The sequence below is a fragment of the Podarcis erhardii genome (genome assembly GCF_964252035.2).
Source record: "Podarcis erhardii genome assembly, chromosome: 7".
Taxonomy (NCBI): domain Eukaryota; kingdom Metazoa; phylum Chordata; class Lepidosauria; order Squamata; family Lacertidae; genus Podarcis; species Podarcis erhardii.
Genome location: NC_138511.1, coordinates 82,705,784 through 82,846,337, shown reverse-complemented (window position 1 = coordinate 82,846,337; position 140,554 = coordinate 82,705,784). Strand labels below are relative to the sequence as shown.

The following is a 140,554-nucleotide window of genomic DNA, read 5'->3' as shown; positions in this document are numbered from 1 at the left end:
TTTGACTCCGTGCTAGCATTCGAGTGATAAAGGAACTAAAAGGAGGTGGATAGCAATTAAGGATTTATTATGTTTTCAGAATGTATTAGAAAAATATAGAAAGGTTTATTGTTTTGTGTACATTCAAATGTAAGATAAAATATATGCAATGGGACTTGACAGGAAGTCAAAGTTGAAGAAAAGATTTTGGAAGATAAAAGGGGGGAAAATATTTACTTTCATTATTATCATTTTGTGTGCAGGTGTGGGGGTGGGGGTGTCTGCCCATATGTGTGTTGTTGCATGCAATGTTTGGGAGGAAATAAGACGGTAAATAACAAATAACAAACTAAATATCGATGTATGTAATTTTTATTTCTTAATTATATTTAGTGGTAGTATGACCGTATTGTTTTTTGTAACATAAAATCATTCAATAAAAGAAAAAATTTAAAGGAAAAAAAAGAAACGTAGAACCATAGTTTGAAGGGACCCATGGCTCATTCCTGCAATGTAGGAATCCCAAGAAGTCTTCCTTCCTTGGCTTGGTGTATTAGGTGGGTTCCTCTTTGAGAAAACCTGATTTATTTAGCATACAAAGGATTGGAAAATAGCAGACCAGGAGATGATGGCATTACCTCTTCTGTGAAATAGGTGGTATCACTTTTTGTCCCTGCCCAGCCACACCACTGCTCAGAATCTGGTGGCTACGTAGAATTGTGATAATCTTGGCTTTATTGTGATTAATAAAGAGCAAGTTCCTAGACCTCATTGATACATAGATGACAAAGGCCTAGAACAATAAAAGTACCTGGGAGAGTTGAAAGGGACGACAAGGGTCATCTAGTCCTACCCCCTGCAATGCAGGAATGTTTCACCCCACCATGGGGTTCAAACGCACGATCCTAAGATTACATGCACAACTGAGCTACAGTATCTGATGGGGTCATTTGCAAAATTCCAAGAACCTGACAATCGTTTTAGTAGACCTAATATAGAAATAGACAAGGCATAGTTGTGGTTTTGCTAATTCCTGCTTTCAGGAAATGGCAGAAACACTGACCCATCTACACATAGTTTCCAAGTCCATTCTAGACCTATAACTCTATGAATAGCAGAAAAACATTTCTGGGTTAGTTTGAAAACACAAGTAAAGACGTTTCCTATGTATTGCCTTTGATGTTAGGTTGCCACGAAGTGGCTACATTTGGAACTGCAGCCTCCCAAATCACCTTGCATTAGATTATTGCATCTTGGCAGGTAAGATTGATATTTTAAAAAGGGGAAGAAAAAAACTTTGAATGTTGCGAAACCTTATGTTTTGTTTCCACAGCAAAGGAACAGGACTCCAAGGTACCAGGAAGAAGAAATAATAAAAATTAAAACTGTCATGTCACACACAATTACTTGGAAAGAAGCTTCCCGTTAATGAAGGGAAATTGCTTCAAAGTAAACAGGCGTGTTGGGCTGAATCATGCATAGATTATGAGAAAGGTCATGAACTTTTGGGCAAAAGGCCAGGAACTAACCACAATGCATTTCTAAGGCTGAGTGCACACCATAGATTTAAAGCATAAATCTGATTATACATTATACCCCTTCTCCCTCCCTCCCCAAAAAAGAATCACGGGAACTATAGTTTGCTAAGGATGCTGGGGCTTGTGGCTTTGGGAGGGGTAAACTACAGATCCCAGGATTCTTTGGGAGGGGGGAAATTAGATAGTCTGCACATCTGATAAGATCCGATTCAGTGGGTATATCAGATTTTCGTAAGGCACAGCTGCAGAACGATGAGAAAAGCTCTCAGACGCAGAGGAATTGATTGGTGCACAATACAATCAAAATAAGGGTCAAGTGAAAATATGGGAAAGCCCGTAATCTAAACTCCATGTAAGTTTTGTGCAAGCAATGTGCCCAATTCATCACCCTTCATCACCCCTGACCATTGGCCATGCTGGCTGGGGCTGATGGGAGATGGAGTCCAAGAATCATAGAATCGTAAAATTGGAAAGGACCCCAAGGATCATCTAGTCCAACCCCCTACAATGCAGGAACATTGTCAAACTACAACTCCCATCATCCCTGACCATTGGCCATGCTGGCTGATGAGAGTTGAAATCAGACAACATGGGGGGAGCAGCGCTTCCCCGCCCCTTCATGGGAAAATAGTGAGAGTACAACTGGATTCTATAGCAAGGGTGGGAAGATGAATAGATATCCTGGGAGCAGCTGGGTGCTCTTTTAGTTAAGCAAAGAAGCAAGCATCCGATTCCATCATTATAAGCCTCAAAATTCTATAGCATGTCAAAATTAACAATCATGCCATTCTTCTGCCTGTTTGGGCAGGCCTTCTCTCCCACGAAACAGGATGTTCTGTCCTCAAAGAGGATCTCGGCAACACTAACAAAACAATAATAATCCCCATACCAGGAAACTGGCCCGGGGGTGAGTGCCATCAAAGTCTTGTTGACACTGGTGGGGCATCGTGCTTGGCTGGTTTGCCAGATGGGCACCAAAAGGGAAGGGGGGAATATGTGGGTCCCAGCCAGGGGACGGATCCGCAGCTGAGATCCAGTCAGGTCCTGCTTCCAAGCATTTGGTTGGCCGCTGTGAGAACAGGGTGCTGGACTTAGATAGGCCACTAGCCGGATCCATCAGCCAGGAACTTTGTAGGTTCTTAATTACCCAATCAGCTTCTTGCCCTGGGAAGGGGCACCATCTTGCCCTCTGCCTCGGGCAGCAAAACAACTCAGCTCAGACTATTGTCTTGTCAACTTGCAACCTGAACGCTCCACCTGCACCTCTACATTTCCAGCTGTGGTGAGATATGATAGCGGCCACTTCCCTGCCTGTCCTCCCACCCCAGTCTTTTTGTCTACCCCCTCCCTCTTTGCTATAGCAGGATTTCTAGATAGGCTGCCCAAGCGGGGAGGAGGAGGAGAATGAAAGGACTGGGATAGCGAGTGAGGAAGCCACCACCAGCATCTTGTGAAAACTCTACACAACTGGTTGTACTAGTGGCAACACACAAAGTTGTCTTTCCCAGCCTCCTCCTCCTCCTCTTTATTATTTTCTTCAAAATAATAATCTGTTATACTATACTATGATGTTGTTACACGCTAGCCCAGTCTCTGGGCGGTGCGAGATCCCAGGGGTTCCAGGCCAGGGTTCATGGTTCCTTTTGGGAATAAGGCACAGAGGAGACTGTAGTGTCTTTAGCATATATGGTTTATTTACCCGTATGTACCATCTGAACCTGTGTTGGAGGGGTTCACAGCACCAACACCCCCAAAAGGATCTTTGTTCTCCTATGACCGCAGCCTTGGATTCAAGCAGAAACCAAAATCTTGCTCTCAAGCATTGTTCTGACTCTCTCCAGCTTGCTCCTTTTCCTATCACCGGCAAACTCTAAACTCTGCTTTGTCCTTCTAACTAACTGCAAGCTAGAGGAAGGGCCCAGGTGCGTAGCGGGGAGGGGCAGTGGGGCAGTGGCCCAGGGCACAAAATTCTGAAAGGGTGCAACCAGGTACAACAGCTGTTTGCCCTGCCCTCGGACTGGCCAAGCTGGGAGGTGGTGGAGCAGCCAAACTGAGAATGTGCACAGCCACAGCCACCACCAGAAGATGTGCCAGCAGCTATGTGCCTCGCGGGCTCTGCACACACACCCAACACATGCCTCCACCTCAGCTGCCTGGTCCACCGGGGGCTGTAACACTTGCTCTGCCCCCAGGCACCAGCAACCCATGCTACACCACTGAAGGGCCCTCACACTCTTTACTTTGTTCTCCTCAGTGGCCCATCAACCAGGATATCACCTCATAAAATCATAGACTCAGTGGAGATTGCACATTACTGCTGACTGTGGCCCTACTCTGGGAGAATTCTGTGCCCCCACACTGCCGTCTGCCCTCCGTTTTGCTTCCATATAGAAATGTCACTCTCCAACTGCAGACCCTCCAAGTCTCCCTATTTTTCAGGGACGTCCCTGATTCAGAGAAGCCGTCCCAGTTTCTGATTTGATCCTGGAATGTCCCGCTTTTCCTTAGGGTATCCCTATTTTCATCGGAGAAATGTTGGAGGGTATGGGTTTTTCCAACCCCTGAGCCGTCTGAGGGGAATCCTGTATAGGGAAGTTTTAAAAAATGTTTTATTATGTGTCAGGGGCTCAGGAGCAGAGGCACAGGGCAGATGGGAAATGGAGAGCGAGGGCGAGGAATCAGAGGGCAGTGTAGGAGGAGACAGTGGTCCGAGGGATTCCATAAGCCTCTCCAGCGAATCGGAAGATTCACAGAAGGGAGCGCCAGTGGCCAGGGGTAGGGGGGTCCCAAGGGGAACGCCCCAGGAGCAAGGGGGGAGCAGGGACTCCCAGAGTAGTAGTTGGAGATCAGGACCAGCTTCCCCACCAGAGCAGAGTGGGGGGGAAGAGTCCCAGGCATCGGGACCAGTACTTCCCCCACCAGGGAGAGAAGACGAGGCAGAGCTGACCACGCCTTCCTCGGAGAGTCGTACAACGGAGGGGAGGTCAGATCCGGCCAGTGTCACGGAAGAGGGAAGCAGTGATAGAAGCAGTGTAACTGTTAGGAGAAAGGTCACTGGGTTGGCGCGAGAAGCAAGTTCAAATGTACAGGAGCGCGGGACAGCAGAGAGTGAGGATTGGGAACCGGGTCCTAAAGCACGCCGGAGGCAAGGGGAGGAGCTAAGCGACTCAGCGTCGGAAGAGTCCAGGAAGGGCAATGCCCCAGAGGGCAGGAGGACCCAGAGGAGGAGAGAGCAGCGCAGAAGGTGGAGCAGGGCTAGGATCTTAAACTGGTGCGGAAGGGGAAGTGATTCAGATAGGACTTCGCCGATCTAGAGTCTAGACGTAGGGTTGCACGCTCTGGCTTTAAAATGGAAACTATACTTCAATAAAGACTTTTGTACATAATATCAGCCTGGCGTTGGTCCTCTGTGAGCTGGGACCTAGAGGCAGCCCTGACATTATGTTTTTGTATGTTTCAGAGGCTGCCCAGAATGGCTGGGGCAACCCAGTGAGATGTGTGGGGTATAAAGAGTAAAAATTATCATTATGGAACGGGACCTCCCTCTTTTCATCGGAGAAATGTTGGAGGGTATGCAATTGGTTTCTATCAATCATGTCAAACCAGCCAATCCACTCTTAAACTACAGCCCCATCCCTGAATTCTGAAGGGTGGCTGAGCTCCTCTTTGTGAAAGTGCAAATTAGGTTACTTGGCCTTTCGATGCAGACTGAATTGAATGGCTCCCCCATCTGTACTTGGGACTTGCCGCAGGGCATCTGCCTCAAGTGCTTTTTGCCTGGCTGGAATATGTCCTTGAATGCCTCTTGGTGGAATGGGGTGTGTGTATGTTTGGAAACCTCTTCGTTCCTGAAGTATAGTCCCTTGTACAAAGCAAAGACTCACATTCATTGCCCCGCCCACTTTTCCTTTTGGCCCCTCCTCTAGGCCCCAGGTGAGGGTGGGGGTCGGCCTTGGACTGGGAGGGGGGGAAGGTACCTTACTCTCTTCTTTTGTATTTTTATCCTCTGATAACTTTGCTTTCTTTCGAAAAATTCCCCGAGCTGAAACTCGAAGCCCAAAGGTCCGGGAAGTAATATGATCTACTCTTTTTTTATTTGTGTCTGTCGCTCTGATCTGAATTTGGCAAGCCACGCTATTTGCCAATTGCCAGGTACAAAAGCTGTATGTGTATACAGGTTGAGAGATTTCCCTCTTCACAAAATATGCATCTCGAAACTTCCAGGAGCTTTTGAAAGCTGCTCTCTCCAAATAAACAAATGTGTTACAGGAGAGCGTTTCTGCTCCAGTGATCCAGGGCCTGCCCCGAAATAATCCCTTTCTTCCCCAACTCTTCCCGTAAATGACATCAAGCACAAAGGGAGTTGACTCAAAAAGCGACGCAAGCGGAGAGATTCCCTCATCGCTACAAATTTGTGCCTTGCAGACTTTCGCAGACGCTGCTCTTTGCCATGGGCCGATTCCTAGCTTTGACTCTCCTGCTCTTGTCGCTCAGCATCCTTTGCTGCATGGCCAAGAATAAAGGTGAGAGGGGAGGATGGAAACTGGGAGGCGGAGGAATCGCCACTTCGATTCTGCCCGGACACTGAGATCCAGCTCCAAGGGCCTTCTGGCGGTTCCCTCACTGCGAGAAGCTAAGTTACAGGGAACCAGGCAGAAGGCCTTCTTGGTAGTGGCACGCGCCCTGTCGAACACCCTCCCACCAGATGTCAAAGAGAAAAATAACTACCAAACTTTTAGAAGACATCTGAAGGCAGCCCTGTTTAGGGAAGCTTTTAATGTTTAATAGGTTATTGTATTTTAGTGTTTTGTTGGAAGCTGCCCAGAGTGGCTGGGGAAACCCAGCCAGATGGGCAGGGTATAAATAATAAATTATTATTATTATTATTATTATTATTATTATTATTTCCCCTTTGGTGGGTGCAGGTGAACTGCGGAACCTGCTGCCACAGGACGCAGTGACGGCCACCAGTTTGGATGGCTTCGGAAAAGGATTGGACAGATTTGTGGAGGAGAAGTCTGCTGGTGGCTACTAGCCATGATGGCTGTGCTCTGTCTCCACAGCTGGAGGCAGTAATGCAGGGGCGGATCCTGGTAATAGGCCGCCCTGTGCGAGGCCATTTGACACGCTCCCTCCAGCCCTCTGTGGCACCGGCTTAAGCCAGGCTTTGAGAAGGAGGCATGAGGTTCTGGCAAGGTCCTAGAGCCCTCCTACCTCTTTCCCCAAACCCGGTAAGGGCTTTGCTTGCCTGTCTTTGGGAAGGAGGCAGGAACCCTTACTGGGCTTGGAGAAGGCACCTTCCTTGGCTGCATGCCAGGTGTGATGGCACCGTTTGCACTGCTGTAAATCTGCCTCTGTAGTAATGCTCCTGAACGCCAGTTGCTGGGAGGCGCAGCAGGGGGAGAGTATTTTTGTGTTTGGCTCCTGCTTGTCAGATTCCCACAGGCATCTGGGAACAGGATGCTGGACTAGGTGGGCCATTGGCCTGATCCTGCAGGAACCAGTGGCGTAGCGTGGGTTGCCAGTGCCCCGGGCCTCATGGAGGGAGGAAAATGGATGGAGTACACATGTGTATTCAGCTGCGTCACAAAGGAGATTGCAGCCACAGAGATAAGAAAAGAAGAGTCATTCCATTGTCTAGGGAGGTCACTTCTTGGTTCTCATGGAAAGGGGTCAGCATGGCGCAGAACATCCTGCTTTGCCAGCCAAAGGTGCCAGGCTCAATCCCTTGCCCTTCCCAGCTCAGGGTGGTCCTGGGTTGGGAGGGCTTGAAGTTTGCCGCTGCTGGAGAAACGCTGTTAGAATAAACTAGCCTTCCCCGGTCTAGGGCTCTCCATGTAGAATCACAGAGTTTCCACTTCACGGGCGAGTTGGGATTCACACCCAGATCCTAGTCTGACATTCCAACTATTACACCACACTGGCTGAAAGGCACTGTCAGGGAACTGCCATCGGAGCCAGAGGCGGAGGGAAGGCTCCAGAGGGATGCCGGAGAGGGTCCCAGTAGGGAGAGAGGCAGCCCATCCGCTGGGGAAGGAAATCAGCGTAGCACCAGTGGAGGAGGGGGGCAGATGGGGGAATCGGAGAGAAGGCTCCAGGACTCCTCGCCGGAGACCAGCGGGGAGAGCACAGGTCCTCCGCTACCCACACCCTCCCTGTGCAGAAGACTTCCGCGCAGGGAGAGTAGGAGGAGACTGGGCGTCAAAGAACTTCTTTGCTGGAAGAAGTTCAAGAAACGCCCACTGACGGATTCTGCCAGCGATTGAGGCAGCCACGGATGGGTGGCTGTCCGGACAGAAAGGGTTCACCCAGGTAACCCAGCCAGGTGTGGCGCCAACTTACGCACGAGCAACCCCCTAGAACCTCTACAGGCACATACCAGCTAGGAAAAAACAGTCAAGGAAGGCACTGAGCAGGACTGGTAAGGGGCATGGTCTGGCGAAATGTAATAACCAAGGAGAATCCTGGGGGGCGGATAGAGATGTCTGGGGGCCGCATTAGGCCGCCAAGCCACCCCACCCATGATATATGAGGTGGAAAGATAAGAAACAAGTTTCCTGTCCCTTTCTCCCCCAGGACCATCCTTTGATGGCCATCTGTCGTGGATGCTTTAGTTGAGATTCCTGCATTGCAAACTTAAAGCTTTTGCAGATGACCTAGTTTTGACCCTGCAGGAGCCAGAATCTAGTACAAAAAGAGTATTACAATTGATACAGGACTTTGGTCGGGTGGCGGGATTTAAATTAAACAAACAGAAAACCAAAGTGCTGGGAAAAAATTTGACAGACATAGAGTCAGAACGGTTTCAGAGAGAAACAGAATTAACTATGGTTAAAAAGGTAAAGTACCTAGGGGTAAACATAACAGCAAAAAACCTGAGTCTATTCAAGGATAACTATGAAAAATGCTGGTCTGAAATTAAGAGAGACTTGGATAGTTGGACAAAATTGAAGCTTTCTTTGTTAGGCCGAATTGCTGCTATTAAGATGAATGTATTGCCAAAAATGTTGTTTTTGTTTCAAACATTGCAGATTGTGGACAAAACGGAGTGCTTCCGGAAGTGGCAGAAAGATATATCCAAATTTGTCTGGCAGGGCAAAAAGCCCAGAATTAAGTTTAAGATATTAACAGATGCGAAAGAAAGAGGGGGCTTTGCCCTGCCAGACTTAAAGTTGTACTATGAAGCCGCAGCTTTTTGCTGGCTAAAAGACTGGCTACTTCTCGAAGACACTGACGTGCTGGACTTGGAAGGTTTTAACAATGCTTTTGGTTGGCATGCATACTTATGGTATGATAAAGTTAAGATCAATAAGGCCTTTAAGAACCATATTGTCAGGAAAGCAGTGTTTAATGTCTGGACAAAACATAAAGACTTACTGGAAAATAAAACTCCAAGGTGGCTCTCACCTCTGGAGGCTAAGGCCCTAAAAAGACCCAATATGGAGGCCAAATGGCCAAAATATTGGGAAATATTAGAAAAAGATGGAGACAATTGGAAATTGCAGAGTTTGGAGAAAATGAAGGATAAGGTGCGAGACTGGTTACATTATGCTCAGATTAAAGAAGTTTTTAAAAATGATAAAAAGTTAGGGTTCCAGGTGGAGAAATCGAAGTTAGAAACTGAATTGTTAGAACCAAAGACTAAGGTACTATCTAGAATGTATAACTTGCTGTTAAAATGGAATACACAAGACGAAATGGTTAAATCGGTTATGATAAAATGGGCACAGGACATTGGGCATAACATTATGTTTGAGGACTGGGAAAGGTTGTGGACCACTGGGCTGAACTTCACCGCATGTAATGCTCTGAAGGAAAATGTTATGAAAATGATATATAGATGGTACATGACCCCAGTTAAACTTGCTAAAATATACCATTCGTCTGATAATAAATGTTGGAAATGTAAAGAAAATGAAGGAACATTCTTTCACCTCTGGTGGACATGCCCTAAGGTGAAGGTCTTCTGGGAAATGATATATAATGAACTGAAAAAGGTATTTAAGTATACCTTCACAAAGAAACCAGAGGCCTTCCTCCTGGGTATTGTCGGCCAGAAGGTGTTAAAGAAGGATCGAACATTTTTCATGTATGCAACAACGGCAGCAAGGATTCTTATCGCAAAAAACTGGAAAACTCAAGATCTACCCACACTGGAAGAGTGGCAGATGCAGCTGATGGACTATATGCAACTGGCCGAGATGACCGGCAGAATCCGTGATCTGGGAGAAGAGAAGATGGAGGAAGACTGGGAGAAATTCAAAATGTATTTACAAAAACATTGTAATTTGGTTGAATCTTAAGAAGGATGCTGGATTATAAAAAACTGCTCACCACTAAATTAGATTTAAATTTGATGATAAGTGAGACTAAAGAAAATATAAAAATTTTTTTGGAAGAAGTGCTAGATTATATTTGAATGAATGGACATGAGATTGAAAACAAGTTGATAATTTGTGTGGAAAAACTTTTAACGATGTAAATGGGAGCGGGAGACGTGAGGGAGTCCAAAGAAGTGATGAAATTGTTATGACAGAAATAAGATTGTTTATTATGTGTGCATTTATATTTAAAAACCTTAATAAATATTTATTTAAAAAAAAGAGAGATTCCTGCATTGCAGAGGGTTGGACTAGATGACCCCTGGGTCCCTTTCCGATTCTATGATTCTTCTCCCCTCTCCAGACACCTGCGCCCCTCCCAAAACCTTTCCAGAGGGTAGTGGGCTCCTTCTCAATGAGGAATGCAACAGGAGCAGGCAGAGACTGCTGCGAGAGGGAAGAGTCACTCAGAATATTTTAATTGTTTTAATGTTTTAATATTGTATTTTAATCTTGTTCTTAAGTTGTATTCATTCAACTTGTTTTTATTATTGGTTGTTAGCCGCCCTGAGCCCGGCCTTGGCTGCGGAGGGCAGGGTATAAAAAAATTATTATTATTATCATTATTATTATTATTATTATTATTATTATTATTAGGTCTTGGAACGCAAGGAAGTTCATGGCAGCAAAAAATCCCCCATCTTCTTTCCTCCAGCATCATTCAGGAGAGGGCCATGATTCTCCAGCATGGTGCAGTGGTTAAGAACGGTGGACTCGTAATCTGGGGAACCGGGTTCGCTTCCCTGCTCCTCCACCTGCAGCTGCTGGGTGACCTTGGGCCAGTCACACTTCTCTGAAGTCTCTCAGCCCCACTCACCTCACAGAGTGTTTGTTGTGGGGGAGGAAGGGAAAGGAGAATGTTAGCCGCTTTGAGACTCCTTAAAGGGAATGAAAGGTGGGATATCAAATCCAAACTCTTCTTCTTCTTCTTCCAGAGTGGCTTTGCAGAGGGTACAGTGGGGAGGAGCAGGCGGAAACTTATCCTTCTGTGTCTCAAAATCTAACTTGTTGCTCCGTATAAATAACCCGCCCTTGTTCTCAGAGTAGCTGTCTTGCTGTTCGGAGTTGTGATAGGAATTTTGAGGTCTTAGATATATGGTAATGTTCATAAGCGTACCAACCAAGCACGTATATAGATCAGCACAGGAAGACCGACTTGGAACCATTTTGATTCCTCAACTGAGCAAATGTTTTCTCTGCAAGGTCAAAGTGGGAAACCTCCCCATTGTCTCTTTCCTCACAAATCCTGTCTTAAGGGCACATTTAAGATATGAATAGGGTGTTAGCCTGTGACCTGCCCCAGGAACTAAGTATTTATCATTACAAAAGACTGGCCAGGCTCCCCAGGAAATCCAATCAAGTAACCTGCCAGACAGGAGATAAACAACAAGAGAAAAACAACATTCAAATGTTCTATTTTGGACCGCCTTTTCTGTGATGTAGGTGTGATGTATCTGAGGGGTGATCTTAGGTTACACCCCTTCTGTGATGTATGTATGATGTTTCTGGGGGTGGTCTTGATCTACAGGGTGGCAATTTCAAAAGTCTTTATAAGGCCTTGCGCACCATTTTTCTGGGTCCTCCTCCTCTCCTGCGGGTGAGGGGAGCACCCTGTTGCAACAGATCAATAAAGATCAGGCTTACTAGCTGCTTTGCTTCTCAATATTCTCTGGTTGGCCTCTGTTATTCTCTCCTACCAATAGGGAACCTATGTAAGGACTCTGTATGGGCTCTTGGATACCCCATAAGGGAAAAGGGCAATTTTTGTTTACAACAGAGTTTACCTAATTGACCATCTTTCCCCTTTTCTCTGCCAGGTAGAAGATTCCGTTCAGGCCACAAGGGGGGAGAGCCAGCCCAGGAGGGCCACCAACCCTGCAGTTGTTCCGGTGAGTCTCTTTCTTGCACCACCAACCCTGACAGTTGAGAATATGGAAACTCTCTACCCCAAGTTCCGCTTTCGGTTTCCTCTGCAACAGCTGGTCTGGCCTGTTTGTTGCTGAGGTGTGGCATTCAAAAAAGATCTGACCTGTAACCTCTTGCACAAATCACTCAGGCTTGTCGCTTGGTTTGAGAGCTCCACAAACCAAACCCGAGTCCCCCCACTGTAATCGGACTCTGAAATTTCCCAGTGTGAAAAAATGGAGATGGATGATGGTCATCGTTCGTTAATTAAGAACAATTAATGTTGATAGTTAATAATGCAGCAGGACGCCGCCTAACGCCAAATTAGGCTTCGAAGCGGTCTTATTAAAAAAAACAACAACCAATTACGCAAGCATTTAAATATAAAGCACCCATAATTAAAATGCACAGACAATTCCATTAAAAATTAAAATGCGAGCATCCGTAGTTAAAATGTGCAATCAAGCAAACCGATGCAGTAATTAAAGCAGGGAAATCCTGCTGGAGAGGTGAAGGAAATGTCTGTGTGAAGAGCCGGTGAATTAGACTGGGGGTTTTCTCGTCATTAATGAGTGAGGCTGGGCCTCAGCATGGTCTCCTGTGGATTAACTCAGAACATAACGGTGGAACCTCATCTATGGAGAATGGGGAAAACTGTGTGACTAATCTATGGCCCTCCAGATGTCATTTATGGCCCTCCAGCTCCTATCATCCCTGACCATTGGGCATGCTGGCTGGGGCTGATGGGAGTTGAAGAACATCTGGAGAAACACCGCTGGCTCACTCCCACAATGGAGAACTGGAAGAGGATGGGGCAGCAGAGGAGGAATTGCATGTGGTTTGGCTCACTTTCACGAGACATCTCTGCAGTCAACACTCCTAACCTAGGAACCTAAGAAGAGCCAATGGCCTATTCAGTCCAACATCCCTCTTCTCATGCCCAGAGGCCTATGTGAAACCCTCAGTCGGGACCCAAGCATAAGACCACCCTCCTCTCTCGTGGTTTTCGGAAACTCGTATTCAGAACTGTAGAAGCAGAGCCGAGCCACGAGGACCAGTAGCCATTGTCTGCCCTCTCCCTGAATTTGTCCAGCCTCCTTTAAAACTATCTCAGTTGGTGGCTCAGGGAAGCAGGTGGGTTAAACCACTCTGCTGCTTGGGCTTGCCGATCAGAAGGTTGGCAGTTCGAATCCCCGCGATGGGGTGAGCTCCCATTGCTCAGTCCCAACTCCTGCCAACCTAGCTGTTTGAAAGCACACAGTGCAAGTAGATAAATAGGTACCGCTCCGGTGGGAAGGTAAATGGCGTTTCCATGCGCTGCTCTGGTTTCGCCAGAAGCAGCTTAGTCATGCTGGCCACACGACCCAGAAAAACTGTCTGCGGAAGCGGACAAACGCCCACTCCCTCAGCCTGTAAAGTGAGATGAGCGCCGTAACCCCAGAGTTGTTCACGACTGGACTAACTTGTCAGGGGTCCCTTTACTGTTTAAGTTGGTGGCTATGATTGCATCCTGTGGCAACGAGTTCCGCAGTTTAATGATGTGCATACAGTTTCTTATAGTTAAAGCTATGGTCCGTATAGTTAAAGCTATGGTTTTCCCAGTAGTGATGTATGGAAGTGAGAGCTGGACCATAAAGAAGGCTGATCGCCGAAGAATTGATGCTTTTGAATTCTGGTGCTGGAGGAGACTCTTGAGAGTCCCATGGACTGCAAGAAGATCAAACCTCTCCATTCTGAAGGAAATCAGCCCTGAGTGCTCACTGGAAGGACAGATCCTGAAGCTGAGGCTCCAGTACTTTGGCTACCTCATGAGAAGAGAAGACTCCCCAGAAAATACCCTGATGTTGGGAAAGATGGAGGGCACAAGGAGAAGGGGACAACGGAGGACAAGATGGTTGGACAGTGTTCTCGAAGCTACCAGCATGAGTTTGACCAAACTGCTGGAGGCAGTGGAAGACAGGAGTGCCTGGCGTGCTCTGGTCCATGGGGTCACGAAGAGTCGGACATGACTAAACGACTAAACAACAATACAGTTCCTTTGGATGTCCACGAGTTCTAGGCTTAGGAGCGCTCTGCGATATTCTGCTTGCATGCCCTAACCCTTTCTGGTTATGGGGTGGGGGGTGAGGAAGACCATAAAAGCACTCCTCCATCCCATTCCTGCTGCCAGTTACCATACCTAATTACTCATCCTTTGTTGGCTTATGTCGTTTTAGACCTGCGTGGGCCCCGGAATCCAAAGAAACACGGACAGCTGTGTCCTTGCGATGGCATCCTTACTGGTTTGTCTCTGCCAGGTAACAAAATACCTTTTGGCAGGGCTGGTGGTGGAGATAAGATGAAAGGGAAACATTTATCCTCCCCCCCCCAAAAAAAAGACTTTAAAGGGGAGAGATAATTTATTGTGTATCCTATGGAACTAGAATCTCATTGATGGGAGTGAGAGAGTCGTAGTCAACACCTGGGTCCCCTAACCAGATCAGTTTCAACTCTGTATGGTTTGTGCTTGTATCTCCTATCTGTGGCCTGTAAGCTTAAATTGGGATGTGGGTGGCGCTGTGGGTTAAACCACAGAGTCTAGGACTTGCCGATCAGAAGGTCAGCGGTTCGAATCCTGCAACGGGGTGAGCTCCTGTTGCTCGGTCCCTGCTCCTGCCAACCTAGCAGTTCGAAAGCACGTCAAAGTGCAAATAGATAAATAGGTACTGCTCCGGCAGGAAGGTAAATGGTGTTTCCGTGCGCTGCTCTGGTTCGCCAGAAGCGGCTTAGTCATGCTGGCCACATGACCTGGAAGCTGTATGCCGGCTGCCTTGGCCAGTAAAGCGAGATGAGCGCCGCAACCCCAGAGTCGGACACGACTAGACCTAATGGTCAGGGGTCCCTTTGCCTTTAAGCTTAAATCAGCCATGCCTAACCATTGGGGAAGGGTTGTAGCTCCAAGTTAGAGCATCTGTTTTGAATGCAGAAGGTCCCAGGTTCAATCCAGGGCTGGGAGCGACCTTGTTGTGAATGAGCTTTATATCACCCCTGTAAAAAGTGTTTGTTCTACAGATCAAAGCAACTGAGAGCATACATTGGGCAGGGGCGAAACTAGGCTTTATTTCACCTGGGTCAAAGACCCAGTTTGGCACACTGACCCCAAGCGCATTTGTGTAAACACACACACACACACACACACACACACACACACACACACACAGAGGCTGGGAGCCTCGAGGGCGCCCCTCTGGAGGCTTCATGGGGGGGACCAGCTGGCCCCCTCCCCTAGCTACAGCACTGCATCAGGTAAGGTGATCTCGCAAGTCAACTGCTCCCGAATTGTTAAGGGATTAATATACTAATAGTAACACCTTGATTTTGTCCCAGTAGCAATTCAGCAATTCAGATCTCTGAGCAGAGGTGTTTTATGCGGGGGGGGGGGGAGTGTTCCTCGTACACACTTCCACTTGCCTATAAGACAAGTGTCTGAATGGTTTTCCCCTTGATCCAGGGAAAACCTGCTCTTTACAGCTAGATCGGAGCAAACGTCAATTTGGAGAAAACCCGAATTGCCATTTGCTCCCGTTGAGCACTAAAGAGTGGTTTCCCCCTGGAGGAAAGCAGTGGGACAAGAGGAAGTTTGGATCAACCCAGGGTCTTAGCAGCATTCTGCGCTAGCTGCAGTGTCCAGATCAAATGCAAGGGAAGCCCCACACAGAGCGCATAGCAGTTGAAGTGGGGTAACCTGTGTAAAAGGGGCAGGAACATAGGAATGTGCCTTATACTGACCACTGGTCTATCTAGCTCAGTGTTTCTCAAAATTGGGTCTCCAGCTGTTTTGGGGGGGGGACTACAAGTCCCATCATCCCTTGCTAGCAGGACCAGTGGTCAGGGATGATGGGAATTGTAGTCCAAAAACTACAGCTCTCCAGGTTTCCAGAGACGGGCCATTCCCAATCCTTGGAGATGCCAGATGTTGAACTGAGCAGCTGAATTATGCAAAGCAGATGCTTGATCACTTAGCAAGAGCATCAGAAGGGAAGATATAAACTGCCCCCCCCCTTCTTTTTTTGCAGAACAGCTCCATCGCCACCACCGTGGCCTGGCCAAGCGGCATTTGCACCAGAGAAGACATCGGTGCCAGGCGTTTGTGAATAAGTGCCACATGATGCGAGTGGCCATACCCTTGTAGCTTTCTTTTTTTTATGTAAATTTTTATTAGTTTTTTAACATATCATTATCAACAGTAATTAAACATACTTTTACATCTTATTCAAAATTTTTTGACTTCCATCAGTCCTGTCTGAAAATTTTCCAATCTAATCTCTCCGTGTGCATTTCTTATCTTCCCTATTACATTTCAAACTCATAACCAATATCTCTTATCTTTTTCTAACACTTTGTATATTTCTCCTTACAAAACTTACTGTAGTCCTACTAGCGTAATTTGTTGATGACAGTTGCTCTTCAAATAATTCATATACTTCTTCCAATCTTCTGTAAATCTCTGGTCCCGCAGGTTTCAAATCCTTCCTGTCATTTTGTCCAACTGCATAGTCCATCAATTTTGTCTGCCGTTCTTTCATCGGAATTTCTTCTTGCTTCCATTTCTGGGCTAACAATATGCTTGCCACTGTTGTTGCATATAAAAACAATTTAACATCTTGTCTATTAATGTCTTGGCCTATAATACAAAGTAAAAATGCTTCTGGTTTTTTTAAGAAGGTATATTTGAAATATGAAATACCCTTGTAGCTCTCTCTGTCCCGACAAGCACACAACTTAATTCTTTGTGTTAACTATAAAACAAATCCCTCTTCGGTACTGGCTGTTTTTACTTTGTTCGTTTCTGTTGTGACGTGGGGTTTGTGATTTCAGCTCTCTTGACATAATATGCTGGAGACTGTTCTCTAGTAACACTTCTTTATTAACGCAACAAGACTGAAACTTGAGGAGGGGAGAGCTACATTTATAGGGACAGGGAACAAGCTAGAAAGGATACATTTTGGAGGGAACAATATCAGGCAATCACAGTCCTGCCTTTTGGAGGCAACCAATAAGACAGAGGATCCAAATACAGCAGCTTAAATGAACCAATAGTAGCTGTACCCTCTGGAACCAAAAGGCAGTTACTTTACCCTAATGCAAATACAGACAATAATAATACAGATATAAAATCCTTTGACTCAATACACAACAGTTTCCCTACAACGGTCCTGCGAGGTAGGTGAGGCTGAGAGGCAGCAACCGGCCTATGTTTACCCAGGGAGCTTCATAGACAAGAAGGGGATTGAACCCTGGTCTGACAGGTCCTAATCCAACACACCAGCCACTACCATACCCTCCAAGTATCCTGATTCCCCAGGGACGGGTTCGTGAATTACAGAAGCCATCCCAGTTTCCGATTTGATCCCAGAATGTCCTGGTTTTCCCGTTTTCCTCTCCTCCACACAGGGCCTTATTTAGGTTGGATGAGGCCCTTAGCTACTGAAGGTAATTTGGCCCTTTTATATATCCAGCTGTCCTTTGTCAACATCAAATTGATGCTTTTTTTGTGTTGAATACATGCTATAAGGTAATTTATGGACCTAATAAAGCCATTTGCATATGTTACCATGCAACCAATCCATGCAGAATGTAGGCCCCCTATATACAGAAATGAGCAAACCAGTGATATTTTAGGGAGCAGGCTAGCAGGCGGGGCCCATAACTTACACACAGGAGCCTACACAACACAAAACACTGTTGCTGTATGTAGGTTTTATTTTATTTGTTTTTTTATCTTATATTTTGGAAATGGACATCCAATTTTATTTTCCTTTTAAAAAATTTGGGCCCCCCAAGAAAGTGGGGCCCTAAGCTGTAGGGCTTGTTTAGCTTATACATAAATCTGGAACTGCCTCCACATCTTGGAGAGCAATTTAAAGTGGCAGAAAGATCAGGCCACCCAGTTCCTGTCCCTTTGGGAAACAAGAGTCTTTGCTGTGTGTTTGTGTGCGTCTGTGCATGTGTGCATGTGGAGGCACAAAAACAGAGTCCTGTTTATATTGAAAATAAAATACCTGCACCAAATGAAGGAACAGAGAGGACCAGTCACCACTGCAGTGCTGGCGTGGCAGAGGTAAGGCGGCAGCCGGCGGCACAGTGGCGGAAGGCAGAGGCCGGGCACCTATTGAGAAAATTTTGTGGGTGCTCATGCCCCCAGGGCCCTCTGGAGTTGGTGCCAGTGGCTCGCAAGAAGCCCCGAAGCGGGGTCTGAGCACAGCACCTCTCTCTACGTACTTGTGATTCCCAGCAAATCAGTATGCAGACCTTTTACTCTGACCCAGAAAGGCTTCCCTTCCGTGCTGCGTGGCAGACGTGTGTCATCTGAGGGGCAACATGATAAAATCTGGCAGCAAAGCATTTTGCGTTAAGGACAGCTCACAAATGATTAAAAGTTGTCCTCGGCCCACAAAAAAAAGCAAAGGTTACAACTTAGGTTTGCAAACCACAACCACGTGATTTAACCACAGGAAATTGTGAAGTCGTAAAACTGGAGCTGCAAGCATTAGGTGATTTTGTTGGTTGATTAACAGAATGGTGGGCAAAAAGAGGTAAACGTTGAACTCAGGCGTGGGGGACATGGAAACCTTTGGATGTTCACAGGCTACAACTCTCATCATCCCAACATATTGGTCATGACAGCCGGAGCTGAAAGGATTTGAGGATCCTGCAACATCCTGCTCTAGAGCCTAGAATTCTGAGGAAGCATCTTTTAAAAGCTGAGGAAGAGAGATTTGATAAAAATGTGGGCAATCTGTTTTTGGACCACTAATTTATCTTTTAGGGAACAGTCAGAGGCTAATTCTCCTTCCTTGGCTGTGTGTTGCAGGGGGACTTAATCCCAATAAAATGGAATTGCTATAGCTCAGGAGATCTACTAATCAGGATAAAAGTTTAGGCCACATCCTGGATGGGATCATACCCCTTCTGAAGGACCAGGTACAGTCTAGGAATGATCCCAGGCTGGGCACTGTCTGTGAAGATAATGTTGACATCTGTTGCTTTTCGCCAGCTTAGGCTGGTTCAGCAGCTGCGGCCCTATCAAAAGATGGCACTGATTACGTCCAGGTTAGATTACTGCAATGTGCTCTACGTGGGGCTGCCCTTGAAGACTACTTTCGTAAACTGAAAGTGGTACCTGTGTTTGGTGCAAAGATTGCATGACACCTGTTCTGCATAGTCATTTCCAGGCACTAAATTACATTAGACAAAACATGCGCATTAGGCAAAATTGCAGACTAAAATGCTGGAGACGATTTTAAGAAAAACATGAATTGCTGCAGAAATGCGTATAACTGAATTTAAGATTGCAAAGGTGACAAACCAAGAGAACCAAAACCAACAGATCCAGCCATTCCTACGCATTTCTTCCAAGTCTGGCTGTGCACAAAAAGGAAAAAAGAACTTTAGCAACTGCTAGCGGGGATCTTGTTCACTTATTTTTTGCAATTGTAACTGTATATTTTTTTAATGTGCAGTGTGCCCTGGATTTTGGCTCAGAGGAATCAGGGCAGCACATGTAAAGCATATGACTCCCCCCCCCCCCCGCAAGAATCCCGGAGGACTGTAATTTTTTAAGAATGCTGAAAATTATAGCTCTGTGAGCGGAGAACCACAGTTACCGGGATTCTTTGCAAACTGCCTTGTGTTTTTCGGATGAAGGCTGGTATGTAAATTTAATAAATAATAATAATGGGTCACGTGCGGTGGATCCGCCCGCACTTATTGCTGACAGGGAACCCCACTGAATCCAATGGGGACTTACTTTAGAGTAATTTACGCGTAGGATTGCACTGCAGATCATAACTGTCAACTTTTCCCTTTTCTTGCGAGGAATCCTATTCGGAACAAGGGAATTTCCCTTTTTTAAAAAAGGGAAACTTTGACAGCTATGCTGCAAATACAGTAAGCAACAACAAAACAACAACAAAACCGTGCATTTGCAGGAAAAAAAGGAACCCAGCATGGGTATATTAATTATATTAGGCGGCGCGAGACATTAGAAAGCGTCCCGAGCTTAATCCGTATCGATCCCCTGCTGGCGTCCGCACTTCGGCGCGCCCGGCCCCTTTAAGGCCGGGCTGGCTCGGGGAATGCGGAAGCAGGGAACCGGGACGCCGTTGCCATGGGAACCGGCTCGGGTGACGTCGCAACCGCCCGCCCCTCCGTCCCCGCCCACGACTCATTGGCGAGCGCCCGTCATGTGGCGCTACCGAACGTTCGCTCCGAGGCGGAAGCCGGTCTGGAAGGGGGCTCACAGGGGGCCGGCGGGGGCAGGAGACGGAACCCCGTTGGGTAAGTGAAGGGCCAATCAAGGGGGAGGCGGGCTTGCCTTTTGAGGCGTTGGCACGTCCCGCCGCGGTCTGCTCCCCCCCCCCCCATAAAGTTGTAGTGGTGGGGTCTGAGTCCGCTCTTCCTCGTTCTGTGGGAGGGCGCTTCCATTAGGGAAGTGGGGGGCGGGAGGCGGTGGGAACATTAGGCGGTAGACAGTTATTGTTGGGGGGGGGGGAGGTTTTCAAATAACGTTGTCCCTTAAAGGCCAGCTCACTTTATGGTGGCGCTTGTGACAGTTCCATGGGCCGTGTTGTGTGATTGTTGAAGGCTGAGAAAGGGTGTCTGCAGCCCAAAGTCACTTAATGAGGGCGTGGGAGGATTTGAACCCAGGTCTCCCCGTCAGTCTGGCGCCCTTAACCTCTGCAGGTCAGGGGCATGGGGTGCTATCCCCCCTGGAGGCAAATCTACACACACATATATAGGAGTTGCAAGGGGTGGATGGTCAGAGGAAAATCTCACGCAAGAATCGCAGGTGGAGGTATGTAGCTTGGAGCAGGAATGCATGCAGAAATTAACGCTTTGACCTGTTACGACAAACCCCTTTGCAGTAAAAAACAATAATAGCGTAAATAAGGAGCAGCGGTAGGAGATCAAACAGTCAGCTTGGTAATGTTGGGGTGTGTATGTGAAGGAATCCAAGGGTAATCGACTAATACTCTCTCACACATGGCTAGGATAGTAGATCCTGTGAAAACCCCAGCTGGTGGATCCTTTTCCCCAGGGATGGTCCTCAGGGCTGCCTCGAGTCTTCTGAAGGATCTGTGGTGATTCACCGGTGCAGAGCTTGAGGCCAACTCAAAATAGCAAAGGGGTGATCCCAAATAAATACCCAGCAGCTTCTTGTGGCACTATAAAGATTAACACGTTCGATTTGGTTTAAGCTTTTGTGGACTGCAGTCCCAACTTCGTCAGCATGAATAAAATGTTGTTCTGAGTTATGGGTATATGCAGGATTACTTATCATGCATCTGATGAAGTCAGTTGTAGACCGTGGAATCTTAGGCCATAATAAAAGACTTGTAAACTGCTTAGAAGTTTTTTTTTTATAATTGGTAAATAAATTTTGTTAAGTACATTTTAAAATGTTAGTTTTTAAGGTGCCATAAGAATTGGGGGGTTGGGTTGGGTTTTTGTTTTTTGCTGGGGCAGGCTAACGTAGCTACATCCTCTGGAAGTTGTTGCAATCAAGTCCTTTATGGGGCTTATGTTGCTGAAAATATGATCCATGATATCTTTCCAGGATTTGTATTTATTATGTTATAACTTAAGGACCTGAAGGCAATGTACACCGTTCTCTTACCATTTTATCATCACAACATCCTTGTGAGAGGGATTAGGCTGGAAGATAGTGGCTGACCAAGGTCACCCAGTGACCTTAGTGGATGAGTCGGGATTTGAACTCAGGTCTCCCCAATTCTAGCTACTATATCACATTGTCCCTCAGCGACATCTGCTAGACCATCGACTGTGATGGTCCTTTGGAAGATGGGAGTGGGCTCTAGAGCTCAGTGGTTGTTGGGTCCTTTTGAATACAGTGTAAGAGAGTGTCAGATTTACTTTAATTAAAATGTTTACTAAATTATGGCTTTTCTATTTAGCATATTAAGCAGAGTGTGTGTACTAGATATTCTGCCTCTAGAAGTTCATATATGTTATTGATCAGTAGTGAAATCTTTGCAACCCTGATACCAAGATGTGGGAAGGGAATTTCTTAGCATACCTTCCAAGTGTGTTTTTGTGTGTTTGTTTTGTGTGTGTGTGTGTGTGTGTGTGTGTGTGTTCTGCTCTGTGCCCCATAATTGGGTGGCACCTGGGCTTCTGGGTAAGAATGTTGTTTCTGTGTATCCTATGTTTGCCTGTGGAAATTCTCAGTGAGATTCTCAGATACCAGCTGCATATATCTGAAAATTCTATGAGATGGAGGTGAATTAAAAATTTGATATTGGGGCTTTAGGAAGAATTATGTAAGCTTTCAGGTTCTGATATAGATTTAAGCTGCTGACCATCTGTGTGCGGCAGTCTGGATGATAAGCACTAGTTTCAGAGTCCTACCCAAAGTAATTTCTGAACTCTTAGTCTGCCATCCTAGACACTGTTACCTGGGAATAAGTCCTGTATAACCAATAGGACTTACTTCTGGGTAGACATGCGTAGAATTCCACTGCAAATGTCACACATCTCTGCTCTTAAATACAAAATGTTTTTGCACTTTTCCCTTCCTGGGATGAATTTTGGATGACAGCTTCTTGTAGAAGTTGTCAAGATTGGTTCCTTCTGTCAGTAAAGGCCCAAGAATGATTAAACTGTGCCACATTCTCTTCTGTTACTGTACCTTGTGATTCCATCCTCTCTTGGCAGTGTCTTCCAATTACTTTTTAATGAACCACCTTGCCACAGCCCTGCGAGCCCTGATAAAACAGCAATTCTAACAAGGTTTCTTTTATTTTTAAAGTTGTACACCGAGTGACTGGGTATATGTTCAGATCGCTTCAAAGTTCACGATATTACATTCCTCTCAGCCAGGAGTTCTGGTGATTTCTTACTGCCCTGGGGACCCCCTGCCCCACAAACATTGTTGGCATCTGTCTGTCTCGAGAGACAATGGAGTGCACCTCTGGGGGTGAAGTCAGGCCGTGTTGTTTCTGTTGCGTTAAACAGACCCAAAGTGACCTTTCTGGGGTGCAAGCTTGGGCAGTGTGTATGGAGGTCCTGCGCTGCCCAGATGACAATCGCTCCCTCTTTAAAGAAAGATATATCTGCAAAATTGGTTTCTCGAACCAATGCCTGTCCTTAATGGCAAGGATTCGTTTCAAGGTTTAGTAATGTTTTTGCATATTTCCCTGGCACCCTACCCTCCAGCCCCTGAGCAACCTACAGCAGTTTCACAGAACTCGTTTTGTCACTTTTTGTCTAGTCAGTGAATTAGCTTCTAACATGTCATGCTGAGTTGGTACCGCTATTATTACAGTTCTTCTTCCTCGGTAATGGCAGCGTGATTGGTTTGCAGAACTTGTTGAGGCCTGCGAAGGCGTTCCCTGAGGCGCCACATTCCCAATCTATGAGCGTTGCAGAAGCGGGCACCCTTTTGCTCCTGGCAGAATCTCTGACCAGCCTTTTCTCTGCCCTCACGGTCACGCCAAGGGGCAGGGAGGAGGCCGGCAGCTCAGCTGGCGGCCACAAAGGGAGATTTGTGTTGAGCGCGCCTGGCACAGCTTGCGCCTGTGCCCCAGAGGTCACCTGATGATCTTAACTGATGCGGGCATTAGCCCTGGCAGAGCCGCGTGAGATGCTGTTTCTCGCTGGTTTGTGTTTTTGCTAGAAACTGCGGCAGTGGAGCACCTGGAGTGAGGAGGTAGAGAGGGGAGGGGAAGGCCAGGAACGGCTGCGGGTCTGTCGTCCGCCAATCCGAGAGCCACGTTGACATGGTGTGACACGGAGGAGGCTCAGCTTTCACCGCAGGTCGTCATTCCTTAAGCTAGCCCCCCTTCTCTCCCCCCTGCGCAGCAGAGGTTAAAGGGCAAAGGTTTCACACCCTGCAGAGAAGGGAGACAGTTGACTTCCTCCCTCCCCAATCCCTGTCCAGTTCCAGCTGCGAGGCTGTTCCCTGCCCTCTCTCCCAGTCCCCTGTTTTCCATGTTTTTGGCATTTGACATGGGCCCCCTTTGCTGCCTGTGCCCCTTGCCCTCATCCTTCCCCCATGTATTTCCTAGTTTACCCAGAAACATTTCTTCCCCAACAGATGCCAAAGTGGTGACTCAGCTGGGCAAGTCTCAAACTCCAGGTCCTGGGAGGGAATAGTGAAAGCCTGGGCATCTCCCGGCAGCGCAGATCTTTCAGCTCTTGCTCAAAACGAAGTTTTGCCTTCTGCATCTCTATCCCATCTTTGGAACTCCATGCCGCAGTGGAACATAGATGGGGAGTCTGTGGCCCTCCAGATGTTGTGGGACTGCAACTCTCACCATCCCAACTGGGGACTGACGGGAGCTGGACTACGACCACATCCAGAGGGCCACTCGATTCTTGTGCAGCTGGTGCAATAAAACAGAAGGGGCGGTTTCCGTTCTCTCCTAGGAAGAAAACTCAAGTTAATGATAAAAAGGATTTAACCCTTTGTTGTTTAAAAGGATGCTACGTGTCTCTTAGGGTGAGGCCCACTATAAACCTAAAAGTCGGGGGAAACTTGTAACACCTTTGCTGCTCCTGGATCTCCTGCATCAGCCACCAGGGGCTGGGAATACAGCAGTGACAGGGCAGTGAGGAGGCCCTGGCTTGTGGGTTGCTAAATTCCTTGGGACCCAAGTACTTAAATGAGCCCCTTCCCCAGTATCAATCATCTCGGACCGTATGATTGGCAAGTAGGGCCTTGTTGGTAGTGGCACCATTGGCGGCTCGCCTGTGACAGGGCCTTTTTTGTGGTGGTTCCTCATTCATGGAATAACCTTCCTAGTGAGGTACGTCTGTCTCCATCATGATTAACTTTCAGGATGCATTTGAGAACATTCCTCTTTGGCATTTGGTGGATGAAGGGATGCTGTTCCTGGCAATCCTGAGATCACTGGATAAAATAATGCTTTAAACTGATTTTAGAATGTTTTAGCTGTCTTAAAATGTTTTTTTTAAAAGAAAGATGTGTATTTGTTTGCCACCCTGGGCTTCTTCAGGAGGAAGGTTAAGATATAAATTCAGTAATTAGAAATAAGAATGACGACATCAACAACATCTGGTAGCATTGAAAGCAAGATCCAGGCTGGGAGAACCAGCTGCAGACTGGTGGTTGGAACATGGGAGGACGAAGGGGGAACTGATATATATAATATGCCTCTTAGCTCATTTTTGTAACTGTGGAGTTATTGTCCATTTTGTTGCAAGCTGCCTCAAGATTTTGACTGCTAAGAGAGGTATAAATACTTCAAATAAATAAGTTAACTTCAGCGGTTGAGGTGCCCCGCCTCACTGCATAGAAAGATACTTATTTCTTTCCAAGATCCAGGATGATGAAAACTGGTTCTGCCACTTTGCAGCAGAAGCTGACTGTGCACAGTGCTGTTTGGCTAGTGCCCGTGACGTTACAATCCCACACCTGGGAGGTTTCACCACCTTTTATGTTTAAAAAGGCGATCTTGGAAGCGATGACAGATGCCGACATGAATAACTCGGCAGCCTAGCCCCAAGAAAAGAATAAATAAATTTAAAAGGCGTTGTGGAATGGGCAAGGTGAGATAATTCAGTTGGCATTCAGATTGCTGATAGGCCTGTCCCTCTGACAGAGTGTCAAAAGAGTGAGGGTAGGATAGGCTCAGTTTGTTTGTGTGTGAGAGAGAAAGGTGCGTAAAAACCTTTGCAGAGGTGCATTTGCCTGCACTATGGACACCTTACGAGGACATGTGTTTTTGAAGCATGGTGTGTGCTTATGATGAATCTGGGATTGTTTTTTGTGGAATCAGAGTGGAGGAGGGAGCAAGGCGTGAGGAAGGAATTGGGAAAGTGTGTTTGTGGGGAATGCATAACAAAGGTCAGCAATGGAGCAGAATTGCAAATTCCTGTTAATCGGAAGGGAAAGATTCAGAGGGCAGAAACGACAGGTATTTTGTAGTGAGGAGCAATATTTCATTTGGTATTCGAATAAATAAAGATATTCCAGCCCCTGCATGAAAAGTTGGCATGGGCCGCTTTAAGAATGGGGCTGAAGTCTGACCATTATAAATTGTGCCCCATGTTGTCTGATTTAAGTAGAAATCTCAGGACCATTTGCTGGCAAGTCTATGATCCCTGTTAGTTTTTTCTGATCTGGCTCAACGAGTGCAGTGCCCCTTTCTTGCCTTTAGCGCTCTGCACAAAGGCTGTTGCTCTACAGCAGCCCAAGCTCAGATGAGCTTCAAGGAGCCCCACGGGACCTGTCTGCGCATGGGGAGCATGTGGCCCTCCTGGAAAGAGTTGGTCTAATTGGCACCGCTCTTGAAAACATGGTCACGGGAGCTCCATAAACAGCCCTGGCTCCCTGCCCTGTGTGAGGAAGAGCAGGGGCCTGTTCTGTTCTTCTGGTGCAAATAGCGTCATTCTTCTGTTACGGAATCAACCAACTCAGTTCTTACAGTATTAAATGCAAAAGAATATAATAGGTCTGTGGTTGCTGAGGACCGGGGTTTTGGAATCTTTGTTGCCACACTATTTCACAGGGTTGGAAAGGACCCTGGGGGTCATCTAGTCCAACCCCCTGCAATGCAGGAATCTCAACTCCATGACAGATGGAGCATCTTCCCCATTGGGGTTATTTGCACTCTCAGAAAACAGTACCTAATAATAATAATAATAATAATAATAATAATAATAATAATAATTCAAAGCCAGCACCTTCAACCCTCCCCGCAGCTTTGCTGCGGGCACCAAATATATCCGGTGAAGAAAACAATTCACGCACACCAACCACTCTGTGCCTAGTTTATTCCAGCCATGGGTTTGCAGGAACTGGCAGCGGAACTGGAATGTTGGAATTTTGATGCAGCGCCTGAGCATTCCAGAACGCTGCCGCCGAGGGGGAAACAGAGAGATGGACTGAGACGGCAGCTTGGCCCTCCTTCCCCCTCCCAGTCAATCCCAAACTCTCCCTCCCTCGTCCCCTCCTCCGAGGCGGGGCCAGCCTGTTGACTTCCCCAGCCCTCTTTTAAGCCGGCTGGCTGGGCAAGCAGCCAGTGGCCGAAAGGCAACTCCAGGCAGCATCAGGAAGCCCTGGTCCTTGGTGGGCAGCGGTGGGTGAGTACCCTCGACACAAGCCCCTCTCTCTTCCTGTGTTCAAGCGTCTCCAAGAACCGGCTGGTGTGTCAGCTGCCTCCTGTCCCCTGGTAGCCTGAGACCAGGTTCTTGCCTCCTCAGCGATCCAAGACCTCTGCTGCTGCCGCTGGCCTCCCTGGCAGGGCTGTTGTCAGGATTTTTGAGGATGCAAAGAGCTTTGGACATCTTTGAAGTGCTGGAGGCTGCTCCTAACTATTTGGAAGGCCTGTTGATAGGATGATGGTTATTTATTAAATGTGGGTGGGCTGTTCCTGTGTGTGTGTGTGTGTGTGTGTGTGTGAGAGAGAGAGAGAGAGAGAGAGAGAGAGAGAGAGAGAGAGAGTAAGAGAGTGTTTGGATTTGATATCCCGCTTTATCACTACCCGAAGGAGTCTCAAAGCGGCTAACATTCTCCTTTCCCTTCCTCCCCCACAACAAACACTCTGTGAGGTGAGTGGGGCTGAGAGACTTCAGAGAAGTGTGACTGGCCCAAGGTCACCCAGCAACTGCATGTGGAGGAGCGGAGACGTGAACCCCGTTCCCCAGATTGCGAGTCTATCCGCTCTTAACCACTACACCACACTGGCTCTCCAAGTGGGGAGTGCTCCTGTGGGGAGTGCTTTGGGCACCACTCAGCGTGGGTCGGGGGTTTGCCAGTCACAAAATTAGAGTTTTGGAAGGGAACCACCCCCAGCCCCCCGGTCACCTGGTCCAACTCCCTGCAATACACAGCCATCTCTGGGCAGGCTCAAACCACCATTAGTCAGAGGCATGTCCCATCGCTCCACCTGAAAGGGAGCAGGTTTTTGCCTGTACCTCACCAGGGTCAACAGCTTAAGTTGTGCGCTCACCTTAACCCCTACCTGCTCTTAGAAGTGAGCTGCAACCAGTGGCGGGAGGAGGGATAAAAGAGGGAACTCAGGGGCCCCACTGAGATGTGGGCAACATCTGCCTGCTCCATCCATTAGGAATAGGCTTGATTCTCTTTTTGGTTTTTTAAAAAAGTTTTATTTCCGAATTTCAAAAGTTTACAAATTGATACGTGCTTCCAAGTAGACATCCATTTCCCATACAGCTTCACCCCACTGTAGTTCCCCCATAATTTCTAAATTTGCTGCGTATTATAAATATTCCACACTGCTGCTCTTCATTCAAATCCTGCCTGCATTTTTTACATGTTTACATGGAGTGGGCTTGATTCTCACCTGCACAGCTTCATCAGGAGAGCCCCTGTCGGGTGTTATTCCTGGGTGCCAGAACCGTTGAGAGACAGTGGGGTAGAGCCCTCTGGAAACGGGCTTTTCCATACATTGATATTGTCTTAGTAAGCGATGCCCGCTCTGCTCACAGGGCTTCCGGCCTGCGCGGAGGAGACATGGAAGCCGAGGAATCAGGGAATGTGGAGTACGTAGCTGAGGCAGTGACGGGGGAGTGTAAGTAAGGGGCAGGACGTCCGGCGAAGGTGCACTCTTCTCTTGCCAAGAGGCTCCTTGCGCTCAGTCGCATCAGCATAACTTCTCCACCCGGCTCCCTTCCTACCCGCCTCTCTCCGGAGGGGACCCCCCTCACAGCTCTCCTTTCCTCTTCCAGGCCCCCCCGTCGCCGACACCATGGATCCTCGGCCCCTGTTCCAGACCCTGCATGCGCTGGCGGAAGACAACGTCAACTTCTTCCAGGAGAGCACCAGCGAGACGGGCCGGCGCTTTGTGGCGGCCTTCACCACCATCCGGGAGCACGCCCGGTGCCTGGAGCCGGTGCTGAGCCACTTTGCCACCATCTACCACATCTTCGACCTGGACGAGCACACGCCGGCCAACGGCTACCGGAGCCTGGCGCAGACGGTGCGCTGCTGCCTGGCCCACATCGTCCACAAGAGCCGCTACGTGGCTACCAACCGGCGCAGCATCTTCTTCCGCACCAGCCACAACTGCGCCGAGCTGGAGGCCTACTGCACCGCCTTGACGCAGCTGCGGGCCCTTGTCTACCTAGCCCAGCGCCTTCTCACCCAGAACCGGCCCGGTCACCTCTTCAACCACGAGGACCGAGGGCTCTCTGAGCAGTTCCTGCAGGAGTACATCACCATGCACAAGGGCTGCTTCTACGGGCGCTGCATGGGCTTCCAGGTGAGGCAGAGGGGAGACGCTCAGCCTGCATGGAGGTCCTAGGCTTTGGGGAGGTGGCCCCTGACCCGCTGCAGGCATCAGTGAACCCCCACGTTCCTACCTGTCATCATTTCTGTGGTCTCCTGCTCTAAAAGGAGCTCAGTCTTTCGCCCTTGATGTCCTCGCAGCCCCTTAGTGGGACATCTATCTGCACAGTGCCTAGGGGGCACGAGCTGCTTTGGGCTGAGTCAGACAATTGCTCCATCAATAATAAAAATTATAATTCCAATTAATTATACTCCGCTCATCTGAATGGGTTGTCTCGGCCACTCTGGGTGGCTTCCAAAATAATATAAAAAACACAGCCAAACATCAGGCATTAAAAACTTCCCCATACAGTGCTGCCTTCAGATGTCTTCTCAAAGTTGTTTATCTCTTTGACATCTGACAGGAGGACATTCCACAGGGAGCGTGCCACTACCGAGAAGGCCCTCTGTCTGGTTCCCTGTAACTTCGTTTCTCACAGTGAGGGAACCACCAGAAGGCCCTCGAAGCTAGCACAGTATCGCCTCACTGACTGGCAGCAGCTCTCCAGGGTTTCAGACGAGGATGGGGGGGGGGGGAGACACGTTCTCAGCTCCACTTAGAGGTGTCAGAGACTTATCCTGGGACCTTCTGCATGTAAGGCAGCAGAGCTGCAGCCCTCCTCCTCCTTCCCCTCAGCCCAAACCCTGTGAAGTTGCCAACTGCCCTCTCCAACCCCATCTACAGCTTAGCTGAATTTGCCACAGCTGTGTTTGCTTGCATTTATCCCTTGTTGGCCTGGCCTGACTTCTTCCTCTGTTGTTCCTCCATAACTGGCTGCATTCAGCTGTATTCTCCTGGGAGCAGGGACCTGTCATCGCCCCCCCCCCCCCAGTTTTTGCTCTGTGTTTTTTGTTATTGATTTTTATGTAGCGGCCATCTCATACTGCAGTAGTAATAATTGCCAGGAGAGCCCGCTTCATCCCAGGATGCCCTTTCCTCACAAGACCGCTGTACTCCTCCCAAGAAGTTCACCTGGTTTTCTGCAAAGCTCACGCTGGTCCCCATCAGCTCCCTTAATCTGATTTGCCCAACACAGAGCCCTCCGTGTTTGTCCCAAAGGAGCCTCTGTGGCAAGAGCTGCCTGCCACACAGCGGAGTCAGGGCCTCCCCGTCACGGAAAGCCGGCTCTGGCCTTCCCCTTTCCTTCTCTCTTCTTTTCCACGCAGGCGGCAGCCTTGGCTGTGTGGCCCTGAGCCATGGGTCATGCAAGTCCCTCTGGCTCTCTCCCTCCTCCACCCCGACATACTTGCCAGACATTGCTCTGTCTCACAGGAGACGGAAGTTTCACGGCTGAGTTTGGATCTCCATTGCAGAGCTTCCCTGACTCTCTGAGGGTCCATGCAGCCAGGAACCCTGGCAGGACTTTGCAAGGGAGATCCAGCCTTTCTTCTTCTTCTTCTTCTTCTTCTTCTTCTTCTTCTTCTTCTTCTTCTTCTTCTTCTTCTTCTTCTTCCTCCTCCTCCTCCTCCTCCTCCTCCTCCTCCTTTTCTCGCATGTTTGGCTCAGGCTATGAGAACCAGACCCGGCCAGGCCTCTGCCTGCGAGCAACCAGTTCCCGAAACGCAGCATCCTCACGGTTTGGTCCTCTGGCTGTAGATTTCTCAACTTGCCTTTCTCAGCCTTGGAACCAGCAGCTGGGTTTGGGAAGCATGGTGGGGTCGTGGATGTGCTGGACCGGATTCGGTAATGGACTGGATTAGGGTCAACAAACCGAAGCTCAGTCCAGACAAGGCTGCTAGTGGGTGATTCGCTAGACAGGATGGGTGGGAGGTTGCCTGCTCCTGATGGGGCTACCCTCCCTCTCCATTGATGTTGCTTGAGGCTCAGGTGGCCTTTGGCGGTGCAGAGTGCCTACCATCAGCTTGGGCTGGTGGCCCAGCTCTGCCCCAGGCTGGACGGGGATAACCTAACTTCTGCCGTCAGAAGCTTCAGCTGGTGCAGAATTCAGCAGGCAGGCTGCTTACTGGGGCAAGACTGTCTATGCATATTGCACCAATCCTGGCCCGACTGCATTGGCTGCCAATTAGTTTCTGGGCCCAATTCAAAGTGCTGGTTGTAACCTATAAAGCCTTGAGGAGCTCAGGACCACTGTGCCTCAAGGACCGCCTCTCTCCATATGAACCTACCAGGATCCTGCGATCATCTGAGGCCCTTCTTTGAGGCCCAGAGGGTGGCAACTTGAGAACAGGGTCTTTTCTGTAGTGGCTCCCCAAGGAGGCTTTCTTGGCACCATCATCATACAGCTTTAGGAACCCGTCAAAAACATTCCTCTACAACCATATAATAAGCCTTTTGCTTATTAAACTATCTGTAGCCTTTTAGAAGTGGGTGGGGTGTTTTTAGGATATCCCCCCCCCCCCGCCCCGGCGCTCCAATTTGGGTTGCCCTGGGCAAGAAAAAGCAAGAAACAAATGTGATGATTTAATTCATTAAGAGTTTCTGCCCAGCCTTAATGTTGAGCTTTTCCTTCCTAGTTCGCTCCCTCGATCCGGCCTTTCCTTCAGACCATTGCCATCAGCCTCGTCTCCTTTGGGGAAAATTACAAGCGCCATGTGTCCGGCATTGGTGAGTGGCAGTGGGGGGAATAGCAGGCATGTGGTGTCATGTTGGACTAGGACCTGGGAGAGACCGGGGTTCCAGTCCCGCCTAGGCCATGGATGAAGTTCACTGGGTGACCTTGGTCCAGTCACTGTCTCTCAGCCTAACCTGCCTCACAAGGTTGTTGTTGGGACTAAATGAGGGTGGGGTGGGAAGAGATCCATGTATACTGCCTTGAGCACCTTGAAGACAAGAGTGGGCTATAAACAAATATCGGATTTTTCCGTGTATAAGACTAGGTTTTCCCCCCTTTAAAATAATGTAAAAAATTAGGAGGTGTCTTATACATGAATACATCTCCCCCCCATTTTCTTAAATCTGAGTCCCCTAAAATAGGGGGCATCTTATACATGGGGGTGTCTTATAAGACGGAAAAATAGGGCAGTTACAGTGAAACCTCGGGTTACGTTACCCTTGGGGTAATTTCGAGTTGCGAAAGCAGCAACCCCAGAAGTGTTTTGCCGTGCGCACATGCACAGAAGCGGTCTCTCCGGTTGCGAAAACTTCGGGATATGGCCGGACCTCTGGAATGGATCCTGTTCGCAACCAGAGGTACCACTGTATTTTGAAGTATAGGCCAAACGTCTCCCAAGGGCAGAAAAGGTTGTCTCAAGTCAGGAAGGATTCCAATCGCTGTAGAAGCGGTAGAACAAGCGCATTTTTGCAGCGCATAAGTGCCACAGGCACATCCCCACTATGCGTAGGAAGTCCAGTGTCTCTGGAAAATGTGTCAACATTTGACCTCACTCTCTGCTACCAGCAATGAGCTTCGTGATACCACATATTTTTATTTTTCTCTCTCCTGCACTAGACGCACAGTGGGATAGAATAATGTGGGCAGCCCCTTTCTTGAAATTCGAAGCAGAGGTTTTCCCCATAGCCGTCACCCAACCACTTTGATCTCTCTCCCTCATCTTCCTCTTTCTCTCTCTCTCTCGTGCCCCCCCCCCCCCCCCCGCCATTCAGGCGTGGCCGCCAGCTCTCTCTTCACCAGCGGGAAGTTTGCTATTGACCCCGAGCTCCGTGGGACAGAGTTTGAGCGCATCACTCAGAACCTGGACGTGCACTTTTGGAAGAGCTTCTGGAACCTCACCGAGATGGAGCTGCTGGCTGTGAGTCCTGCCTCAGACGACAGGAGGTCGGACCTACTGGGGGGGGGGGGAGAAGGGACCTTGGATGGGAGAGAGACTGCCTGGGTCGGAGGGGGAGGCTTGGAGGAGGCATGATCAGATGGCAGGGAGCGTGAGGCGAAGCAGAGGTTGTGGGATGTGAAAGATGGATGGAGGGACAGGTTTAGGGGGGGGCACCTATAGCAACAGAATGGGCTGTCCAAATTTTGGACAGGTGTCTCCACCCCCATCACTCAGCCCGGACACTGAGGCCCAGCTCTGAGGGCCTTCTGGAGGTTCCCTCACTGCGAGAAGTGAAGTTACAGGGAACTAGGCAGAGGGCCTTCTCGGCTACCTGACTTTTACAAGACATCTAAAGGCATCCCTGTTTACGGAAGTTTTTAATGTTTGATGTTCTATCGTGTTTTTAATATTCTGTTGGAAGCCACCCAGAGTGGCTGGGGAAGCCCATTCAGATGGACGGGGTATGAATTATTTATTTATTTATTTATTTATTTATTTATTTATTTATTTATTTATTTGTGATGCAGCACTGTTGCTGCCATGCAGGCTGCGTACCTGGTCCCTTGCGGGCCACCTCTGCCCTGGATATTCCCGTGGGGAACTGCTCTTTGGATAATTCACTCCTAGGGCGCTCACACAGCTTCTGCCCTCTCCGCAGTCCCTCGCCAGCATGGCCTCCTCCCAGGTCCGGTTATCCCGGGCGCTGCTGGTGCCACCACACTCCTTCGACCTGCCTCTGGTTGCTGACCCCCAGCTGACAGTCACCATCACCCCTCCAGTTGCCCACACCGGACCAGGAGCCGTGCAGATGAGACTCATCTCCCACGAATTGCGAGAGGGACAGGTAAGCAGCTGGGAGCAGCCGCGGCTTGGCTTGAGCTAGGGTGGATGCGCAGGGTCAGACCTCGTAGCTTCGAGGCATCTGGAATCCTGGGCTTTATTTAGCCAGTGGTTATTTAGCCACGCCCTTCACCAGCCCTGCCCCGCCCCCTCAAGGGCTTTTGCCTTGCTGGAATTTGTCCTTCAACAGCACTGCTGCCTCTCGCCTGCCTGGATGGAAAGTGGTGGGGGTGGTAGTGGTTGGGGTCTGTCATTTTGCATGGCTGGAATGTACTGTCACATCCATGGCACAAACAATCACACACGCCCCTTTTGCATCCGATCGCAGCCACCTGTGCCCTGAGAAGATTGCCTGCAAGGGAACTTGTTCCGCAGGCTGAAAAAGCTTCTCCAGGCGTACGGTCTCATCACGAGGCCAAACCGTTCTCGGGCAGGACCCTGGCTGAGCGGGACTGCTCTGTAATTGGATGCCGTCCCACATGCCAGTTTCCCTGACTGCAGGAAACCTGGAGTCAAGGACAAGGGAGCTGGTCTGTCCTTCTCTCTGACGTACAGCTTTTTAACCACTCTGTTGCCATTCAGAACATAGGAGACTGCTGGATCAGGCCAGCAGCCCACCCTGCCCAGCACCCTGTTCTCATACTGGCAGACCAGATGCCTCTGGGAAGCAGACCCAAACAGAAGAGCGCTCTCCTTTCCTGTGATTTCATTGTCTTTGTTGCTGGTGGTGCGTTTAATTGTATGGCATTCATTGTTAGCTGCTTGAGGGGTTTTTTAAGCAGAAAAAGCAGCATATACAGTGCTACCTTGGTTCTCAAATTTAATCCATTCCAGGAGTCCGTTTGACTCCTGAAAGGGTTCGAAAACCAAGGCGCAACTTCCAGTTGGCTGCAGGAGCTTCCTGCGCTCAAGCAGAAGCCACGCTGGACGTTTGGTTTCTGAAAAACGTTTGCAAACCGGAACATTCAATTCCGGGTTTGCGGCATTCGGAAGCCAATTTGTTCAGGAGCCAAGCCGTTCAACTACCAAGGTACCACTATACACATTTAAAATAAGCGCCTCATTTTCAGTGCTCCAGTTCCAAGGTTACCCTAAAACTCAAACTTCTGTCCTTCCTCCTCCCCCTTTCCCCCCTCACATGCCTGTTACCTTTCTCCGGGGTTTGATCCTGGCTTGCAGGACAAGAGCAAACCAGGGTTTGCCACAGACGACTAGGAAAACTTCAGTTTGCCTCAAATCAGGAACCTGCCATACACGAGGGAGAGGGCAAATTCCATGTTCTGCAACGGTTGAGGGTTACCCAAATGCAAAATTCATTTTTTATTTAAACGGAGCATCATTCAACCATCCAATTCCCTGCTTGCAGTCTGGGGCAACAGATTCCAGGAATGTGTCACAGCAATCTTGTTTGTCAAGAGAGCCCTTTGAGATTTTGACGGCCCCGGGGACTGGCACCGCTGGGCGGCGGCCGGTGGATGCCAGCTGGGCGCCTCTTGCCTCTCGGGGCCTGGCACTGCACCCTCGACCGCTTGCATTTCCTTTTTCTAGGACAGTGAAGAGCTCTGCAACCTCATGCGCCCCGAAGGCCCCCTGGCCCTGGAGCTGCGCTGGAGGACCAAGCCGCTGCCTCGCTCGCCTTACCTGGTGGTGCATTTCCACGGGGGCGGCTTCGTGGCCCAGACCTCCAAGTCGCATGAGCCTTACCTGAAATCCTGGGCTCAGGAACTGGGCGCCCCCATCCTCTCCATCGACTACTCGCTGGCGCCGGAGGCTCCCTTTCCTCGGGCCTTGGAAGAGTGTTTCTATGCCTACTGCTGGGCCATCAAGAACTGCCACCTGTTGGGTGAGAAAAGGAGGGCTGGGGAGAAGGAAGGAGGTGGGGGCCAGAACTGGGCTTTGGCCACAGTGGCCTGAGAGGAACCAGCTGCTAAGATCCTCCTCGGAAGATCACAGGAGGCTGTGCTGTGCTGGCTCTGACCGTTTGTCTGCCTAGATCAGTGTGTCCCTATGCCAGGCATGGACCACAGCTCCCATCTTTAGGGTTGCCATACATCCGGGAAAACCAGGACATGTCCTCTTTTGCGGGGCTAACATGCCCATTTGGGCAGATTTTTAAATTTTAAAGGAAGGGTCTGGGTTTTTCAGGCTCAGGCGGCTTGGACTGTTCTCTTTTTTGCTCTTCAAAATATGGCAACCCTAGCATCTTAGAATCATAGAATGGTAGAGTTGGAAGGGACCACGTCGATCCTCTAGTCCCTGCAATGCAGGAATCTTGTCCTCCTACTTGGGACTCTCACCCACGACCCTGAGATTAATTGTCTCACTTTCTGCCAACTGAGCTTTCCTAGGAATGACCTTGACCATTGGCCATACTGGCTGGGAACAGAGAGTCAAGGAGCCTTTGGGGCAGGGACCCAGGTTCCCCCCATCCTTGCCCTGTGCCCAAATCTCAGACAGAGCTCGGTTTCCCAGGCGTCCTTCCAGAGGGACATTTCGCATGCAGAGCTGGAGACCTCCAGATCTGAACGGCATCTCCCACTAGCGCCCCAGCAAGCATGGCTCCAGCAAGCAACATCTGGGGGGGGGGTCATATTCAGTGTAAGGTCTACTCAGTGTAAATGCCTTGTTTGCATAGAGCTAAAAATAATAATAATGAAAGCCTTTTACCAGCTTTTGCCCTGTTTCCGGCACACAACAGGTTTCCAGCGCCAGCCACCCAGCCAGGCTTCTCTTGGGGCTCACAGCCAGGGCTTCCCATGTTGCTTTGTTCATTGATTTATTATTTCATGAAATTTATGCACCACCGGGCTGTAAAAGTAAAAATTAAATCTCAAAGCTGTTTACAGAAAGAAGGAAGCAATCAAATTACTGTTGCGAGCAGTCAAAAGCTGCTAATTAAAGCATTTTTGAAAAATAATAATAATTAAAAATCATGGTCAATGAGAAACAGATTAAAACACATATCAACAGTCTGCATCAGTGGTTCCCAATTAGCTAAGTACTGTGAACCTCCTATTTTTTCAAAAGCCAAGCCAGGGACCCCACCCCACCCCCCACTTTTGAAAAATGTTGATACCTCTATGGTAGTTTTTTGTTATGTCCCACGGAATCCCTGGGGTACACAGACCACCAGTTGGGAACCACTGATCTACATGGGCCTAAAGAAAAAGGTTTTTAGAAGGTGCTGAAAAGAATTCAGCGAAGATGCCTGCCTAGTGTCAATAGACAGGGAATTCCGAAGTGCGGGCACTGCCACTGCCTGCGGTGTCTGGCATTCAGAGAGGGTTCTGCTGCTGGGTTTTGAAAAAGAGTCCTCTGCCCTGCTTGCCCCGAGTGGTTCTGACCTCTTTTCTCTCCCCCGCCGCTTGGCAGGTTCCACAGCCCAGACGGTGTGCCTGGCGGGAGACAGCGCTGGCGGAAACCTGTGCATCACGGTCTCCATGCGGGCGGCCGCCTTCGGGATCAAGATGCCAGACGGGATCATGGCGGCATACCCGGCCACCCTCATGCAGGTCTCGGCCTCGCCCTCCCGCCTCCTCACCTTGCTCGACCCGCTCCTGCCTCTGAGCGTGCTGTGCAAGTGCCTCAGTGCCTATGCCGGTGAGGACAGGGAATGCTCAGGGGGCAAGAGGGGTATCACTCCTGGTGGTGGGCAAAGGGAAGCGGCGGTTGAAGGTCGTAGGGCTGGTTAAGCTTGGCTGTGTGGTTGGTTGGTCTGTCTCGAGAGACCACAGACGAGTGCGCCTTTGGGAGTGAATTCAAACCATTGGGGAGTTACAGCGCCTGCTGTGGCTGTTGAGACTGATAAGGGAGAGACATGTTTTGTTGCAGCTGGGGCAGAGGAAGGCGTCCGGTTGTGTGGCTGCATTCTTATTCTCACTGCACTCCTCCAAGCGGTCATTTCTGCTCTGGCCACTACTGTGGATGCACGACCTGACTGCTTGTCTCCAGGCACGTCTGCAAGGGATTCCCACGTGGCGGAGTTGACATTGCCAGTCTTCCCGTCTCATTTGCAGACATCTTTGAAATACAGAGTTGAAGGCGTTTGGCTGTGCTGCTTCAGACGCACTGGGGCGTTTCTGCTGCTGCTTTTAAGACACAAAACTGTTTTCTCTTTATTTCACTGCAGCCCCATAAAGCAGCTGTCAATCCTTGTATAAGATAGATAGATAGATAGATAGATAGATAGATAGATAGATAGATAGATAGATAGATAGATAATTTATTACAGTCTGAGACCAGCTTATAAAACACACTTGGAGGTACAGTCACAGAAGGAAAACAAACAATTAAAACAATGTACAACAATAAATTAGGGACGCGGGTGGCGCTGTGGGTTAAACCACAGAGTCTAGGACTTGCCGATCAGAAGGTCAGCGGTTTGAATCCCTGCGACAGGGTGAGCTCCCGTTGCTCGGTCCGTGCTCCTGCCAACCTAGCAGTTCGAAAGCACGTCAAAGTGCAAGTAGATAAATAGGTACCGCTCCAGCGGGAAGGTAAACGGCGTTTCCGTGCGCTGCTCTGGTTTGCCAGAAGCGACTTAGTCATGCTGGCCACATGACCCGGAAGCTGTACGCCGGCTCCCTCGGCCAATAATGCAAGATGAGCGCCGCAACCCCAGAGTCGGTCACGACTGGACCGAATGGTCAGGCGTCCCCTTTACCTTACAACAATGAATTTAAAATTAATAAACGCGATAAGCGTATAGACACTTGAAACTTTAAGATAAACTACCGCAGGGAGCTGACCCAGATTCACCCATGGAACCGAGTTTGGGGATTTCCTTAACAAATGAGTTTGAGTCGGGAGATGGTCTGCGCCTACAGATCTGTACACAGAATCTGGCAACCATCCGGGTCATCTTCTGATCTTTGCCTAACAGGAAAAGGTCGATTTTTTGCTTTTCCGGGAGGTCAGCGAGCCTCACCAGTAGGCAGCACATATACTAAAACTCATATAAGACTTGTATAAAACCAGAACATGAAAGAGGTGGTGAGGAGTACCGTGAGAGGTGTAGGAAAGGGAGCCGAAAGGTTATAAGGGCATGGCAAAAATCGGGGTGTGTTTGTACGGTTTTAGGGAACACGTCTCGGCCTGACTGTCTGGGTTTCTTTCCCCCCTTTCCATTCCAAGGGATGGAGCCAGAACAGTGTGAGTCTCCCACACTGGAGAAACTGAGCCCCATGAACATGGTGCGGCGAGACACCACCATGCTCTTCCGAGACTTGCGCCTGGGAGCCTCCTCCTTGTTTGGTTCCTTGCTGGAGAACACGGGCAAGATCAATGGGGCTGATGCCCCGATAGGTAAGAATCAGCCCTCCCCCATCGCTCCTCTGCCTCGCCATCTTTTCTTGCTCCTCATTCCCCGCCGTCCTCTGACCCATCTTGTCTCTGCAGGGCACTGCCCCTTCTCCTGGGGCCTGCGGGGCTCCTGCCGGTGCCCCCTGGCCCAGCTGCTGGCGATGCTGTCCCTGGCGCAGCTCTTCCGATCGCAGGGCCCGACTCTTACTAACCCAGCAGCTGGTAGGAGCCGCCTCCTGCCCCTAACGGCATGCAGCGCTGCTTGAGGCGAGGAGAAGGGGGCAGGGGAGGCTTCTGCGGCTGGCACAGGGTGGCATGTGCATTGGCACCGTCTGAACAGGGTACAGAGCTGGCTGGCTTGGGGTGTTGTTGCTGCTGCTGCTGCTGCTGGTTCGGCATGGCATTTGTGGGAAAGAGCTAGATAAGGCTTTGGAGACAGGGAACCTCAGATTTCGCACTGCTCTATTTTCATTCTGCTAGGAATGCGGGTGGCGCTTAGGGATGCGGGTGGCGCTGTGGGTTAAACCACAGCGCCTAGGACTTGCCGATCCGAAGGTCGGCAGTTCGAATCCCCGTGACGGGGTGAGCTCCCGTTGCTCGGTCCCTGCTCCTGCCAACCTAGCAGTTCGAAAGCACGTCAAAGTGCAAGTAGATAAATAGGTACCACTCCAGTGGGAAGGTAAACGGCGTTTCCGTGCGCTGCTCTGGTTCGCCAGAAGCAGCTTCGTCATGCTGGCCACATGACCCGGAAGCTGTACGGCCAATAAAGCGAGATGAGCGCCGCAACCCCAGTCGGTCACGACTGGACCTAATGGTCAGGGGTCCCTTTACCTTTATTCTCATTCTGCAGTATTGATTCTGGCATGTTTGCATGCAGAAATCTCAGCTTTTCTCTCTGCATTTCACTCTTTTTCCCCAAAATTTTTTTATTGATTTTTCCATGTATTTAAACAAATAAACAAACATAAATCTTAAATGTAATAATTCCATTTTTCTTTACATTGTTGGGTGACTTCCCCGACTCCCCAGGCTGAGTTTCAATGTATATCATTGTAACAGTTTTCCAAAACAATTTTCACATATAATTTACTTAATCAATTAACAGCTTTCTTTCTTTTCATTTTTACTTTAAACATATTACAGTGGTGCCTCGCAAGACGAAAATAATTCTTTCCGCGAGTCTCTTCGTCTTGCAGTTTTTTCATCTTGCGAAGCATCCCTATTAGCGGATTAGCGCTATTAGCGGCTTAGTGGCTAAGCGGCTATTAGCGGCTTAGAAAAAGGGGGGGAAGGGAAAAAACTCGCAAGACTTTTAAGACGTTTTCGTCTTGCGAAGCAAGCCCATAGGGAAATTCGTCTTGCGAAGCGCCTCGAAAAACGGAAAACCCTTTCGTCTAGCGGGTTTTTCGTCTTGCGAGGCATTCATCTTGCGGGGCACCACTGTATTCTATAACATCTAGGCCAATCTGGTATTTGCAAGTATTTCTATTTAAGTTATCTTAGCATATTTAGCTAAATAGTCTTTAAATTTCTTCCATTCCTTCTGGTACTCCTCCTCCTTCTGGTCATGGATTCTTTCGCTCTTTTAACGGTTCCATGAATCGCTAGGTTGAGAGGGGAAGGAAAAAGTGTTTGTTCACTCAGGCTGGATCTATACTGATCTGTAAACACTTTTAAAAAAGGAATATAGCTCTCAATGCAGATTTCCATTGAGGACAGATTGCTGCTCTACAGTGCCCTCTGTTGTCAGGTTTTTATAACACAATTTTAAACGTTTTAACTGAGCAGTGTAGATTAGGCCCCAGATTTCCAGTTTTGATGACCTAAGCCAAATTGGACCATTGTTTCTCTCTCTCCTCTCCGTCCCCCCAGCTGCCACCTCACCTGCTACACTGTTGAAGGCTAGAACCTTGTTTCCTTTCTTTCTGCTGTTCTTTTGGCCGTCCCTTCAGGCAAGAACCGAGATTCTCAGAATTCTGCAGGGGTTTCTGTGTCCTTTGTTTTTAGGCCACATTCTTTATGGCAGCCGCTGCTTGGGAAGTCTCCCCTGAGCAAACTGACAGAGTTGTGGCCTGATACACTGAGTCAGCATCGCATGCAGGACAATCCTTGTGCAAAACAGCCTGGCATTGATTGGCAGCTGCTGACGCCAATGGGCCTCAAGGAGGCTGCCTTCCTTCCCGTCATTGGCTGACTCTTTTCCATGGTGCACGCTGCTGGGGAAGGGAGCAGGAAGGGGAGAAGGGGGAATTATGTTTGCATCCTCACAGGGAAGCGGTAGAGCCTGTGCTTCTTTGTGCAGAAGGTCCCAGCTTCAACCCCTGGGATCACCGTGTAAAAAGATCTTTGCTAACAGACCTGAGAAAGGCACTTATCTAAGGCTCTGCAGAGTGACAGCTGGGGAACTGGGCTGGGTTGGTGGGTCGTTTGTTTTGGCCAAATTCAGCTTTCCCTGTTCCGTGCAAAGATGTCTCTGGTTCCACTTTGAGAGGCAGTGTATCTCTGACGATCGCTGGGAATCACAGGCAAGGAGAGATAGCTGTTGATCTCTGGTTATGCTTGTAGGCGTCCCATGGGATTCTGGCCAGTCCCTGTAAGAACAGAGTGCTGGACCAGATTGGCTCTTCTGTTCTTCTACCCACAAAGTAAGCTGTGCCCTTGTTTTGCACAGGGACGCCCACTTTTGTGCTTTATTCTGGATTTTTGGAGGCGTTAGATCAGGCATGTTCAAAGTCTGTTGCGGCAGTTTATTTTCTGGGGGGAAATCCTAAAAAACCCTCAACAACTTCAATCCTAAAAAAAGGTTAACAACTTTGGTTGGCCTTTTGGTCAGCCTTCACGGCCCTTCACTTCATCAAATCTGGCCCTCTTTGAAAAAAGTTTGGACACCCCTTGGTAGATGACGGTGATTTAAATTTGTATATCAGCCTTTCATGCAAAGATCTCAGGGCAGTTCACAGCATGAAATACAGACTAAAACCACAAAGCAGATAATAAATGCTATAATTTATTATTATAATAATGGTTTTATAACTTGCTGGAAGCTGGCCAGAGTGGCTAGTGCAACCCAGTCAGATGGGCAGAGAATAATAATAATAATAATAATAATAATAATAATAATAATAATAATTTATTTATACCCCACCCATCTGGCTGGGTTTCCCCAGCCACTCTGGGCGGCTTCCAATAAAACACTCAAATACAATAACCTATTAAACATTAAAAGCTTCCCTAAACAGGGCTGCCTTCAGATGTCTTCTAAAAGTTTGGTAGTTATTTTTCTTTTTGACATCTGGTGGGAGGGCGTTCCACAGGGTGGGAGCCACTACCGAGAAGGCCCTCTGCTTGGTTCCCTGTAACTTGGCTTCTCACAGCGAGGGAACCGCCAGAAGGCCCTCAGCGCTGGACCTCAGTGTCCGGGTAGAAGGATGGAGGTGGAGACGCTCCTTCAGGTATACTGGGCTGAGGCCATTTAGGGCTTTAAAGGTCAGCACCAACACTTTGAATTGTGCTCGGAAACATAGTGGGAGCCAGTGTAGTTCTTTCAAGACTGGTGTTATGTGGTCTCGGCGGCCGCACCCAGTCACCAGTCTTCTTCTTCCAAAATAAAACAAATTTTCCTCCCACAAACACATTTAAAAGGACATGGATTAGCTAATTAAACAAAGACTAGGGAGAAGAGGAATGTTTTTGCCTGGCGCCTAAAGATATGCAATGAAGGTACCAGGTGAGCCTCCCTGGGAAGAGCATTTCACAAATGGGGAGCCATCGCAGTAAAGGCCCTTTCTCATGTTGCCGCTCTCTGGACCTCTCATGGACACAAAGAAGGGCCTCAGATGATGATTGCAGAGTCTGGGTTGGTTTATATGGGAAGAGGCAGTCCTTGAGGCATTTTGGTTTGTTTACCAAAGAGCAAAGAACCATGTGATAGCAAGGAGGAGGCAGTGGGGGGAGCATTTGGGGGGTCCTAGCCAGGGAAGGTATGGGGAGATGTGTGGCATGGACAGGTAGGGCAGTGTGCTCCCTGCAACAAGAGGACATTCTGCCCCCTTTGTAAACTGGAGCATTTTACCGCAGTCCCCAGGGGTGCTTCCTAGATCAGGTGTCACTTTCTCTCCTCCGTATCGGGTTTTGCAGCAAGAAACAGGAAACGAAAGCAGCTGTGGGCTGTGACCACGGAGGGGAAAGGAGCAGGTTTATCCTCATTCACCCTATAGTTATTATTATTAATATTATTAATTGAATTTCTATACGGTGGTACCTCAGGTTAAGAACTTAATTCGTTCTGGAGGCCCGTTCTTAACCTGAAACTGTTCTTAACCCGAGGTACCACTTTAGCTAATGGGGCCTCCCGCTGCCGCCACGCGATTTGTGTTGTCATCCCGAAGCAAAGTTCTTAACCCAAAGTACTATTTCTGGGTTAGCAGAGTCTGTAACCTGAAGCGTCTGTAAACTGAAGCGTCTGTAACCCGAGGTACCACTGTACCGCCTTATACCTGGAGGTCTCAGGGAGGTTCACAAAACAAAATCAAAATATAAAACCACAAAATATATAACCAAAATAAAAACAACAACCCAATAACCACCTCTCCCCAAACCCAGAAGCTGCTAATGTGTGTGCGCAGAGAAGGAGGGAAGAGTTATTGAGTGAACATTGGCTCCAGGGAAACAGTGAACGCTGGGATTTGTGCTGAGAGGGGCAACGACGGGTCTCACTGTGGTCGAAACTGCACTGTGAGGCACTCATTAACCAGTCACTCCCCACCCGGCACACAGAGCCTGTGAGGAAGAGCATCTCCGAGGTGGGCCTCAAATCCAAGTCGCTCGCCAGCAACAAAGAATCCCGCAAGAGCCAGACCTACCAGAATCTTTCCAGTGCCTCAGATGCCTCTCCAGCCCAAAGCCCTGCCCCGGCCCCGGCCCCAGACCCAGACCCTCCAGCGGCCAGCTTCTTCATGAGCGACGGCGAGCACGAGGCGGTGCCCCCCAGCTATGACGGCACCCTGACCTTCCCCGACGGCTTCCAGCCTCTGCGCTCCGACCAGCCAGCCACCTGCATGCCCCTGGAGCTGTCGCCCATCGTCAAGAACCCGTTCATGTCACCGTTGCTGGCGCCAGACGCAATGCTGAAGGGGCTGCCGCCCATCCACATCGTGGTGAGTGAGGTTGCGGGGTAACGGCGCCCATCTTGGCCCCCTGGACAGTGGCTGGGCTGGTTTGGGGCTCACAGGATTCGGGAGGTCAACAAGTTTGAGAGGCAGGTGCTAGGGTCAAGTCAGCAATAACTCACAAGGTGTCAGTGAAGTTCAGACTTCATTCAAAGAAACAAAGCAGCTCAGGCCTAGTGAGCCCAGAAAGCTCCCTAGTAGGTCTTGTCACAATGAGGCAGTTGCAAAGGCTTTGCACCGCTCTCTAAGTCTCCTCCTCCCCCAGGTCCTTCCCTCGCAATCTGGAGGGATTGGGGAGCTGGTTGCAGCAGGAGTTGGGGACTCCCTGGATTCTTCAGTGGCCGGTCTCATCTCTGCCTACTGGCCGCCTTTCTCTCCCGCCTCTGGTTCTGGACTGCTCTCTGCCACAGACTCTCCCTGCTCACTAAACCTTGTTACCTCTCCAGCTTCGGACACCTCCTTCTCCCAGTCTTCTCCTTCTTCCCCCTCTGACCACTCATTGTCGTCCCACCACCAATCCCCAGACTCTGAATCTTCTTCCCCTGGGGGTGCCCTTGGGGACGTTCCCCAAATGATGCCTTCTGCATCCAGCCAGTCCATGACAACAGGATACAAAAGCTAGCAGGCCGACCTCCCTCGGGCTTCACAGAACTGCGCAGTTGGTTGGCAGGGTGTGGGGGAACAGGTTTCAGCAGCACGTGTTAAGGACGTCTTTGCCAGGGACTCCCATCGGCCCCAGTCCCGGCAAGGGGCTGATGGGAGTTGGGGTCCAAAACACCTAAAAGTCACCAAGTTGGCAAAGGCTGTCTTAAGGGAAGAGGCTGAGGTGGTAGGGAGTTCTCTGGGGCGGCGTGGGATGGGGAGAGAAGCAAGGGAGAGGCTATGTTGGGCATTCCAGCATCTCTTCTCCAGAAAACAGCCCACCGGATGCCTCAGGGGGAGAGTCGCCCCTTGGCATGATGGGAATATCCTTCCATTCATCAGATGGCCAGGCAAACCCTCTGTAGGAGTCTCCTATCTCTCTTCCTGTCCTTTTGACTTTCCTTTGCTCCACCCCCCTGTGGACCCCCACATCTCCCGCCGCCCCCCACCCCACCCACACGGCAATTGGGCAGGGTTGTCGCAAGTTCTCCACCCCCTGGTTTACAGGTGGCAGCCCAGAGCCATGCATTCACTCTGCCTCCCTTCCCTGCCTCTCCCTAGGCTTGCGCCCTCGACCCCATGCTGGACGACTCGGTGATGTTTGCCCGGCGGCTCCGAGCGCTGGGGCAGCCGGTGACTCTGCGGGTGGTGCAGGACCTCCCCCACGGCTTCCTGAGCCTCTCCCAACTGTGCCGCGAAACACGCCAGGCCTCTGCCCTATGCACGGAGCTCATCCGGGGCATCCTGGTCCCCCAGGATCCGGCCACGCAGCAGCCCGTGGCCACTGCCTCCCACCGGAAGCACCGGAAGCTGGAGAGGACCTCCCACAGCACCGGGGCTGCCGCCAGCCAAGCCGCCAACCACACTCTCGCCCAGGAGAACAGCGCGGTGACGGCCGCTGAACAGGAGGGGCCAAACGGTGCGGCGGTGGGGAGCGGTGCAACGCCCAACGCCCAGGCCAGAGCAGCCCAGGAGCACCGGGAGGGCAGCAGGTCCCCCGAAGGCCAACAAAGTGGGGCCACAGACAGGTCCACACCCGCCTCAGGTCCCGGCCCCTCCGACGGCACGGTGGGCAGGGGGGTGGGGGCCTGAGCCCTCCTGCATCACTGGAACCACTTTGTTTGAGAAGGTGTGGCGTGGCTTCATTTTGCAGTGGAAATCCCTCTTGGTGCTTTTTTTTCTCACTCCTGCCATTGGTGGGTTGCGGGAGGCAAATGTCCCGTTGCTTCCAAAACCCGGGGGCCGGTTGCCCCGTATTCTCCGTTTTTATACATGTTGGAGTGTTTTTAAAAGGGCAGAACCCCGCTGCCAATGGATCCTGGCAGTCCTGGAGTTTGTGCGCCTCCTTCTTGCCCACGGCCCCTTCCACAATCCTTTCTTCGCACACCAGCAGCCCCCCCCATTCCTATGCACATAAAACCCCACTGCCGCCCGAGCACCCCCAAGGACGATCTGTGCTGGGGGTGCGACTTGGCACAGATGAGCACAAGCACTGACCTCCCTTCTCCTTCTCGGGAGGAAACGGGGGAGCAGGGCAGCTTCCCGGTTCTCACAGGGCTGCCCAGCCCCCTCCTCTCCCTTGCACAATAAGCATAAAATCAGCCACTGCCCAGTCCCAACTCTCGATGGGGCATCCCGGCTGCCACTTCTCAGTATTCACTTTTGTTCTTGGGGGACGCATTCCACCATACTGTGACCTTCCTGTCCTCCAAACTCAACAAGCTCCCCCCACTTGCCTTTCACTGTTGTTGCTGCTGCTATGAACCAAACCGGGGGGGGGGGGGGAGAAGGTGCTTCTACCCTCCTGAAAAAGGGCTGTGGTGTTCCCTCCCTACCTGCAAGGGATGCGGCGGGGGGCGGGGAAACTATTTTTGTAAATAAAAGCTGGTTTGATTTTGAACGACTCGTTCTCTGTCCTTTGGATGTGTGTGTCCGTGTCCCTTCAAGCAGTCCCGGTAAGGCTGAGAGAGGCACCCTGCGGGCGGAATAAACCTTCTAGAAGAAGAAGAAGAAGAGTTTGGATTTGATATCCCGCCTTTCACTCCCCTTCAGGAGACTCAAAGCGGCTAACATTCTCCTTTCCCTTCCTCCCCCACAACAAACACTCTGTGAGGTGAGTGGGGCTGAGAGACTTCAGAGAAGTGTGACTGGCCCAAGGTCACCCAGCAGCTGCATGTGGAGGAGCAGGGAAGCGAACCCGGTTCCCCAGATTACGAGTCCACCGCTCTTAACCACTACACCACACTGGCTCTTCTACCCCACCTGTTGCTCTTGGCCACAGCGATATTGTGCTAATCAAGGCAGCAGTAGCACAGGCAGTGTGTACAGAGAGTGAGGAACCTTTGCCCGTCCTGTTGTCACTGAACTACAACTCCCATCAGCCCCAGTAAGTTGGCCCCATGGTCCAGGGGGTACTGGGAGTTGTGCAGCAGCAGCTGGGGGGCCAAAAGTTATTCTGCATGGCACCTGGGATATGAGATTCCTGCATTTTGGGGGTAGGGTGGGCTAAATGACCCTTGAGAGTTCCTCCTAACCCTACGTTTCTACAAAAAGCAACTAGCCTATAGCATTTTGTCTAGAAGCATCTAAAGGTAAAGGGACCCCTGACCATTAGGTCCAGTCGTGGCCGACTCTGGGGTTGCAACGCTCATCTCGCTTTATTGGCCAAGGGAGCCGGCGTACAGCTTCTGGGTCATGTGGCCAGCATGACTAAGCCGCTTCTGGCGAACCAGAGCAGCGCACAGAAACGCCGTTCACCTTCCCGCCAGAGCAGTACCTATTTATCTACTTGCACTTTGAAGTGCTTTCGAACTGCTAGGTTGGCAGGAGCTGGGACCGAGCAATGGGAGCTCACCCCGTCGCGGGGATTCGAACCGCCGACCTTCTGATCAGCAAGCCCTATGCTCTGTGGTTTAACCCACAGCGCCACCCGCGTCCCCCTAGAAGCATCTAGCCCACTGTCATCTCCACTGACTAGCTGCAGCACTGCCAATATTTCAGGCAGGGGGTATTGATCCCATTTCAACCTGGAGATTTTGGGGATCTTCTTCTTGCAAAGTGGATTCTCTGCCACTGAGCTACAACCCTTCCCCTTGGGTCTGGGCATATCTGTGTGGCCTGAAAGATGGAGAGGAGGAGGAGGAGGAACTGGATATATAAAACTTCCATGCCTAGTTGCCTGAAAGGATCACTCGCCCAGCAGTGATGCAACTTACAAGGGTGGTATAGGCTGTAAAAAGGTCCTTTCCAACTGAGTCAGGCCTATGATTCCTTCTAGGCTAAAGCTCTCCTTCGCATTTCAAGCAAAGGTCTTGCCTAGGGCCGGGGAGATGTGGCAGGGATCGAAGCTGGCATCTGCCACATGCTTTTCTCCCAACTGGAACAGAGTGGAGGGTTTGCAGCCCTAAGGAATTGCACAAGCGACTTCTGCCTTGCAGAAGGGCTGCAACCGTCGTGCCTCCACATGGCATGTGGCAATTTGAGGGTTTGTTTTGCAAGAGTGGACTGAGAGCAACTGGAGGGGGGGAGGGGGAGAGGAATCAACAGGCTTTTGGGGCAAGGGGAGGTGCAGGAACACCCAGTTCCAGCAATTGAGAAAAGGGGATGGGTTTTCACAAGGCACTGCAGAATTGAGCCAGTTCTCAACCACAGAGCATAGTGTGCACATGTCTGCAGCAACTTCTGGGTCCCTTGGGTTGGGTCCTCTATAAAAGCCAAACCACTTCTTCATCATTTGTGCTGGAGTGCTGCCAGCTGAGCCCCACCAAAGGTCCAGAGGGCATCTTTGGCTCTCCTAACATGGCTGCCCCCAAAGAATCATGGGAGCAATGCTTCATAAACAACAGTTCCCAGAATTCTTGGGGGGGGGAGCAATGTGCTTTAGGTGTATGTGTGAATGTGACCCAAGTCTTGTGTTTTACACATGCCCTGCAAACACTTGTAAGAATAGGCTAGAAAGAGATCTCAGTGGGGAGACGGAATGGGAGGAGGGACGGGGGGGGGGAGAGACCTATAAAATCCTACGCAGTACAACCTACCTGTGGTAGGTTGACCCAAAATGTTGTAATTGGCCAAAGGTCCCCCAGCGACCTGACCTTCGCAGCTGAGTGGCGATTTGAGCCTCATCTCTCAAGCCCTAGGGAAATAGTCTTAACAATGCAGCCACAATCACCTGTCATTCTCTCAATTCTGTGCAGCAGTGTGGTTAGGTATTTGACGATGGGTAGATTTCTAGTCAAGAGGGGAGACCGTTTTTGCCCTAGCCCCAAATAATGCCACATTATTTTCTCCTGGTACTCAGCCACCGCCTGGAATAACAAATAACAAAGCTCAAAATGTGTTAGGGGTCTATAAACATCTTACGAGTGCAGAAGTCCCTGTAAGGGATTTGACTGGTGTTAACACATGTTGTGCACATATATATATATATATATTGCTCAGCTTGCCAGGTGTCCATCCTCTTGCATTGCAACAAAAATAGATTGCAGGGTCCAGAACGGCTTTTGTCCTAGTTGTATCAAATCCAGGATTAAAATAATAAGCAATGTGTTGGCATAAGGACACTGGGCTCTGATGATTAATTCTCCCTGTCAGAGGTCATGTTAGCTCAAGATCGGTGTGTTGCAATGTCCTTTCCTTCCTTCCTTCCTCTCTGCCTGTTGGGATCTTCTGTTGTGCTCAGAAATGTCTTCTACAAACAAGGTTATTATACTTTAGTAGGCAAGGCAAAGCAAAAACCTTATTTTAATGGGAAGATTAGTCTTTGTATTTTGCTAATTACAAAACTCTCCCCGCCCACACAACCTGCTTTTTATCCTGAGAGCCTCATTAGTGTTTTTAATATCCCCTTCTCCTTAAATTAGAGTCATAGAATTGGAGAGTTGGAAGGTATCCTGAGGATCATCTATTAGTCCAACCCCCTGCAATGCAGGAAAATGCAGCTGCCCCATACAAGGATTGAACCTACATCTTTGGCATTATCAGCACCACACTGACCAACTAAGCTTTCCAGGCTGCTGCATATATTTGCTGGTAGAGGTCCTGTACTCCTGGCAAGCAAAAGATGGGTCCAACTGTTTGGCAGCTAGTGCAGGACATGGAGCAAAGGTAAAGGCAAGGAAATGGTATTTCAAAGAACCATTGACACAGCAGTGCCAGATTTCCCCCGCACAGTTGAGGGGGCACCAAATGGAGAAGACGCATAACAGAGAAAATCCATTTGGGAGCACCAAATTTTGGCCTTACGCAAGGCGCCATATGATGGAGAGATTACCAAAGTCTTCCCCTGGACACACACACGTGTGTGTGGAAATAACATGTTGCCCTGCTTTTCCTGAGACGGGATCTAGTTTTGATCTTTTTTTGTCTCCCCATATATTAGCTGTACTATTTCTTAGCACGTAACTTGTACAGTTTTATTCTTTCGCATTTTCCTTTAAAGAAATCTGATTTGATGTCATCATTGCTGTCCTTCGATCGTTTCAAAGTTTTTTTAAAAAAATCCTTTAGAAACAAAACAAAAACATTTTGCAACAGATTTAGGGTGGTGCAGGCGGTTCCCTACACAGCGCGTCAAACTGAGGAGGTGCAAAATAGTAATAGTTGTAGTTGTAGTAATAAGAATAAGAATAAGAATAATGTCACCTATTCAGGGTTACCAGACGCCCGTTTCCTGGGGACAATCCCCCGATTTGCGAATAAGTCCCCAGACAAATTCCATCCCCGGAATGTCCCCGGATTTCATCTAATGTCCCCGGGAAACGCAGCAGCAGCAGTCTCAGCAGCCTGGAGCAGTTGGCTCTGGCTGGCTTCAGGAGCTGCTCGGAAGTCCCCATATGATGGTGGTGCGGGGGCTCTAAGATGCAGCTTCTGGGCTGCCTCCACCTTCCCTGACTAAGCTGTGAAAGGAGGCTTCACGCTGCCTATCGGAGCAGCCTCCCATCTCCTACTTGCGTGCAAGCAGGAGCAGGCGGGGATCTCTCAGCTGTGAAGGGAGGCTTCACACTGCCTATCAAAGCTTGAAAGCAAGCAGGAGGGGGCAGGGACCTCTCAGTTAGGCAAGGGGAAGCTTCCCTTTGCAGCTGAGGGATCCCCACCCCCTTCTGCTTGCACGCAAGTAGGAATGGGACTGGGGCTGCTCCGATGGGAAGGGAGGCATTTGGCTGCCTGAGAGATCCCTGCCCCCTTCTGCTTGCACGCAAGTAGGAATGGGACTGGGGCTGCTCCGATGGGGAGGCATCGTGCTACCCTAGCCTCGCTGCCGCTGCTCTCAACCCTCCTTCTCCGCCTTCCATGCCTGACCTACCGTGCACCGCTTCCCCACCACCAGTGGCGTAGCGTGGGGGGTGCAGGGGGGGCCGGCTGCACTGGGCGCAACATCTGGGGGTTAGGGTTAGGGGGCGCAAATCCATGGGTTAGGGGGCGCAAATTACTTGCCTTGCCCCGGGTGCTGACAACCCACGCTACGCCACTGCCCACCACCACCACCACCACCGAAGATCCAACAACTCAGGGGCTGCCCAGGCTCATGAAGAAAGGAGATAGAAGCCTCATAGGAAGGGGAAATGTGGCGGTTGAGGTCAAAGTGGTGGCCACCCCTCTGCCACCGCCATCGCTGCAACATCAGTGTCCCAAACGTGTAGCATTTATTCATTGAAAGTGTCCCTGGATTCATTGAAAGAAATCTGGTAACCTTAATCTATATGCATGATGCATATCTACTCAAAAGTGAGTAGGGGCGCCACATATTGTCCTCACTCAGGATGCCCTTTTACCAAGCCTGTCCCTGGTTGTAGGAAGGGGAAAGAAGTGCCAAATGGGGAGGTGGAGAAGACACATTGAGGGCACTGCTTTTGCACATTGCTGCTGTGTTTTATATACAGTGGTACCTCAGGTTGAGTATTTAATTTGTTCCGGAGGTCCATTCTTAACCTGAAACTGTTCTTAACCTGAAGCACCACTTTAGCTAATGGGGTCTCCTGTTGCCTCCGCTGCACGATTTCTATTCTCATCCTGAAGCAAAGTTCTTAACCTGAGGTACTATTTCTAGGTTAGCAGAGTCTGTAACCTGAAGCGTCTGTAACCCGAGGTACCACTGTATTGTAAGCCGCCCTGGGACCCCCGGATGAAGGGCGGCATAGGAATTTCATAAATGACAGTGTGAGGGAATTTCTGTGGAAGGAGGCAGTGGTGTGGAAGGTGGCATGGAGGTGGGGCTGGCTGCTTTCAGGAGGCTCCTGCCAACGGGCCAGAGGCTCCTGTGGGGTTCAGTGTGAGGTGGGGCGACGCCTCGTTCTCCCCGGGCATCGGACTCTTTCCAGGCGGAGGGATACGGTTCCGCTTCTGCTCGCGCGACCCCTTCACTCCCCCCCGTCCCCTCGCAACGAGCCCCAGCGGCGGGTCGCTCCGCGGAGCAATCCCTGCCCTTGCCCGCCTGGGGGAAAAAGTCCCGGACCCTCCGAGAGGGCGGATTCCAAGATGGCGGCGTGGCTGGGTTGCCGCGAGTGGCCTTGACGGAGCCGGTGTGAAGCCACCGCCTCGGAGGCCCTAAGAAGCGGCAGCGGTCCCTTCCCCACGCCCGAAGCGAGGCGACAAGGCGCCGGTGGTGGGGCCGGCGAGCGGGCCGCGGTTACGGGTGAGGAGCGGCGCATCTCACGTAACTTGCGCCCGTCTGCGAACAGGAACGCAGGGGCGTACGGTGCGGGAAGAGCGTAGCAGGCGTCTGTGAATAGCTTGCTGGGATGGGGAGAGAGCGAGGAGCTGCGCGAACAGCGCGGCGGGGACATCAGGGCGACCGGCAGGGGTCGCTGCGCGCGCAGCTTCGGAGTTCGAAGAGGCGCAGATGGGCAAGGGCGGGGGCAGTGAGGCGCTTTACGCAAGCGGAGTAGAACGCTTTCGAGAATAGTAGTAAGGAGGCACATGCGCGCCGGTGGGAGGCTCAATGTTTCGCTGAGGTTTTCATTGTGTTCTTGGATAAAGCAGCCTTAAACAAACGATGCGTAAAATGCCCATAGCCCATTTAAAACTAATAAGCATTCCCGTGCATTCTAAGCATCAGGATAAATAGACTTTCTTTTTTTACATTCCTTTTCCAATCGATATCCCTCCAAAGTGAGGGAAAATAAATAATTTCATTCATAAAAGGATACTAGCATTCGATGCACAAAGAGGTGATCTGGTGGAATAAGCAGGGATCACATGTTATTCGGCAATCATTTCCTGTCTGTGCCTGCTGGATTTTAGCTATAGCGGTGCTGCAGCTGTCAAGTTCACAAAATATTACCATTTTGATGTAAATGCTTTTTGGGGGGTGCAGTTAGCCAAGAGGGGTTGTGCCGAATCGGATCTTACAGGTACAGTACCCAGCTTTATAGATGTTATTGTTACTTAACTTGAAATACTTTCTTCTGTTTATATAATTTATTACCTTGCCTGCCCTATGTAAACAATCCTTACATAGCCGCGAGCAGCAAAAAAGTGTGTGAAAGTAAATGAATGGGCTAGTAGCATCATTTGCAGGCTACTCACTTTTGTAGGTTTATTTTAAAAGTTGGCTAAAGCAGCTCTTGTGGCAGCTTACAAGGCTAGTTAAATACCATGGGCCAATTTGTTTGTGACGTTAAACTATATGCTTCCATCAAGTGTTACTACTGTTATTACATTTACTACCTGCCCATCACCAGCGGGTCCCAGGAAAGGTTACAGTGATTTAAAATTAAAAACAGTTAAAACAGATCATAGTACAGTAATAGTATGCTGTCCACTTGGGAGACTGGAAATAGAAGATTGGAGACTGTTTTATCGGTTTATTTGGTTTCAAATAAACCAGAGTTCCATGTTGTGAATTTAAACAGTGGTTTGTTCAAACAAACCAGGATCAGGTAATGGCTTGTAATCCTTTTTGTTAACAGACCATATTTTAAAGTAAGCAAAGTTTTCCAAGTTTGGAAATATTTAGAAATTCTGGGTCAGGTACTCTGAATTTTCTCTTCCTGGCCATCTCTGGTTAACCATCAAGGTTATTGTAGTTTATTAGATGCTCCAGTAAACAGGATGAAATTAAGTCCCACTGTGTTTGATGCAACTTGTGGAAGTGGCGAACCTCCAGGTGTTGTAGGAACCCAACTCATCAGCCAGCAGGGCCAATGCCAGGGATGATGGAGGATTTTGTCCTGCATCATCTGGAGGGCAACAGGTTAACCACCACCTTAGCCTAGTAAAAATAATAAAAACTATTCCAGGCAAGTATTCTGGAAAAGGAATTCCACAAACCAGATGCCATGAAAGAACACTGCCTGCCCCCCAGCCATCTGCTTAATCTCAGGGGTGGGGGGAGTTCCGGAGAAGGAACTACAATGAAGATTGTAACTGGTGAACAGCCTTGTATAGGAGAAGGTTGATTAGAGCTCTAAGTTAAAACTAACTTTGAATTGCGCCTGGAAACATTTAAAGCACCAAAGAAATATGATCCCATGGTGAACCCTAGTTAACTACCTTGCTGTTGTGTTCTTGACCATTTTATGACAAAAGAAAGAGAGTTGTAAACTTGCTAGACTTTTTTACAAGGCAGTAAAGTATTTGCTAAATCTGTAAAATCTCTTTGGGCACATGAATGAAGACATGAAATTACACTCTTGGTATTAAAGTATCTTATAACTACTTCAATACTTGATGAGATTGCACAGCTGCTTGATGCAGTTGTAGTGACATTATTTTCAACATGGAAATAGCACCTTTGTGAGTTTTCTTATGGGCAAGTCTTTTTATTCCCCTCCACCCAATCAAACTGAAGCTTCTCTTCACCCTAGTCGCTCCTAGTCTGAAACAAGGATCAGGTGCCTCCAAGTGTCTGGATTCCCTTTTAGTGTGTTGCATATAATTCAGTTGTCCCCTCCTCCCATGTCTTGTTCCCCCTTCCCAGGCACGTCAAAAATGGCCCCAGCCTGCGAACGGCTGCAGTTTCGATTTCCTGGCTACGGCGATGGAGTGCTGCACCGCATGGACCAGCTGCGGCAGCAGAGGCGCTTCTGTGATGTGACAGTGCAGGTGAACGATCTGCGGGTTCCCGGGCACCGTGTGGTCTTTGCCGCTTGCTCCCCTTTCTTGCGCGACCAGTTCCTGCTCAATGACTCCCAGGAGGTGTCCGTCTCACTCTTCCAGAGTCCGGAGATCGGACGCCAGCTTCTTCTCTCTTGCTACACAGGATGCCTCGAGGTGCCCATCAAGGAACTGGTCAACTACCTGACTGCTGCTTCCTTCTTGCAGATGGGCCACGTGGTGGAGCGCTGTGCGCAGGCGGTCTCCCACTACTTAGTCCCCAAGGCAGACACGCTGCTGCGGGAGGAGCAGGCGGAGGGGAGCTATTCCCAGCAGGGTGGGGAAGAAGAAGGGGAGGAGAAGCAACCTCCTTCACCCACGGGGGAGACAGATTCTGAGGATGTCAAAGTGGAGGTGCCTGAGTTCACCCCCCGCGACTCCCACGGCCCCTCTTCTCCTGCAATCTCCCTCTCCCTCATCAACTCCGCTGTGGAGATCACGCGTAGCTACCTGCAGGGTTGCTATGACGACGAAGCAAGCAGCGAAGGACTCACTTTCCCTCCAGCAGCTCCTGACCCTGCCCCTCAGTGGAGGAACTACCCATTGCATCGGCACCGGCACAGCACAGCCATGGCGTACAGGGACTGGCGGGCGGGTGCCGGGGTGGCATCGTGGAAGGTGCCGGGGCTGGAGCGTCCGTACCGTTGCCCCCGCTGCAACAGTGTGTTCCAGCAGCTGGGGAACTTTGTGAGCCACGTGCAGGAGCACAAGATCTTCCTGTGCCTCCGCTGCGGCAAAGTCTTCTCGCAGAAGAGCAACCTGACGCGCCACATTCGCGTCCACACCGGCTTCAAGCCCTTCCAGTGCCCCGTCTGCCGCAAGTGCTTCACCCAGAACGCCACCCTGCAGGACCACCTCAACCTCCACAGCGGCATCAAGCCCCACAAGTGCAACTACTGCGAAATGCACTTCACCCACAAGCCGGGCCTGCGGCGCCACCTCAAGGAGATGCACGGCAAGAGCACCGTCCAGAACAGCCACGAAGAGATTGAAGAGGTCACCATTGACTTTGATTGATGCGAGAGGAAGGCGGGAGGGGCGGCTGCAAACTGAGCGGTAGATAGTCTTCCGTCAGGCCAGGCAGAGTCTTCAGTCAGTCCAAAATTCCTTTCAGCGAAAGATGGGCTGCGTGAACTGGGTAAGGGGCACACTGCAGACAGAAGCAGTCGGTGCAGGGGTGCCACAGGCCACACTCATTGCTTTTCAAGTAGTAAGGGAAGTGCTGTGGCTATAGAGTGTTTACTGTAGAAGAGCACAGAGGACAAGGACTGAACCGTCATCTGGATAGGAGACAAAATCGCCCCACAGCAAGGAGAGGCTGTTGAGTGAGGATGCTGCCTGCGGATGTCTAGGCCCGTTTTGTAAATGGGTTCACGTGAGGGGAAGCCGCTGCCTCAGACAGTGGATTTTGGGGGCCCTTAACGGCAGCAGTGGGGAGACGAGAGAGCTGGCTCATGGGGCACAATCCACTGGGCAAGCCCCAGTGAAATGAAGGGGAGCCCTGCAGCAATGTGATGGTGCTTTGGTATAGCTCCCTTTCAGTGTGTCTGTGTGTGTGTGTGTGTGTGTGTGTGTGTGTGTGTGTGTATGCGTGTGCAGAAGACCATCATGGCGGATTACTGTGTAATAGGATTGTGATTTAGATTTCCTACCTCACACGTGTCAGTGTTTGCTCTGGCCCCAGTGTGGCCGCTGCAGAATCAGCCATCTGACTCAACACCAGAAGAACTTAATCAAATAGGGATGACAGGAAATGGAAGTTTACAATTGATTGATGAATTAAAATTAACATCATTGGGTTTGGGTGGCAGACACCCAATAATTCTTGAAATGATTGCTAATCTCATAATAAAATATGCTACATGTCACTAAAATCGGTCTCCTTATCAAGATGATTGGAAAGTGGTCAACATTTTGCTGCTGTTTTTTTCGAAAGGGGGCAAGCAAGAAATTAACACTTGGCCTAAGGTCTGCCTCTGGTAAATTGAGGGACTACGTTGTTGATGATAGATGTATGGAGCACACTGAAGAAGTCAGTCTTGCTTACTATCAACATGGCTTCTTCGGAGGGAAGTCCTGCCTGCCTTCTTTAGATCTTTGAGAGTGTCTACTCAGAGTGATAGCCATGTAAGCTATCAGCCTTGATGCCTATATGAGGATTTCTTCTTGTTCAGAGGAAGTATGCCACTGGGTACCAGTTGCTGGGGTGTAACAGCAAGGGAGTCTATTGGAATTTTTTGTCTGCTTAAGGCGGTGTTGGTGGACTTTTTGGAGGCATCTTGCTGGTCGCTGATGGAAAATAGATACTGGTCTAGATGGACCTCTAGTCTCATCTCTCAGGTTTGTACATCAGCCTTGCATTTAAGCACTAGCCTGGCTGGTGTAAGCAACCAGAAATTGTATGCTGGCAAGCAAGTAGTTTGGCAGAGGAGGGGTGGAGACCTCTGTCCCTCCTCCATACCCAGCATAGAAACCAGGTGGGCTTCCCAAAGAGAGGAGCCTCTTCCTCTGTGCCCAGCATTGAAATGAGGTGACCCACTGCAGGAGAGATGGAGCCAGCCCCCAGCATACTACTACTACTATTTAAAATTATTTATTTATTTATTTTGTAGGCTACTAGCTTTCGTAGGATTATTTACAACATTCTCTTTCATCCTCTATTTTCTCTGGGGTAGGAATCACCCGTGATCCCAGCAGGCCCTTGTTGGATATTTGCGCCAACCGAGTTTGCGCAGCCACTGGGGTGATGGAATAAAAGCTTGCCTGCAATATCTTTGCTTATCTTTATTTTTAAATAATAATCAAACAGCTGCAAAACACCCCTTCTCACCACTTTTCCTCAACAGCATTGCCTAACAGTATTCTATAACTACGCACTACACCGCTTGATCAACTTAAATACAGTTTTCAAATAATTACCCTATCACATTGCTGCACTTGGTGCAGTAGGTAAGCGCCCCTGCTAATTAGTTAAATTGTTAAGATACCTCAGGTGTGCTGAATTGTCAAAAGCTCACAGATGTGCTGCCATGCAGGTTATAATTACAAACACACACCTCTGAGTAGCACCATTGACCACATTAATATCAAGAAAAGCCAACAGCCCTTGTGTGCTAAATCAGTACAATGCTCGTTTTTTATTCTTAACCCAATTAAGATGCTTTCTGGAGAGGTGGACAAAAAGAAGATGCTTGAGAAACACTTTCAGCTTCCTGCATCTCACTGAGGAATTATTGCTCAAGTTCTGAGAACCTTAGTTCTAGGACAAACTTTTCCTTCCCAACACTTGTGTAACCCATTGCCTCTCATATGACTTACTTTTCCTGTTGCCTCACATGTGCTGTCGTGAGGACATGTGCTCTTTTGTCCTTAAGCACTAACAGCCTGACTTACCCTGTCAACAAATGAATTTGGAAACCAAATTTGGAAATGACTCAAGATGCCCCGGGAATAATAATGTGAAGTTAATTTCATGCAAGAGATCATGGCTTCAGGTTTGTGTCCTGGTCTCTTGGGTCCAGGAAATAGAGTGGAAGATCCTGAAAGCCCCAGTTTCTAGAACCAGAGTGATTGGGGGGGGGGGTAATCCTAGAAAGTAAAGTTACCCAATAATAAAAATATCTGAAGAAGTGTGCATGCACACAAAAACTCATACCAATAGCAAACTTAGTTGGTCTCTAAGGTACTACTGGAAGGAATTTATTTTGTTTTGACTACGGCAGACCAACATGGCTACCTACCTGTAATATCCGCAGTAGTTCATTAACTTTACTTGGGTCAAAGAAAAAGGCACAAAATAGCAAGCAAGGTTTTGAGTCATCATCAGATTGGCTAAGTCTGCATTGGTCTTTGTCTTTAGAGGGAACATAAGATGAGGAAACATACTTAATTTAATTAGGTTGTCCTAGATGCTGTTCAGATATCACATTACATTTAGGGATGCTGGGATGAAAAAACAAGTGATAGCCTATACCCCTTTTTTGAAAAGATTAAAACCATCAATTATCCAGGACTGTCTCCAGCCTTGGCTCCTTCACCAATGTGATTTAGGTGAGGGATGTGCCTGAGAATTGTTACCATCCCCTGCCTCGAGGCTACCTGCAATGTAATCTGATTTTATAGATGCCCCAGTCAGTGCTAGAACTCTAGCCCAGCAATCCTCTCTTGCCAGGGTTAGACTCGCAACACGTCCACACACATATAAATATATTTCCACTTTAAAGCTTGTGGAGCTTCTGTTGCTTGTGCTGCTGTTGATGTGGAATGAGTAGAGACCGCAGAGCAGGGGACAGGATTAAATCCTCAAATAGCACCTGCTGGTCCCATCTGCCAGCTGCTCCTCCTGGCCTACTTGACCTTGTGGCTGCAACAACTGGGCCAGCCAGTCTTCCGCTGCTGGTGCCCCAAACATGCTCAGATATCTGAAGAAGTGTGCATGCACACAAAAGCTCATACCAATAACAAACTTAGTTGGTCTCTAAGGTGCTACTGGAAGGAAATTTTATTTTATTTTGTTTCTTCCATGAAATTGAAATGTGTTTATAAAACCCTGGAGTTCTCAATGCAACCATTCTCCGTAGCTGCTGAACTGATGCAACAGGCTCCCTGGGTAGCAGCTGGTACACCTGTGTGCCACCCCTTCCTGCCCTTTCCTAAGTCCTCTGGGGATCCCTTTGCTACTGGTGCAATAGCCAGCAAGTTGAATGGAGCCACGTCAGCGAAGCAGTTCTTGCTTTGGCTCTTCCTGGTGTTGCATGGGCCCCAGAGAATCTGCCAATACAAGAGTCTAGAGCTTACTAGCTATACAATGTAGGTGGAAGTTATTTGCGTAGGGAAGATGAAAATCCCATAGACTCTGCAGACACGGGTAGTACATGCCCGAGTAAGTTTGCATTGGAATAGCTCTTAAGAGGCTGCAAGATTAGGACAGCCATCAGATGTGTCTTTGCTGCATGGACTAGAGAGATCACTGAGTGCTCTACCAACTTTATTGACCCAATGATTTGAACGGATTCCAAAAACGTTCTTCAGGTGCATTCTCTGTTCTTCCACCTTGGGTCTCCAGATGTTGTTGGACTACACCTCCCATCTTCCCCAGCCTTCTTCCCCAGTAGTGCAGGACGATGGGCGTTGTCCGACATCTGGGGACCCAAGGTTGAAGGAGGCTGCTTTAAATCCAAGCTCAAAACAAAAATGTGTAGTTGGGCCAGCTCACTGATTAACCCATATACTGTATGGCTCACAAACACTTGCCCATACTTGGCTTGCAGAGGTTGCTTTCTTAACTTGTTTGCATTCATCACTTTCTAAAAGAACCCCATGCAACAGTTTTGGAATTCATGTCATGTCTTCGTACATGCAGCATTTCCCATTTTAAGGAAATTCCACAATTCACACAACAAGGGCTATGGAAATGAAGCCATCAGCGATGTGACCTGTCTAATTCATGCAGCAGTCTTCTTGATGTTCAGTGTGGCAAATATTTATTTTATTTTTAAAGCGCACCTCACCTTTCCTCCAAGGAGGTCAAGGTGGCAAACATGGTTCTCCATTTTATGCACACAACAACCCTGCAGGTAGGTTAGACTGAGAGGCTGTGACTAGACTGTTGAGCTTTGTAGCTAAGTAGGAATTTGAACCTGGGTCTCCCAGGTCCCAATTCTATACTCAAACCATTATACCACAATGACTCTCAATCCCAAGTTTGATGGGGCCTTTCACAAAGCTATGCAAATGTAGTAGTATTATTGATATTAATATTATTATTAATGCCACTTAGATACCACAGATTTCTTCTGTTTCAACTTTTAAACGCCTTTCTATTCTGGCAGACTTGTGCAGTCAATTAAAGGTAAAGGGACCCCTGACCATTAGGTCCAGTCATGACCGACTCTGGGGTTGCAGCGCTCATCTCGCTTTATTGGCCGAGGGAGCCGGCATACAGCTTCTGTGTCATGTGGCCAGCATGACTAAGCCGCTTCTGGTGAACCAGAGCAGCGCACGGAAACGCCATATATGTTCCCGCCGGAGCGGTACCTTTTTATCTACTTGCACTTTGACGTGCTTTCAAACTGCTAGGTTGGCAGGAGCAGGGACCGAGCAACGGGAGCTCACCCCATTGCGGGGATTCGAACCGCCGACCTTCTGATTGGCAAGTCCTAGGCTCTGTGGTTTAACCCACAGCGCCACCTGCGTCCTATGCAGTCAATTAAGAACACACAAATCCACAATAGCTATCCAATTTCTTATTTTAACATTTTCATGTGGTTTTTATTTTATGGGTTTCTATCCAATTGTTGTAAACCACTCTGATACTTTTCCGTGAATGCTGATATATAAATATTTTTGGAAATATTAAATAAGTGTGCCAAACGGGTTTCTAAGAGGTCTGAGATAGCTCAGTCGGTAGAGCATGAGCCTCTTGATCCCGGTCGTGGGCAACAGATTCCTGCATTGCAGGGGGTTGGACTAGAGGACCCCTTCCCTTCCAACTCTACAATTCTGTGATTCTATTGTTTCCCGGACAATATGCAAACTTCTGTATGCATACAGGTTCCGGCATTATGCAGCTGGTAGATAGGAAATAAAATACTTTGGCTTTACCTTATGCTAAGCTTCTATACTACATGGTTTGCCACAAGGATCTGGGAATTGTGGGAAAGTACGTTTGTGTGTAAGAGAGAGAGTGGTCTCTCCGAGTGTGACTGGGGTGTCAGTGGAGCTCTTGATAGGTATTATCGCACTGTCCCTTTCTTGCCAGCTTTGTATTATTCGCCCTCCAGGTACTGACAACACCCAAGTTCATTATATAGAAGCTTGTTTGAGCCTTTGAAGTGGGAAGGTGGGTGGGAGAGCCAGCAGGCATGAAAGGAGCATATGAGGCAGCGAAATGATTGTTCTGCATTGCCAGGGGCACAGGACTAATCATATGTTCTGCAGTGGAACTCAAAACTCCACACGGCAGCATGGGGAGCCGTCTGTGCGAAACGGCCCCCATGCAGAGGGAAACAGAAAGCCAGCCACAGACTGCACTGGCACTGAAAGCGTCTCTTTGAAGCCATAAGTCACCAGGATTAATTTTTCGTTTTGGGAGCTGCCTTGCACCCTTGTCTCCTGCTGTGGAGCTGAGGTGTCGGTGCAAGAGGCTGACTGTGCCACACTGGGAAGGCCCAAGACCTGATCGGTTTATAGAAACAGCACAGTGAGGTGGCAAAACCGTACTCCTGCCCTGTGCTACTTGTGACAGAAGGTAGAAGATCACATGGTTGAACTCTCTCATTGATAACAAGGGTACATCTATGGGATGCGCTACCACAAGTTGTGATGGCCCAAGCTTCAAGAGCTTTCAAGCAAGATCGGGATGATTTATAGAGGACAGACCTTTCAATGGCTGTTGGCCACAATGGCCAAACAAAACCTCCAATTCCAGGAGCAGTGTATCTCAGAATTCCAATTGTGGGAGACAATCAGCAGAGGAGGACTGTTGTTCCTTTCATGACCTGCTTGTGGGCTTGATGGAGGCACACTTGCAACCAGGATGCTTAACTAGATAGCTCTGATCTGAGCCAGCTTAGTTTTCCTTGTGTCACAGAGAAGACTAGGATCCTCTCCGACATCTGATTTTCCATGTGCAAGGACTTGGGGAGGGATGCTTTTAAAATGGAATATTCAACCACAGATTACCACTGTCGGCATTTTAGTCTGGAGTGGTACAAACCAGATTTTACTACTGCAGGGTGGGTGGGTGTATCCAGCCTGAATTGGTTGTGTGTCCACTAGGAAGTGGAGAATAGTGGTTAGAGCAGTGCAAGCGGAAACCCGAGACATCTCTGCTGATGCTAGGAGGAGGAGTCAGAATTTAGGATCTTTGGGTTTCCTCCTGCATTCTGAGAAATGGGTATGTGGCTGCAGTTATTCATTCTCTATATAATTCATTACACTGCAGGTCTGGGAGGACCCTGGAGCTAATCTCGTCGGGCCTGCTCAATCAAAGTTGGATCCTTTATACCCAAGTGCTGTTCTCGGAAACTAATTACAGATTTAGAACAGATAGAGTCCTATCTCGTTTGGGGATCTCTTGTATGGAAGTTGTTACCATTCATGTATGATCTAGTTGAGATTCCTGCTTTGCAGGGGGTTGGACTAGATGACCCCCCGAGGTCCCTTCCAACCGTACGATTCCTTCTATTCTTCCTTTTCACCGCTTCCTGGAGGTGGAAATGAATACCACCTATCCCTATTCTACCTCTAGTACTGGGTTCTTTTGTTCACTGTGAGTGGAAAGCATTTATGAGCAGGTGAAGGGAAAGAGCTGGAAGCAGGAAACAGCCAGGAGCACCTGGGAGGAGGAAGAGGGGAAGGGCAGCCAGAAGAAAAGCACAGGAAGCAGATAAAGTGGTGGCATAGTTTTGACACCTGCCTAGGTGGCAGCTGTCACAGACAAAGAAAGATTACTCATCAGAAAGTGTGGCTCTAAACCAGAGCTGTTATAAAGCAGTAGGAAACATGATTTGCCCAGATAAAGATTCACTGGTGATAATTTTGAGGAGACCTGATAAAAACACCTGTTTAAAACCCAGGAGTGGATCAACAGGACTGAGTTAGATTAACTATGTGCAGAAACACTAATACATACAAGGACTAGGGTGCCCTCACAAGGCAGATCATTCCATTTGCTTGACATCCCATCTTCCACATTATGTTTGAGTTTTCACACAACATAAAAACCCTTTTTTGAAAAACTCACAGAACATATTTAGTGGTCCATGTTACTTGATTCCAGGGGAAGAAAATGTTTGCAGGCCATTAGCCTGGAAAATTGCAGTAGTAAAGTTTATTCCCCTCCTGCTGCGACAAACTGCTCTCCCACAACGAGGAGAGGCATGAAAATGGCAGAGAAGTTAGCTTTGTGCAGGCACAGTCTCAAATTGCTTGGGGGAAGCCCTGGAGAGGAGGGCACTTAGGAAGCCGTGTGGAGGGTTACCTATATTCTTGGCAACTGCTTCAACTTGGCAACTCTGGACTGACCTGCCAGAGATGAGCTGCTGTGCTCATTAGACGTGAGACTCCTGTGCAGATCCTGTTTTGCTAATAAAGGGTTAACTCCAACTTCCTCAGTGTGATTTACTGTGACAGAAGCTGGCTCACTTCTGTCACAGGCAAAACAGCAGCCACAGGTAGTTCCCCATCTCTGCCACTATCCTATTTGGATTAACCACAAATCTTTTCCGCTTTGATCTGGGCTGGCCCACCCTCTAAATCAGAGGTGGGCAGATTTCAGATTTCTACTTCATCTTCCACTACACCTTCCAAGGTCTACCAACCAGAGCCAAGTGCAAAAGTCGTACAGTAAGCATTAAAGAACATTGCACTGCTTGCCCTCAGCCTAGAAATCTGCTTTCTGACCCAGAACAGAGCTGAGCTCCCAGCCCTTTTGCCTGGTTAGGTTTCTTCGTTTCAGCAGCCTACTCGACAGTGTGGGAAATGCCAGTTTGCTACCGCTGACGCTGTTGAAATAATTTTCAACCTACTGCAAATCATCCAAAGATCCACCAGTGACCTGCATTGGTTATTTGAAAGTTAACACTAAAAATGCAATGTTTTCTCACCCGTAGACAAAGCGCCAGGAGCACCCACCCCATTCTCATTTCCCGTAAAGGAGTTTTATCTGCGAGATGCAGTTGTGTTTTGTTGTCTTCTCATTTTTAGTAAATGGTGTTGAATTTTGTGTAGTTTTTTTAATAAAGTGCTTAGAAACGTTTTATTATGTTAAGCGCTATAAAATACCGTATTTTTCGCTCTATAAGACGCACCAGACCACAAGACGCACCTAGTTTTTGGAGGAGGAAAACAAGAAAAAAAATATTCTGAATCTCAGAAGCCAGAACAGCAAGAGGGATCGCTGCGCAGTAAAAGCAGCAATCCCTCTTGCTGTTCTGGCTTCTGGGATAGCTGCGCAACCTGCATTCGCTCCATAAGACGCACACACATTTCCCCTTACTTTTTAGGAGGGAAAAAGTGAGTCTTATAGAGCAAAAAATGCGGTACTTTATTAATACATAATTCTGCTGTTTGTACAGCACGGTTTCTGCCCAGTCGGACATATTTCTAATCACTGCAGGGTAGGAGAATACCATCAGGGCTCAAATTTTACATTGGCCACACATTCATTTAATGCCAGGCCAGTAAACCTGCTGACATGCACAGACTGGTAAGTTTTGATGAAACCATTGGGCGCAAGCCTGGAAACCAATTTAGTTTAATTTTTAAAAGAATTGTTTTTGCTTGCTTTGGAAGCAATTTGTTCTCCTTCATTGTGGTATTTTTAATTTTGAAAGCTGTTTGCTTTTGAAGATAGCCACATGAAGCTGATGCAGTCGCCACATCAAAGAACACCCACAGCGGTCATTGGAACAACCCAGATCCACTGATAATGATTCCATTTGTAATCTTGCTGCAAAATCAGCGGCTCCAGAAACCGCCCGGGACAGCAATATTTTTACGACTAGAAATGAAGCAACCTTTTATCCAGAAGGTGCAGCCCTTGAAAAGTCTCCAAAAAAGCCTGGAAACTGATCTCAGATTATGCAGTGCAGCTGCTTAGTATGGCCAAAATGGTATATTTTGCACTGGAGAGAAACCTGTTTCTCAGTGCCTGGCTATTAAACCTTTGGAAATTTGGGGTTGAGCTGAGTTCCATTGACATGGTATCTGAATGAAGAACTAAAGAAGGGGCAAGATGCAGGGCTCCAATTAGGGTGGCTGCTTCCACATCAGCCCACCACCAAAATGAGGCAATGCATCATCAAAAAGAGAGGATTTGCATTATATTTGCATATGCTGATTTCTACATATAACCTGCCTCATGTCCCTGTATGGCAACCTGGAGCACCTTGGAAGAAAGGTGAGATGTAAATGTAAGAGAAATGTACGGCTAGCATTTAAGGAGGTTTCCAACTCTAAATTCCAACTCTAAAATTCTATGATTTAATTGAGCACGCTGCTTTACGAGAGTGAGACGTAGGCAGCTTACACCCTCCACCAGCGACGCCTCAACACCTTCCACATGGGCCCCGTCAGGAAGATTTTGGGCATCGCATGGCAGGATGGAGTCTCAAAGATGTGCTCTCCCAGGCCCACATTCTCAGCATGTCCACACTCCTGTCTCAGTGAAGTCTACACTGGCTGGGTCATGTCCACAGAATGGAAGGTGGCAGGATCTCCCAAGGACGCGCTCTACAGGGAGCTGGCCTCAGGCAACAGGCCAATTGGCAGACCAACTCTGTGTTATAAAGTAAAGGTAAAGGGACCCTGACCATTAGATCCAGTCGTGACCGACTCTGGGGTTGCAGCGCTCATCTCGCTTTACTGGCCGAGGGAGCCGGCGTACAGCTTCCAGGTCATGTGGCCAGCATGACTAAGCCACTTCTGGTGAACCAGAGCAGTGCACAGAAACGCCGTTTACCTTCCCGCTGGAGTGGTACCTATTTATCTACTTGCACTTTGACGTGCTTTCAAACTGCTAGGCTGGCAGGAGCAGGGAATGAGCAACGGGAGCTCACCCCATCGCAGGGATTCGAACCACTGACCTTCTGATCGGCAAGTCCTAGAACCTGTGGTTTAACCCACAGCGCCACCCGCGTCCCATCTGTGTTATAAAATGATGTCTGCAAATGAGATGTGAAGGCTGGCAGCATCTGCTCTGCTGGGTGGGAATCCCTTGCAGACGACTGCAGTCCTTGGAGACAGACAGACAGGTTGTGCATCCACAGCAGTGAGCAGAGGAGGAATGACTGCTGGGAGGAGCACAGAGAAGAAGAAACACCAGGGTGCATCTTCAGCAGCACAACTGTATGCCTTCCTCTGCCCCAGCTGCAACAAAACATGTCTCACCCAAATCGGTATCTGCAGGTGCTGTAACTCTCCAACAGTTTGACTTCTCCATTGTCTCCTGAGACAGATAGATTCAATACCAATGTTTGTCTTTTTCTCACCATAGTGGGAAAAACGCTGACCTGTGTGTTTCTTGCTCCATCTGCTGTCCTGTTACTAACAGTGAGTGGGCAACTTCAAGTTCTTCCCTTCTCCCGCACGGCTCTTCCTTATATTCTTTTATCTTTAAAGCAAACTTGGGCGCTTGGCTCCTCGAGTCTCAATCCAGCTGTACCTGTCCACAACCCCGAATGAGGACGCACCTCTCTGCCAATATCAAAAGACTCCTGCTAGTTTGGCCGCCTCGTCATCTGGTGGTTCAGTGTTTTGTCAAGAAGCAGTGGGAAGTCTTAATCCGTCATACTTAATCCGTGTTGCCTTAGTTACCTGCCCTTGAGCCCTTGGAGATGGGGTGAGCTATGGGTCTAAAAATGAACAGTGTGAGGACCAACGGGGGCCCAGGAGTACATCTGCTTCTGTCCTGAAGCCTCACTCACTTGATAGGGACATTAAGGCTGCATTTATCCCACTTAACTGGGATGTTCAGTATTGCTATCATTTGATATTAAAATACGAGTAACAAGTGTCTATCCCATGAGAATGGTGTGTCTCTTCTTAAAAACAAATGCATGCTTTGTGTTTTGTGGTTGATGGTAGTTGATGTACACTCTTTAGAAAAGATTAGGTGGCTTGAAGGGCTGGGTTGGGTATTTAAAATGATGTTTGTTTGAGTTTTCAGTTAGGATAAAAACCATAAGCAGATAACTATAGTAAGAAACTGGAAAATCGAGGTGAACGAGATTATGGGAGGCATCTTTCAGTCAAGGAGACAAGTAAAGTGCAGTATATGCCATATATTACGTTTTCTTCTCGGGTAATAATTAAGGGCATATAAATGGTACTTCCAAAAAAGCATACTGCAAGGATGGATTTCTTGCTTACATGTGCAATAAGATGAAACCGTATTTCAACAGAGCAATCATATTTTATCATAGTCTTTGCTATTCTACTTTGGTGTGTTAGCTTTTTGGCAGAACAGCTTTTGAAATTCGTGCAAACCAACCTGAGATATCGCCTGCAGGTGGCTTCCAGCAGGCCACAGTTTCTAAGCTGACTGCAGTCAGAATCATTAAAATGAACTCTTTTGAAATGTGCCGTCCTGCAAGTTACTGAAGATTGATAGCAGGGCTCATAAAGGATCAGGATGTGATTTGTTGGACAGCTTGCAAGGTGATGCTACAGACCTCGTGCACAGAAAACATGGCCCTGCACCTTTAGGAGTCACACAGAAGATGGAATTTCAGCAGCTGGAGCTTATATGGTTATTTTTAAGCAACTGTATTAATAGTGCTACAAAAGTCGTGTGCCACCTCCACTCTGCAAGATCCCATGGGGTTCCAGGCACCCACCCAGGGTCAGTGTTCTTCTGGAGAATTGAGACATGGAGACTGTTGTCGTTTTGCAGCCAAAACGGACGTTCAACACAACACTCTGTGCCTCCCAACCAAGGACTGTTGCCCTGGGCCTCAGGCAAGCTCTGACAAATACTACACTGTGTGGGCCTTCAGTCAAATGTGTAACTCCCACACATAGTTGTAAACTTGAAGCAGTACAACCTTGGAGAGTGTGCTTGCCAGTTGAGCCTACCAAATGGATTATCTGCTTCCGAGCCAGGAATAGAACCCAGGTCTTCAGCCTGCCAGATTTTTGCCTGCCATAGTTGAAGACTTGGGTGGTGTTGGCACTTTTCATCCCATCCCTTGGCCTTTGTCCCAGAGAGGTTTCAAAACACAAGAAGGACCCGTTTTGAGGGTTAGCTTACAGCACATCCACTGAGCTCTTTTCGACTTGAGAGTTAGCCAGTGATTTCAGCTTGTTTGAAACGTCCATCTTGCCGAAACAAAGTAGGTTTGGCTCTTCTCAGTGCCTGAACAGGAAACCCACGGTGGAAATGTGACTTCCATGATGGGAGTAAAGTGAGCGATAAATCCACTACAAATTAAAATGAAAGTGGGTTTCTGGAAAACTTTGGATCAGAAAAATATCCACGGTCCTGAACTAAACTGGGATCTGACTTCAGTGGCTTCTGTTTCCACTGCTGGAGGCAAGGCACTTCTCTGCTATCCAGTTTTTGGGAATCACAAGAGCACTCTTGCTCTCAGGTCCTGTTTGCTGGCTTCCTATAGATGTCTGGTTGGCCAATGATGAGTACAGGATGGCAGACTAGTGCAATTTATTTTTACATTGTTATAGGTTTGGCAGGGGTCAGTCTGGATGATACCCGTGGGTACCTTTCAGACCTGTGATCCTGTGACTGAGGTTAGAATCTGCAAGATAAAACAGGGCAAACCAGTCTGATTCTGAAAGCTGGGAAGACAGAGGTATGTTTTGCTCTGTGCTGGACTCAGAGAGAGATGTGTTTTGGGGCTTCCCTTGAACTCTAATGAGGAAACAAAAACTGTTTGGGTGCTCCTGCTGTGCACCCCTCCATCCTGTGAGGAGGTTGTAGACATGTGTAAACAAAACCAAATATCCTAAGGACATCACAGTCTCCATCGATGTTTATTCCAAAGAAACGGAAGCTCTGGGACCACTGGAGTTTCTTGCCACTTGGAGAGTGGAGTGGGGACGACAGTATGATTGTGCCAATGCTGATTTGTGGTGTTTCTATTTCCTGTATTTATTTTTCTTTCTTACATTTCTGTACTGCCCTTCATCCAAGGATCACGGGGCAGTTGACAATATAAAAACACAGTCACAAGCGAAAACAATACCCTTCACGTACACACATACGTAGCTTAAAAAGCCCTAGATTGTTTAATTAGCCAAAGGCCTGGGAGAAGAGGACTCTTTTTGCCAGGCGCCTAAAGATAAGCAACAAAGATGCCAGACTTCCTGGGAAAAGCATCCCCATTGCCAATTTTTAACTGGAATGAATTCATTGTGTAACTAATTAAAATGTTATAGGAAACCGCCGTTCTAAAAAATGGGGGGGGGGGGGTTCCACTGAAAAATATAGTTGGAAAAAAATATTGAATTTCCAAATTGCAGGGGGCGGGGGGATGTACCCCACATCACTGGTTTCAGCTGCTATTTGAAATACATTATCAGTCGCCCTGATCCTCTGGTATTAGCCAAAATTTATCTAACAGAAAAGTAAAATATGTATCTCTGGCAGGTTGGAGTATGTGCAGCCGCAGAGAGAGGACGCTGTTTTATTTTGTAGGTGACTGGGTTTATATCTGAAACTCATGCATCTCTTATCTGAGGGAACAGCCCTAGCTAATTCACTGGCAATAAATTGGAGGGGAAGAAGGCAGAATCGCTCTTGGCATCCAGGAACCGCCTTGAAAAGCTTTGAAGGCCAAACGCCCAATTTCCAGGTGAAAGGGGAAGTGGTTGCCTCATTGCTCTGCCTGTGAGCTTCTCAGTCATCTCATCTGACTACCCTGTGGTTGGAGGAACGAGGACCATTGGTGTTACTGCCGTAGCAACGATAAAATTTCGCTCAGTGCATTAGCTGCCTTACGGAACACCTTGCCACAAGAAAAGGGGACGGCGACAAGTTTAGGAGGTGTTAGAACACAAGATGGATTGGGCAAACTTGTGGAAGGGGATAGAGATCTACAGCTGATGTTCAGCCTCAGTAGCAGCAACAGGAGCTGCGGTCCACTTCCAAGTCCTGCTCAGCAGGTTGGGCTGCACATAAGCTGCTTTTGGTGAGCCTGAGGCGTGGCTTCCATAATCTTTTGGTTGCCTTACCTTGATCATATTCTCTGGCTTCTGGTCAGTCGGCACTTCAAACAGGAGGCTGAAGAGAGCAAGCACCATGGCTTCCATCACCCCCTGCCTCCTTGTTTGCTGGAAGCTGCACAGATCAGCTGCAAGAAATGTTTCTGCAGCACTTTCAGAGGGGTAGCCATATTAATCTGTTGCAGCCGTTTTGTAGCGCCTTCGGGATTAGCAGTTTCATTAAGCTTTTTTTGTGGAGTGAAAAGCTGCCAGAATTACATTTTGGTCTGCAAGACTCTCTGTTGGTTTTGCAGCAGTAACTCCAGAGCGACTCCTCCCATGCTAAGCATTTAACTCTGCTAGAATCTTGCTTTTCTACTTATAGTGTAATCCAAACGCGGGATCCACCTGAATGAGAGTTTGGAGGTCTTGCAAGTGTAACTCCCTCATCCCCACTTAAACTGCCCAAACTTAAGCTGGCCTGTTCCCCAAAAGCAGCATGGCAGGACTGGGCAAGGAGAGATTGAAAGCTATGCCAAACCCCTTCCAGCTCAGTCATGGAACTGGCAAGCTGGCACAGCTTACACCGTGCAGAAGTGTGGCATAAGTGAAATTCTCCTTTCAAGGCTTGTTTTCCCTCCAGCAGGCTTGGGATGACTCGAGTAAGCAGTATAGCCTTGTCCCGATTGGAATCTGGAGTAAGGGTAACTTAAACCACAGAACCTAGGATTTGCCTATCAGAAGGTCGGTGGTTCGAATCCCCACGACGGGGTGGGCTCCCGTTGCTCGGTCCCTGCTCCTGCCAACCTAGCAGTTCGAAAACATGTCAAAGTGCAAGTAGATAAATAGGTACCGCTCCGGCAGGAAGGTAAACGGCATTTCCGTGCGCTGCTCTGGTTTGCCAGAAGCGGCTTAGTCATGCTGGCCACATGACCCGGACTTGACTATGCTACCACTCAGTGGATTTGTAACTGGCTGTCTGACCGAACCCAAAGGGTGCTCATCAATGGTTCCTCTTCATCCTGGAGAAGAGTGACTAGTGGGGTGCCACAGGGTTCTGTCTTGGGCCCCGTCTTATTCAACATCTTTATCAACGACTTGGATGATGGACTCAAGGGCATCCTGATCAAATTTGCAGATGACACCAAACTGGGAGGGGTGGCTAACACCCCAGAGGACAGGATCACACTTCAAAACGACCTTGACAGATTAGAGAACTGGGCCAAAACAAACAAGATGAATTTTAATAGGGAGAAATGTAAAGTATTGCACTTGGGCAAAAAAAAATGAGAGGCACAAATACAAGATGGGTGACACCTGGCTTGAGAGCAGTACATGTGAAAAGGATCTAGGAGTCTTGGTTGACCACAAACTTGACATGAGCCAACAGTGTGACACGGCAGCTAAAAAAGCCAATGCAATTCTGGGCTGCATCAATAGGAGTATTGCATCTAGATCAAGGGAAGTAATAGTGCCACTGTATTCTGCTCTGGTCAGACCTCACCTGGAGTACTGTGTCCAGTTCTGGGCACCACAGTTCAAGAAGGACACTGACAAACTGGAACGTGTCCAGAGGAGGGCAACCAAAATGGTCAAAGGCCTGGAAACGATGCCTTATGAAGAACGGCTAAGGGAGCTGGGCATGTTTAGCCTGGAGAAGAGGAGGTTAAGGGGTGATATGATAGCCATGTTCAAATATATAAAAGGATGTCACATAGAGGAGGGAGAAAGGTTGTTTTCTGCTGCTCCAGAGAAGCGGACACGGAGCAATGGTTCCAAACTACAAGAAAAAAGATTCCACCTAAACATTAGGAAGAACTTCCTGACAGTAAGAGCTGTCAGTGGAATTTGCTGCCAAGGAGTGTGGTGGAGTCTCCTTCTTTGGAGGTCTTTAAGCAGAGGCTTGACAACCATATGTCAGGAGTGCTCTGATGGTGTTTCCTACTTGGCAGGGGGTTGGACTCGATGACCCTTGTGGTCTCTTCCAACTCTATGATTCTATGATTCTAAGCTGTATGCCGACTGGGCCTAATGGTCAGGGGTCCCTTTACCTTTAAACCAGCATTAAGTTCCACCAGCTTCCTGGATTTAGGATTGCTCTGCCTGATGCAGAAACAGACCCAGTAAGGCATTGCCTTTGGAACAGCTTGTGTTTAAAATTCTAGAGCATTTCCAGGTTACACAGAACTCCTCTGCAAAGTGAAGCAGGAAAGTCAAGCTATGTTCCTCTGCCAAGCTAATATTTATACCCTATTGAATTCTTGTACACACCATTTGCACAAGTGGAAGTAGGTCACCAGAGGTGGACACTGCCCCTGCCGCATGCCTTTATCTTAGGTGACAAACAAAAAGACAATTAATTCTGTTTTGTGTGAAACACCCCTTATTAGTCAATGGTTTAATTAAGATTTAATCAGGCATCTATCTATGTTCTCAGTTTGTGCAACTTGGCTAATAAATGCAGACGCACCATCAAAGGACTCTTGTTCCAATAATGGGTGTTCCGGCTTTGCTTCCTGACTGGTGCTAGTTCCAAGCGGGATTTCACCATGCAGCAGTCAATTCGAGCAGCTAAATCAGGAGCTCATTGGAAGGACTTGCACAACGAAAGACTGGGCTTTTTGTTTCAATAAAGGACGGGCGCTAGAAGGTGCGAGACAACCCCTTGCTTTTATGAAATGTTGCCGAGCCATCCCAGAAACAAATCGGGAGTGACGGCTCACGAAGCATCTGAGACTGCCTAACTTCCCAGCAAACGAAGCTCCCTTTACCCTTTTAAATTTAAACCCAAACTCCTCTTCATAGAAGCTGTTAATTAAAAACTAATCTGGGTGTGGACTTTTTCTCACTGTTTTAAGCCTTGGTATCCCTTTGGGGCTTGTCAGGGGCTGACTTTGCCAGTACAGTGGTACCTTGGGTTAAATACTTAATTCGTTCCGGAAGTCCGTTCTTAACCTGAAGCACCACTTTAGCTAATGGGGCCTCCCGCTGCTGCCACGCTGCCGGAGCACAATTTCTGTTCTCATGCTGAAACAAAGTTCTTAACCCGAGGTACTACTTCTGGGTTAGCGGAGTCTGTAACCTGAAGCGTCTGTAACCCGAGGTACCACTGTAGTATGAAGCCATGAGAGGGTCTGCACCTTGATGTAGTAGGGGCTGTAACATGATACAAAACTTTAATCCTCCCGTTTGTTTGTTTTAAAAACCAGCTCTTTAAGATCAGGAGGAAAAACTTTGGTGCTGGTAACGCAGAGGTTTGATTTCACCCTCCAGAGGCACACTCCATTAGCTCTAGAGACAAGACAGGTGCCAACAATACCATGTAGAACACTCGCCGATGTGCTAGTATTACTAGGGAATATCTGGATTTAGGGAGAAAGTATGGGTCGGCAGCAATTGGAGAATGCCACCTGAACAGGGCCTTGCAGAGCCAGGCAGAGGCCTGGGCCAGGTAGATAATGTGCCCCCGCCTTTTTTTTTTACCCTGGGGATAACTGAAGTCTTATAAATAAGTATATAAATAATTTTCACAAACGTTATGCGGATGCCGGGGAAGCTTTTCTCTTGCTCTGCCAGCCTTTGCGCTTCTGCGTTCATCCCAGTGCATCCCCTGCGATTGTGACTATGCTGGCTGAGGCCCCCTTTGGAATCAGAGGCCCGGGCCAAGTGGCCCATATGGCCCCCCCTCTGTCTGGGCCTGCACATGGATGAGGAGGAATGAGAGGAAGCAGGCAAGACTCACAGGCCACGTTAAGCTGAGGTGTGGGTAGGTCCCTATTCTCAGCTGCAGAGGGTCAACACAACCTCTTGGGAACTAGGAGTGTAAAGATTAATTAGATCTCTCTGGGAGCAAATACAGCATGACTATTAGCCATTGATAGACCTATGCCAGGCATAGGCAAACGTGGCCCTCCAGATGTTTTGGGACTACAATTCCCATCATCCCTGACCACTGGTCCTGTTAGCTAGCGATCATGGGAGTTGTGGTCCTAAAACAGCTGGAGGGCCAGGTTTGCCTATGCCTGGCCTACACACTATAAAAACTGGTCTTACTTTATTAAAACTGGTCATCCTATTGTTTGAAAACAGATAAACACACCCCCTGCCATAAAGAGACGCTCAAATAATTTATAAGATTTTATTGAAAAAAACCATCATGTACTCATGTGTCAAATCCGTCAATAATTTACTTATTGGCTCGTGTCGTTCTTAACGATGAAGCAACTGGCATGCAGATGGGCTGCTTGGTGAGCTCGGCTACGTGAGCAATGGGTCAGCTGCCAACTCTGCAGGGGGAAACGATCCCCACTGCTTTGACCCAATTTGTGGGGAGAGCTCTTGGAGTGCACCAGGTTCAGTCCAAGTCTGTTACAATCCCATGAAGCGCTGTGATGACTATTGACTGAAACGCTCCCATGTTACTGAGCTGAAATGCTTGATAACCTGGAGGCAGCAGAACTGCGGGGGGGGGGGGCGGCGATTCTGCTGCCACAGTCCCCAACTCCCTGGAAATCAGTGCTCCTCCTTAAATCCCTGAAAACAACTGCTGCTAACTGCGCAGAGCAGTTTCCGAGGGGTGTTGCTGTTTTTAGGTGCCACTTCCAAGTTGCCAGGGTGGGGCTGAATGAGGCCCACGATCCACCACCCTGCCATCCTACACTATTGCTTCTTCAAAATACACAAGTAAACTTTTTGCACTTTGGTGCACCTGTGCAAAGCTTATTGCACTTGCGCAACATGGAACACCCTGAGGCCTGGCTTGTTTGCTTTTTGAAGAAGTGCTTGTTCCACCCACCCGAAGACAAACCCATCATCAGCGGTTACGTTGCAGCTAATCTTGAGCCCCAATAGCATGCACATCAAGTCAGGATTCACCCCCACCCGGGCTTCTCCGCACTTACGCTGAACAACATCCAAACCATTTCCCAGCCCCCCCATTTAGAAGAGTTCCTGGACAGTTCTATGCAGATTTTACCTTCCTGAATAATCTGGTGCCACCTACAAGGCTGGCATGTGGCAGACCGTTGAATGCACTTTTCTCATCGCTGTTCAAACAGCACAGCTTGCCACTGTGCATTTGGGGTCAGGGGGCAGGGCTTTCAAGACATTTCACGCCTGGGGACGTCCCTCCCTTTAAAAGCCTGGCCACTGAACGCAGCTGAAGGTGTTTCTGAGTCAGTGGTTTGACACCCACACACCTTCCTTCTCCAGCTGTGTTGCACGCTCAGCCTCCTTTTGAAATTATAATCTTTTCCCTGCCGCCAGTTTGGAGTGGCAGGAACAGTAGCAAAATGAGCTTTGGGATTCTGTGCAACCTGCAACCACTTTCTCTTCTGTGTGCCAAGACTCACACCCACGGCCTCCCATCATCGCAGGTGTGCTGTGTTCCAGCTGCAAGCCTTTGCAAATTCCTCCAAACTGCCCCGTAAGACACGAGTCTCGGTAATTCAAAGGAAGGGCTCCCCCCGGATGATATCTAACTGGGAAAGTAGCTGAAAACTGGATCCCTGTGAGTGGGAGCTGATACTTGGCGACCTCTTCCTTCTGATCATCGGAGTGCCTTCTCTTCCTGGCACCATTCTCCTTCATGGCTTTCCAGCCTTGCCCTGTGGTCACTCAGCCTGCGGCCATCAACAGCAGCTGCCCGTGTCCATACAGGGATTGGAAATCGGGATTGACGGACTGCAGCTCGGACCAATCGATATGTGAGTGTTGCTGGGGACTGACCATGCTGGGGGCAGGGAGGAGGGTACCCTGGGCACAGTTGCTTCGCTCCCCATCTTGCAGCAAAGCCCTACTGCTGCCTGGCACCTCTTAGGTGCAGGGCTCAAGCCTGCCTCAAAGGCATGTCTTTCCCCAAGGGAGGCTCTGTTCTTCTGTACCCGTTTGCTGATTTACAGGTATTCAGATCAAAGGCGCTCGGCTTCAGGGTCCAGTGCAGAGTGTTAGCGTTGCAGAAAACTGTCCAGGGCTCAACCTGGCAATCTCCATGTCAAATTGAAGCCCTCTCTGCCCCTCCCCCAGGTTTCTGCGGGATCTTCTGCCTTCCCTGCCTCATGTGCAAGGTGGCCGCGCAGTACGGCGAGTGCTTCTGCGTCCCCTTCCTGCCGGGGGCTCTTGTGGCCATGCGGACGGGCCTGCGAGAACAGCTGCGCATCAAGGTACCCGTCCCCGGGGGACTTCTGGGAACATTCCAGCAGATGATTGCCAGGCGGCGCAAACGCGAGCTCTCCGGTTGGCACACGGGAGTTATAGCCAGGGTGAAGGAGGGAGGTGCAGGCAGGCAGGCAGGCAGGGAGAAAATGCACAGAGCTCTGCAGCCTTTTGCACAATGGACGCCAGAGCTCTATCCCACCGCAGCAGCTGTTGCAGCAGCCCACTATCTTTGTCGGGCTGCAGCCCATCGTCTGGTAGAGTCAAGGAATTAGCCACTGGTGAGACAGAAGCTCGCAGCTCTTCCTCTGGACCACGACATACAAAAGTCCAATGTGGAGAAAAGGGAGAGGTTGCCGGATTGGTGCAGTTTGGCCAGAGGACAGAGTTTGGGGGATACGCAGGCTGCTATGCAGATCCAGGGGGTCTCATCTTGAGAGCACATCCTATCAGTAGATAGTTCCCATCACGCCCTCCCTGCTATTCGTGGGAACTGGTTTGAGTGCTGAGAATTCTGGTGCCGAGAATTCTGCTGAAAACCCCTCCACGAAAACCCCTCCACGGAACAAAAGATGGAATGGCTGTTAGACTGGGTTTAAAGCAGGCAATCTACACAGGCTATGTTCGGTGTTTAATCTGGGGCAGTGGGGAGACGCTTGGAGGTAGGAACGAAGACAAGGCTTTCCCTGACTGATGGTCCTCCCCTCTTCCACAGGGCTGTGTGTGCTGCGATTGGTGCGCCTTCTGCTTCTGCTGCCCCTGCGCACTGTGCCAGATGGCACGAGAGCTGAAGAGCCCATGTTGTTAGCCTCATCCCGAGCTGGACACTCTGGAACCCCCTTGCTGGTCAGCCCCGTCCCCTACTGCGTTGGGGGTGCAGTGGGGCTCAGGTGCCTGGAATGAACTGAACCGAACCACTCAGAGAAGCTTTGAAGCTGAGTTGCAAAGCGCTGCCAAGTTGGTTTCCAGCCGACTGATGAAGCGCAGGCATAGGAGAACTGCAAGCTTTGGACTGTCGTGGCTTGTGCCTCTCACTGGACTTCAGGTGTTGCTTCACTAAGGACAGTCACAACCTGCTTCTCCAGTGTGTGTGGGGGGGGGGAAGAAGAGCCACATCACCCTCTCTCCCCTGTTAATATTACACTGGGTGCACATAGGAAGTTGCTGGCGTTGTAAATAAATAAGGGGGGTGGAATACAGCTCTCCTCCTGCAATCGATTTGGCAGCAAAGCATCTTGATTCTTCAGCTTCCAGGGGTTGGGTCCAGGAGCTGCATACACAAAAGGCAGTTGATTCAGAACTGTGATGAAACATCCCTGGGAACTGAAGCTGCAGTTCTCAAAATGCTGAGCAAAACAGAAGGGCCAGTTGACTTCAGTCACAGAACTGTAGAGTTGGAAGGGACCCCAAGGGTCATCTAGTCCAACCCCCTGCAATGCAGGAATCGAGGGGCTAAAGCTTTTCCTAGGCTGTGCCATTTGAAGCCATGTGACACATGCGGAAAGGCTTGGCACAAGCCCTTCTCCCTGGTGCCCTAGTGTCGTAGGTGCAGCGAGTGTTTCTCAAACCCGAACCCCAACTCCCCACCCCCCCAGTCTGAAGTTGTACAATACATACGTAAGCCATCTCTTTGGCAATCTGGTGTGTGGGCTGATGGCTGATGGGAGTTGTAGTCCAACAACATCCAGATGGCACCAGGTTTGGCAATGGCCCATTCAGCACTTGATTGTGTTGACTCCGCAAAACCACCTCCAGCTCGGCTATTTTGCCAAGGGAGGAAACAGTGTCAGGGAAACTCTATTACCTTCTGAGGGCTTTTGGTGTCTGTGTGAAGGGGGTGGGTGGGCAGGCAGTGGTGGCCAAAGGACTGTAACAAAAGTAGGTGGGAGGGAAGGAAGGGGTTAAAACGCAAAAAAAAGGAAAACAACACTGAGAAAAATCAAGAGAGGGGATGTCAAATCCCCTCTGCAAACAAACACATGGAGTTTCCTTCCGACAAACCTGTCCCTGACTTTTAATGCAGAAGAAAAGTTGGGCTGGCGGCCACTTGCTGCCCATTCCCTCCTGGGCAGCTGCCCAAGGAAGAATGGGAGGGAGCCTGTGCTAGAGAGGACCCCTCCCTTCCCACACCAACACTTTGGAGCTGCAGGAGTACAGCGGCGCCCTCTGGTGGCAAGGTCTGTGTTCCATGACATGATAATGGGAGATGCTTCCCTTGCCTTCCACCCGCAAAGGCGCTTCTCCTGCGCACCCCTTCTCGGCCGCCTCTCGGAGGCGAAGAAGGGCTGCTGAGCAGGCGACGCGGGCAACGAGTCTCATCCCTTCCGAAGCCCGGCAGGGCTCCCCCGTCGGCTCAGAGGGACATGCTCGTGAGGTTCTCGTGGCTGAGGAGTCCTTTGCGGGAGCTGCTGACTCCGTGGCTGCTGCTGCAGTAGTCCTGGAGATTGTGGCGCAGGGTGACGAGGGCAGAGCCCAGGCAGGCACGGTTGGGGGCCTGCAGTCCTCCGGGCAGCTGGAAGAGGACCGTGGCCACCCCGGCCATCCCGTCGTCCGTCGGCTCCAGGGTGATGGGTCCCACCCGGAAGCTGGAGTAGGAGTAGCCCATCAGGTGGGAGAGGAAGGGTTCAGAGCGTCGGAAGTGGGCCACAGGGTAGGGTACCTCGTGGTACGGCTTCAGCCGGCTGGGCTGGGCAGCGGTCAGTGCCGGGTGCTTGTGGGGCCGCGCAGGGAGGAAGACCAGCTCGGCCGCAGCTCCCAGCGCATCTGGCTCAAAATAGATGGTCACTTTAGCGAAAGGCCGGCTGGCCATCTTGGTCATCTCCTGCAGGTGGCGCCGCTGCTCATGCCGCAGGTCCAGGAACTGCTTGACCTTCCAGAGCAGGACGCAGACGGAGAGGAAGAGGAAGAAGCAGGAGAAGAAGACAGAGAAGAAGACAAAGAGGTCGATGTGGGCCTGGTCTTGGCGGAAGAAGAGCAGCCCCTGGGACTCGGTGACGTTGGGGCTGGTGCCCCCGATGCCCAGCAAGATGACGTAGAAACGGCTGGATTTCAGGGCGTGGATCTCGTGCGGGTAGGTGATGACCACTCGGTCCCGAACGGCTCGCACGACCAGCACCGCTTGCTGCTCCCGCACGGTGATGTAGGTGATGAGCCCGTGGGTCCGCGCCTCTCGCACGGCCGGAGAGGGCTGGCTCCCGTTGCCGAGGCCGCTGCGCCCGCCCGCTTCTTCCCCCGGCGGCACGACGCGCACCGAGTGGAAGCCCGTGGCCCGGTCCACGTCCACCACAAACATCTCGTAGGAGGTGGAGATGTAGACGTCCACCCCACCAAAGGTCACATCGATGGTGATGCGGATGTCCACGTTGGTGAATTTGGGCTGGACGCCGAAGAAGACGGAGCGGCCGAGCAGCAGGTTCTTGATGTTGGGCTCGTGGAAGCAGTTGAGCTGCGACGTCGGGTCAAAGCAGCTCTCTTGGTCCACGATGATCAGCCGGTAGCACTGGTGGCCGCCCACCGGGTTGCCGTGGAAAAACTCGCGGCACTTGGCGCACTGTTGGGGACAAGGGGGGGAAAGTAGGTCAGTTTAGTGGGATTGGGGGGTCACGTGAGCAGTCTCATGCCCATCCTACCCAAATTCTTCACTCTGTGAAAGGGGTGCAAATGAAATGACGCTGTACTGTTGCTTCTTATTCCAAAACCTTCACCACTTTGCTAAATTCACTTTGCTTCTCCCAGTCGAAGGGTGGCACAAGGTGTTCTGCAGGTCTTAGAAATGGCCCATAACCACCACATCGTGCGCTTTTGCTGTCCCTGCACAGATTTACAACACAAAACGGTCCCTATTGGTCTTCCTGCCAAAATCAGTCGTCCAAATGCCACAGAGGGGGTGTCAAAAAGGATATCACCTACACTCTTTTTATCTCCTAGCAGAGGTATGCAAATTCTGAACAGAGAATGATGTTCTGGCTATCACGGCAGGTCACTATCTAGAGGCTACGTAGGTTTATGCAATCACAGCCCAACACAAAATCATGTGGCAAGGAGCTCCATGGGTTAATTATGTGCTGTGCACACAAACCTTTCTTTTGGTTTCCTGGAAGTTCTCCTGCATGGCCTGGAGACAGGGATGTACCTAGGGGTTGGCTGTTGCCAAGGACACAGGCCCAGGGGGCCACAAAAGTTGCCCCTCTCCACTCTGCCTGCCCATTTATGTGCTCCCTAGGCTGCTCCTCCACTGCTCTGCACGGCTGGGCAAGGTATGCAAGCTTCCCTGGGTGCCTTGGCAGAGGAATGTGGTTGCTGGTGTGGGCAATCACAGCAGCCCCAGTTGGCCAATAGCGCTATTAGGAGTATGTGTGGAGAGCCCAGTAGGGTTTGGAGAGAAGAAAGATGAAGAAAGCAGGTGAGAGCTGGAGGAGGAGGGAAAAGGGAGGGAGGGAAAAGCCAGAAGGGAAAGCAGCAAGCAGAACAGAGCAGACCCAACCCTGATGGCTGCAGAGGAAGTTACCGGCAGAGCACGAAAGGTGACAAAAAGCAAACTTTTTCCATTTCTGCTACATGATCTCTCCCAGCTGAGGGCAAGGGAGCCTAGGTACACCTCTGCCTGGAGATACTGTGCTTGGGAGAGAAATGATTCTGTCTCCTGCCCCATAAACGATCTTGCACGGCTCCCAGTTATCACAGTGGGGATTGTGGGGGAGAACTTCCGGATGGACTGTGCCTTATTCCGTAAGCTTCTTTCATCCCTGCCAAGGACCCGCCTCCTGCGGCCGCAGCCCCACCCCTCACCTGTTGCTTATAGCAGTCCTTTTTGTCTGATTGGGCACTGTTCTGGCAGCCTCCCGTCTCCGTGTTGTTCTGGCAGGGGCAGCCGGTCCCATCCAGCTCGTTGCACGAGTCAGCGTGGCCGTTGCACTGGCACCTGGGAGGAGAGGGGTCACGGGGAGACACAAGAACATGAGAAGAGCCCTCCTGGATCAGGGCAACGGCCCACCCAGTCCGGCCTCCTGATCTCACAATGGCCGGCCAGATGTCTATTGAAAGCCCCCAAGCACAAGAGCCCCCTCCCCTCCTGTGACTCCCAGAAACCAGTATTCAGAAGCATTACTGCCTCTAGGGAGATACCGTATTTTTCTATCTATAAGACACACTTTTTCCCTCCTAAAAAGTAAGGGGAAATGTGTGTGCGTCTTACGGAGCGAATGCAGGCTGCGCAGCTTTCGCTGAAGCCAGAACAGCAAGCGGGATTGCTGCGCAGCAATCCCTCTTGCTTTTCTGGCTTTAGGGATAGCCGCGCAAAGCCTCTTCAACAACATTTGATTCAGAATATTTTTTTCCTTATTTTCCTCCTCTAAAAACTAGGTGTGTCTTATGGTCGGGTGCGTCTTCTAGAGTGAGAAATACGGTATATGCATGGCCCACCCATTCCGAATTCCACTGGTTTTTAAATGGACCCTGAACATAAGACTACAGTGGTACTTCAGGTTAAGAACTTAATTCGTTCTGGAGGTCTGTTCTTAACCTGAAACACCACTTTAGCTAATGGGGCTTCCTGCTGCTGCCACGCTGCCGGAGCACGATTTCTGTTCTTATCCTGAAGCAAAGTTCTTAACCTGAGGTACTATTTCTGGGTTAGCGGAGTCTGTAACCTGAAGCGTATGTAACCCGAGGTACCACTGTATAAGAACGGTCATGAAAGGATCCAGCCAGTGGCACAACCGTGTCCAGGATCCCAGCCAACCAGATATTGTAGGAAACCTGTTTCTAAGTGCTTTTAATATATGGTGTTCTCTGTTGTTTTTACTGCTGCCGTTGTAGCATCATGATGTTTCGGTTTGATATTGTGGTTTTATTGATACCACATATGATGGGAAGAAGCCCTGGGATAGGTTTTGCCCTAGAACGCAGCATACGTTTGTTTTTTTAAAAAATAAATAAGAACGAGACTCAAGCCTTGGCCTCCCGGCTCCTTACTTGGTGCACTTTCCCTCCAGCAGGAAGTAGCCGTGCAGGCAGCTCTCACATTTCTCCCCAAAGCTGTTGTTCTGACAGTTCACGCACACGGCGGCGTCCTCAGCTGGCCCTTCTGCCACCCATTTGGGGATCTGTGGGGAGGCAGGGAGACGAGCGAAATGTGACTTCCCACTCGTGCATTTTCCCCTGGCAGCAGACTAGGCTCACAATCCTCTGACGCAAATGCTGAACCTGGAACATGACGCAAACCCATTCTCTCTCTCTGAAAGGCAGCTGGTTATAGTGGAATCGGGCTTCACGTAACCTGCCCATCACTTGCACACCGCTGCGTTTTCTTTAGACCCAGCAGCAAGTGTTTCGTGTATTCGTGGGCGCAAAGGCCAGCTACAAAATGCAACTGGGAAATATGTATTTTGAGGGAGGCAAGGAGCCTTAAATCACTGCCTTTTCTCAAGAAAGGCGATTTATTTCTCATGCAGAGAAAAGTGCACAGGGTGGGTGGCACTGAACTACCTCACAGGGTTGCTATGAGGATAAAACAAGGAAGAAGAAAACCCCGTATGTCACCTCGAGCTCCTTGGAGAAAAGGAGGGATAGAAATGCAACAGTTAAAACTATGTTTTACTTAGGGGAGCCTCGTTGAAATAAATGAGCATGGCTAAATTGGGCCCATTAATTTTAGCAGGTCTGTGCTGAGCAACTTAGTTGAAAAGCACCCCATGAGTATGCCGGCACTAGCGACAAGTGCTCATTCGTCTATTTTACAGGTACACAGAGGAGTGACCAAAAAAAGTAATAATAATAATAATAATTTATTATCTATGCCCCACCCATCTGGCTGGATTTCCCCAGCCACTCTGGGCGGCTTCCAACAGAATATTAAAATACAATAGTCTATTAAACATTAAAAGCTTCCCTAAACAGGGCTGCCTTCAGATGTCTTCTGAATGTCAGGTAGTTGTTTATCGCTTTGACATCTGCTGGAAGGGCGTTCCACAGGGCGGGCGCCACTACCGAGAAGGCCCTCTGCCTGGTTCCCTGTAACTTGGCTTCTCGCAGTGAGGGAACTGCCAGAAGGCCCTCGGAGCTGGACCTCAGCGTCCGGGCAGAACGATGGGGGTGGAGACACTCCTTCAGGTATACTGGACCGAGGCCGTTTAGGGCTTGAAAGGTCAGCACCAACACTTTGAATTGTGCTTGGAAACATACTGGGAGCCAATGTAGGTCTTTCAAGACCGATGTTATATGGTCTCGGCGGCCGCTCCCAGTCACCAGTCTAGCGGCCCCATTCTGGATTAGTTGTAGTTTCCGGGTCACCTTCAAAGGTAGCCCCACACAGAGCACATTGCAGTAGTCCAAGCAGGAGATAACCAGAGCATGCACCACTCTGGCAAGTACCTGTTCAAAGGTGTGGCTATGATGCAGTAAGCACAGGAGTTCTACACACGATGGCACACAACGAAGGTGCCAACATGCATTGGATTCTCTGAAGAATATGGGTGCCACCCTTTGGACCTGGCAGGTCTCCTTCCACCAAAAGAGCTGCTAGCAGGCCCGGCTCCCCACCACCCACCGCTGGCACTCACCAAGGCCGGCTCCAGCGGGAAGCGGGCAGGATCCCGGCGGGCTCTCTCGTACTCCTCCCGCGTGATGCAGACGTTGCTGTTTCCCCGGCAGAAAGTGTTGCAGGGGCGACAGGAGCCGCCGCTCAACGCTGACCCCACAAAGAGTGGCTGGCATTTTTCACAGTGCTGCCCCTGAGGGGAAAAGAGGCGAGGGGGCCGAGTTGGGCACGGGCACGCACAGCGAGCGACGGTTTGCCTTTTCGGCCTCCCAGGAGGCCTTTAGAGGGAGGCAAGTCAGTGCAACAACACAGCAGCACGGGGATTTGGGAAGTTGCTTTCTACTGAGTCTAACTCGTCTTGTCTACACTGGCTGGCAGCAGCGCCCCGGCTGCTTTCTATTGAGTCTGACCATTGGTCCACCTAAATAGTCTTCTCCACACTGGCTGGCAGCAGCGCCCCGGCTGCTTTCTATTGAGTCTGACCATTGGTCCACCTAATTAGTCTTGTCCACACTGGCTGGCAGCAGCACCCCAGGCTGCTTTCTACTGAGTCCGACCACTGGTCCATCTAACTAGTCTTGTCCACACTGGTTGGCAGCAGCTCCCCAGGCTGGCTTTCTACTGACCCCGACCACTGGTCCATCTAACTAGTCTTGTCTACACTGGCTGGCAGCAGCTCCCCAGGGTGTCAGGTAGGAAGTGTCTCCCAGCTCTGCCTGCAGATGTTGCTGGTGATTGAACCTGGGTGCTTCTGCATTCAGGGCACATGCACTCCCATCACAGCCCAGTGTGAACCCAGCTGCAGGTCTCTTCCAACTGGCCTCTGCTTGCACCCCCAGCTCCTGCCCTCTCCCTGCGCCCCTCATACCCTCTCAGCCGCCCGCTGCCCTCACCATGGTGTTGTTGAAGCACTGCAAACACTGGTCCTGGGCCTCCACCCCCTGGCAGTTGCTGTGCTTGTTGCACTGGCACTCCACGGAGCAGTTGTGCCCCACGTAGCCAAAGTGGCACTGGCAGGCGTTGGGCTCCACGCAGGTCCCGTTCACGCAGCCCTGCTCACACACCGGCTTGCACAGCCCCGTCACACTGCAAGGGAGAAAGGAGGAGGCGCAGAACAATTGGTACACAGCGTGTGTGATCCCCACCCCCAGTGGAAATTCTGCAAAGGTTTCCCCACACGCTGGTGTTGCCCGCCTAAAAAGAGTGGCTAGAAATTGCTCTGCCTAATAGCAAACTTGAGTGGTTTACTGTGCATCACTATGGAAGTGAAAGACAGCCACAAAAATTAAGGGAGTGGGTGGTCCTACTTGGGAGACAGAGGTACACAGAATTACCGTATTTTTTGCTCTATAAGACTCACTTTTTCCCTCCAAAAAAGTGAGGGGAAATGTGTGTGGGTCTTATGGAGCGAATGCAGGCTGCACAGCTATCCCAGAAGCCAGAACAGCAAGCGGGATTGCTGCTTTCGCTGCGCAGCGATCCCTCTCGCTGTTCTGGCTTCTGAGATTCAGAATATTATTTTTTCTTGTTTTCCTCCTCCAAAAACTAGGTGCATCTTATGGTCTGGTGCATCTTATAGAGCGAAAAAAACGGTATATTAAATGGATTTTTAAATTAATGGGATATTTTTTAAAACCCACAAAACCTGCCCAACAAGAACCTGTGAGTTTATAGCAGGGGTCAGCAAACATTTTCAGCTGGGGGCCAGTCCACTGTCCCTCAGACCTTGTAGGGGGCCGGACTATATATTGATGAACGAATTTCTATGCCCCACAAATAATCCAGTGATGCATTTTAAATAAAAGGGCACATTCTACTCATGTAAAAACACGCTGATTCCTGGACCGTCCACGGGCCAGATTGAGAAGGCGATTGGGCTGGATCCACACACACACCCCCTGGGCCTTAGTTTGCCTACCCATAGTTTATAGGATATTGATAGCCTTGAGCAGCCTTTCTCAGCCCTGAGTCCCCGGATGTGCTCAAACCACAACTCCCATCATCCCTGAGCTCTGGCCAGGCTGGCTAGGAATGAAGGGAGTTGTAGTCCAACCACAGCTGGGGACCCAAAGTTGAGGTTCCGAGAGGGAAAATCCTTAGCTTCGCATCTTGGTTTGCTTGGGCAAAACAAACCATAAGCACTCTAGCTCAGGCTTAACAGGAAGCAGAGTTTGTGCTTGCTTTGTTGCTTATGCAGGGAGGAGAGCGAAGCAAGGATTCTCAGCACGCCATCGACAAGAGTCTGTTGTGATGTACAGACATAACCTACGTGGATTTACCCTGGAAGAGGAAGGGGTGCTGAAGGGAGAAGGGTTCCCCTCAATTTGGAGGGTGAAGCTGCGGCAAATGCCACCCTCCATCAATGGAGAAAAGCGGCCGGTTCGTGCACAATATCTAAAGAGACCAGGGTAGACAGAAGGGATTTCGCAGCTCGGTTGTCTGAAATGCAATGGCTCTTCGTGAAGGTGAGGCAGCTACCGCTGAGAGCACAGGCTTACAGTTCCCTGCTTCATCTCTGTCCCCCTCCCACGGCACTCACTTGTCCAGCGTGTAGCCGTTCTTGCAGGTGCACTTGTAGCCGTGGGGCAGGTCGTTGCAGTTCTGGGTCTCGTTGCAGTCGTGGTGCCCGTTCAGGCACTCATTCTCGGGAGGGCAGGCCATGAAGGCCCAGTCTGCTTTCAGGCCACACGACTCAACCAGTCCTGCAGGGAGGCGAGAAGGACAGGAGCTGCTGGCAATCCTTAAGAGCAGCTGCCCCCAACCTGGTGCACTCAAGCTCTTCTGGGCTGCATCTCGCAACCGGCTTGTATCAGGCTCTCCAGGAGCAACCAATTAATCCTGGTCTTCCCCAGACCACAGATAAAGGGAAATATTTCTGATACACGCAATTATTATTATTATTATTATTATTATTATTATTATTAACTGCCCAATACCCAGGGGTCTCAGGGCAGTTCACAGAATAAAATCAAGATATAAAATCACAAAATACCTAATAAAAATATAAACAACCCAATAGCCCCCCCACAAAATAACACATTTTAAAATGGCATAATAATAATAATAATAATAATAATAATAATAATACCCCGCCCATCTGGCCATTCTGAGCGGATTCCAACAAAAGATTAAAAATACATTAAAACATCAGTCATAAAAACTTCCCTAAACAGGGATGTAAATCGGATCAACCAAAGGCCTGGTTAAAAAGGAACATTTTTGCCTGGCGCCTAAAGATGTATAATGAAGGCGCCAGGCAAACTTCCCTGGGGAGAGCATTCCACAGACAGGGAGCCACTGCAGAGAAGGCCCCGCTCTTGTGTTGCTACCCTCCGAACCTCTTGTATTTGTGAGCATTACTGCTGGGCTGCCACTTCCCATGCCTTGTCCCGTGCTGCTTTCCACACTCCTCCCTGAGAAGGTGCCACTGACCCCACCCCACCCCTATCCCCGGTTCTGCTCAGTACCTACCGTGGTGAGGACCGCTCCTCCCTCCCTCCATGCACCGGCCTTTGCCGTTCTCGCCGCGGAGGCCGCACCAGCCGCACCGGGGCTGCTGGATGCAGAGGGCGCACTGCTGGAAACAGGAGCAGGACGGCGTGCAGCTCTCGGCCCCGCTCAGCACTCGGCCGCACATCCCGGCCGCGCAGCGCATGGGCAGGTACGTGGGGCTCATGCACTGCGGGGAGACAGGGGCGGAAGAGGGTGCCTGTTAGAGCTGACGTGGGCGCACTTTTCCCAATCGAAATCCTGCACCGTGAATCAATGACGCAGAGGAGCCCGTTTTTTGCAGGATTTCTGCAATCACAAGCTCCCCTGCTCCCCCCAGGGATTACCTGCTGCAAGCTGACGCTCCAGACACACTGCTGCCAGCCCCCGTCGGCCCCCTTGGAGCTCAGGCACTCCCCACAGGTGCTGTGGTTGTGGCACGGTGTGGGGCAGGCCAGCGGAGGCGACGACTCCACCGGCATGGGGGACACGTTGAGGAGAGAGTGGCTGAAGCAGGTCCAGTCGTAGGTGGGCTGCACGCTCAGGATACGCCTTGTCTCCCCTGGGCCAGAAGAGGGAGGAGGAGGAGGAGGAGGAGAGTCAGAGATGGTGGCCTTTGTGGTGTCCGAAACGCCTCTTCCTTTTCCTCACATACCAGGAGGCATGTCAGATGTTTCTCGGATGATTCCCAAGGGCCATTTAAGCACCCAGGGGCCTGACTTGTGGGACGCGTGCACAGCCCCCCACAGAAACAAAGAGGAGTTCCATGCAGCTGGGGCAGGAGAAAGTCATGGTGAAGTGTGCAACATGCTGCTGTCAGGAAAGCTGCTTGGATTTCTTTGTCTCGGGATCCCCTCACAAGTCAAGTAACTGCCAATTAACCTTGTTCTTTTCATCAGCTCCCCTCAAACGCTCCACCAGTGGCAGATCTTGGGGTCTCAAACTTGGTATCGCCCCTTGCCTCTCACCTTCCATTCCACGTCATAGTCCCAGCGTCCCTGAACCTCTGCGACTGAACCGCTCCCCTAAATCTGCCTTTGATTCGCTACGGCCTAGGACCCTCGTACCTACGGGACCGCCTCTCCCGGTATGTTCCACGGAGGACCTTAAGGTCCATAAATAGCAACACCCTAGTGGTCCCGAGCCCTAAGGAAGTTAGACTGGCTTCAACCAGAGCCAGGGCCTTTTCAACACTGGCTCTGGCCTGGTGGAACGCTCTGCCTCATGAGACCAGGGCCCTGCAGCATCTGATTTCTTTCCGCAGGGCCTGTAAGACAGAGTTGTTCCGCTTGGCCTTTGGCTTGGAGCCAATTTGATTTCCTCCCCCTCTTTCTTTTTCCTTTCTCCTCCTGTGATGAGGCTGCATTTTAATATTTTAATGTTTCAGTATTTTAATGTATTTTAATCTTGTTTTAAGTTGTATTCATTCAGCTTCTTTTATTATTGCTTGATAGCCGCCCTGAGCCCGACCTTGGTGGGAGGGTGGGGTATAAATAAAAATAATTATTATTATTATTATTATTATTATTATTATTATTATTATTATTATTAGTGGCTGTCTGACCAATATCTGACTTAGTGTGGTGTTCTGTCTTGAAGAACCCAATAACATAAGATCATGCAATTGGGCCTCCTAATCCAGAACCCCCTGTTCTCACAGTGACCAACGAGATGCCCATGGCAAGCCTTCAGGCAGGTCCCATGCCCAAGAGCAGTCTCCCCTCCTGGGGCTTCCAGCCACAAAATCCCCATTTGAGAGCCAGTGTGGTGTAGTGGTTAAGAGTGCTAGTCTTGTAATCTGGGGAACCGGGTTCGCGTCCCCGCTCCTCCACATGCAGCTGCTGGGTGACCTTGGGCCAGTCACACTTCTCTGAAGTCTCTCAGCCCCACTCACCTCACAGAGTGTTTGTTGTAGGGGAGGAAGGGAAAGGGGAATGTTAGCCGCTTTGAGACTCCTTAAAGGGAGTGAAAGGCAGGATATCAAACCCAAACTCTTCTTCTTCTGCCTCCCCCTTGCACTCCTGTGTAGCCCCTTCCCCGCGGCTCTTTCTCCCTCTGCCTGCAAGGCCCACCAACGGTTCCCTCCCCACCCCCACTGGCCCCCACCTCTTGCCCCTCACCTGTGCGCTTGAACTGCCGCGTCCACATGCACTTCCCAGAAGCCGTGCACTTGGCGCAGTCTGAGGCCTCGCACGAGATCTCCGAACAGTTGCTGGCGACGAAGATCTCGCGCTGGTTAATGCGGCAGTCGTTCTCCGAGGTGCAGCTGCCGGTGCTGCCGATGCAGGCGCCCTCGGGGCAGTTGGTGCACCACTTGCACTGGGGTAAGGCCTGGGGGGGGGGGTCAGAATACAAGGTCAAAGCCTGCCCAGCTGGGGCACGGTCACTACAAACCAAAGACTGGCGACAATGCTTCCCTCCCAAACCCGTACAACCCCTTGGCTTATATAAGCCTAGTTCACAAATTTACATTTTCATATGGTTTTGATTGTATGACTGTCATAAACCACTTTGGTTTTTTAAAGTAAGGCAGCAATCTGCAAATGTTTTAATAAATAAACTGGCACTGTAACCTTTCTGGCGCTCGGTGTGCTCTGAGTAGCATTGATGCTGATCTGCAGGTGGAAATTAGGGGTTGCAATCAGATCACTTTCCATCATAGAACTGTAGAGTTGGAAGGGATCCTGAGTGTCACCGAGTCGAACCCCCAGCAATGCAGGAATCTCAACTAGATCATACACAGCAGATGGCTATCCAAACTCTGGTTAAAAACCTCCAATGAAGGAGAGTCCACCACCTTCCAAGGGAGTCCGTTCCACTTTCGAACAGCTCTTACTGTTAGAAAGGGCTTCCTGATGTTTGGTCAGAATCTCCTTTCATTGGTTTGGGTCGTAGCCTCCAGAGCAGAAGAAAACAAGTTTGCTCCATCCTCCAAGTGACAGCCCTTTAGATATCTGAAGATGGCTATCATATATCTTCTCGCTCTCCTCTTTCCCAAGCTACACATACCCAATTCCTACAACCGTTCCTCATAAAGCTTGGTTTCCAGACCCTTGATCATCTTGGTCACCCTTCTCTGCACACACTCAAGCTTGTCAATATCCATCTTAAATTGTGGTACCCAGCACTGGACACAAGACTCCAGGTGTGGTCTGACCAAGGCAGAACAGAGTGATGCTGTGACTTCCCTTGATCTGGATGCTATACTTTTGTTGATGCAGCCTAGAGGAGCATTAGCCTTTTTTCCCCCTGCTGCATCATACCATTGACTCATGTTCATCTTGTGGTCCACCAAGACCCCTAGATCCTTTTCACATGTACTGTTAGTAAGCCAGGTGTCCCCCATTCTGGTTCTTGCTTCCTAAGTGCAGAACCTCCCATTTGTCCCTATTGAAGTTCATTTTGGGCCTAGTTCTCCCATCTGTTAGGGTCATCTTGAACCCCAATTCTGTCCTTGATCCTTTTTGCCATTTCCCCCTCCCTGTTCTCAGAACCCACTCCCTTGGGACACTCTGGAATACCTGGCCACGCTTCGAATTCCGCACTTCCCTATCATTCCCCTGCACCCAATTTGGGGAGCGTCAGGAACTGGAGAGGTGGGGATTATGTGCCACTACAGTGTGAGCCAAAGGCCACCACCTGCCGTCAGTGCTCCCTGAAAAGTGAATGCAGAAGTGCAGAGTTTAGAAGCCCTGCAACTTCCAACACAGATGGAAGAAGACGTACTCCCCAGGCAGTGAGCCAGCTGCCAGAAGGAGGGCTGGGGGCTACTCACTGGAATGCCCAGGCTGTGGGCCATGGCACGAGGGTGTTGGGCAAGGCACTCGCTGCAGGTCCTCAGCCGGCGGCACTCATCTGCGGACCTTGGGGTGGGGAAGCAGGAGGTCCCACCAGAACAGCCCTGCCTGCAGGAAGGAAGGGAGAGCAACCAGGAAGCTCAGTGGGGGGAAAACTCTTCCAAACTCTTCTCCTATACCTATAGGACCAACCCTATTTGCTCAACCTTCTCAATGCATGATCTGCACCCCCCAGATTTATTTATTTTTTAAAAGGGAGTGAAATTCTCTAAAATGAGAGGATAGCACAATGAATCATATTGTTAAAGGAGGCCACATCCATCTTCCTGTAGGCCTCCAGAGGACTACAACTCCCATCATCCCTCACCTGCTGGCTGGGGCTGATGGGAACTGGAGGTCAACTACATCTGGAGGGCTACAGGCTCCCCATCCCTGCTCTAAACAAATGGGGGAAAGGGATGAAAAAAAGTTTATGGGATGAGAGCAAACAAAATTGGCTTGCGTGGAAACAATGAGAGGAAAATAAAAGATGGAAGAGGACAACCAAATTAAGGGTCTTAAAGCAATTTTCACAATGAAAGAATTAAGAACAGGTGTTCCCAATAAACGATTCAACCATCTATTAGATGAGATTCAAAAGTTAATCAGTTTGGTTATAGAATTTGGTGTATCTATGGTGGTTCGGTTAGGCTCAAGAGAGTTTTGGGCAAAGTTGAAGAACCTGGAAAACAAATTAGCAAGGGAGAAACAGGAAGGGGAGCACTCGTCTGTACTTTATGGGAAATTATGGATGTAGGAGTACAATGTGATTTTTTGGGGTAGAGGATTCAGTGTCTCTTCTGTATAGAACTTTATGAAACTACACAGCACGAATGTGAAATCCATTTGCTAACAATTGTGCGCTCCCTGGTATGGCTACATTACAATAACCTGAAGGCACCTGATGGAGCTTTGGCAATGCCTCATTTTAACCCCAGTGACTACTTGTGCACCTCCTGCCACCAATGAGCTCCTCCCAAACAGCTCCAGCCCCCAGTTCTTCTCTCTGCTCTTGCCTAGTCCCACCCCAACTGCTAACCGCACCGTCCTGTTTCCTAACAAGAGGCACGGTCCGGCCACTCTCATCTTTGCTGTTTGCCCAGACTCTGCCCCTCCTCACCTCTCGGCAGCATCCGCAGAGAGGCAGCTGGCGTGGCACCAGGTGCAGCTGGCATTGGACCTGTTGCAGGCTTCCGGACTGCTGAAGATGAGGCAAGGGTCGGAGGGCACGGAGAGAGCCACCATGCGCCCCAGCGCCACCCCGTTGAAGCCCCCGGAGAGGTAGATGCGTCCTCCGACAGCGGCCACGGCGTGGGCAATGGACTCCATGATGGGCTCTCCCACTACTGCTTCTGCTGGAGAGGGGAAAAAGAAACGCACAGGTGAGCAAAACTGGAGAGAGAACACACAGGGCTAAGGACAGTGGCCGGAAGCACATAAATGCACCTATGCAGCCAAATCAAACAACTGAAGGTGTTCTTTCAGAAAAGTATGGAAGGAAACGATTTGCAAGGCAAACACAGAAGATGAGGAAGCACTAGGGAACCTATAAAGCAGCAGATAGGAAGGGGATCTCATCCTCCAGCCAGCTTGGCCAGTGGACAGGAATGATGCGAACTGAAATCTGCTGACGTCCGGAGGGCCAGAGGTTCCCCCTCGCTTCACTAGATAAATGAATATAATTTCTACAAGGGCCCTGCACCGACGTAACACTGGGCAGTCTTCTAGACAACTGAAAGCACCTTGCAGGCCACACTCTCTGCCCTCCACTCACAAAGGCTCCCTTTTCGAGTTCAGAGCTAACCATGGTTAGCTTTCTGTCTACAATGAACTGCTAACCATGGTTGATGCCAAGTGAGAGCGTGCAAGCAGCTTCAGAAGTGGATTTGGCACTAGCTTTATTTGGCAAAAACTCTGGTGTCAACGTAATGCTAAGTGCAGGTAGCTGAAATGGAGGAATAGAGAAATACCCACGCCAGGCAGCAGGAACTCCCTATGGGGTGCCCTCCGCTACCTAACCATGGATAACAGGTGGGCACAATGTCTACAGTCAGTCAGTCCACATTGTGGGAGGCTCACCCGCTCTCCTTTATCACATGTACAAACATGGAGGACTTGAAGCCCTAGGGATCTGTGGCAATCGAATCAAATTCTGAACCAATAAGGTAATGTTTCGTTGCAAATTAAAATGACTTGCATCATTTATTCTGCGTGTCAAATAGGGACCAGGGAGTATTATTTGTAAGGAAGCTCAGATCGCTGGGCCACAGGCTGCTGCGCCTGGGATGCCATCCGATCTTACCAAAAAATCCATCCCAGCCCTGACCTGTGCTGTTGGGTAGGATCCAGGTGTTGCAGTTTAGCTGGTAGAAGAAAAGGTGGTTGGTGAAATTCTCGCGTTCTGTGCGCCCTCCGATCACCACCATGGTGTCCTTCAGTACTGCTGCGACATGGAAGAAGTGAGCCAGCGGCTGGTGAGGGTAGCAGGGAACAAGGGATTGAGGAAAGACAGGAAAGAGCCGTTTAGTAATAGCTTATCACAATTCCCCCCAATATGAGCCTCGTACTCCACGGGGCCCCTTCTCAAGCCCATTCTTCCCGCCGGATGCTCTGCTCACCCGACAGACAGAGATGGCTAAGCTCTGGCTCTCCAGGACAGACTATATTATAACAATATATAGTCTTCACTGGCTCCCAGTACGTTTTTGAGCATAATTCAAAGTGTTGGTGCTGACCTTTAAAGACCTAAACCACCTCAGTCCAGTATACCTGAAGGAGCGTCTCCACCTCCATCATTCTGCCCAGACACTGAGGTCCAGCACCAAGGGCCTTCTGGCGGTTCCCTCGCTGTGAGAAGCCAAGTTACAGGGAACCAGGCAGAGGGCCTTCTCGGTGGTGGTGCCTGCCCTGTGGAACGCCCTCCCACCAGATGTCAAGGCTATAAACAACTACAGTAATTTTTGCTCTATAAGACTCACTTTTCCCCTCCTAAAAAGTAAGGGGAAATGTGTGTGCGTCTTATGGAGCGAATGCAGGCTGCACAGCTATCCCAGAAGCCAGAACAGCAAGAGGGATTGCTGCTTTCACTGCATCCCTCTTGCTCTTCTGGCTTCTGGGATTCAGATTTTTTTTTTCTTGTTTTCCTCCTCCAAAAAATAGGTGCGTCTTATGGTCTGGTGCGTCTTATAGAGCGAAAAATACGGTATTTTACTTTTAAAAGACAACTGAAGGTGGCCCTGTTTAGGGAAGTTTTTAATCTCTGATGCTGTCTTGTTTTTAATATTCAGTGGAAGTCGCCCAGAGTGGCTGGGGAAACTCAGCCAGATGGGTGGGGTATAAATAATAAATTATTATTATAATTATAACAGTTCTGTTCCAAATATACTGGCTGCCTGCACTGACCCTCCAAAGGAACAGCACTGGTTTTGACCTTTAAAGCTCTTCTCGGCTTAGGACCCCAATATCCTCCCCACCCCAAAAGCAAAACCCTTGTGGTTAATGCAAGGAAGAGCTGGGGTGCGTGGGTGGGATTGGACTCCCATCCCACAGTAAGCGCAAGGGAAGGAGGGAAAGGGGGGAAATGTTAAATTGTGCCATCGCTGAAATTGCGAGGAGGACAAGCACCCTCCCTGGGGAAATGATGGCTCTGTCAAGTGTTTGCAGGATCACGTGCTCATCATGGCCAACCTATACCAGACAGCAGATAACTCGCTCGGGAGGAACGACGAAATCTTCCGCAGGAAAGGGAAGACAAATTGCCGAGAGTGATATAAAGCTTCAGCTGACCTCCTTATCAGGCTGACTCACACCCAGGGGATGACAAGGCTAAGCGTGCCTTACATTGTTCTGTGCAAAGGTTTCGCTCAAGGGAGCTGGCTCATCCTCCCATATCGGAGGGCGGGGGGAGATCCTGGCCATGAAATCATTCGGTAAGGGGAGTAGATCGGGGGCAGAAGATCTGCTTTTCACACTGAAGATCCCAGGCTCTGTCATGGACCAACTTCAGATAGGATTTGGAAAGACCTTTGCCAGAAACCCTGGAGATCTACCGCCAGTCAGTATTGAGCTGGATAGCTCTAATTCTGCATAAGGCGGCAGCTTCCTAGATTCCTATCTTCCGATCTCCATGCCACGTATTTAAACTTCCTGCTTAATTGTGCTTTGTGTGAAGCAGCAGAGTCATTGGGATTGTCTACCTCAAACACCCAAACTTCTTGCACTGAGCTTGCCCACGTTCTACGTGATCTCGCCTCTCCTAGCATGTATATGCAAAAGAGGGCACACATGACACAGGTGCAGGCACACACACACCACACACACACACACACACACACACACACCATTTTCTCATTCCCTCAACCCGTGCTGTCCTCGAAAATGAATCTTTTCTCACTTATGCTATCCTACATTTCCCTGCAACACATGGACTTGTAGAGCTGGAAAAGACCAAGAGGGTCATCTCCCGATGCAGGAATCTCACAGATAGTGCTAAGCAGACCTCATAATTCATTCTGGGCCTCAGGGGCTTTGCAATAGCGGCACCAAAGATGGGGAGAATCTTTACACTGGGAAACTCTCTGGTGGTTTCTCCGTACCTGAAGCCCTGTGTCTTTTTGGGAAGGCTGGTACTTAACTGCACCCTGGCCGCAACTGTTACATTTCTGCCCTGGCAGCATCTCACCTTTGGCCCCTGAGACGGAGCCAGCAAGCTCCAGGTCAGGTTGGGATAATAAAGGCTGTAGAGCTCAGGGGAAGCAGAAACCATCTCCACGTGGAAGCGATGGCCGCCAAAGACATAGATGGCATCCGTGCCCTCGTGGTACACAGCCGAGTGTCCGTACAGACCTGAAAAGTAAATTCAATACCAGGTGTTTTGTTTGCTGGGTGGGACTGGGGGGCAGGGTCTGTGTTTGATCTCACTAGTGGAAATACAGAGTCAGGCACCGTGGGACATTTGTAACGTTTCCCAGCCTGCACGCCTTGCAACTGTGGCACGAAGGATTTATGGGATTCCTCCTCTTAGAGGTTTTCAGAAGAGGCGACTGTCTCAAATCAAGGCAACTTTGCCTTCTCAAGAGGAGCATTTTTTTGGCTCTGTAACCACCTAGTTAATCCCAGGGCCCCACAGCGGGTCGAAAGGATCCCCTACCCGTAGGGGGCGTTCCAGCCTGGCTCCCGGCACGCCAGCTCTCCGACACGACGTTATATTCCAGCAGTTTCTTGTTGAAGCCGTTCTCAGGAGAGTAGCCACCAATAAGGAGCAGGGAAGAGCCCCGCCGAGCCGTGAGTGTGTGACCGGCCACGGCAGGGATGAGAGGGTCCTGGAGAAGTCGGGAAGGGAACAGGGAACAGTCAGGATCCAGGGCATATGAAAGAGAAGGGCATGGGACAGGGGTGTGGGGCACAGAGTTCCTTCCTCTTTCTACCAATATGGATTCATCTGTAGCAACACTGGTGGAATGTGAGGGGGCCGTTTATAGGCTAAGACGGATTCTTTCCCCTCCACCAGAAGAACCCAGTACGCTGCATCGTGGAAACAGAGGAGCATATGCTCTGTGAATTAACCCCAGGCCTTTGCCCTGAGACCTCCCGTACCCAGGTGCTCTCCTCATTCCTCAATCGGTCATGTAATAATCTGCTGCCAACACCCACAGTTTCGGATCAGGAGAAGGTACATGCCCAGCTCGGGAGTGTCCTGGAAGCATCTGGTTGCCTGCTGTTGGAAGTGAACTGGCCTGATCCAGTTAACAGGGACCTGCCAACCGCTCGCAGTCTAAATGAGGGGGGTTACCTGCACGAGCCTCCATTGCAAAGTGGTGAGGTTGAGCAGCCAGAAGTCGTTGGCCACCCCGTCGGTCGTCAGTCCACCAAGCACATACATCGCCTTGCAGGAGGGGATGTAGGCGGCCGCGTGAAAGTACCGAGGGTTGGGCCCTGGGCCTCTGTCCTCCGTCCCTGCCAGCATCTGGGTCCAGCGGCGCTCAGCAATGGAGTATCTGCGGAGAGACAGCGCCCTCTATGGCCAGGATGGGAAAGGCAGGGGCGGCCCATTGGAATAAGCCTGGGGAGGGGAGGGTCTCTTACCTGTACACGTTGCCCAGCATCCCCTCTCGCAGTGACATGCCCCCAAACATCCAAAGCGTGGTGTCCGGCCCCTCCACCATGGTGTGGCCCAGGCGGTGAAGAAACCGGCTGGCTGTGTCCTTGGAAAATGCACAGGTGAGGGTTAGATTATAGTGCTGGGTCTTTCTGCATCTATGCCCACTTAGTGGCCAGTCAGGCTGCCTCAGAGACCCTGAGTGCGTAGAATCTCAGACTTGTAGAGCTGGAGGGACCCCAGGGGTCATCTAGTCCAACCCCCTGCAATGCAGGAATCTCAGCTAAAGCATCCATGGCAGATGGCCACCCAACCTCTCCTTAAAAACCTCCAAGGAAGGAGAGCCCACAACCTTCCAAGGGAGACCATTCCACTGTCAAACGGCTCTTACAGTCAGAAAGTTCTTCCTGATGTTTCGTCAGAAGATCTCTTGTTGTAACTTGAAGCCATTGGTTTGAGTCCTACCCTCCAGAGCAGGAGAAAGCAAGTTTGTTCCCTCTTCCATGTGACAGCCCTTGAGATACTTGAAGATGGCGATCATATCTCCTCTCCCTCTCCTCTTTACCAGGCTAAACAAACCCAGCTCCTTCAACCGTTCCTCATAAGGCTCGGTTTCCAGATCCTTGATCATGTCAGTTGCCCTCTTCCTCAGATAGAGGACAAACTGATTAGATGCCCTGACTGTGTAACAAGCCCAAAGCACAGCTATTTTCAAGAGTGACATTGCTCAGAGCAGCAAGAATTTTTTAAAAAAAATTTAATGCAGTATGCTCTCAGTGATAAATTACCCATTCTCATGGCTCAAAGAGGCCCCAGGCCGGATGACAGAGAAAATGAACCGAAAAGCTAATGTCAGAGGGAGCCTTCAAGGGATGTGGGGGTTCACTTACAGCTGTCAGCTGGGTGTCGATCAAGGTTTCCCAAATGATCTTGCCAGCATCTAGAGGGATGGAACAATCTTTGCCGGCAAACCGATCGCTGCAAACACACAGACCCAGGCTCTAGGGAAGAGATGGGGGGGGGGGAGGCAGAGAGACAAAGAAGGGTGGGAAGACAATGAGACCCACAGGAGGACGCACACAAATTTTGGGAACTGGAACTGGCTCTGCACTGCCATCACAATACTCAAAGGCCACCGTCAAACCACCTGAGGCTCATAGGAGGCAACCTATAGAATCATAGAATCATAGAGTTGGAAGAGAGCACAAGGGCCACCGAGTCCAACCCCCTGCCAAGCAGGAAACACCATCAGAGCACTCCTGACATATAGTTGTCAAGCCTCTGCTTAAAGACCTCCAAAGAAGCAGACTCCACCACACTCCTTGGCAGCAAATTCCACTGTCGAACAGCTCTTACTGTCAGGAAGTTCTTCCTAATGTTTAGGTGGAATCTTCTTAGGTGGAACTTGCAATGGCTCTCACACAACAAAGTACCCAGGTAACTCCTGTACTTTCTGGAGATTTTCATATGTCGATGAGCAACTATATATGATTCCTGCACTTCTACCCATAGTCTGCTTGCCTGCTTTTTCCTGAGGTGTAGACTCAAGGCCACCTCACCTATGATCAGTTACCCACCCTGCAGCCATTCTGCTCAGCAGAATGCAGCCAACCTACCTGTATCCAGGCACTGCTTTTGTCATGCTGTCGTGCAAGGCCCTTTGGACATACCTGTATCACTGCAGACCAGGCCTGGAACTTAATGCCTTCCTAGCTTGTGAATGCTTTTTGACTGGGCACCCATGCCAGCTCCTAAACTCCCTGGGCAGAAACCCAACTGCCTTTCCCCTTTGCCATTGAGGCCACCCTTGTCCCTGGACCTTTCTGAAATATTCCTGCCCTTCATGCACACACACAAACCAAACCCCCGGGGCTCACCCTGTTGCAAACCCCCTGCCCCACATGAGCGCTGCAGTTGCCCGGGCAGATCTGAAACTGGCAGCTGGGCCCCGTGTAGCCGTTTCTGCAGATGCAGCTCCCCTCCTGGCACTCCTGGTTGGGGTGGCAGCTGGGGCGGCAGCGGTGCACCGTGTAGGTAGCGTTGAAGCCCGAAGCCTCGGTGGAGTTGGCCTCGTAGTAGATGACCAGAAGGCCTGCAAGTACAGGGAGGGAGAGAATCGGAGGAGCAGCATTCCTAGATCGTGGAACTGCCGAGCTGGAAGGGACCCCAAGGGTCATCTAGCCCAGCCTTTCTCAACCTGTGGGTCCCAAGATGTTGTCGAACTACAAGTCCCATCACCCTTAGCTAGTAAGGCCTGAGCTCAGGGACAATGGCAGTTGTAGTCCAACAACATCTGGGGACCCACAGGTTGAGAGCCGCTGATCTAGCCTGTAACAGAGATTGAACCTGCAACGTTATCAGCACCACAAGTCTAGGCAAAAAGGTAAAGGTAAAGGACTCCTAGACAGTTAAGTCCAGTCAAAGGCAAGTAGGGGGTTGCAGTGCTCATCTCGCTTTCAGGCCAAGGGAGCCGGCGTTTGTCCACAGACAGCTTTCCGGGTCATGTGGCCAGCATGACTAAACCACTTCTGGTGCAACGGAACACCGTGATGGAAACCAGAGCGCACGGAAACGCCGTTTACCTTCCTGCCGGAGCGGCACCTATTTATCTACTTGCACTGGTGTGCTTTCGAACTGCTAGGTTGGCAGGAGCTGGGACAGAGCAACGGGAGCTCACTCTGTTGTGCGGATTTGAACCGCCGACCTTCTGATCAGCAAGCCCAAGAGACTCAGTGGTTTACACCACAGCGGCACCCGTGTCCCTATACCACAAGTCTAACTAACTGAACTATCCAGCATTGCATAGAAGGATTCAGATTTCCTTTATCAGGGCGAGAGTATGGAGGAACGAAGCAGGAATTTATATTGTGTTGCTTCTAAGGGCATGCAGAGATCCCTCAGAAGCATTGCAAAGCGCAAAGTTTGCAGATGGGTTTTCCGTGCAAGTAAGCTTGCCTGTTATTAGATGGGCTGCTTCACAACACACAGCCATCTTGAAGGTCCCAGGCCACAGAGAGGTTAGGCTGGCCTCAACTAGAGCCTGGGCTTTTTCGGCTGCGGCTCCAACCTGGTGGAATGCTCTGTCACAAGAGACAAGGGCCCTGCAGGACTTGACATCTTTCCGCAGGGGCTGCAAGACAGAGCTGTTCCACCAGGCCTTTGGTCAGGGCGCAGCCTGACTCCCTCCTTTGGCAATCTTTACAAAACTTTAGTTTATGGTTGCCATCAATTTTGATTTTGATTATTTTTTATAATGTTTTTATAATGTTGCACTACTTCAGTGTTGTTAGCTGCCCTGAGCCCGGCTTCAGCTGGGGAGGGCGGGATATAAATAAAATTTATTATTATTATTATTAAAGAGATGCTCTGGTTCATGAGTGGTGATGCTGATGCCTAAGAGGCCGCTGGCCTTTCATAAGCTTTCATTGCCTCTCACTAGTGGGAAAGGAACCCTGCCTTTCAAATAAAGGTATGTGATTCGCCATAGTCAAGAGTCGTAATGTGGAGCTAAGTGGATCTGACTAGCAAACAAATTCACTAAGTTCACACCCCGCATCAAAACTCTTGAATCCAACCTCCTCCCTTCTTCCTACCTGATACGGCCTCCACAGTGATGGGACGTGGACGACCCTGGCCGCAGAAAGCCCCAATGAGAGTGCGATCCAATTGGATCAGGCCCGTGTCCAGGAAGTCAGGAAGTCCATCAAAGGCATAGACATAGTTATTCTAAGGAGAGAGCGAAGGGGAAGCAAGCATGAGTCATCAGCATTGGATCTAACTTGCTATTCTTCAAAGAGACCCTCAGTTTTTCAAATACAGCCCTCTGGTTTCTGTTTTGTGACTTCCAACAGGGACTCTAGATCAGGGTTTCCCAGACTTGGGTTTCCAGGTGCTGTTGGACTACAAATCCCATCATCCCATTACTAAAAGCAAGTTAACGACAAAGATATGCTTAGAGAAATATGCATGCATTTTCGTGGTGAGATTTGGTGGGTGATTCAGCGGCATGAAATGTGTGTGGGGGGGGGAGGTATTTGCCCAGTTTGGATTTTGTTTCATTCACGACTGGGCTCCGTTAAATAAACTGGGAGGGATAAAGGAGAGTGGTGAAAATTCTTACAATGCCACTCTAATCTTTTGCGCCAATATCTCATTGTAAGAAATGGGGGAAATATTTCAAACTTCCAGCGCCCCAAGAAACTGCCTCCCCCTTAAAAAAAGGGGGAGCTTCACGCTTCTAGACATGCTTTTGAGAGACAGCAGTATGTTTTTTAGGCAAAATATGCCAAATGCCACAGAAGACAGAAGAATGAGGAAGCTTTAGTCATGTCCATCTCCTCCTGCTGATTTCTGACATTACTAGTGTATTAAATGACAAACATCTGCCTCTGGAAGATATCACTTGCCTACAGAATCAGCCCCCTGGCCCCCATTGTGCCCACCCCTGTGCTCACCATACAGAGGGTATCAGGTTGGATAGTGAGGGTGATCGTAGGGCAGATCTGCTCTGGCCGGCAGGGCTGCATGTCCTCAGTGGTCGACAAGACCCAGACGCAGTAGGAGAGTCCGCCCTGCGGGGGGCCCCCAGCCCGCTGAGAGCTCAACGACGAAGAGGAAGAGAGGTTGGCAAGCAAGGAGCGCCCCACACACTCCTGGTAGCAAACGCCCTCGTTTCTGGTGGATAAAAATAAAGCAGACCGTAATAAAAATAAAGCAGACCAAAATCCTTTGGGTTTTGTCATGCAGGGCTGCGCGAAGTCACCCTGCCCTTTAAAGAACTGTGAAGTCTGGCCCAACCTAACAGAAATTCTGAAAAGACAGCAGGGCCACTTGGCGTCGCCTTAGTCCTTTGAGGAATCGGCCAGGAGGCTTAAACAGCGCTTCGTTTTGGTGATTTTGCAGCGTGTTAATTTTTTTAAACCACCAACTCTCTTCCCACCCTACTAACTTAGGACGGGGAAGGAAAAGATAGCCTATAATTAGCTTCCGCAGGCTGTCTTGGAGGTAAGCAGAAGCAGAAAAAAAACGGAGATGGCAATTACTGCTCCAAATGTCAGGGATGAAGATTGTAAAGCTAATTTGCCTAACCCTCCCTATTGGAGCAAGGAGGAAGAGTGGCTCACTGCAGGTCAGCATTCTCCATGACAGAGAATTCTGCAGAATTCTATGCAAAAGTGTATAACCTACGCAGTTATGCACAAGTTTTCCTTTATAACTTATTCTGGTTTTGCAAGTCAGTGAGAGAGAAAAGCAGGCATGGAAGGTACTAAAGCCAGCAGTGGCAGCAGGGAACAGCACCCTTTCAGGTATACCATTACACCATCGTAATGACCAGAAAGCTTCTGTTACTTTTCCTCTTAAAGGAGGCTGAATTCTGCTCCCAGTCATGTTCTGTGAGCTGGCCCTTTTGCAATGGACCCGAGGCATGCACACAGCCCTACATAAATACTTCCTGTTCCAGGAAACTGGAAGCATGTGTGCGTATGTCAGTCTTTGGTTTTTTGCCAGTACACGGCACACATCAGGGAGCAGTTCGATCCATTTTGCACCTCTTTAATGACGTGAGAGAGTTTTGCATTAAAAATATGCAGTTTGGGCCCAAATGAAGGGCAGCCAGAAACAAAAGACCTTTAAAATAAAGAATATAATGACACTAAACATTAAAAGAAAGTTTGATGGCTCCCATAGCTTGTATGCTGGAAAAGCTCTGCATGTCTTTGTTTTTCAGGAGGTGAGCCTTTGGAAAATCGGGGAAATGCAGGTTGTGGAAAAAGCAGTTCAACACGACCGCTTTTATTGTGAGCGTGGCAAGCGCCCCAGTGGTCCTCAGCAAGCGCCCCAGTGGTCCTCAGCAACCACCAGGCGAAATTTCAAAAAGTGGGAGAACTAGAAAAGGTGGGCAAAGTTTTGCACAGACCAAATGAGGAACTGCTTTGCTGTGTCAGACAACAGCTGCCAACCAGAAGTGCATCAATGACTATAGCGGCCAATCCTATCGCTTGTATCTAGCAGTTGGTAGTCAGTAATATAGACTGCTCTTGAACATGGCAGCTCAACTTAGCTCTTCAGGTTAATAGCCTTCCATAGAAGTTGCTTATTTGTGCAACTTAGGTAGTATTGCCGTAATCCAGGGGATGCAACTGCAGTCAAATCAACCAGCTTCTCTCACCTGGGGTCCCCATAGTAGCCAGGGGCACAGCGCTCGCAGTGAAGCCCTTCAGTGGGTGGGGCGCAGTAACAGGCTCCTGTGGCCCCGTGGCAATAGCCCATCTCCTCCAGGCCATGCCCATTGCAGGCACACTCCTGGCAGCCACTCTGATTTGTGGCATTCCCATAGCTGCCAGGCCGGCAAAGGTGGCAGCGCTCACCATGGGTCCAGTCTGCAGAGGAGGAGCAAAAAGAGGATGAGATTGATGTGGACAAGGAACAGAGGAAACTGCATTCAGTCACAGACTGGCTGGATGCACATGGGATGGTGGGCAAGGGAAGAAGGCTCAGAGCCCGGGAAGTGGAGGTGGCATGACGATGAGTGGTCAGAGGGAGAAGGAGAAGACTGGGAGGTGGTGTCGGAAGCTGAAGAGGCAACAGGGTTTAGTGAGCAGGGAGAATCTGTGGCAGAGAAAAGTCCAAGACCAGAGGCAGAAGCAGAAGGGCAGGAGGTGAGAGGCCAAGGGGCAGAGATGAGTCAGTCTGGTGAAGAGTCAAGGGTGTTTCCCCCTCCTGCTGTGACCAGCTCCCCTCCCCACTTGTCTCCCAGAACCAGAAGAGGCATGAAAATGGCAGGGCAGAGGTTGGCTACAGGCAGGTGTAGTCTTAGACAGCTTGGAAAACACCCTGGAAAGGAGGGGACTTAGACAGCTGTGGGGAGGTGGGGACCTCCAGTCTCAGTAACGGCTTCATGGGGGCAAGATCTGCCAGAGATAAGTTTGGCATGACACCTCAATGTCAATCGTGTTTTTGCTAATAAAGAATTAACCCCAACTTGCATGGTGTGATTTACTGGTGGCTCGCTCCTGACAATTACACTGAGTCAGGTAGTTGGGTCCGTCTAGCTCAGTATTGACTACACGGACTGGAAGTGGCTCTCCAGGGCTTCTGACAGGAAATCCCTCCCAGCCCTACCTGCGGAGGGCAGGGGTGGTATCTGGGAGCTTCTGCATGCAAGGCAGATGTGTGCCTCTTGACCTATGGCCCTTTCCTAGGGGGAGAGAAGGAGGAGGCAAGAACTGAGGACCTGTCCTCTTATACCAAACCATCACCAACCTCAGGCCCTCCACAGGTTTTGGACTACAACTTCCACCAGCCCAAACCAGCACAGCTGATGGGAGCTGTAGTCCGAAAACCATCTTATACCCTCCGAGGTGCACACTGACGGTGCTTTACTGCCCAAAGAACAGCGATGCAACAAAACCGTAAATTAGAAAAGCAAGAGACAAGTAGCATTTGGCTCACTCTGGCATTCGTCACAAACGCCGGGCCCGCTGAGCCCACAGCTGCTGTGGAAGTGGCACCCGCAGTCCACATTGCACTGCACCCCACTTGGTGGTGGGGTGGCCCCCATGATAGTCTCGGAGGTCCAGCCCAAGTCGCACACGCAGGTGAAGTTGGGGGCCCCGCTGCATTCGCCATGTGCGCATTCGTCGTAGCACCTGTGGGAAAACAGAGAGGGGAAGATGGAGAAAGTCCTGGAGAAAGCTCTTCCCAGAGCTACAGGGCCCATGCCCTCCACAAAGTGCAGTTCCCAGGATTCTCTAGGGGAACTCACAAGTTTAAAATGCGTGTTGAAAGCGTGATGGGAAGTTTTGCTTCTGCACATGACTCTGGCAAAACCATTTTAAGCTGAGACATTCCTTCATCACCCTAGAATGTTCAGTTCACATTGAGTTCATGAGACATTGCATCCTGACATGTTCTTAGTGCTTGGTTGACCACATCTACGGATGAATTCTATATATTAATCACTAGTAATAGTTTAAGTCTTGCTATATCAATCACTAGTAATAGTTTAATAAGGTGGTTTTCACGCCTGTCCAATTCTGTGTTCCCTTTCCCAACCTTTAATCTATTGATGATTAATGCATATATGCAACCTTTGCATTGTTTGCATTGTATTTGTGTTGACCAATCAGCAACAAGCACATATGTGGCAATGCTGTAATATTCAATAAAAGGGACTCGCCGAGACATGCTCGGGAGATGCCTCCCATATGACACTTGTCATTCGTCTGTCGTTCATTTCAACCCAACAAAAGCGCTTTCAATGTATGGTACAGATCCTTCAGAGGGACTGGATTAATAGAGAAGGCGCAGCCAAACTAACGCAGAAGTTTCAGAAAGATGAGAGTCTGGGGTCACAGGACCGTCACCACCAACCCCATCAGACAACCAAGGCTCACAAACACGTTCTGCAAGGGGGTTTCCTGGCATCATAAGGTCGTCAGAAAAAGCCCTGCAGGATCTTGCCACAGGCCCATCTAATCATGTTCTCACAGTGGCCAAACACATGCCTATGGGAAGTCCACACCTGAGCATTCTTCCCTGCTCAGGATACCCAACATAGTGCCTCTGGCAGTGGAGAGAATTACAGAATCATGAAATCATAGAAGGTATCTCCAAGGGTCCTCTGGTTGAACCTCCTACAATGAAGGAATCTCAACTAAAGCATCCATGGCAGATGACCATCCTGGTTCGTAGCCACTGAGAACCTTACTCTCCATGAATCTGTATAACCTTCTAAAGCCAGGCTGGTGGCCACCACTAAATCTTGTGGGAGCAGATTTCATTGTTTGTGAACACTGGGGAGAAATCTCTACCTGCTTGCCGACAGTCTCTGGTTCCCATAACCAGAGCCAAGCTCAAGGAACGCCCCACCCCAAACCTGGCGAAAGCATTTTGCCTGCCCCTCGCGCCCACCCTACTCACGTCTGGTTGCAGTACGCCACCCCGTCCCCCGCATAGCCTCGGTTGCAGTGGCATTCGAAGGAGTCGGGTGTGTTCTTGCAGCTGGCAAAGGGATGGCAGTTAGCCAGGCCCAGGCGGCACTCGTCCACATCTGGGCACTGCCCGTAGGACCACTGGGCCGGGTGGGTGGGAAGCAGCCCATGAGATTCCCAGAGGGCCACAGAGCAGTTCAGGAAGGTGTTCAGGCCTGAGAAATCCCCGGGGAGGCACCTGCAGAGGGGAAAGGAAGAAGTTATTCACCTCACAACAGTCCCAGGGCTGAAACCACCTTTGCTTTCAAAGGATTCCCTGCCTATAACACCTGTATGGCAAAGAGAAATTCAACAAGGGCCGTATTTCCCTCTGCTGACCCTCCACCGATGGGGAAAACCTCTGGCTGTTGATTTTTTCTTTTGCTGTCACTCAAAGAAAAACAACAACCTCGTGGAAAAGACTTGGCAACCTTTCCAGCACAAACACAGCAGATTGTAATTTCTTCCTTCAAAACGTTACTCATTTTATTTATTAAATTTGCATACCACCCTACATCTATAGATCTCAGGGTGGTTCGCTACACGAAAGCACCACATTAAAAAACACAGAATACATGATAAAAATAAGACCCACAACAAAACAATGATCCCCCCTCTCTCCTGCAAGATGTTTGAAAGGGCACTGGAGGTCCATCAGCCAAAGGTCTAATTAAATTCGTCTGGTGCGAAAACGTGTATAATGAAGGCGCCAGAAGAGCCACCCTGGGGAGAGCATTCCACAAATGGGGAGCCACCACAGAAAAGGCCATTGTTGTGTTGCCACCCTCTCGCAAAGGAGGCACATGAAGAAGGGCCTCAGAGGATGATCTCAGGATCTGGGCAGGTTCATATGGCGAGAGGTGGTCCTTCAGACATTGCAGTCCCCAAATGGCCGAAATATTGGGAGATCTTGGAACAAAAGGGAGATAGATTAAAACTGCAGAGTTTTGAAAAACTAAAAAACAAAGTGCGAGACTGGCTTCCTTATTATCAAATAATGGAGGTCTTTAAACTGGATAAGAAAATTGGCTTCCAGGTGGAAAAATCAAAATTGGAAACAGAACTATTAGAACCTAAAACTAAGAATTTGTCAAGAATGTGTAACTTGCTGTTGAAATGGAATACTCAGGATGAAATGGTGAAATCTGCTATGATAAAATGGGCACAAGATGTTGGACACAACATTATGTTTGCTGACTGAGAACAGTTATGGACCACAGGTATGAAATTCTACGGCATGTAATGCCTTAAGAGAGAATATAATGAAAATTATATATAGGTGGTACATGACACCAGTCAAGCTTGCAAAAATATATCACTTGCCCGACAATAAGTGTTGGAAATGTAAAGAAAATGAAGGTACATTCTTTCACCTTTGGTGGACGTGCCCAAGGATTAAGGCTTTCTGGGAAATGATATACAATGAAATGGGAAGAAGAAATGAAGAAACCAGAGGTCTTTCTCCTGGGCATGGTCGGCCAATTGGTGTCAAAAAAGGATAGAACTTTCTTTATGTTCGCCACAACAGCAGCAAGAATATTCATCGCAAAGTACTGGAAGACACAAGATCTACCCACCCTGGAAGAATGGCAGATGAAAGTAATGGACTATATGGAACTGGCGGAGATGACTGGCAGAATCCGAGACCAGAGAGAAGAGTTGGTGGAAGAAGATTGGAAAAAATTCAAAGACTATTTGCAGAAATATTGTAAAATTAATGAAAGTTAAAATGATGTTGGATTGAAACGAACTGGTTCTAGCAATAAGGTTAGAATGAATTCGCAAAAATAGGTTGATAATAGATGAAAATATAAAGTTACAGTATATTAGGATATTGGATTAAGAATAAAACAAAGAGGGGAAGGATTTGCTGAACTAAATATGAATTGGAATACAGAAAAGGGAGGTGTGAGGGGGTCAGGGAAACAAGTAAACAAAGTATAGGCTATGAAAAGATGGACTTCTTTTTAACTGTTTGTTTTTTCTATTTTCTATTTTTTCTTTTTTTTTCTTTGTTGACATCTACTTTGTAACTCATTTGTTTTTCTAAAATCTTAATAAATATATTATTAAAAAAACAGATATTGCAGTCCTGAGCCCAACCATAACTGAAGTTAAAATGGTGGAACTGAAGTCAAACCTGAGGTTCCCAATTTGGCGCGACACACCAAATGGCGGATTGACCGCCCTGCCCCCTTGTTCTACTCACCCCCTGGGAGTAAGCTTAATAATAATAACAATAATAATTTTATTATTTGTACCCCACCCATCTGACTGGGCTGCCCCCAGTCTTCCAACATATATAAAAACATAATAAAGTTACACACTGAAAGGCTTCCCTATACAGGACTGCCTTCAGATGTCTTCTAAAGGTGATATAGTTACTCATCCGTGGCCAGGCTAAAGCAGGCACCTTGTTTATTAGGTGGGGAAGAAGTGTTAGAATTCCTGCTCCATGATTGCAGTCATGGGACTGTTGTCTATCACATGACGGTATATGTTTTGACTCCACAGACTGGGAAGTGACGGAGACAGGATGTTTGTGTGACTGTGTCCCCGTGAAGTGGGACTATTGTCCTTTGTTCTTTTTCTCTTTGCTGTCTGATGCTAGAGAGAGAGGGAGCCATGTTGTAGTGCTCCGTGTGTGTTTATATGTAAATAAAGTAGATTAGCCAAAATGCTGAGTTGCTAAGGTCTGTTACGCAAGCTGCAAAGACTCTGCGGATCCCTAAGTGTGCCGATGTCTGTTGGCATCGGTCGCTGTGATGTTCGGGCTGAAGAAAGCTTTTGAAGCTCCTGAACGATCGACCAGGAGGAAGGGAACATGCCAGTTGGGCATGTGTCTCTGCCAGGGTCGTACTCGAGTGTAGGACAAGCTCCTGACAAAAAGAACCATTGTAAACATGAGTCTTACCTGCCCAAGGTGGGGTTGTCCGAGTTGCCGCACCAACCGCATTCAAAGTTCTGCAGGCATTCCCGGCAGGTGTTGAACCGGGTGCAGTCCAGGCACTGGGGCACAGAGTGCACGCTGGGGGGAGGGGAGAGGGGGGGGAGAGGTTGGTGAGCAGCTCCTGCATGCACTGGGTCCAAGAAAGAAGGAAAAGAGGGAAGAGGGGTCCAGAAGACTAGTAACTTGATGCCTAGCAACTTACAGTGGTGCCTCGCAAGACGAAATTAATCTGTTCCGCGAGTCTCTTCGTCTTGCGGTTTTTTCGTCTTGCGAAGCACGGCTATTAGTGGCTTAGCGGCTATTAGCGGCTTAGCGGCTATTAACGGCTTAGCGCCTATTAACGGCTTAGGGGCTTTAAGAAAAAGGAAACAAACTCGCAAGAACTCGCAAGACGTTTCGTCTTGCGAAGCAAGCCCATAGGGAAATTCGTCTTGCGGAATGACTCAAAAAACGGAAAACTCTTTCGTCTTGCGAGGCATTCGTCTTGCGAGGCATTCGTCTTGCGAGGTACCACTGTAATTTCTCAATTGGCTGACTCTGGTTTTGCTGCAAATAAATTGTCTTAAAATTTAAGTATTCACGTTACTTCTTTCCTTCTTTCTCAGGAACTCAGAACCAACTACAAAAATATTTTTCTGGGGCAAGGCGGAAAGGGGTATTTGCAAGCTCTCTCAATGGTGTTTCAAATATACATGATTTCACTGAGGGGTGTGGTGCCTCGGAGCGTAACTCCTGCATAAATGGGATTCCTGTATGCATCTTGTGGAACGAATGAATGGATACAGTGGTACCTCGGGTTACATATACTTCAGGTTACAGACTCCACTAACCCAGAAATAGCATCTCGGGTTAAGAACTTTGCTTCAGGATGAGAACAGAAATCGTGCAACGGCCGCAGCGGGAGGCCCCATTAGCTAAAGTGGTACCTCAGGTTAGGAACTGTTTCAGGTTAAGAACGGACCTCCAGAACGAATTAAGTTCTTAACCTGAGGTACCACTATAAATCGCCATCTCTTTTTCCACTACCACGTCCCCTCACACGGCTTTTAACTTGGGCTGGGACTCGCCCATATTCAATAATTCCTTGTGGAAACCGGAGATTTCCCTATTACCTCAGGTTACGAACTTAATTCGTTCCGGAGGTCCGTTCTTAACCTGAGGTGCGCTTTCGCTAATGGTGTCTCCCGCTGCCGCCGGCGCACGATTTCCGTTTTCATCTTGGGGCAAAGTTCTCAACCTGAGGTACTACTTCCGGGTTAGCGGAGTTTGTAACCAGAAGCATTTGTAACCCAAGGTACCACTGTACTAGCATTTTAATGAGCCAGGAGTGTTGCTCTTCCAAACTGTGGCCTGCTAGCAGAGGGAAGCCCCTCTGAGCCTGTGCAGATTCTGCCTTTCTTCTTTCTGCCAAACAACCACAAAGGAGAACATGACTTCCTCACTCCCCGAGTCTTCCTGCTGCATGCCCAATGTACCTGTCATACCAACCACGGCAGTCTCCATAGGGGTATTTGGCCAGGTAGGCAGCGAAGAAGAAGCAGCTACGTGTGGACTGGCACCAAGCACACTGGCTGGAGTTGGAGAGGCACTCGGAGCAGGTATTGCGCCTGGAAAACAAGAGGAAAAACCAACGCTTCCAAGACCCGCTCTCAGAACTACTTTGCCCCTTCTGCACCTTCCAGGTTGGGATTCAGACCTTTAGAGGCCCTAAACATTTTAAAAGACTTTGTTGCCCCCATATATATCTCATTCAAACTATAAACAACAATAAACCATAAAATAAAACTCAAAATGAAACAAAACATATGGTACAATGGAAAATGAATGTTTATTTTGTATACTGCTTTATATCTGATTTTTTTTCCTGCTGCTTTTTTCTAATTGCAAAGTCTTGGATCAGATCCTCAAAACTAATCTGACATAACATATCTGCTTCTATACTAGGTAGAGATAAAGAATCCAGCCTGTCTTGTTGCATAGTTGTTCAGTTGGAATTTTTAATATGAGCAATTTGTGACCATTAATGTAAGAAATCCAGCAATGGAAAATTTCTGTGGTGTCCCCTTGATGCCCTAAGCATGTGCTTACTTTGCTTAATGGTTAATCCAGCCCAGGTGCCCCCACCTCCTGATCCCCCCCCCCGGTGCCGCTGCTGCTTGAACCAGGGCTTCCCAGGTCCAGGCTGTGCTAGGAACCCAGCATCTTTGATTCCTGCATTGCAGGGGGTCAGACTAGATGACCGCCAGGGTCCCTTCCACTTCTACAATTCTATGATCTCAGGCTTCTTGAGGATAAGACAGTGCTGCTGCTTCCCCACTGGCGAAGAGCGGGCATTAGATGCTGGATCAGAGTGAGTTTTCTGACCTGAGCAACCAGTAAAGGGAAAGGTAAAGGGACCCCTGACCATTAGGTCCAGTCGTGACCGACCCTGGGGTTGCGGCGCTCATCTTGCTTTATTGGCCAAGGGAGCCGGCGTACAGCTTCCGGGTCATGTGGCCAGCATGACTAAGCCGCTTCTGGTGAACCAGAGCAGCGCACGGAAACGCCATTTACCTTCCCACCGGAGTGGTACCCATTTATCTACTTGCACTTTGACGTGCTTTTGAACTGCTAGGTTGGCAGGAGCAGGGACCGAGCAACGGGAGCTCACCCCGTCACGGGGATTCGAACCGCCGACCTTCTGATTAGCAAGTCCTAGGCTCCGTGGTTTAACCTACAGTGCCACCCGCGTCCCAGAGGACTCCCCAAATACTTCCAAGCTTCCCTTTTCTAGTTTTCCCTGTTGCCTTCTTCCCTGCAAGGCCACATGTCTCCCATCTGCTGGCTGGCCCCTCAGCCCCAGCCACGGAGTGCCCCTCGCTCTCCTGACCTGGCTCTCGTCCACTTCTGTTTGTGGCCTTCGTGCTCGGGAGGGCAGAGTCTGACCGAGGTTCCTTTCCACCACAGCCTTATCCCAAACCTTCCCGCCGCCCCGCTGGCTCACTCACTGGTTGCAGAGTTTGGGGCAGTCCTTCGGAGAGCGGATCGCACTGGGGAGGCGGCCCCGGCGGCTGCAGAGAAAGTCCCCCTTCTTGCTGCTGTTCACTTGCCACTCGCAGAACGGGTCCTGGAGCAGGGGAATGAAAGAGGAAGCATGGGGCTCGCATCCAAACGAGTGCCAAGTCTCTCGTTCCGAGAGACTTATTCAACAGAAAATAATATTCAGAGTCCACTGGACTCCAGCAAAACTATACCAGAAGAAAATAACAAGAGCAGACAACTGCTGGGGAGGTAGGAGTAAAAATGTGAAGTTGGTACATATGATGATTAACTGCCTGATGATAAGAACATTTTGGTGTGAGGTGAGGATATTTATAGTAAGAGTAATAAAAAGAAATTGTTATTTAGGGGAACTGAATTTAATTCTAAATTATATTCCGGAAACATGGGAGATTTCAAGGGGTGAAAAAAAAATGGATGTACCATGCTATATTAGAAGCAAAAAAAAAAAAAAAAAAAAAAATATTTTGATGAATTAGAAGAGATTCCAATTGAGCACATGGATTGATAATATGGACAGATTAGCTACATATGAACGAACTGCATGTCGACGCAAATTAAGAATGGATAAATACAGTATGAAGAAATCTGGAATGAATATTTAAGCGATAAGGCGGATAGTGGTGGGAAGTGAGGGGAGGAGAGAGAGGCGGGGAAATATTGTTTAAAAGGTGCAGTCAGAGGTATATCAGTGTATTTAAATCTGAATTGTCAAATTGTGTTATTATTGTTATTATGGTTTTTGTTGTAGTCTCTTTTGCGGTTGTTGTTTGTATCGAAAAAAATGATTAAATATTTATTTTTTTAAAAATAATCTCTCATTCCGTAGGTGCAAGGATTTACAGTGGTGCAAGAGAACTCTCCCCCATTCTAATTCTAAAATCAAGAAAATCGGATTTTTAATATTTAAATTAGATTTTTTAAAATAAAATGCTTTTGGAGAAAAAATCTTTCTAAAGATAGTTTTATATTTAAGTTACATTATAGTCCAAAGGCTATTCATCAGGAAATAAGGATTTGTTTTAAGTTTTTTCATGTGCGCCACAACTCAGCCTAAGGTGTGTGGGTTTTTTTAAAAAAAAAAAAGTTTAACCACATCAGTTAACAAACATGGATATATATGCTATAATGTTATTCTTTTAGTTAAATAAATTGGTTAAACTGTTATTAAGGAAATGATTGTTTTTCTCCTTCCAATAAAGTATAGCAGAAAAGTTGTCCAAATATAAACAGTTAACTTATTAAACCTCACAATAATGTTATAATTATCTGTCTATGTATTTCTAATAGTGTAACCAAATCAGTAATTTTTGATATAATTGTAAAACCTACTCTGAAAATTCATTATTCCAAAAATGAAACCTTCATCTGGTTGCAAATATGAAAGATTATACCAGAAAGAATGAGTCTTTCGTGATTTAAATCAATTTGATTTAAATCAAATCCACCCTGTTTGAATTATGAGCAACAGAAGGAATTAAGAGATTGTCATTATGATATAAAAGAGAGAAGATAGGGAGCAGGAACGGCCGGGGATAAAAAAACACACATGGAAAACAGAGTGGGAAGTCAACAGAAGTAAAGATAGATTTTTATGTACAGTGGTGCCCCGCAAGACGAACGCCTCGCAAGACGGAAAACCCGCTAGACGAAAGGGTTTTCCGTTTTGGAGGCGCTTCGCAAAACGAATTTTCCTATGGGCTTGCTTCGCAAGACGAAAATGTCTTGCAAGTTCCTGCGGGGCTTTTTTCCTCCCCCCCCCCTTTTTCTAAGCCGCTAAGCCGCTTATCAGCTGATCTGCTAAGCTGATAAACTGCTAAAAGCCGCTAAGCCGCTAATAGCGCTAATCCGCTAAGATGTCAATGGGCTTGCTTCGCAAGACGAAAAAACCGCTAGACAAAGAGAATCGCGGAATGGATTCTTTTCGTCTTGCGAGGCACCACTGTATTGGGGTGTATATGTGAAATTTAATAAAATATAAATGGGGGGGGGGAGAAAGGAAGGAAGGAAGGAAGGAAGGAAGGAAGGAAGGAAGGAAGGAAGGAAGGAAGGGTCTCTGATGTAACCGCTACAATGCAGTGTCAACAATCCATCTCCATTGTTCCTATGCCTTTAAGATTTTATCCCTCAGAAGAGAAATGGGTTTCATTGACAACAACCTACCCCAGGCAGATCAGACCCATCGTTCTCCATGCGCAGATATTGTTGAAAATACAATGGTCTTGCCTGCTGCACGGATCTGCACCTGCCTCCCCCTCTCCAAAAAAGACTCTGCCCCAAGGAACACACAAACCCACAAGCCATATCCCTCTCACCTTGCTGCAGGCGTGGCAGTCTCGGTAGTCCTCGCACAGGATGCAGTTGCCAGGGGCCAGGATGAGGCGCACGCTGCCAGCGCCACAGCCACCGGCATCGTCCTTATGCGCCAGCCGACGGTGGCAGGTGGCACTGATCGGGCACCAGCCACAACCCTGGTCGGCCAGGCAAGCCAGGCAGGAGCGGTAGGAGGCGCACAGCTCTGAGCGATAAGGCTCCAGGAAGAAGTAAGAAATCTCCTGGCAGGTAAAGACAGGTGTGAGAAGAGAAACAAAGATAAGCATCACCTGGTATAAACATCACTGCATCTCTCTGTGTCGGAGGGGATGCAGCGAGCGAGGTCCACTTCCTTTATCTCTATTTCATTTCTTAAAATTTATATACCACTTGATTGTTTAAGAAACAAACCAACCTCAAAGCAGCTTACAAGAAGAATAACATGGAAATAACCAGTAAAAAACAAGAATTGTAAAGCTTCAAAAAATCACTAACATCTTGATGTTAGCATTAAGATAAATTCAACAGTGTAAATAAGTTTTGATGGATGTAATAACGGAATACTGAATGGTTTAGTTTATACAAAATATGCAGGGATTTATGTTACGCAAAATGAATCATGGAAAGAGAAGAAGGGAAGTCATTGATATTTTAAGGTTGTTTAAATGAATATTTTAAAACGTAAAACAGAAAATTTAATAAAAATTATAGAATAGATAATAATTAACATCTTTTTTGGACAATTTAAAGAAATATTATTACATGATGAATACGTGAGCAGGATTAGAACTATGAGCAACAGAAGAACTTGAAGATTATAGCAGTGTTGTTATGATAAAAGAGACACAAGACAGGGCGCAACAGAGGGAGAGTAATAAAAACACAGTGGAAAAGGGGGTGGGAAGTTGACAAAAAAATAACAAAGAAAAAATGTTTTACTATGTACTGAAATGTATGTGTTCAATTTTTGGAAAACTTAATAAAAAATATGATTAAAATTAACTAATATCAGCGACATACTAAAAAAACATGTCAACATTCTACATGTCTGCATAGACAAAAATGTTTCGGCAGGTGCAGGAAAGAGCACAGCTTGTGTCAATTGGCAGGGAGTTCCAAAGTGCCACCCTAAAAAAAAAGCCCATGGGAAGCACAAGAGCCCTCCTGTTCCTCCCAACTCCTCCTGTTCCTCCCCAACAACTGGTGTTCAGAAGCACGACTGCCCCAGCCTGCAGATATCCTTCGCTCCCTCGCATTCTTTTCCTCTCAGATCCTGAATATTCCTCAAAAGCTGCTGAACCTCCTCCCTTTTCAATGGCAGCAGTCTGCACTCGCAGCAACGTAAACCAGAAAGCAGTGGGTTTTGCGCTCGACGTCCCTGAAGACGAGCGAGGCTGCGGACCTCTCCCCACGGAAGAAGAAGAGTTTGGATTTGATATCCCGCTTTATCATTACCCGAAGGAGTCTCAAAGTGGCTAACATTCTCCTTTCCCTTCCTGCCCCACAATAAACACACTGTGAGGTGAGTGGGGCTGAGAGCCTTCAGAGAAGTGTGACTGGCCCAAGGTCACCCAGCAGCTGCATGTGGAGGAGCAGGGAATCGAACCCGGTTCCCCAGATTAGGAGTCTACCACTCTTGACCACTACACCACACTGGCTCTCTCACGGAGAGGGTGAGATACTCACGCTGCCCCCAGGAACTCCTGTGCGATCCCACGTGAGGGTCAGCTCGCTTGTCTGCCCGTTGCCGGAGTTGTTGAGGTGGCCTTCGACCAGGACGGTATACTTATTGCCCCTTTCGGTGCTGGGGAAGAGGCGCTCGGCCCCGGGGCGCTGCAGTAGCCGCTTCTCTTTTTCCTGCTGCACTGCCCAGCGGCCCACCTCCTCCTGAAAGGGAAGGCGGGAGGGCTAGGAAGAGCAAGTTCTGCAGCCTAGAGTGGCCTTCTAAGTGAGTCAGAAGTTAACTTGTAAAGCCAAGGCAGCTTTACAAAGATCCACTTACTTACTTACTTGCTCGGCTGCCTTTAAGTTTAAGAGTCACCTGCAGGTGAGCTGGTCTCCCCCACCACGACCCCTTTACTCTCCTTTTAAAAAAGTGGGTTTCTGGTGACTGGGCCGCTGCCTATGTTTGATTATGGTCACCAAATGCTATGAATCGGAACAGCCCACGGACAAAAGCTGTTCTTTACCCTGTTGGTGCTTCTATATCTTCTGCCTGAGGGCAGGAGATCAAGAAAGTGCCGGCCAGGGTGTGAATCATCCCTGAGAATTTTCCTCACTCTCCTGAGGCAACGTTCTTCCGCGATCATCCAGTGGATTCACGGGACAGCCCATAATATCTTGTGCTGTATTCACCACCCTCTGTAGGCACTTCCTGTCAGTTGATGTCAAACGTACCACACCGTGATGCAGTATGAAAGGACACTTTCTATTGTGGACCACTAGAAGGAGATCATCAAATGTCGATTGACATCATTCTTTCGCAATACTCTGAGGAGATGGAGTCTCTGTTGGGCTTTCTTAACCACCTTGGTTGTATTGATTTTCCAAGTAAGGGCTCCACTGAGATAAACTCCTAGGAATTTAAAGGAAGAGACTCTCTCCACACAGCCCTCCCCAATGTACAGCGGGGCTAGTACTCCTCTCTTCCTCCAAAAGTCCAACACCATCTCCTTTGTCTTGCCGATATTAAGATATATATATTCCGTACTCTGCGGCACCTTACCTCCCTGTCGTATGCTTCAAACCCGAGTTCTGCCCCCGGACTGTTGTACCCTTACCAGCTCAGACGCTCCAGGGGCCCGGGCCAGCTTGGCAATCACAAAGAGGCGCTGGATGCGTGCCCAGATTGAGATGTCTTCGGCAGGTCCGGAGCTGCTGACCAGCGGGTGAATGAAGCCCTTGTAGACCAGGGAGACGTCCATCTCTGTGCTGGGGTTGAGGGTGATCGTGGTGCTGCGGACAATGGAGACCTAGGCAGAGGACAGTTGTCACAGGCTGATCTCCTGCAGAGTCCAGGGCAGGGCAAGACCACCTTGAGACGGCTGGTCTCCCTGCCGCTTCTCTCCACTGTCCAGAGCTGGGTGGCATCGCCCACCTGGCACCACTCAGGCCATCAGTTCAATAGCCACTGCATACTCAGACAAAGTTGGGGAAAATGGCAAATTAGGGCGTTATTAAATTACTGTTTTGGGGAAAGAAATAAGAAGGTTTGCTCTTCAGACAGGGCAAGAGAAAAGGCAAACAGTGCCCCAGAGTCCCATCCAGACCAGGCAGTCAAGAAGGGTTACTGTAGTCAATGTTATCGAAAGCTGCTGAGAGGTCCAGAGGAAGCAACACTGTCCCTGCTCAGCTCCCAGCTTTATGTAATCTGCCAGAGACTTAATGGCATTAAGAGACTTAGCATGATGGTTAAGAGCGTTGGACTAGGACCCGGGAGACCAGGGTTCAAATCCTCTCTCAGCCGTGATGTTCACAGGGGTAACCTTGGGCCTGCCGCTGCCTCTCAGTCTCACCTACCTCGCAGGGTTGTGTTAGGATAAAATGGGGAGGGGGTGAACCATATATGACACCATATATGGGGATATAAACGCAGTCATAAATGAAAAATAAAATATCTGTGGCATCCAACTTCCTGAAGAATTGTGGGGAAAGATGTGTAAATCAATCAATCAATCAATCAATCAACCAACCAACCAACCAACCAACCAACAAATTGGACATTATTTTATTTCATATTTTTTCTTCCCAAGTGTATCATAATATTTTTAATTAAAAAAACCATATTTTGAATAGGTTACTTTTCTGAATGTTTTAATTACAAATAACCTATTATGGAGTCGAGTTAAATTGCACATTGCACTGTATTCAGATCACGGCCCTCCCATGTGATGGATGTGTGTGTCTTTTAATGAACACAGCAGAGTGAAAATTATGAGTCATTGCAGGGAGGGAGAGGGGGGTGTTGTGTATGAACTTAATAGCGTTTAGCTTACTTTTTAGTTGCTATCTTGTTAATATCGTTTTACAGATTATAAATGCCTTGTTGATTTGTTAATCGCATGGTGCGACTTACGCTGTAATTGTGATGTTTAGCTTATATTCTGATTGCCTGTTTGTTAATTGTGTTTTATAGACTGCAATTGGTTTACAGGCGATTTGTTAATTATATTATATGATTTATGCTGTACTTGTGATGTTATGCTTTATGTTATTTATTGCTTGTAACCTGCTGTGGGATTGATTTGACTGGAAAGCAGCAAAGAAATGCAACCGATCAATCAATCAATCAATCAATCAGCTGATTGTGTTTATAAATCTGGGGAACCACTCTCGCCACGCCGCTCCCTTACCTTATCAGGCTGGGAATCATTGCGCGGCTGCTGGTAGGTGATGAGGTGGAGGCCGGGGAGGAAGTTTTCATGCTGACACTGCGCCAAGGAAGTGACAAAGAAGGGCTGAGGACCCCACCAGCCATACGTCCCAGAGATTTTCCCCACCTGGCACCTGCCCTGCTCTGCGGAGGAAAAGGAAAGAGGAGTGTCAGAGAGTGGATTTCTTCAACACATGGTTTCTGTTGAAATATGAAAGGCACCAGCTCCTTAAGACACACCTGCTTGGTTTTTTTTAATATAATATTTTATTAAGTTTTACAAGAGAAAAACAATACAAAAGAAAAACAATACATATCAAACATACAACAGACATCAAAACACCAACAAATACAAACAGTTAAAACACAACAAAAAAGAAAAAATATAACAGAAGCAAAAAAAATTAAGAAATTTAACAAAAAAGAATAAAAAAAACTCTTTTCAAATTCTTATCATTCATAAACTTATTTTCCTGACTTCCACCCACCTCCCTTTCTTGTATTCCACTTTAAAATTGATTAGCAAATTCATTCTTATTAGTTTTATCCTTAAATAATTTCCCTCACGTATTATACTTTCCCGATTTTCATCCAATATCTATCCCTTCTTTCATACTCTTATTTCCCTTATTTACTAGAACCCCTTCATTTCATTTCAATGTCATCAGCATTCAAAAATTTTACAGTGTTTTTGTAAGTAGGTTTTAAACTTCTTCCAATCTTCTTCCACCCACTCTTCTCCTTGATCTTGTATTCTGCCGGTCAATTCCTTAAGACACACCTGCTTGGACAAGCATTCTCCTGATCTGAATCTCCTGTTTTAATTTTTGATTTTTACTGCTATGCGGCTTTAATGGGCTTGTTTATTATGCATTTCAATTATAGACGTTTCAGCGTTTCGAATAAATTGCTTCAGGGTGTATTTAAATAATCTTATTATTATTAAGAGCATTTGCAACCCATTCTTCAGCCAAAAAGAGTCTCAAAGTCCCTCACATGCACTCAGTTAAGAGAAGACGGTTCCTGCCTGCAAGCTTACGGTCCTTTAAAGAAAGGCACACAAGGGGAAAAGAAATGTAGGGAAGAGGAAAAAATAAAACTCAAGTGCCTCAGCTCTTAAACAGAGTTCCTATAATGCCCAGCTGCAACAGTTCAGAGGTAGGTGGTGCCTGCCTAATGGAGTTTCCGTCAGCAAAGTAGATGAAGTGAGTCCCTGCTTTCCATTCTCCCTCACTGAGGCAGTGAATTGCCTTGGTTTTCCTTCTTGAAATTAAGGGTGGTATACATCTTCTGTTATTTATTATTATTTTTAATCTCTTTAAAAACAACAATGAAGAATACAGTGTTCATTCCCAAGCTTGTGGCTAGCTTGTAGCCCCAAAAGAGCAGTGTTTGTAATGTCACTTTAAGAAGTGTGCCTCATTAACGCAGGTTTGTGGCAACAGACAGAATGGCCCGGCTTGGCTCACTTACCTGAGAGAGGCATGCAGGTCTCGTTCTGCACACACCAGCCAAAGGGTCCCGGGGCACGAGGCAGAGAAGCGTTGGTGCCGCCGAAAGCCAGGCAGGACTGGCAGTCAACTAAGAGGCGGGCCAAGCCCAGGCAGCCAGTATTGGGGCACTGAGGAGAAGGAGGGGGAAGACATTAATGAGCCCTAAAATCTTGCACTCCCAGTAGCCAGCATGGTGCGCTACAGATGTTGTCAAATTACAACTCCCACCATCTCACAGTCGACAACCAGTGAGATTTCCAATCCTGTCCATGCGCAGCTACTCATTTCTGGATCATCACCCCCCCCACACCCCCAGAGTTAAAGGTAAAAAAAGGGTAAAGGACCCCTGGACGGTTAAGTCCAGTCAAAGGTGACTATGGGGTTGTGATGCTCATCTTGCTTTCAGGCCGAGGGAGCTGGTGTTTGTCCACAGACAGCTTTCTAGGTCATGTGGCCAGCAGAACTAAACCGCTTCTGGCACAACAGGCCACCGTGACAGAAACCAGAGCACACAGAAACGCTGTTTACCTTCCCGCCACAGTGATACCTATTTATCTACTTGCACTGGCATGCTTTCGAACTGCTAGGTTGGCAGGAGCAGGGACCGAGCTCACTCCATCACAGGGATTTGAACCATCGACCTTCCAATTGGCAAGCCCAAGAGATGTGGGTGGTGCTGTGGTCTAAACCGCTGAACCACCTAAGTTACTCACAGTGCTGTGGGGCTGGGTACTCTGGCAGCCTCTCATACACCAGGCACATTCTGGGTCCTTGGCACACGTGGTTTTTTCAGTGTAAATGGAGCAGTAGTCCAAATGGTACTGAGGCCGTGGGGGGAGAAGCAAAGGTGTGGGTCAGTGTCCCCTCAACAGTCCTGCATCCAGACAGGCACTCAGAGAGGCTGCCTTACAAAGTGCCCCACACAAAGGGAGGGTGTGCAGCTCCTGCCCCCCACACCCTGCCCTCCAGCAGAATGCAAAGACTGTCTCTGCAACAACACACATTCTTTATTTTTTAATGTATTCATTTTAAGGTGTTACAGACAGCTTGATATAGAATAATGTGACAATGATTAGCACATCTCCAAACCCGGCATGGGGATTTCCAAGGTGGGGGGTAGCAGATTCTGTTGGTGTTTGGGGAACCAGGCACCATTTTGAATCAAGATGGCGGACTAACACTTTTGGCGTGACTTCACCTGATTTTTGGGAAGCGGGTCCAAAATCACAAACTGCGCTGTCCATTTTAAAAGCACAGTTTTTTTGTTTGTTTCCACAAATCACCAGGTACCCCCACTGGTTATAAATAAAGCAATAAATAAAATAAAATAATCTTAAGCGGTGAATAAGAGTACCGGGGGGGGGACATAACACGTAAATCATAAAACAAAATTTCAAAGCGTAATTAAAATTTCTCCGTTGCATAGACTATCAGTTGCAAACTAAAACAACAGTTCATCTGGAGAAAGCTTGGAGAAAAATAAGGGTTTTCAACGGGTGTATAAAGCACAGAACAGAGGGAAGAAAGGAATTGCGTACATGAACACCTCAGGAGAGACCATTACTTCCTGGAGCAAGTTAACCAGCCTAATTCTCTACATAACAAGTCTCATGCTGCCCCATTTATTTGTAAAATTTCCAAGTTTTACGATTTTACAGTTAAAAGGACACACCTGAGAGACCCTAGTTGGGGTGTACGTGGTTGGCCTGGTTAAGACCAGAAGCCCCTCTGCTTGAGCACAGGTGACAGGCCAGCAATTAGGATGCAGAGGTTTTGATGGGCCCACAGTCAGGCAAGCGCATCGGAAGCAGGGAAAGGGAAGGGGTTAAGGGAGGCAGAGTCACTTACCATCTGAGAAGGCACCTGGAAGACAAAAGTGGGCACCTTGTACGCCAGGAGGTCTCCCCGCGGGACCCCGCTGTAGCCGCCAGCCACAACCAGCACGTTCCCGTTCATGACTGCGGCCACATGGGAGTAGCGGCCTCGCGCCTGGGCCTGAGTCTTGGCCTCGTGTTCTGAGGGAAGGAGAAAGAGACCAGGTCAAGGGCAGCCTATTGCGGTGTCACAACAAAGCGCAGGAATTGGGGCCCAGGAGAAATAGGGCGCCATACAAAACTATACATTTTGGAAAATGGTTTGTCTGTCTATCTGTTCTCCGTGAGTTTAGCCACCTCTCGAGATATCGTTGACAAACTTGGCCTGAGTGTTCTGAGGTGGGGGCAGTAGTCTTTGTCACCAACTGGTCACCGGGTTACAAGTTGGTGGACCAAAATGTGACTTTGGTATGACCTTGCCTGTTTTTTGGCGTAAGTTCGTCCATCTCTTGAGATATCATCACCAAACACGGCATGAGAGTTCCTGAGGTGAGGTGAAGGGGGTCCTCATCAATATTAGGGAGCCATTTTGAATCAAGATGGCGGACCAAAATTTAACTTTGGCTTGATTTTTGGTGTGACAGATCAAAACTCACACTATCCATTTAAAAAAAAACAAACCAAACATTATTTTTTTTGTTCCTTTGCAAGAAGAATGAGCAATCTGTGATCTGGTTCAGATGTTGCTGGACTACAACTCCCATCAGTCCCGACCATTGGCAGGGCTGGATGAGGCTGATGGGAGCAGGAGTACTAGGCGAGATATAAGAGGGATACGGGCTCCTGCTTTACAAGCTCTGTGGCAAAAGGATGCTCAGCAAGCTCAGGTGCCCCCTTTCCTTTCAACGCTGCGATGAGAGAAGCTGGACCTGTGGAACTTCTCTCCTCTCCAGGAGAGGAGATACAGAAGTGCTCTTGATACAGAAGTGCTCTTTCTATAGGGAAGTTGACCACTGGAGATTCTGTGAGTTCATGGCACCATCAGGACCCTGCAGCAAACTAAGAGGGCGAGTGCAATTTCCTAGAATCAGACCCTTCCCTCACCGTGGGAGAGTGGAGGCGCCAGATCGTGACTGGAGACCCACTGATGGCAGCCAAGGTGGTAGAAGAAGATTTCATCCTCGTAACATTTCTCCTCATGGTAGTGGATGTGGACGTTTCCCCCTGGATAGGAAGGGGGAAAGAAGCAAAAATATATATTATAATAAAAACTAGGTTGTGGGACATTGAACGCCAGGAACTAACAGCAGCAGCAGCAGCAGAGAAAACATGTTCCCCTCTTAACTTTCAACTTTCTTGGGCATATGAAATTAACCACAATTATCTTGAATTTTTAATCCTCATAAATATACATTTATACATTTATGGAGGGTATAAGAGCAATTTATTCGGGTCAGAAAGCCAAGTTGATTATCAATAATAACTTAACTAATTCGTTTGAGATCTCGAAAGGTACAAAACAGGGATGCCCCCTGTCTCCTCTCTTGTTTATTATGGTGTTAGAAATAATTACAAATAAAATAAGGGAAACCCCGGAAATAAAAGGAATTAGTATTGGAGGGAAAGAATATAAACTAAAAGCCTATGCAGATGACTTGGTAATATCATTAAGAGACCCAGTAGAGCATATCAATAAAGTCATGGAGTTGTTGGAAGAATTTGGGAAACTGGCTGGCTTTAAACTGAATAAGGCTAAAACCAAGATGTTAACAAAGAATATATCTGAAGATCAAAGAAACCAGCTTGAGCAAAAAACGGGAACTAAGGTGGTGAAAAAGGTGAAATACCTAGGTATTTGGATTACTACGAAAAATATAAACTTAGTGGAAGATAATTACATAAAGACCTGGAAAGAAGTTAAAAAAGATTTGGAGACCTGGAGCCGGCTAAAACTCTCCTGGTTGGGGAGGATGGCAGTAATTAAGATGAGCATTCTTCCAAGGCTGCTGTTTTTATTTCAGAACATCCCGGTGATTAGGGGCACGAAGTTGTTCAAAGATTGGCAGAAAACCCTGTCCAGATTTATCTGGCAGGGCAAAAGAGCAAGAATTAAATTCAAACTACTCACAGACCGTAAAGACAGGGGAGGGTTTGTGGTCCCGAACCTGAAACTATACTATGAGGCCACATGTTTGTGTTGGATCAAGGATTGGATTGCGTTGAAAAACACGGATTTGTTGGATTTGGAGGGATTCGATGCTAGATTTGGTTGGCATGCGTATTTATGGCAGGATAAGGAGAGAGCACATAAAGGATTTGCCAACCATGTCTTTAGAGGAGCGCTACTCGAGGTATGGAACAGAAATAAGAGACTTATAGAAAAGGACACCCCATGGTGGCTGTCACCAATTGATATCATCACAATTAAAAAAACTAACATGGAAGGACAAAGATGGACTTATGAGGAATTATTGACAAGATCAGATAAAGGGTGGAGGCTCAGACCTTATGAGGAAATAAAAGACAAATTAACAACTTGGTTGCAATACTATCAAATTAATGCGTTATGGAATGAGCACAAAAAAATAGGGATGAGTGAGAAAAAGTCCAGATATCAGGTGGAAATAATAGAAGGAAATTCTAAACTCCTTTCTAAAATGTATAATCAACTACTAGATTGGGACACCAAGGATGAAGAAGTGAAGGAAGTTATGATCAAATGGGCCATAGACCTTGGATATAATTTAGAATTTGATAGGTGGGTGAAACTCTGGAACAAGGACATGAAATTTACAGCATGCGTTGGACTCCGAGAAAACTTACAAAAAAATGATGTACAGGTGGTATATAACCCCTGTGAAATTGGAAAAAATGTACAAGACCGGGGACAAAATTTGCTGGAAATGCAAATCAAAAGAGGGCGACTTCTTTCACATGTGGTGGGCCTGTGGAGAAGTGAAAAGGTTCTGGGGACTTATTTATGATGAACTAAAAAAAATATTGAAATACACCTTCCCTAAAAAACCTGAAGCTTTCCTCTTAGGAATGGTCGGGGAGGAGATAAGACGAGAAGACCAAACCATGTTCCAATACGCAACGGCAGCGGCCAGGTTACTTTTAGCGCAAAACTGGAAAACCCCCAATATCCCAACTACTAGAGAATGGCAATCCAAATTATTTGAGTATATAGAGCTAGCAAGGATGACACAGAAGATCAGGCATCAGAAAAATGTTAAATTTATTACTGATTGGAATAAATTCTTTACATATATAGAAAAAAATATAGGAAATATTAAAATTACAGTAGGCACAATATAAAGCCTGGGAGGTATTGATACAGACGGTAAAAAGAAACCGCAGGGAGATAAGGTTAAAACAGAGCTCAAACCGTGATGGAGGGAAGTCCTTAATGTAATGTTGTAATTTGATATATGTATGCGTTTATTTGTGTTTTCTTTTTTGTTTTGTTTTTATTTGTTTTTTGTTTCTTTTTTGTTTCTGTTGGTTCATATGTGTGCGTTGTTTTGTTTTTAACTTGTATTGAAAATCAATAAAAATTTAAAAAAAAAATTAATCCTCAAGAAAGAAGGGCATTTTCACTGGCCAGGTTTAATTCAAATCCTTCAAACCTCCTTTGGGGAAGGCTCTTGGGAATGGTGGAAGGAGAAAGAATTTGCCCACGTGAAGACCATCAGGTGGAAACTTTTACACATATGGTTCTTAAATGTAAACGATATGTTGATCCCCGCCAGCAGTTCCTAGATCAACTCTGCATCCCCCAATGGAAACCAGAGCTAGAGGTCATACATTTTCTATTACTGGGGAATAATCAGGAGCTCACCAAGTTATTGGCTAAATATCTTTATCTGGTTTTTTGTTGTCAAAACACATTGCAGATGTCTGATCTCCCTGGGGACCTAGAGATGTCATGTTAGACTGCTTTGCCTCTTTCATTTGACAAATATCTTGTGTCACTGGGAAGGCGGGAATTCTGTATTGATTTGCTGTGGATGTTTGTATGTGATGCAAATAAAAAGTTTGATGACGATGATGAAAAATACATATATACAATGATGCAATAAAATGTCCAGCTATTTCCAGTGCCTAAGAACACAAGGAAAGTCTGCTGGATCAGGCCAGTGGCCCATCTAGTCCTGTTCTCCAACCAGATGTCTGTGGGAAATGGGGAAACAGGATTCGTGCCCAAGAGCCCGCTCCCCTCCTGTGTTTTCCAACAACTGGCATTCAAAAGCATTGCTGCCTGATTGCGGAAGCAGTACATAGCCATTATGGCTAGTAGCCACTGATAGCAACTGATAGGGGATATGGGGACCGGTGGGTGGATGGGGGCAATACAGTTGTACCTTGGAAGTCGAATGGAATCTATTCCGGAAGTCCATTTGACTTCCAAAACGTTCAGAAATCAAAGCGCAGTTTCTGATTGGCTGCAGGAAGCTCATGCAGGCAATCGGAAGCCACGGAAGCCCCGTCGGTCATTCGGCTTCCAAAAATAGTTCACAAACCGCAACACTCATTTCCTGGTTTGTGGCATTCGGGAGCCACAATGTTCAAGAACTAAGCTGTTCAAAAACCAAGGTACGGCTGTACTTATTCCCTTCCTTCAACACAGGCTTTTCCCTTAATGAGACAACAGAATTTTTTACAGGAAATGGAAGCTTTGGCAATATTAATTTAACAATACCGTACTAAACTTGGGAACAGGGTCGCCAGTTCTTTTTCCTGGCTCTGCTCCTGCGCCTTTAGCACCAACCTGGATATGCAGCAATTTAGCACATGAAACTTTGCCTGGCATGCAAATAAAACTGCCTGGGCAGCCTTTGCATGCCAAGTTTCTGTGTCTCAGGCTGTCAGAGGAAAAGGATCAATGCAAGGAGGGCAGGGGTTTGGGGAATGGTGGAAAACTGGTTTGTATTATCTGCACTAAAAATGATTAGGAACAGAGGAAGATACTGAGTCAGAAAATGAATCCATTTAGCTCAATAGTGTCTACACAGACCGGCAGCGGCTCTCAAGGATTTCAGACAGGACTGTCTGCCAGCCTTACCTGGAGATGTTGATGGGGACTGAACCTGAGAACTTTGGCATGTTATGCCACCAAGCTACGGCCCTTCCCCAAATTCCCAAATATTCAGTATTGGAAGGAAAGATTTGACCCCCACCCCAATTCTCACATTCCTCCACACACCCCTACCCTCTGGCTGGAGAGGCCATACTCACCATACACAACCATGTAGTTGCCAATGACTGTGGCAGAGTGAAAGGCCCGCTCTCGAGGTCCCCGGTGCGAGTCCTTCGCGCGCAACGTACTCCAATAGCGCAGGTCGACGTGGAAGAGGTCGGTGGTGTTCACACGCACGCTGAAGCTGAGGGCAGGAGAGTTTTAGGTAAGCTTTTCTTCCTGCCTTGGTCAGACCACACCTGTGGGGCTACCTTTGAAGGTGATGCAGAAACTACAACTAATCCAGAATGCGGCAGCTAGACTGGTGACTGGGACCGGCAGCCGAGACCATATAACACCGGTCTTGAAAGACCTACACTGGCTCCCAATACGTTTCCGAGCACAATTCAAAGTGTAGGTGCTGACTTTTAAAGCCCTAAACGGCCTCAGTCCAGTATACCTGAAGGAGCGTCTTCACCCCCATCATTCAGCCCGGACACTAAGGTCCAGCTCCGAGGGCCTTCTGGCGGTTCCCTCGCTGCGAGAAGCCAAGTTACAGGGAACCAGGCAGAGGGCCTTCTTGGTAGTGGCACCCACCCTGTGGATCACCCTCCCACCAGATGTCAAAGAAATAAATAACTACCAGACTTTTAGAAGACATCTGAAGGCAGCCCTGTTTAAGGAAGCTTTTAATATTTAATAGGTTATTGTATTTTAATATTCTGTTGGAAGCCGCCCAGAGTGGCTGGGGAAACCCAGCCAGATGGGTGGGTTATAAATAATAAATTATTGTAATATTATTATTATGGAATCCATTCTGTGTCCAGTTGTGGGCGCCACAACTGAAGGAGGATAGTGACAAGCAGAAACGTGTGCAGAGGAGGGCAACCAAGGTGATCAAGGGTCTGGAAACAAAGCCTTACAAGGAACGGTTGAGGGAGATGGGTATGTTTAGCCTGCAGGTTGAGAGGAGATACAATAGGCACCTTCAAACATCTAACAAGTTGCCACACACAGGATGGAGCAAACTTGGTTTCTCCTGCTCCAGAGGCTAGGACCCAAACCAATGGACTGAAGGTACAAGAAAGGAGATTCCGACTAAACATCAGGAAGATCTTTCTGACAGTAAGAGCTGTTTGACAGTGGAACAGACTTCACTGGAATGTTGTAGACTCTCCTCCACAGGAGGTTTTTAAGCTGAGGTTAGGTGGCCATCTGCCTGTTACGATATGGATGCAATGCAGCTGCAAAGTGCTAGCTTGAAAAGTAAACATGATGGGAATGTTGGGACTGCCCGTGGGAAACAGAGGGACAGTCAATTCACAGTGCGAAGCACCGGAATTAGCTCAGAGTGTAATATGAGCTCTTCCGTTTATTCCTGTGCAGGAAGTTTTTGTTACTAGAATGCTAGAGCTTGAAGAGAGCAGTCATGTTTTTTGTAATGCTGCAAAGACAGAAATAAAGGCATGTAAATACGTTTCTGTCTATCTCTTTCCCCTGCCCGGGGGGGGGGCAGGAAAGAGGGGGGGTGTTCTTCTCACGCTGAGAAGGATCGCCTATTGCGACCTAGCCTGGATCTTGCTGGGGAATGCAGCCAGGGAGGTCAACAGGAGATCAAGCCGGGTGCCTGGGAGAGTTGCCAGTTTCTCCTGATATGGGCTTGATTTCCGACACTGCCATGGATGCTTTAGTTCAGATTCCAACTATACAATTCCAGCTCTACAAGTCCTATGATTCTATGATTCATATCACCCCCTTCATGTTTCCATCATCTCAAGTCTGCCCACAGTGTAAGCGTCAATCTCATTTGGCCCAGAGGGACTGTTTATTTTAACACATATGTTTAAATTAGAATTGCTGGGTTTTTCTTATAGTTAATGTGAGTTGATATGGTCTCTTCCTTTTCCCTTCCTGTTATATTTGCAATAAAAATAGATTTTCAAGGAAGCAATTGCACCCACAAGCATTGACTCAATAACCTGAGAAGGTGGGAACTTAGCCTTATATCAGGAATGGGGAACACATGGCTCTCCCAGGGTTACTGGACTACAACTCCCATCAAGCCCAGCCAGCATGGCCAACAGCTAGGGCTGATGGGAGTCGTAGTCCAATGCCACCTGTAAGGCCACAGGTTCCCCATCCCTTGTCTATATGCCAGCTGTACCAACCAAGGCAACTTCCTGCATCAATAGGGCAGAGGAAGTTGTAAATCAAACCCCCAAAGGCCTTTTGCTCCAGTTTTCCTTGATGTTCTGAACAACAAAAAGATCTACTTCTGCTATATATATATCTTCCTATATACATAAAATTGTAAGGCTGCCGTCACGCTGCAGTCTGAATGGCCACCAATAGAAAGCTACGACTGGGTAGCAGGCAGCCAAGGAAAGCTGTTCAAAGGAGCAGGATGGGGGGTGTTTCACAGAGGAGTGTGCAGGGGATGGGTGAGGTGTAAAGGGAGGAGGGTTTGGCCAGTTGTAGGGCAGATAGGTGGGGCTGGTGGGAGGAGTGAGCAGGGGTGGCAGCCCCTGGTATATACTCCCAGTTTTCTCTTTACCGAGCGGTTGAGGGTCGGTGCCCGCCGTAAACCAGGAGAGTGCGGGAGGCTGCGTGGAACACCATGGAGTGGCCTGCAGCTGCAGGAGCCTTGCCCCCCGAGGGCACCACCAACTCCCAGCGCCACATCCTCAGATGGAAGCGGTACATCTGTGAGGAAAAGACATCCACCGAGGTGCGGCCTGCGTAAAGGAAGGGAAACAAGTGAGCAGGGCTAAGAGCGCCTATTTCCAGCTCTGGCTGGTTCACCGGCTACAGCCCCCTTTTGGAAAGAAGTGACTCGGCCACCAAGCTCCACGCTCATGTGACCGCCGGGCTGGACTGCTGCAATGTGCGCCGCATGGGGCTGCCCTTGAAGACATCTCGGAAACATCAACCGCTCCGAAGCGCAGCAGGCAGGTTACTTGACTGGGGTTCCATACAGAATTCACACAGCAACCTGCTCTAAAACAGCTGAACCAATCACCAGTTCGTTTCCAGGCCCAATTCAGGGGGCTCACGTGAGTGGTTAGAGCCCTAAATGACTTAGAACCTGAATATCTGGGCGATCAGCTCCTTTCCTACATACCCTCTTGGGTGTTAGGATTGGCAGAGGGGGCCATCCTGGTAGTTTTGCTGCCCTCAGAAGCTGAGGGGGTGGCAGCCCAGGAGACGGCCCAGGAAACAGCCCCTAAACTATGAAAGTCTGTCCCCACAAGCCATAACAGGCACTTCCATTGTACCATTTCTGTCACGTGTTGAAGCTGCACTTATTTACCTCTGGCTTCTGACAACTCAGATAGATACTTTCAGGACCCACCCTGGTCTTCTAGTTTCAGATTATTTCGACAGATTTTAATCCTGTGTTTTTATACCATTGCCACCCACCCGGAAATTTATGGTGACAGGCAGCTAAGGAATCCTATTATTATTAGTAGTAGTAGTGGGTGAGGCAAAGTATTCCAGTACTCTACTTTTCCACATCCCATTCAAGTCGCTGCACTTCAGGTTATTGGAGGCTTTTAGGCAGAGGTTGGATGGCTATGGATGCTTTAGTTGAGATTCTTGCATTGCAGGGGGGTTGGACTACGATTCTGTGATTCTTGTTCTCACCTCCAAATATGTAAAGCCATTCATTCACGATGGCAGAGGCGTGGCCGGCCAGCCCGGGAGGTGGAGGAAACCAGGTGGTATTGAGGGGCACCAGCTCCTGCCAACGGCCTTCCCAGGGCAGGTACATCCAGATGTCGTTTGTAAGAAACCCGCTGGCCAGCTCGCCCCCAAAGAGGACCAGGAAGCCCTCCCATTCCACGGCGACGTGGGAGTGGCGGGCCGACTGTAAAAGGGGGAGGACAAAGGAGTTAGACAAGTGGGAGGTATGGGATCAAGGCACAGTGGGGCAGATTTGCCCCCTCCTCAGGGCCATTTCACTCATGACGCAGCTGCATGGAAGGCTCAAGGGGCAGCCTCCTGGCTCTGAGATAATAATAGTAATAATAATAATAATAATAATACATTTTTATTTATATCCCACCCTTCCCGGTTCAGAAAACCAGGCTCAGGGCAGCTAACAACAAATTTAAAACACTTAATTGATGCAACAACAAAACAGCATAAAATACAGTATAAAACGTGAATAACAATAAATTCAGAAATCAAAAATCAATTTAGGGGGGAAATCCATCCAATAAACATTAGATGATCGCCAGGGCTAGCTGGCTAAATTAGTCCTATTTGGGCCAGTGAGGAGACCAGGGGAGAATTAGCTGTGGGATCCCAGAGCGGGTAATCTTCATAAAAAGGGGAGTGGGAAGGAAGGAAGGGGAAAAGATCAGGCTAAGTTCAAATTGAAAGCCAGGGGGAATAGCTCTGTCTTACAGGCCCGGCGGAAGGAAGTTAAATCCTGCAGGGCCCTGGTCTCATGGGACAGAACATTCCACCAGGTCGGATGCGTGCTGACACACATTAATGATGATGGAGTCACACATTACATTTTTATGAGGATACTATAAACATCTCAGGTTCATGGACCCTAAAGGGCCTTGTTTAGATTTTTTAAATCTATACTTATTTTTAATAGGTTTTTTAAAAAAAACTTCATCTTTTAAAAATAATGATGGCAATTTTAGATATACAGTGGTACCTCCAGTTACGAACTTAATTTGTTCTGGAGGTCCATTCTTAAGCTGAAACCGTTCTTAACATGAGGCGTGCTTTCATTAATGGAGCCTCTTGCTGCTACTGCACCACCGGTGCACGACTTCCTCTCACATCCTCTCACTTCCTCTCACATCCTGGGGCAAAAGTCACAACTAGGGGCATCTACTTCCGGTTAAGCAGAGCACGAAGCATTCATAAGGGGGATGGTACGTAACACGAGATTCCACTGTACTGTATTTGTTTTTAATTTGTTTATGGGTTTTAGTCATGTTTTAGTTATCATTTCATTTATACACTGCTTGATATTTTTTTCCTGACCAAGTGGTTTATATATTTTCTAAATAAACAGAATTTTAAAGTGCCGCATAAATCGCTGCTGGGCAACAAAGGAAAGAAGATGCTTACCGGAGAGGGGTTGAGCACTCGCCGATGCCAGACGTTGGTGGTGAAGTTATAGAACACAAGGTCCCCCAGGGCCGTGTTCAGATCCAAACCTGGAGAGGGAAGCAGAAAAGCCATGGGGCTACAAAACAGGAAGGAAGTGCCCCTTGGGACTGCAGGAGGGAAAGGGAGCACCCCAGGACTGTACTATGGTTACAAGGTTTTTTTCAATGAATCCGGGGACCCCCCTTTTTTTTTAAGCTGAGTAGCAACAAGGAATCAGTAGTGGGGATGGTGAGGAAAAGACCCTGGGCCCAAGGACACATGCATATTGTATAAAAGTGCAAAGTCCTTCTTTCGCACCCTGTGAAAGATAAATGCGCAGTTTTTAAAAAAACTGGGCAACAGCGTGCCACGCGCCAGGGACTCCTGAGCTTTCCCTGACCTCCTTCCCCCTTTGTTTTGACAGATCTTTTGCCTTATCAATTTTTATTCAAATTGCACATATACACAAAAAAACATAAACAAAAAAAAAATCCACCACATACCTTATACAAATTATATCCACTTCACAAATCATAAATAAAATACATAACTGAGTTCATCTCAACCGAGCCTTGGACTTCCCTCCACTCCTTTGGTAAGTATCGAATAAATTATATAGTCGCGTACTTTTTAACTCTTTTACATAGGCCTTTCCCGCTGTTAGAGTTATTTCAACCCCGCCAGTGTCACCTGAGATTTAGATTCCATATACATTAAGTATTTCTTCCAATTATCATGAAATTTCTGTTCGTCTTGGTCCCTTAATCTTCCTGATATTCTATCAAGCTCAGCATAATTTATCATTTTAACCTGCCAATCACTTATGTTGGGTATTACTTCTAATTTCCAATTTTGTGCTAACATAATTCTTGCAGCTGTTGTAGCATATAGAAACAAGATCTTATCTTCTTTTTTAATTTCTTTACTAACCATTCCTAACAAAAAAGCTTCTGGCTTTTTGGGGAATGTATATTTCAATATTTTTTTAAGTTCATTATAAACCAATTCCCAAAAGCCTCTCACTTTGTAACACGACCACCACATATGGTAGAGGTCACCTTCTACCTCTCTACATTTCCAGCATCTTTTATCCTTCAACTTATAAATCTTCGCTAGTTTCACTGGTGTGTGATACCACCTGTAGATCATTTTCCACAGGTTTTCCTTTAGTGCCATGCATGCCGTAAATCTCATATTCTTGTTCCATAGTTCCAACCACCTCCCAAAATCGATGTTATATCCCATGTCTATCGCCCACTTAGTCGTGGCCTCCTCCCGTTTTGACAGATCAGGGGGAGGCTTGGGAGTCATGGGTGGGCGGTTGTTGCCCAGGAGGGGCCAGTCTGGTAGTGCAGTTGGCTCTGGCTGGTTTCAGGAGCTGCTCGCTGCCGTGGCGCAGGAAAAATGGTGGGTGCCACGGCAGAGCAGCAAGCAGCTCCTGAAGCCAGCCAGAACCAACTGCGCTAACAGCCTGGCTCCAGGCTGCTAAGGCTGCCGCTGCCACGTTTCCTGGGGACAGATTTGCAAATCTGGGGACGTCTGGTAACCCTACTGTAGACCCCAAATGCCCAGAGCGGCTCCCTTCCTTCCACCCCACAGGAGTAGATAACTGGATTAATTTCTGACCTCCGAAGATGTACAGTCCTCCAGTGGAGGGCAAGAAGGCACCAGCCGCTGCCGTGCGGGGCCGGAAACTAGGATCCCGGGCGCTGACGTTGTACCACTTGCCGGCTCCTTGGTTCTCGCTCAAGGCTAAGTCACAGGCCCGGCCCACAAAGCCAGGTTCACACCGGCAATGATCTGAGCCCTGTAGGGAAGCAGTATACCCTGTCAGGACAACAAAATGTAAGGCTCCCTGCAAAGCGCCACTGGCTCGCAGGCAGGGAGGAGAAACTCATCTCAAGGGGGAAAGGTAGCCCTTGTGCCTAGAAGAGTATGCTTGAAAGCAAAACTGAAGGTATCCGAGACACGTCCGAATGAGATTTCCAAGGTTAGAGACACGGAGCAGGCCAAGATCTGGTGCTTGCAAAGAGTTCCCCAAAGGAAGCAAAAACCAGGGGAAAAATGAGGCAAAATAACAAACACTGCAGAATAAGATTACACTAAGTAACAGAGATTAGGCAATGTTGTTAATTATTATTATTATTATTATTATTATTATTATTATTATTATTATTATTTATACCCCACTCATCTGGCTGGGTTTCCTCAGCCACTCTGGGCAGCTTCCAGCAAAATATTAAAATACAATAAACAATAAAATATTAAAAGCTTCCCTAAACAAGTCTGCCTTCAGATGTCTTCTAAAAGTCAGATAGTTGTTTTTTGACATCCGGTGGGAGGGCGTTCCACAGGGCGGGTGCCACTACCGAGAAGGCCCTCTGCCTGGTTCCCTGTAGCTTGGCTTCTCACAGTGAGGGAACCACCAGAAGCCCCTTGGAGCTAGACCTCAGTGTCCGGGCTGAACAATGGGGGTGGAGACACCCTTTCAGGTATACAGGATTGAGGCCGTTTAGGGCTTTAAAGGTCAGCATCAACACTTTGAATTGTGCATGGAAACATACTGGGAGCCAACGTAGGCCTTTCAGGACTGGTGTTATGTGGTCTTGGCGGCCACTCCCAGTCACCAGTCTAGCTGCCACATTCTGGATTAGTTCTAGTTTCCGGGTCACCTTCAAAGGTAGCCCCACGCAGAGCGCACTGAAGTCCAAGCGGGAGATAACCAGAGCATGCACCACTCTGGCGAGACACTCCAGAACAGAGAGCTGTGCAGAACTCAGTTGTTCCTGGAACTGAATTCGGATTGTCTCTTCATTTTTTAATTTTGCAAAAAGTGTGCCCCCACTCGAGAAATACAAGATGGAGGCTACAGGGGAAAGGCAGGATAAAGTTGTGTCTAGGGCAAGAAGTTTGGGGTGACCACCCCCCACCACACACACTTGGCTGCTACAAATGCTCTTTATGGGGCAAGCACAGTGAGATCCGGAAAGTCGCAAGTGTTACCTGGCTGCAGCTGCCATGGCTCTGGCAGTAGGTGACGCAGTCAGGCATGGAGCAGCCCTCGCCGCCCCAACCTTGGAAGCATGTGCAGTGCCCGTCGTTGTCGCAGATCCCGTGTCCCGAGCAGCCCATTGGGCACAGCGAGACCGTGTAGGTGGCATTGAAGCCCAGGAGGTTGTAGTTGGCATCACTGAAGAGGTGCAGCAGCATCTGCCAAGGAGTTAAGAGGGCGGGATGGTGCCAAGATCGCAGCTACATGCCCCACATGTAACCCAAGATCACAATTACACGACTCACGTGTCCCTTAAGAGTCCACAGCTACGTGCCCCGTGTGCCCCTCTCCCCAGGATGCAGCAATCTCCAACCTCATCTCAACAAAAACTCATGAATGGCCACCTCCCGAACCCCAGAGCAAAACCTCCAGGCGACGGAGCCCTTCCATGCCCATGGGTCCAGGCCTATGTCTATTGGTTGCAACTTGAGCCCATCCAACCTCCGGGGTCAGTACCTTGCCAGAGGTGGCCTCGATGGTGGGGGGCAGGGTGCTGCCGCTGAGGCTGGCCAGCAAAGGGCTGCTGGGAGAATCTCCATCGTAGATGAACAGGTAGTCATAGGTGCATTCAGTATCCATGAACATGAACGTCAAGAGGATGCGGTAGCTGCTGCTGGGAGCTGAACAGGGTGGAAAAGTGGGGCGGGAGGGTTAGAATACCAGGCACAGGACCAAGAATGGGCTTTCATCATTTCCTGACTCCTGTAAGGCAGGGGGTACCAACATGGTTCCCATGAGCCCTGGAGGGTCTTCCCCTAGAGCCCACTAAGCTTCTTAGCCCCCTTGGTCCAAGAGGCACTGAGTGGGGTCACCTTTTGTCCTGTGAAAAATGCACAGAACTGAAGGAGGAAGTTTGAGGAAGGGCGCTCTTTCTCACTTCCTCTTTCACCTCTATGGGAACAAGGTTCTGCGCCGCCAACAGCTGTGTGATAGGCAGGCATTCAAGAAGGGGCCATTCCCATTTCTGCAGCAGGAAAAGTGGGCACTTGCAGGATTTCTGTGCACCATGTAACTGCTGGGAGGCACAGAACCCCACCATCACCCTTCTTCAGATCACACGACTGATATATTTGACAGGACTTCTCAAATGTATCATTAACCGGCTGATTTATATTTAAAGGTAGAAACAAATGGGTGGGGGAAACCTTTTTTTATTATTATCTTTATTTAGTTATTAGATTTATATACCACCCTTCATCGTAAAATCTCAAGGAAGTTCACTGAATAAAATGCAAGATAAAAACAAGTAAATACAGTCATACCTCGGGTTAAATATGCTTCAGGTTGAGCGTTCTCAGGTTACGCTCCGTGGCGACCCGGAAGTAATGAAACGTGTTACTTCTGGGTTTCGCCGCTCGCGCATGTGCAGACTCTCAAAATGACATCACGCGCATGCGCGGAAGCAGCAAATCGCGACCGGCGCACACGCGGGTTGCATTCACTTCAGGATGTGAACGGGGCTCCGGAACGGATCCCGTTCGCATCCAGAGGTACCACTGTAAGTAAAACAAAACAGCAAAATAAAAACCTCTTCTTCCCACAGACACATTTAAAAGACTATAGAATATTAATCAGCTAAAGGCCTAGTTGAAGAGGAATGTTTTTGCCTGGTGCCTAATGGTGTTCAATGAAGGCACCAGGCAAACCTCCCTGGGCAGAGCATTCCACAAACGGGGAGCCACTGCAGAAAAGTCCCTGTTCTCATGTTGCCACCCTCCAGGCTCTCGTGGAGGAGGCACAAGAAGAAGGGCCTCAGAAGATGATCTCAGGGTCCAGGACTTTGGTTGCTGGTTTTGTTTGTAATTAAAGTCTCTGTTCTATCCTACTTTTTATTTTTAGTTTAGGTTGTTGCAGACAGCCACCATAGGACTTTCGGATAAAGAAGGTAGATTAATATACTTCCAATAATAAATAAAGAAGCCTCCCCAAATTCCTACCTTCCACTAGCCACTCGCAGTTGCCGTTGACAGAATAGTTGCCCGGCCCGTCCGTCACATAGCCTGACGCACTGCGCAGGACCTGGCGCTGCCCCTTACAGTCGCCACCGCTGGCCCAACGGATCCCACACAGGGCTAAAAGCAGCGTTACCAGCAACCTCAGGCAGCCGTCCAATAAGGAGTCCATGATGGGGTTTGGATCTCCCCACAATTCGGAGGCTGCTCAGCACAGTCCAAAAGGTGAAGGGAATGCCATAATCCAGCCTGAAAGAGCAGAGAAGAACTCCGGAGGTCAGGCAGAGTATACTGTTTATTTTCATTTTCATCATCGCCATCATCCGCACTGCCCGTTGCAACTTAAAATCACAAAAAATTAGGTGCATCCTAAAAACATACATCTCGAGTGCCAAAATAATAATAAAAATAAATATAATTGTATTATTTATACCCTGCCCATCTGACTGGGTATCAGGTGCATCTCTGTGGGGAGTTCCACAACCTAGGGGCTGCTGGAGAAAACACCCTCTCCCGAACTGCCATCTCACCAAAGCTTTTGAGGGCAGTGGAACAGCCAAGATGGCCCAGAGAGATTTTGGGGCACAAGGAGAAAGGCAAGGAGTTGTTTAGCACAATAGAACAGCCTTCACCAGCCCATTTCTCTCCAGATGTTTTTTGGACTACAACTCCCATCAGCCCCAGCTCCAGCATCTGGAGGGCACCAAGTCAGCGAAAGGTAACTTTTGACAAACTTCCCATTCCCGGAACGTAGACAGGGCTCAGATCCACAACTTGTTACAAATGCTGAATTCGAGTAATAGGTATAGGACAAGACAGAATGTAGACAGAATAAAGAATAAAGAAAGAATAAAGTAAAGGGGACTGTGTCTCCAAACTGCAGTCAGGGCTTTCCAATCCTTTCTCACAAGCAGCTTAAATTTCAGACCTTAAAGCAGCCAGTGCCCTCCAGATGTTTCAGACAACTCCCACGGAGGGCACCGGCTTGGCGAAGGCTGCCTTACACCAATAACAAACCCACTCCCCATAAAGCAAACCGGGTGTGTACATGCAGTGCTGTTTTTCTGGGGGGATGCAGGGGTACGTAAACCCCTAAACATTTTGTGAATCTTTGTACTTCTGTCCATTTACTGTATTTTCCCCGATTTGAATTATAAAATGGTGATTTTCTTGCGTCAAAATGACAGTACCCCTAAACATTTTTTTAAAAAAAGCACTGTGTAGGTGTCACATGTGTGTTTGGTATCCTCCCACCCACCCCAAAAAAAGGCTTTATGGGAAAAGGAAGAGAAACCCATAAACAGAAGGGAAGAAATTCCCTGGAACTGGTCCCAGCTGGGGAATCAAAACAAGTTTCCTAGGAGGAAACTTACGTCCAGAGCAGGATTTTTTTCCCTTTTTCCTTTTAAGCATTACTCTGGAGTTACAGATCTTTGAAAAGGAGGAGACCCTAAAGGGAGAGGGGAGTCCCTGCTAAGTCTTTGGGGTTGTGAGAATCATACCCTCGAGATGCCCAGAGGGGCTGCAGAAAGGAACAGAAATGCGCCCACACTGTGTGTGTATATATAGAAAGGGAGGTTCACGAGGAGAGCCCGGGAGGCGACGTGTGTTTGTGGGAGAGGAGAGGGCTTATTGCTTTTGTTTTGTCCTCCCATTTCTTGTGAATTTCGTGGGGGGTTTTTTATCTTGTATTTCTATTCTGTCACCCTTCACCAGTAAATCTCAGGGCGGTATACATAATTAATAATAACAATAACAAATGATGAGTGGGGCGAACGTGGGGGCCGGGAAAGGGATAAATCCTGCAAACGGGTGACTTTGCAGCCAGGGGACTCTCTGGAGGAGGAAGGTGAGGGTCGAGGGGGGGGTCTATCGGGTGAGGTCTATTAGGGTGGCCTACGAAGGGGGGACCATGCGGAGGCGTGCAATGAGGGGGGGAATGCGGGAAAAGAGAAGACCCACCTCCCCCCCCCCCCGCGAAGACCCACCTGCCGCCGACTCCGCTACCCCCGCGGCCCATAGAGAGGCGCAGCCCGGGACCGATGAGGCGCAGCGAGAGGACGGGGCCAGAGCGGCCCGCGGGAGGAGCGCGGCGCATAGAGAATGGGGGAGAGGGATAGAGGGGAACCGGAACACGGACGTTCCCTGATTTCTATGGAAAGGCAACGGGCGATTGAAGAACCATAGAGGCCGCAGGGGAAGCGAGAGGCTAGAGCGGCGAGTTCTAGGCGGGTGTGAGTGTGTGGAGGCCGCTGAGGACCGTTGTCATGGCAACTGGAGGGACCGGAGGCGGGATGTTTATTTATTACCATGAAATGTAATACACCCGCTCATTTGATTATGTGTAGTGATTAATCATTGTTATTTTCATAATAGTTGTTTTTAATAATGAAAAAAAAATCCCGTTTACAATGAGAATAGCGAGTTGAGATTGCTGCTGTTGTTAGATTCAGGCAGTCCTGTCTTCCGAGAGCAGCACCACCGAACATGTGCAGAGTGCCGTTCTCCTGAATTTGGGTGGGGGGGGTGAATTTTGTAGGTTTTTCACCCGCACCCGCAAAGGCTTGTGAAGCTCATTATTTAGCCCAGTTTCCCAACCTTGGAGCTTCAGCTGTTTTTGGACTACAACT

The 140,554-nt window shown here is 48.7% G+C and overlaps 4 protein-coding genes and 1 pseudogene across 13 annotated transcripts; 4 read left to right on the top strand and 1 right to left on the bottom strand.

The window, feature by feature from the left end:
• The first annotated feature begins 5,754 nt into the window (after window positions 1-5,754).
• LOC309346154 (uncharacterized protein) lies at window positions 5,755-16,024 on the top strand. Its single transcript, XM_081869884.1, has 4 exons — window positions 5,755-6,040; window positions 11,716-11,787; window positions 14,020-14,100; window positions 15,859-16,024. The coding sequence occupies exons 1-4, from the start codon at window positions 5,968-5,970 to the stop codon at window positions 15,972-15,974; spliced, it is 342 nt and encodes a 113-aa protein (XP_081726010.1). The 5' UTR covers window positions 5,755-5,967; the 3' UTR covers window positions 15,975-16,024.
• A 3,984-nt stretch (window positions 16,025-20,008) lies between these two features.
• LIPE (lipase E, hormone sensitive type) lies at window positions 20,009-46,700 on the top strand. 5 transcript variants are annotated; one of them, XM_081868808.1, is made up of 11 exons: window positions 20,621-20,639; window positions 28,280-28,362; window positions 28,520-29,052; window positions 31,593-31,683; window positions 32,683-32,828; window positions 33,508-33,693; window positions 35,238-35,532; window positions 37,062-37,289; window positions 38,823-38,993; window positions 43,767-44,146; window positions 45,362-46,700. In XM_081868808.1, the coding sequence occupies exons 2-11, from the start codon at window positions 28,305-28,307 to the stop codon at window positions 45,890-45,892; spliced, it is 2,619 nt and encodes an 872-aa protein (XP_081724934.1). In that variant the 5' UTR covers window positions 20,621-20,639; window positions 28,280-28,304; the 3' UTR covers window positions 45,893-46,700. The 5 variants fall into 5 exon arrangements, with proteins under 5 accessions (XP_081724932.1, XP_081724931.1, XP_081724934.1 ...); XM_081868807.1 differs by lacking the exon at window positions 20,621-20,639 and adding an exon at window positions 26,710-26,911; XM_081868806.1 differs by lacking the exons at window positions 20,621-20,639; window positions 28,280-28,362 and adding an exon at window positions 20,009-20,122.
• A 5,563-nt stretch (window positions 46,701-52,263) lies between these two features.
• Window positions 52,264-56,769, top strand: LOC309345869 (zinc finger and BTB domain-containing protein 26 pseudogene; annotated as a pseudogene). Of its 3 annotated transcripts, none has more exons than XR_014161720.1 (3): window positions 52,264-52,433; window positions 54,720-56,454; window positions 56,495-56,769. The product of XR_014161720.1 is annotated as a zinc finger and BTB domain-containing protein 26 pseudogene (transcript). The 3 variants fall into 3 exon arrangements; XR_014161721.1 differs by having other exon boundaries at window positions 54,720-56,460; XR_014161722.1 differs by having other exon boundaries at window positions 54,720-56,464.
• A 17,940-nt stretch (window positions 56,770-74,709) lies between these two features.
• LOC309346117 (cornifelin-like) lies at window positions 74,710-78,168 on the top strand. Of its 2 annotated transcripts, XM_081869820.1 has the most exons (3): window positions 74,710-76,263; window positions 76,583-76,719; window positions 77,427-78,168. In XM_081869820.1, the coding sequence occupies exons 1-3, from the start codon at window positions 76,146-76,148 to the stop codon at window positions 77,517-77,519; spliced, it is 348 nt and encodes a 115-aa protein (XP_081725946.1). In that variant the 5' UTR covers window positions 74,710-76,145; the 3' UTR covers window positions 77,520-78,168. The 2 variants fall into 2 exon arrangements, with proteins under 2 accessions (XP_081725946.1, XP_081725945.1); XM_081869819.1 differs by lacking the exon at window positions 77,427-78,168 and having other exon boundaries at window positions 76,133-76,263; window positions 76,583-77,230.
• A 766-nt stretch (window positions 78,169-78,934) lies between these two features.
• MEGF8 (multiple EGF like domains 8) lies at window positions 78,935-140,010 on the bottom strand. Of its 2 annotated transcripts, none has more exons than XM_081868611.1 (43): window positions 139,913-140,010; window positions 137,910-138,173; window positions 136,429-136,592; window positions 135,924-136,130; window positions 134,547-134,727; window positions 132,900-132,988; window positions 131,448-131,670; window positions 130,357-130,537; window positions 127,862-128,007; window positions 123,728-123,847; window positions 122,658-122,824; window positions 121,523-121,630; window positions 120,790-120,937; window positions 119,297-119,460; window positions 117,725-117,916; window positions 116,631-116,831; window positions 114,947-115,186; window positions 112,580-112,698; window positions 111,068-111,199; window positions 109,557-109,670; window positions 106,593-106,841; window positions 105,123-105,319; window positions 103,840-104,050; window positions 102,125-102,344; window positions 101,264-101,396; window positions 99,548-99,762; window positions 98,561-98,671; window positions 97,658-97,776; window positions 97,365-97,569; window positions 96,723-96,894; window positions 96,255-96,418; window positions 93,900-94,044; window positions 92,694-92,928; window positions 91,513-91,642; window positions 89,858-90,068; window positions 88,085-88,299; window positions 87,720-87,927; window positions 86,788-86,950; window positions 85,142-85,334; window positions 84,271-84,441; window positions 82,685-82,815; window positions 81,500-81,632; window positions 78,935-80,261 (listed from the first exon to the last, which is right to left on the bottom strand). In XM_081868611.1, the coding sequence occupies exons 2-43, from the start codon at window positions 138,094-138,096 to the stop codon at window positions 79,065-79,067; spliced, it is 8,211 nt and encodes a 2,736-aa protein (XP_081724737.1). In that variant the 5' UTR covers window positions 138,097-138,173; window positions 139,913-140,010; the 3' UTR covers window positions 78,935-79,064. The 2 variants fall into 2 exon arrangements, with proteins under 2 accessions (XP_081724737.1, XP_081724738.1); XM_081868612.1 differs by having other exon boundaries at window positions 92,694-92,925.
• Between the last annotated feature and the right edge of the window lie 544 nt (window positions 140,011-140,554).

Excerpts from the sequence above, each read along its gene's own strand:
- LOC309346154 (XM_081869884.1), top strand. The coding sequence starts at position 5,968 with ATGGGCCGATTCCTAGCTTTGACTCTCCTGCTCTTGTCGCTCAGCATC. Across the intron at positions 6,041-11,715 it reads CTGCATGGCCAAGAATAAAG|GTAGAAGATTCCGTTCAGGC; the intron begins GTGAGAGGGGAG and ends TTTCTCTGCCAG. Across the intron at positions 11,788-14,019 it reads CCAACCCTGCAGTTGTTCCG|ACCTGCGTGGGCCCCGGAAT; the intron begins GTGAGTCTCTTT and ends ATGTCGTTTTAG.
- LIPE (XM_081868805.1), top strand. The coding sequence starts at position 20,537 with ATGGGGTGCTATCCCCCCTGGAGGCAAATCTACACACACATATATAGG. Across the intron at positions 32,829-33,507 it reads CCGAGATGGAGCTGCTGGCT|TCCCTCGCCAGCATGGCCTC; the intron begins GTGAGTCCTGCC and ends CCCTCTCCGCAG. Across the intron at positions 37,290-38,822 it reads GTGCCTCAGTGCCTATGCCG|GGATGGAGCCAGAACAGTGT; the intron begins GTGAGGACAGGG and ends TTCCATTCCAAG.
- LOC309346117 (XM_081869819.1), top strand. The coding sequence starts at position 76,146 with ATGGCTTTCCAGCCTTGCCCTGTGGTCACTCAGCCTGCGGCCATCAAC. Across the intron at positions 76,264-76,582 it reads CAGCTCGGACCAATCGATAT|GTTTCTGCGGGATCTTCTGC; the intron begins GTGAGTGTTGCT and ends CCCCTCCCCCAG.
- MEGF8 (XM_081868611.1), bottom strand. The coding sequence starts at position 138,096 with ATGGACTCCTTATTGGACGGCTGCCTGAGGTTGCTGGTAACGCTGCTT. Across the intron at positions 109,671-111,067 it reads TGCCGTGGTTGGTATGACAG|CGTGCACTCTGTGCCCCAGT; the intron begins GTACATTGGGCA and ends CCCTCCCCCCAG. Across the intron at positions 98,672-99,547 it reads GGCAGGGGGTTTGCAACAGG|AGCCTGGGTCTGTGTGTTTG; the intron begins GTGAGCCCCGGG and ends TCTCTTCCCTAG.